This window comes from Dermacentor silvarum, chromosome 1 (genome assembly GCF_013339745.2).
Source record: "Dermacentor silvarum isolate Dsil-2018 chromosome 1, BIME_Dsil_1.4, whole genome shotgun sequence".
NCBI classification, from domain to species: domain Eukaryota; kingdom Metazoa; phylum Arthropoda; class Arachnida; order Ixodida; family Ixodidae; genus Dermacentor; species Dermacentor silvarum.
Window position 1 is genome coordinate 355908584 of NC_051154.1, and position 144179 is coordinate 356052762.

The following is a 144179-nucleotide window of genomic DNA, read 5'->3' on the forward strand; positions in this document are numbered from 1 at the left end:
CACTCAACGAGCCGCCAGTTTGCTGCTGCAGGGGCACCGGTAGGGGGTTTGATGAAGGCCGCATTGAGGGAACAGCTGCTCGAGAAAGGACTGGCCTCTGGGGCACGCCAAGATACTTTCCGAGGGCAGGATTATACACATAATCCGAGGGCGAGAAATGCAGAGAGCACACCATCGGTTTCTCTGGCTCTTTTGCCGTTTTATCATCGGCAGAGCCCTGAGCCATTGCGAACGCCGGCGAGCCGGGGCTCATCGCGCGACACCACATGAAAGGACACAATCGAGTCAACACTGCCGCTGCCCCTGAGCAAGCGCCTTGGGCCATTTATACATCTCTCAGCACTACACACACGAGGCATTTTCTGGCTGTTTCCCGCGAAGTCAACGTTTTTCAAGCCACGCAACACGCAACCAAACACCGTAGAGCGGAACAGGCGCGCGCGACGATGCATTGACCAAAAACGAAACTACGAAACTATCACGACCGGATGAATCGCCATGCCATTTTTTTTCTTATCTATTTAATTTTGTGCTAAACTTGTACTTCCTCGCTTGAAACGGTTTAAAAAGTTGGCAAATGCTGTTTATGTACGCTTAAGGTGTATTTCATTTTGCGTTTTATCAACATTGATAAATCGCTCTCGACCAATCGCGACCGGCCTGCATTTGTAATCTCCGACGTCACGAACGTGTAGTGCGGGAAATTCGAAGGGGCGTCAGCACCTATCCTTCAGTTTTTCGCTATTTTCTCGCTTATTAAACATCTGTTTGCAGTAAGAATGGTATGGCTGTGATCGTGAAAGGATAATCTACCATTTAAGCTCAACTTCCGGTTTCTCTTTAGTGTCCCTTTAAGGCCCGTTTATTGACTCTTTTCGCGGAGAGTTGGTTTTAGAGAAACGAGATGGCGCTCACGGCGGCGCGCCATTAAAGCCCCTACATATATATATATATATATATATATATATATATATATATATATATAAGAAGAAGAAAAAGAAGCGCCATTCTTAGATCTTGCCGCCACCGCACTCACCACGGCGTTTCCTCCTCGCCGCCTCCTTTCGCCCCAGCCTCCTCCGCTCCCCCATTGGCCAATCCATGTCACGTGGAAGCACGCGTTGCGCTTTTGTATATTTTTTCTTTCCAGCGCGCTCCGACCGCCATTCTCGGGCCGGTGCGACGAAAGTGCTGTACGCACAAACGGATCAAACGTGTTAAGGTGGATACACACGCGAGGGCCAAATCCCGCCTGCTCCGCGGACAAACAGTGACGTCAGCACTTGAATCCGGCGCAGCCGAGTTAGGTCGCATTCGCACAGCCGGACTGCCGTTTGCGGAATCCGCGTGCGTACTCTCGACGCCAACGTTTATTAGCAGCTGCGCGTTTGCATACTCGGCGTGCCCTATATGCCATAGTGCTATGAATCCCTATTTATTTATTTATTTATTTATTTATTTATCACAATACCCACAGCGCCCGTAGGCATTACAGCGGGGGGGGGGGGAGAGAAGGAAACAAAGAACCAATCAATAAAGCAGGCAAAACAAAACATGTACCCGGAACACTTTCATACTCGCACATACACACAAAAACACTATCTTACTTCACTGGGCGTACAGAGTTTGAAAATACATCGTTAACAAGAACCAAAAGAGTGACGGTTGCCTCGTCACTTATGCCACGTACACACTAGCGGAAAAACGCGCGCGGCACGCCGCCGGCGGCAAGACGCGCGCCGCGAAAGCAGCCGCGAAACGGGTTTTTCTTGCCGCGGCAGGGATCGCCCCTGGACCGATTTCTTGCGGTTTGCCGCGTGCCGCGAATGAAGGAGACCAATGAGAGCGGCCCGCTTCCGTGACGTGCGCGCGGGAAACTGGTACCATGCGGACCCGCCCGACCACTTGTTTCTCGTTTCGCACTATCATCTGCACGCGTGAGCTCCCGGATAGTTCGAGAAGGGGAGAGGAGTCTAGTCTGTCACGTAATTGCCGCAGCGGCGCGCCGCCGGTTGGTGTGGCCGCCCTGCCGCTGCTGCGATTTGCCGCCGGCGGTGCGCCGCGCGCGTTTTGCCGCTAGTGTGTACGTGCCATTAGCGTTTTATTGTGCACCTCACTCATGTTGAAGTCGCGCAGGCTGCGCGGTCTCAGTAAATAGAAATGCGCGCGCAACCACGACTCGCCTTTCCCGCTGCATCACAACAAAATACGCGCGGTCACTGCTGATCAACGAAATCACACGTGGCTCCAAGCCGATAACACGCCATCGTAGCCGCGCCAATGCGTCCGATGTTGACAGATTTGACGCTGACTACGCTAAATTGAGGTCAGACGACCGCCAAACGGACGGATGGAAATACCGGCGAGCATTTTCAATCCGGACCGCGAGCGGAGGAGCCCGGACTAGGCGAGGGCGGCACGTTTTTATGACGCGCGCGTCACGTGATACGCCATCCGCTGCGAAAATTCCTCCTCCGTCCGGTACGTGTGAATCCACCTTTAGAAACAACTTCGTTGTGATGGCATGCTGCCGCGCCTGCAGTTGCCGCAACCGATAAGACGAGCGCAAAAGACTTTTTTTTCTTTATCATCCGGCGACCGCAAACGCTTGCTGCACACTTGGTATTTGCGCCGTCTCGCATCGTCGCGTTGCTACTTCCAAAACGGCACCATTAAGGCCAGTTACTGACTGACAAAGCAAAATAGCGCCTCAAAAATTTCTCCGGAGGGCGCCATCGAAGTTTTCCGCGGATTTCCTCTGGTAGCGCGTTAGCTGTCGTCTGCCACAGCAGACCCGACGTAGGCGGCACCAATGTCGTTATCGCGCCTCGATCGCGCTGGCTGCTCCGAGCGCGATAGTGAAAAAGAGAAGGAGGGAAGTGATTGGCGCTACTTTTTATACTGACACGTATACATGTTTATCTTTCACCGGTGGCCGCTTTCCACCGGCTAACAAATTTTAAACGTTATCGCTCGGCGCAGGACGCGCCTGTATCGGAAGTTTCTAGAACGTTATCGATGCTTCTTTCCCGTTGCCTGTTTTCACAGACTCTTAAGTTATCTGATTGTATGACCGACGCGAACTGTCTAGAACCATAGAGAAAGGAATTCAACAAGAGGGGACACTCCCATAGGGCCCAGCGGCCGAATTGACTGCAGCGTGCCAAGCGGTCGGTGCCGATCACTTGCATCACTTCCGGTTTCGGTTTTGGGCGCGCGTATTTTGAACGCAAGCTAACATGCCGGCTGCGCCCCCCCCCCTCCCCCTTGCCTTTTTTTTTTTGCTCTTCGTGCAGAATCGGTTTATTATTTAGTAAAAATGATTGCGAACGACCTCGCAAAGTCCCATCGAATCTGTGCCACGTGCAATTTCACAAAGTAGACGCAAGACCTTTTGTGCAATGAGGAAATATTTATTTTGCTCTATATAAAAGCTCGTTCCGCGCTTTTTGTGCGTTCATCCAACCTTGTGACACCAACAGGCAAGGCAGTAGTTCCTGTATGAAGCTCCACCGGACGGTACCAGCTGAAAAAAAAGTAAATTACAAGCATGTTACATTTGCAAGCACGTAACAGCATGTTACAAGCATGAGTCATTTTTGTATTTAGACATAGGAATACTGCGAGGCGAAACGTGCGAAAGCGGTGAATGGGCGGCATTACAAACAAAATCAGTTCGCTTTTACATACATGGCGTAGAAAATACCCGACTCAACCCAAACATATATGAAAACATCTGATTTCCAAGCGTTCCCCAATTTCCAATTAGGCAGCACAAATACACGAGCGACTTCGCGTTTCCAAAACTTGGCCTCGGGCGACGCGACGGTACGCGACATACACAGAGACGGACGCAACAGGCACTCAAGACAAATGCGTGGGTGCAATGCCGTTTTTCAGTCCTTAAAGGTGGATACACACGCGAGGGCAAAATCCCGCCTGCTCCGCGGACAAACAGTGACGTCAGCACTTGAATCCGGCGCAGCCGAGTTAGGTCGCATTCGCACAGCCGGACCTCCTTTTGCGGAATCCGCGTGCTTACTCTCGACTCCAACGTTTATTAGCAGCTGCGCGTTTGCATACTCGGCGTGCCCTATATTCCATAGTGCTATGAATCCCTCAACAAGAACCAAAAGAGTGACGGTTGCCTCGTCACTTAGCGTTTTTTTTTCTTCTTTTTTTTTGTGCACCTCACTCATGTTGAAGTCACGCAGGCTGCGCGGTTTGAGTAAAAAGAAGTGCGCGCGCAACCACGACTCGCCTTTCCCGCTGCATCACAACAAAAGACACGCGGTCACTGCTGCACAACGAAATCACACGTGGCTCCAAGCCGATAACACGCCATCGTAGCCACGCCAATGCGTCCGATGTTATCAGATTTGACGCTGACAACGCTAAATTGAGGTCAGACGACCGCCAAACGGACGGATGGAAATACCGGCGAGCATTTTCAATCCGGACAGCGAGCGGAGGAGCCCGGACTAGGCGAGGGCGGCACGTTTTGATGACGTGCGCGTCACGTGATACGCCATCCGCTGCGAAAATTCCTCCTCCGTCCGGTCGTGTGAATCCACCTTTAGAAGACGTAATTTTCGAATAACAAGTTTCTGATATGTTCATCGTTCGCGCGTTCTGCCGGCGCCAGCAGCACTCCCCATGTTATCACTCTTGGCAATCGCCCATCGCGTTTTCAACAGGAGTGAGTACCGAAAGAAGGTATATGTTGTTGCGGAGCCACAAAAAACGTCACAGACTTGTCCCTCTAAAATTTATTACACGCCAAACTAACTTTATCACCACAGCTGAGCTGCTTATCGCTAACTGCGTCACAGCACGCTGTGCGGCCAGCGTGCCTCAAAAGTACCCCAGAAAGTAACGAAATTACTTTTCAGTAATGTCTGGCGTCAGAGAAAGCGGCACAAACTTCTCCTAGCAAGATGCACTAGACTACACACCACGGCTGAGTTCTCGCTAACTGCGACACGGCGCCCTGTGCGGCCAGTGTGGCTCAAAAACCGAAATAAGTTACAATAGTCGCCTAGGAAGCGTCGGAAACATGTCTCAGCACGATTCATTTACTGAGATTAACTGCGCCAGGATGGCCGAGCTGTTTTACGCTAACTGCGTCTTAAGTCTCGGTCCCGTGCCGTAAGCCTAATTGCGTCGTAGACTATGAAACAAGATTTCTCACCTTGCTGTATTCCAATAGTACAGTGGTGTCTTGTCCCAGTGCAGAAGGAACGCAAGAATACGCCGAGAGCCCAATAAACCAGGTTACATTTAAAAAAGAAAAAAAGAATGAGACAGACGGGTCGCCACGCGCGCGCAGCCATCCTCGCTGGCTTCGGGGGACTGTCTGGCGGATGACGCATGTATCTGGCGCGTCATTGACCTGTGGCTAGGTAAGGCAAGGAAAATAAGTCGCAAAGCTTAAGTTCATTTATACGCAAAACGTTTTAGTTCTCGCGGCAAAGAATTAAAAAAATGAATGAATGCCTGTTAACTTAAGTTCACTTTCTTTTTTTTTCGATGCTCGCGGCAGCTAACGTTCGGTGTCAAAAGTATAGCGTGACGTATGGTGACGTGTTTCCTGTTGCCAGTTTTTGCCGCGTGTCCCCTCTTGTTGAATTTCTTTCTCTATGCTAGAACTTTCTGGAAGACAAGCGGGCATCAGGGAATAATCTGGAACCTTCGATGACTCAGGTATAAAAGCCGACGCGTTTCGCCGCTGATCAGATTTTCGACGATCGCCGACTGTGTTCGCCGCTATCGTTGTGCTTTGAGTGTAGCTTGCTTTTGTGGGCACAGGTTCACCCAATAAACAACCAGTTTCGTCATACACAGTTTTGCGACTGTTTTACGGGGCTTTACGCACCATACCTCTCCTCAGAGACCGCGCACGAATACGAAACCACAACTGCTTCTATCTTACTTCTATGCGATCAGCTATCGGAAATGCAACTGAGTTTTCGCTAACACACTGTGCTCCAATCATGCAAGATTGAATCATGTGGATGGAAGACGTGTGCAGTAGTTGGCTAGAAAAATAGTGACTGGCAGGTTAAGGAATATAATGAATCTGTGTGGCCAAGTTCGCGGACCGCTGCTGCAACTGTCCGAACGTGTTACCGGCCCTTCGTGATGTACGGCTTTCCTCGAGTATACAGATATTTGCTCATCCGCCAGCCTTGTATCGCTAACCTTCAAAGAAAGGGCTTCATCCCCAGAAAGTCGGCAAGAGTGAGTACCACTCGTTAAACAATGACGAAGGGAGTAGCGCTGCTTCCTGTCATAGTAAGTCTCGCGCACGTTATTTTTTTTTTTTTTTGTTTACAGACACTGTCGGTCCACATCAGGACCAAGACAGGAGTGGTAACAATACATCAACATACAGCAAGCAGTCAACGGAACAATAGAATACAGCGATACGGCAATATATGCCCTATTGTTGAAAATATTCGGACACAAGTGCAGAAAACTGCTCACGAGTACCTGCGTTTACAATGTTTGCAGGGAGACAATTCCAGTCACGTGCTGTCGAAACGAAGAATGAGTATTTGTAGCAATGCTTGTGAAATCGATTTTCCTTAACGTGTCTACTATGTTTAATTCGCACTATGCGGGTCTTCGATTCATTTATGTAGCGAGAATTATCAACAAGTAGCAGCTCATTAATGATTAAATAGAAAAGGCTAAGTCGTTTCTCCTTCCTCCTATACACAGATCTATACACATCTGTCCCAAATGGCAGGAAAACTTACGCCCACTCTATCGCCGACGTATCAAGAATAAATGAATGAGCGCACACTTGAATATATGCCCACTGTATACGCACAATAAATGACGGACTACACCGATGGCGCACGAATGGTCGAAGCTGAATGTCTTGTGACGGTCCGCAAGACTAAGCGAGTTACTAGCTGTAATAGATATTTGCTACAAGGTATTACAATGTACAAAACAGCTACGTTTCAAGCCTTGGCCGCAGCAAGAACAAATCTATCGGAACTGAGCGCACCCGCGAACGATTAGGCAGAAAATAATCAGATAGTGGCCGCGCACCGAGCAACTTCACTGAGTCAGAAACCGACAAGCATGCACTCCTTCAAAATACTTACCGAATAAATAACAAAGCAAAAACACACTAATCCTGACTGAATTCATGAGCGGAATGTTTGGATAGCTTGGAATAGATATTTAGCCCCGCATTTAGAACAAGCACCATATACGCTACTTGCGCCGTTTGGACACGGCTTAATTGAAGTTTGAAGTTTGAAGTTTATTATGATTTTGACAATACAAGATTGTCATGGCGCCGGAGCAAAAGGCGAGACTATGTACGCCTGACTAGGCTCCTGGCGCCACGAGCACAGCAGATAAGAGTGCAAAAAAATGGATACAAATGTACACCTAATACAGACATATATACATACTTGTACATATACAAATGATGCAATTAAACATTCAATAGGTCAATACAGTACAATAAGTATAAATAATGCAAATGAAAAACTAGGTACAGAAAGGCCAAAGCCAAATGGAAAAAAAAGTATTGCAGCACATGACAACATATCAGTTGGAAAGCAGGAAAATCAATTTTTAAAAAAACGTGAGTCAATTGTCGAGAAAATACAGTTTCGATTTCATTCTGAATACTGAAATGGTTGAGGAATCTTGCATAATATTAAATAAAGCATGCTCATCATTAAGTAAATTAGGAATTTGCCACACTAAAAGCTGATTGCCGTAATTTGTTCTGGTATTTACCTTAATAAAGTTCCTAGCTCTTAAGGAATAATTAGTTGTGGTATTAGTGTATGTAGAAAAAAAAGTTCTCACGATTACTTATGAATTCTAAAAATGCTTTTTCGGATAATTTTTGTTTATATAGACTACTGATATTCAAAATACCGTCCTGGTGAAAGTATTCAGAGGTATGTTCGTACATCGGTAAGTTATGAATAATACGAACACGAACATACGAACATAATTGACTCCGAAAGCGCGTTTGCATGTTCTCTGAAGCTGTGATCAAAGCTTTGTGTCGTCCACCTAGTCACCGTCTACGATATCTCCGAAAACAGAGGTTTTCTAAGCCGCGCCGGCGTCATACACTTCCATTGTAAACAAGGAGGCAACGGAGGCAGTTGAGGCAAGCAATGGACGCGTCACCACGTGATCAAACATGGCAGCCCCCACGGGATCGCCGCGAAAAGGGTCAATAGTCCGACGTTTCTGGCGCGCGGGCCAGCGTCGTTTGCGGCCGGTCACGCTACGCCGGTTACGCTGCGCCAGCCGAAACGCTATCTCCTCTATACTTCGACGCGCGCGCCGTTGGCTGTTATCTTCGGAGCATGCGCAGGACGATCCCAAGCCCGCGCGCGCTTTGAACGGCTGTTTGCGACCGTCGGCGAAGCAAGGGCGAAGCGGCGTGGGCGCCTTATTTCTTCGCGCGAAATGCATTGTGGGTCGGCGCAGTCGACGCGACCAATGCGCGAATGGGTCAGGAGCCAATTTGGCCCTGGGCCCGTCGGGGCGCGCCGAAGCCGCCGGTTAAGGGCCGTTTATAGTCCGACGTAACGTGAGCGCGCGCGCGAGCGCGCGCAATCTACGTCACGTTGGCGAAAACGACCCCCTCTATAGTCGGCCGCACTGGCGCAGCCAACGTAACCAGCGGCTTCGACGCGCCCCGACGTGCCCGGCGCCGAATAGGTGACCCGTAAAAGAGCGCGGGCTTCTGGGATGCGCCGTCTGCTCGCTGTTTCCGGTTCGAGGAAGCGCAGCCGCCGCCACCGCTTCGCCGTTGAAGCCTATTGATGCAGTTGCAGTCCGGCTTTGTCACACTCGAAGATTACCCGGTTGCAGGCGCCTAGCAAGACCATGGTCGGCTGTTCAGCCGTTGGCTGCTCAAATTCAAGCGTTGACTCATGTAACTACTGCTTTGCAGCGTCCCTTGCTGAGTCAGCTGTGCACAAGCATCAGAGGCATGGCTTCCACTTCCAAAACTGAACCATCAGTGAACAAAAAGAAAATGAACGTATGTCAGTGGCACTTAATTATCAGGCGGCGATGAGCTACCTGTGTAAGGGCCGACACGGAATGATTCCCCAAGATATTTCTTTCTCTAACATTGACTCAAGCAACAATAACTATTTCAGTACTCGCATGCACATATAGAGGTATTATGAAACATGATTTTACGGCCCCAATTTAAATGGGACACAGCGAGATCGATACATACATAATACTCGTAACCAACTAACCCACCTTAGTTCCTTGAACACAGATAGAGATAATGCACAGTCGTAATATGTCGGCGATACGGCCATTTCCCCATCTTGTTGACAAAAAAACGAAAACTTCTACGTACCACTTCAAATGAACCTCGAGTTTCGACCGAGAAATGCCGTTGACAGCGCGCAGTTTTCATACATTTTCAGCACTTCATTTTCTAATTACGCTATCTGCGCCGTTACTGACGATATCAGTTGATAAATTATCGGATAAAGATAGGTTTTCCATCTGTCTGACTGACCCGCAGGCAGAGCAGTCAGTTACGGTGCGTCCAAGCAGCGGCAAATGTCGTAGAGCTAAACCTGGCAGAAACAAAAAAGGCTACCGAAACGAAAACCAGAGTTCGTTTATGAATAAAAGCGTATCCTTGCATTCCTTGGCTCGTCATTGTCGCGCCCAGAGTGAACTGAAACCTAGTAATCAGCTGCATGAATGGTATGACATTGCTAGTCGACAAAGCGGACAGAAAGCTTCGCACGAGTGACAGTTGAAACCGCGTACAAAAAGTCCGTCGCATGCCCCCGCCCGAGGGACACGTGTAAATGCAGAGCATAGTGGGTTTCCGTGGTGTTGGTGTTGTTGGTATGGTGGTGGTGGTGGTGGTCTGGGTTGAGAGAGAAGAGAGAATCGTAAGTAGGTAACGTCGATGGCCACGTATTCGGGTACCCTCCGGGGCAGCTGGAGCACGACCTCGGGGACCTCGATCGGCACGTTGACCACCTGCCCCCTGATGCCGTACTGCCCCGTTGCCCGCGTCAACCGCCGGATGCTCATGAACGGCAGTCGAGGCGAGATCAGCCGTTCTTCCACCGCGTTGAATTCCGGCAGGTGCGCAGGACGCGGAGGGTATCTGTAGCCATGCCATAGGCGACGCACATCGAAGGGACGACGCCGCGGACCAGCGAGTCCTTGCACGAGACGCACACCGCGAACGCCCGGAACCGTTCCAGCGAAGCGGCGTCCGCGTCGTCGATGTTGCTGACGACGGGGATGACGCGCGCCAACGCGACGGTGCCGTCCAGGCATCCGCCGCCGTTGTTGCTGTTGTTGTTGCCGGTGCCGTTGTCGCCGCCGCCGTTGACGACGAAGCCGCTGAAGCCGTCGTTATCGTTGACGCCGTCGCTGACGTTATCGCCGGTGTTGTCGGGCTTGTTGTTGTTGGCGGTGTCGACGACGAACGCGCTCCAAAGAACCCGCAAGGCGTTCGTGCGATGCGCCGCGTTACGCATGTTCCCGACCGTGGTTAAGTTGTTGTCGAACCACAGCCGGTCGCACACGTCGCAGCTGTGCCCGAAGCTCCGGTCCAGGAACTCGCGTTTGAAGCGCGCGTCGGCACCCCCAAAGTTCCTTGACGTTGCCCGACGGCCGCGCCAGCGTCCTCCGGGGCAACAGGCTCCGCGGCGGCTACCAGACGACGACGCTTGCTCGCCGCCGCCTCTCGTTCCCGTACGCCAGGGTCCGCGGCCCGACGCTGACGCCTGCCCGCGGCTTCTCGTGCACGCTGCTCGGGATCCGCTTGTCGACGTTGACGCCTGGCCGCGGTTTCTCGTTCACGAAGTTCGGCGTCGGCAGCACGCTTACGACGCTTGCGTTCGGCGTCGGCAGCGCGCCGCCGCGCCGCCTTGTCTTCTGCCGCCGTCGACGATGGTACGATGTCTTGAACTTGTGCTTCGGCGCTGATGTTGGATTGCGTCGAGGTACTAGTTGAAGGTCTTGCTTCCATCGCTTATCAACTGCGACCGCCGAAGAACGCAAGAGAGCGCAGGAGTTGACGAGTGGAGCCCGCGCCAACCCGCTTTATATACCTAGCGCGCGCGTTAGAGGGAGAGGGGGTGGAGAGAGGGCGCGCTATCACGCCAGCACCTGCTGTTGCTACGTAAAGAAAAGTACCGCCATCTACTCTTTCCTCCGCCGCCTCCTCTCCTAAAGCGCTTGCTTTTTTCTTAACTTTTTGCTTGCGAAAGCCAAGTCGACGGTGGCGCACCTAGAAAGTCCACGTTGAAGCTTTCAGGCCGGGCGCGCGCCGCCGCCGCTGCCGGCGACTGCGGCTGCGCAGAGGACTTTCAACATGGCATTGAGGCGGAAAAAAAGAAAATATCAAGAAGTGAAAAGCGCGCGCTATCATCGTCCAATCGGAGATACAGGAGAGAGAGAAGCGGCGTTTATCAAAGGATGGCGGTACTTTTCTTTTATAGGGATTTTACATAGAGAAAGGAATTCAACAAGAGGGGACACTCCCATAGGGCCCAGCGGCCGAATTGACTGCAGCGTGCCAAGCGGTCGGTGTCGATCACTTACATCACTTCCGGTTTCGGTTTTGGGCGCGCGTATTTTGAACGCGAGCTAACACGCCGGCTGCCACCCCCCCCCCCTCCTTTTATTTTATTTTTTTGCTTTGCGTGCAGAATCGGTTTATTATTTAGTAAAAATGGTTGCGAACGATCTCGTAAAGTCCCATCGAATCTGTGCCACGTGCAATTTCATAAAGTAGACGCAAGACCTTTTGTGCAATGAGGAAATATTTATTTTGCTCTATATAAAAGCTCGTTCCGCGCCTTTTGTGCGTTCATCCAACGTTGTGACACCAGCAGGTAAGGCAGTAGTTCCTGTACGAAGCTCCACCGGACGGCACCAGCTGAAAAAAAAGTAAATTACAAGCATGTTACATTTGCAAGCACGTAACAGCATGTTACAAGCATGAGTCATTTTGGTATTTAGATATAGGAATACTGCGTGTAGAGGCGAAACGTGCGAAAGCGGTGAATGGGCGGCATTACAAACCAAAGCAATTCGCTTTTACATACATGTCGTAGAAAATACCCGACTCATCCCAAACATATATGAAAACATCTGATTTCCAAGCGTTCCTCCCTTTCCGGGCATTATTTCCTGCACTTTGGCACCACAAATACACGGGCGACTTCGCGTTTTCAAAACTTGGCCTCAGGTTATGCGACGGTACGTGACATACACAGAGACGGTCGCAACAGGCACTCAAGACAAATGCGTGGGTGCAAAGCCTGTTTTCAGTCCTTTAGAAGACGGAATTTTCGAATTACAAGTGTGATATGTTCCTCGCCGTTATCTTTCGCGCGTTCTGCCGGTGCCAGCAGCACACTCCGATGTTATCACTCTTGGCAATCGCCCATCGCGTTTTCAACAGGCGTGAGTACCGAAAGAAGGTATATGTTGTTGCGGGGCCACAAAAAACGTCACAAACTTGACCCTCTATACAAGATTCATTACACGCCAAACTAACTTTATCACCACGGCCGAGCTGCTTATCGCTAACTGTGTCATAGCGCGCTGTGCGGCCAGCGTGCCTCAAAAGTACCCCAGAAAGTAACGAAATTACTCTTCAGTAATGTTTGGCGTCAGAGAAAGCGGCACAAACTTCTCCTAGTAAGATGCACTACACTGCGCTCTACGACCGAGTTGGTTCTCGCTAACTGCGTCACAGCACGCTGCGCGGCCAGTGTGCCTCAACAGAACCGAAATAAGTTACAATAATCCCCTAGGAAGCTTCGGAAACATGTCCCAGCACGATTGATTAACTCAAATTAACTGCGCCAGGACGGCCGAGCTGTTTTTCGATAACTGCGTCTTAAGTCTCGGTCCCGTGCCGTAAGCCTAAATGCGTCGTAGACTGTGAAACCAAATTTCTCACCTTGCCGTAATCCAATAGTGCAGTGGTGTCTTGTTCCAGTGCAAAAGGAACGTAAGCATACGCCGGGAGCCCACGAAACCAGGCTACTTTACAAAAAAAAGGGGACAGACGGGTCGCCGCGGGCGAGCGCTCAAACGCGCGCGCGGCCGCACTCGCTGGCTTCGGGGGAGTGTCTGGCGGATGACGCATGTATCTGGCGCGTCATTGACCTGTGGCTAGGTAAGGCTAGGAAAATAAGTCGCAAAGGTTAAGTTCATTTATTCGCAAAACGTTTTAGTTTTCGCGGCAAAGAATTAAAAAAAATAAATCAATGCCTGTTAACTTAAGTTCACTTTCTTTTTTTTTCGATGCTCGCGGCAGCTAACGTTCGGTGTCAAAAGTATAGCGTGACGTATGGTGACGTGTTTCCTGTTGCCAGTTTTTGCCGAGTGTCCCCTCTTGTTGAATTTCTTTCTCTATGGATTTTATTGCTACGGTGCTTGCAGCGCCGGAGCGCGACTCAACTACGACGCTTCGCGCGCTGCACATGTGCTGCAAGCGTGATGCGGGAGAGGAGGAGTGGGGGAGAGGGCGCACCTGTGCTCGAGCTGTTGCGGACGGACGGCGCACGCTACATGTGAGTTAAAGAAATGCTCTACATTTAAAACACGTGCGCCGGGCATGCCGCCGATGCCGCCGCGTCGTCCGACGAACCCGAAGCTGCTAGCAGACGGCGCGCCCCACAATTCCCTGTGATTCCTCGTTTTACGGGTCACCTATTGGCTCCTGATCCATTCGCGCGTTGGTCGCGTTGACTGCGCCGACCCACAATGCATTTCGCGCGAACAAATAAAGGCGCCCACGCCGCTTCGCCCTTGCTTCGCCGACGGTCGCAAACAGCCGTACAAAGCGCGCGCGGGCTTGGGATCGTTCTGCGCATGCTCCGAAGATAACAGCCAACAGCGCGCGCGTCGGAGTATATTGGAGATAGCGTTTTGGCTGGCGCACCGTAACCGGCGTAGCGTGACCGGCCGCAAACCACGCTGGCCCGCGCGGCGGAAACGTCGGACTACAAACGGGTCTTCACGTTGGCTGCGCCAGTGCGCCCGACTATACACTGTAAACGAAAATACCCCCGCATGGGAATTTTAACGAGGTGATGTGCCCTATATACTCCCATCCTTGAATATTTATTCCGATGTATGGGAGGAATACAACGGCATTCCCTCGTTTCACTCCGCTCACAACCTGTGGGAGGATAAGGGCGGACATGACATGATTTTATTCCGCCTTCAAAGTTTTGTTCTCCCCGGGAACTCCGCACAGGGAGTTTTAAAAAACTCCCCTGCCAGAACAGGTTGGTCACGTGGTGCTTCCCATAAGGCTGTGCGCCGCGCCAGCGACCGGCCGCGTTCGGCGGAGTCGGCGGTGCTCATGGCTGACGGTTTGTTTACATCTGTGAAGTGTCGTTCCGTGCCAGCGTTTCGCCGATTTTCTTTCCTATACTTCCTTCCAGAAAGTGTTATAGGCCTGTCTGAAGCTCACTGCATCTCATCTTCATTTGCGTTAGCTGTGATCACTCTGCTGGCAACGATGAATGCAAGAGCAACGATTTCAAGTGCGGAAACAGGCTTAGTTGTGACCACGAAGCTGCCGGTTGACTCGTGATGTCGGCTCGGGTTTCTGGCTGTGCTTCCGTGTTGCGTGACCTTGACTTGTGTTCCTCAGTGAGTTCAATACCACTTTTATGTCCTTTTGAGTATATTCTGACAACGTCCGGTGTAAAGTGCTGCGTAGCAATGGCAACAGCAGCCACGGTTCGAGCGACAACGTCCGTGATAGCCGCACATGAATGCCATATTCCGACTTCGTCACGGTGCTGTGCTGCCAGTAAGTTAGACCGTGGTGCAAGCAACTCTTTTATGAATCTGTGTACGGATATCCTCGCCCAATAAACACGGTAGGACGTAAGTACGTACTGTGAATAAAGCTTCTTAATACTGAGCGATGTGAATTGAATTGTTATCGCGCAGTTCTGTTTTGATCACGTCGTTGCTTCGGATATTGCATTAACATCAGCTCCATCCAACCAGCAGTAAAGGAGGCGTTGATCCAACATACTGATTTAGGAGCATACCTGCTGGCTCCGAGCGTGAGGATTCGTTTGCCAGATGAGCGATATGGCTCCGTTTCACAGCCGAGAGACATTGACGCGGAGCAAGTAGTGCGGTCAAAAAAATGTATGACTACGCAATTTTCGGTGTTACGTAGGCTGCTACGGGTCATGCTCACATGTAATAAATTGTTATCCAGCCACAATTCTTTCGCATGAAGCTAATTTTGTCATGAAGCACGCGCACGTACATTTTTCTTGCATACTGTAACTAACGCACTACTTTTTGGCCGCGGACGCCGGCAGTGTGTGAAGTCGCTTCAGCGCTCACGGAATGGCATTCTAATTTGAAAAATTATGCCATGAACGTTGTTTTTTCAATATTCTAAGTTAACAGTTCCGTGTGGATTTATGTTTCATGTTGTTTTCAGAGAGACCGATCTCATATGTGCGAGCCGGTGAGTCGTAACTCTGAAAACACTACAGCTGCTCGCTAGGCCGTTTCGAGGCCCACATTATCGTGGCTATATATACTGGCAGGGTTGCTTGTTGTTGTGTGTCGAGTGTGCGTTGGATGGCTTTCACAGCTCTTCGTCGGGTGTTGCTCAAATGTTTGTGTTTATGTATTGCTTGGTCTGTTTGGTCTCGTTCACTTGTTTCGCAGAATTTGGCTTATGCTTGTGCGTATATTTCGTAATTTGACCCGAAGCCTCTACATAAAAATTCTCCACGCAAATTGACGTGTCTTTTTTATACTCTCGGTGCACCTCGAAAAAACTCCGTCCAGCTCGAAGTAAAAAATAAAAATGACAGAAAAAAAAACTCCGAAGGCACCACGCAAAAATTCCGCCCGCACGGAGTAAAAATTATACTCCGATCATTCGGAGCATAATAAACTCCCAACCGGGGGGTCGCTAGAGGACAAGCATTATACTCCCACCTGAGAGTTATTTCCGTTTACAGTGTAGAGGGGGTCGTTTTCGCCAATGTGACGTAGCGTGCACGCGTTCACGTTACGTCGGACTATAAACGGCCCTTTAGAAAATATAGGGACCTTAGGACCCGTGGGCTTTCTCCACTGCGGAAGCCGCGCCAAGACGGCGGGCGTTTGCTACGAGCCTGGTATTTTGGTTGCTATTAGCCAACATCGCGATAATTTTGGATATATTAAGTATCACGTCACCGCAAGGTAATACCGCAGTGACTCACCGCACAGAGAACGCGTTTGCCGGCTCTGAATACGCGTATTCGCGTATTTCTGAATACGCGAATACGCGTAGCGTGCTTGGTCCGTGCTTACGCGGCTGTTTGAGTAACGCATTCCGCGCGCTGACTTCATTAGTTATGCGTGGAATGAGCCACGTGAACGTGCTACAAAAGAAAATAAGCTGGAGATCGCGATGATAACCAGGGGAACGTAGCAGATATGGCTAGCTCATGCTATCGCTTTTACACCCTATCGTTTCCTTTCTTTCATTTTATGAATTCTATATGTTTTACTAGGCTGCCTCTCACCCCCGCTCTGCTGTTTCTTTATTAGGACGAAATACCTAACTGGCTCTTGGGAAGCAAAAGGTGTCCGTCGGCGGTGACACGGTACCAAAGATAAATACAAACCGCGTAACTCTCGCGTCTCGTTCACTTGGTATATAGATACCAAAGCATAGCGTGGATAGGCACAAATGTGTCACTAAGATGACTGTGTGGTGATGACAATAGTAACTTGACATACTTGCATTCACGTACGATTAACGATAACAATATGACGTGTGTTGCACACTCGCAATCTTCAGCCAGAAATCCCTCTGAAAGTGTGGGTGTGACGATAAGAACGTGTTGAATGCCAACCGCGATCTCAACGTGTCGAACTTACCCATTTATCATGAAGAACTGACAGCACAGGTAAAGGATAATAACAGTGATGAGAATTTCTGGGTTTTACATCCGAAAATCACAATATGGCTATGAGAGACGCCGTAGTAGAGGGCTCTGGTAATTTAGACCACCTAGGGTTCTTTAACGTGCACCTAAATATATGTACACGGGTGCTTTTAGGGGCGAAGCACCTTAGGACCGAGCCTTGTCCCTCGTGGTCCGTAGCTCGGGTTGGCATGGAGTATGTATGTATCTGCATATATACATATATATATTGTCGCGGTACAACGCGAACAGAAGACAGGGAGACGTTCTTCAAGAACAGCACAGGACGACCTGTTCCAACAAAACAGAACAGAGAAACGTCTTCTTCCTCTAAGAATCCCACTGACCCACTAGACGGAGTCCGTTAATGCCCCCATCGTCGTTGTCGTCTGCCTAGAGCATGCGTGTCATTTGTCCCTCCCTAAAAGAGCATCGCCCCGATGCTAGACCAGAAATGTCACTTGCGGAAGTGAGGGTCCCTCGCATAGTCATTCGCTCACATGCGCCTTCATGCGCACAACGTGCACAAGTTCAGGGCGGTGCGGGCGGCGCCGCGTACAGTTGGGACTATCAGGGACGACCTCGTAGGTGACATTACTGAGTCGCCGCAATACTCGATATGGGCCGAGTATCGCCTTAACAGCTTCTCGGAGAGGCATCGTTTCCGTATGGGTGTCCAAACCCACACTAGGTCGCCGACTTCATAGGTTATGGTTCTACGGTGAGCATCATAGCGGCCTGCGTCGTAGTCTTGCTGCTGGCAGATCCGCAAGCGCGCGGAAGCTGCCGAGCCTCTTCGACGGGTTGGGTAAACACCGTCGGCGTCCGTGTCAGTGTCGTCAAATTCGTGTGGAAGCATTGCATCCAACATCGTTCGTACATCCCGGCCGTGAACAAGGCTGAACGGAGTCATGCGCGTCCTCTCTTGTTTTGCCGTGTTGTACGCAAACGTGATATAAGGGAAGATGTCATCCCAATTTTTATGTTCGACATCCACCTACATTGAAAGCATGTCTTCAAATGTTTTGTTGAGGCGCTCCGTCAACCCGTTGGTTTGTGGATGGTAGGCGGTTGACTTCCGATGAGCCGTTCCACTTAGCAGCAAGACGTGATCTAAAAGCGTAGCAGTGAATGCGGTTCCTCGGTCGGTTATTACGACGCGTGGTGCACCGTGTCGCAACACAACATTCTCGATGAAAAATCGCGCCACCTCGGCTGCTGTGCCTCTCTGGATGGCCTTTATTTCAGCGTAACGTGTCAGGTAGTCGGTTTCGACGAGAACAAAGCGATTTCCCGCAGTAGAAGTAGGAAGTGGACCCAAAATATCCATTCCGATTTGATAAAATGGTGTTCGTGGAACCTGAACAGGTTGTAGGAGGCCGGCTGGTTTCGTCGGGGGCGATTTGCGCTTCTGGCAGTCGAGACTAGTGCGAACGTGATGTTTCACGGCGGTGGTTTCACGGCGGTGGCCAGTAGTAGCTTTGCCGCACTCTGCCCAGTGTTCGTGTGTAGCCTAAGTGACCAGAAGTCACCTCGTTGTGACAGGCGTGAAGTACTTCCATACGAAGAGCTGCAGGAATGACGAGCAGATAGGGGGATCCGGTCGAAGGAAAGTTTCTTTTGTAAAGGACGTTGGCCCGTAAACAAAACGATGACAATCCTCTTGCGAAAACTCTAGGTGCTTTCGCAGATCTTCCTTCTAAGTAATTGATTAGACCAAGCAACTCAGGGTCGTCCCGTTGTTGTTGAGCGATGGCGGAGGTGTCCAGAACACAAAGATATGCTGTGTCATCTTCTTCATGTGAACAAGCCGACTCTATCGGTGATTGAGACAGGCAGTCAGCATTCGTATGTCGCTTCCACGACTTGTACATGACTGTCATGTCAAACTCCTGCAGCCTTAGGCTCCAACGCGCCAATAGTCCAGAAGGATCTTTAAGGTTCGTCAACCAACACAGTGACTGGTGGTCGCTGACAACTTGGAATGGGCGGCAATACAAATATGGGCAAATTTCATAACCGCCCATACCACAGCGAGGCATTATTTCTCAGTAGTGGAATAATTTGCCTCTGTGCGTGAGAGCGTTCTGCTTGCGTTGGCAATCACTCTTTCCGTGTCCTCCTGCCGCTGCACAAGAACAGCTCCCAAGCCAACATTGCTGGCATCAGTGTGGAGCAATGTAGGAGCGGTCTCATCAAAGTGGGCCAGCACTGGAGTTGTCTGGAGACGTTGCCGCAGGAAGTTAAATGCACTTTGCTCTTCGTCGCCCCATACAAAGGCAACGTCGTCTCTCGTGAGGCGAGTTAACGGCGACGCAATGTGAGCAAAATTTGCAATAAATCGCCGGTAATAGGCGCAAAGACCGAGGAAGCGCCTGACAGCCTTTTTATCGGATGGTACGGGAAACTGTGCGACGGCGGCAATTTTTTCAGGATCTGGGCGGACACCGGCATGGCTGACGACGTGACCAAGAAACTGTAGTTCCGCAAAGCCAAAGTGGCACTTCTCCGGCTTCAGGGTGAGGCCGGCGGATCGTATGGAGTGCAAAACCGCTTCAAGCCGTGCGAGATGTTCCTCAAACGTTGCGGAGAACACGATGACGTCGTCGAGGTACACTAACCAGTTTTTCCATTTCAGACCCGAAAGCACAGTATCCAGGAGGCGTTGGAACGTAGCAGGGGCAGAGCACAAGCCGAAAGGCAAAATTTTAAATTCGTATAGGCCATCTCCCTATTGAAAAAAATGTGAACGAGAATGTACGAGAAATAGTGTACGCGATTATTGCTCCGTAGACTGTGCGAGAAACTCGTTCAGTCTGCGAGAACTCGTTGAGTCTACGAGAACCTCGTACAGTCTACGCAGCAATCATCGCGTACATTTCTCGCACACATGTGTACGAGATCGCGTTCTTGTCACTGAACGTGATTCTCGTAGATTATGAACGAGTTCGTTTCTACGAGCTGAGTGCGTACAAGATGACGAGCTTGTACGACCTGCGAGAGTAGGCACCCTGAAAAAGATACGCACCTCATATTCATATTTAGTATAATAATGCAAATACAATTCTTGTAAATACAAGTGTTCATGCATGAACACTTGTGCTGACCTTACTGCAGTGTTGTGTCGCTGTAATGGTTTGTGCAGAAATCTACAGTAAAGAGTTACGTTGAGGTGAAAAAAAATGTCAGGTGAGGTAATGGTTTGTACTTGTTAATGAACAAGTACACGTTACACAGGTTCTTCAGCACACCTATTCAAGCTTACATTAATAGTGAAGTCCTCCGATTTTAAGCAAGAGCACGTCATACATCTCGCAAGCGTTGTTTAGTGGACCTTATAATGGTACTTCAATACACCCAGTCTGTTGACAGAAGACCACTGGAATGTGTTGCTTGAGTGAGAGCTTGCCGCGCACCTGAAAAAGTAAACAAAAGCCAACAGTTTTTTTTTCACACATGCAATAAGATAACACATAGGCAAAAGCAGTTTAGCTGACATTCACACAGGTAAGAATGCTTTAGCATTCAGAACATGCGATACTGAACAAAATTTATTAAAAATAAGTGGTTTCCTGCAATGCTTATGACTCCTAAGGAAATGTGCATTATAGTGTTGTAGAATAACCTGTTACACTAGCAGATCACTGAAACAAGTGTTATTACAGTAAAAAAGACATTATTTGAGTAATAAAAATTACTAGTACTGAAGAAACATAAGCAACATGCATAAAATCTACTTTTAGAGAGCAGCATCAACAGCTCGAGCTAATTAAACTACTTGGAAACTGCTATTCTGCCAGCAAAACTAAAAATCGTGGTGGCTTAGTGGCTTTGGCATTGCACTGCTAAGCCGAATGGTGCAGGATAAAATCCCATGCACAACGGCCACATTTTGATGGCAGCAAAGTGCAACAACACCCCCATAAGGTGCATTGGGCACATACCTCCGGTGTTCAAAGTTAATCCAGAGTTCCCCACTACAGGGTCCCCCATAACCATATTGTGCAGAAGGACTTGGTGTTAGGCAAGTTGCTGTTTGCTGAACGACATAGCGCAAAGGCACAAATACACAGAAGATACACAGACACACGTCACAGGCGCTACTAACAACTTTATTTGAAGCACAGCGAGATACAGTATATGTACTCCTCACAACACGCAGGCGCACCAGCCACTTCGGGCAGAACACAGAGGGCGATTATCAGGGCTAACACGATCATTTTGAAGATCTAAAGAAAGCAAGTGCCACATCATGAAAACAACATAGGTCAACTTTCACAAGCACTACTATTTTTCTTTTATGTAAAATGCTTCCAACAGCTCACGTGCGGTTTTATCTTTAGTTTTGCCCAGGATCTTCCCATAATGAAATCTCGCACGACAAGGACAGGCTTTACAGTGTGCTGAAAGATGCGCATTCAAGTCTTTCGTCAGTGTTGTTAGCATGCTCCATGATTCGATCATTGATGCAGCGGCCAGTTTGTCCTACATAGGACTTTCCACAAGACAGTGGGATTTCATAAACCCCTCTGGTAGCACATCGCCAGTAAGGTGTGACGTGTTGTACTTGGCAGCCTACCTTAGATCTGCCCATTATGTGGGGACACAGTTGGGCCAGCATATTGGGAAGAGAGAACACTACAAAAGCGGGCACACTGGTGAATGAGGCCAGAGCTGGTGAGCCAAGTGGCCAAAGACCGCAAGTTGTACCGTATGTGCATAAGTTGAGCCACAATTTAAACAAAGTGGCGAACAGGCATGCAGTGCCTGTATTGTTCTATGTTCCCAATAGGCTGGCCCGAACGTGTCCCCGCATAATGGGCAGATCTAAGGTAAGCTGCCAAGTACAACATGTAACACCTTACGGGCAATGTGGTCCCGGTGTGGTTTATGAAATCCCACTGCCTTGTGGAAAGTCCTATGTAGGACAAACTGGCTGCTGCATCAATGATTGAATGAGGGAGCATGCTAAAAACATGACGACAGACTTGAATGCGCATCTATCAGCAAAAAAAAAGCCTGCCCTTGTCGTGCGAGATTTTATTATGTGAAGATCCCAGGCAGAAGTAAAGATAAAATTGCATGTGAGCTACTCAAAGCGTTTTACATAAAAAAGTAGTGCTTGTGTAAGTCAGACCTCTGTTGTTTTGTATGACGCAGAACTTGCTTTAGATCTTCAAAATGATTGTGTTAGTACGGATAATCGCCCTCTGTTGTCTTCCCGAAGTGGCTAGTGCGCCTGTGCATTCGGAAGAGTATATATACAGTATCCTGTTGTGTTTCGAATTAAGTTATTAGCAGCACCTGTGACATGTTTTCGTATATCATCTGTGTATTTGTGCCTTTGCCCTACAATATGTCGTTCAGCAATCATATTGAGGTTTTGACAAATAAAACCCCAAAATTTTATTTAAAGCAAATAGTATTGCATAAGGCCAAATGCTTATATAGGATCATCTCACAGCAGCTACGTTTAACAAAATTTAATACTTTCTAAAACAAGAAACTATCAGATGGTTTGAGCAAAAATCTACTTATGCCAAAATTATTGCCATTATTTTATATGGCCCATTCTGCCTAACTTTCTATTTAACCAAAATTATATATGCAGTGCAGGTGCTCCCCACACCTAAAGAAATTGTCACCGTTCCTTAAAGTGCATGGTTTTGTTTCAAATGACAGCACAAGTATGCTTTGCGATTGTTAGCGAATGAAATGATTGTCAAACTTCTTCAAATCACGGACTCCTGGACAGGATAACTAGTCACATTGGGCACCCTTTCATCAGTTTTTGTCCACAAAATCAAGCAAGTAAAGACATTACCCTGAGTCTGCAACTGTTAATGCGTTCTGTTTGGTAATGATAATTTTATGGCCATTGACCCAAGCCAAGCCAAAAAAGCTCCCTTTCCGGAGCCGAGACAGGTTCCTGGATTACACCATGGAAGGTAAGCTCGTGGGCCCTTCTCCTGCTTCAGAAAGATATTACTGCTGGCACGTTACACGATGCAGCTTATTTTTGTCAGTGTTGGCTGAAGTGCCAGTGTTGAAGTTGTCTTTTGCGCAGAATGGCAGTTTCAGGTTTAGTTGGCTTGTAGGAAGACAAGCTCAAGATAACTTCCTGGTTTGAACAGGCTGTTTTGGTTATAATACATCAAGCTTTCTTGTGACTGCCCGCAACAGGTGGTCCGTTAGTCTCGCTGTGAAGTTGACATTCAGCTGTATGTCCCAGAAGACCCGAATAATGGTCTGCTCTAGTTCACACGCTCTTGATTTTCTGTCAGCACTCTTGAACTCTTGCTGCCAGTAATTTCTTCCCAGCTGGCCGAATTATCTCGAGGCCCCACGCTGACACTACCGATGCTTTCAAGTGTAGACTTTTCAGGATAAGGTTCTTTGCAGGAAAGGTGGCACTTACAGATTTCTATTCTGGACGCGAGTGAGACGAACCAGTAAGTCTTGGTAACAATGTTTTGTACATAAGTTCTGTAGAAGGTATTATCAAGGGTTCGACAAAAATTCATTTAGCCAGGTAACGACTATGAAGTTGTGGTGAATGACCAAGTGCTTATCATCGTGTTAGTGACGATACAATTTTTCGTAAAACGTTTAACTCCAACAGGACTACACACAAGATGTAACCAAGACTTGCCGGTTCATTTCACTCAGGTCTTCAATAGCCACCTGTAAGTGCCACCTTTTTTTAAACCACACTTGCAAAGCCAGGAGTCTTATCCTGAAAAGTCTTCAATTGAAGACATCAGTAGTGTCAGTGTGGGGCCTCAAGATAATTCAGCAAGCCGAGAAGAAATTGCCAAGAGTACAAGTAAAAGTATGCCAACAGAAAATGAAGGGCTTGGAAGCCGATGTATTCTTCGCAAAGTGTCAACTACAGGGTCATTGTTCACGAGTTCCCGGATGCGTAACTCCATGCCAACTTCATGCCGACGCTAAGGAAACACCAGGGCAGGCAGTTGCAAGAAAAGAAATTTAGTGCTCTAAGAAAAATGCGGCCACTCAAACCATGAAAGTAATGTTTAACTTGTCTTCTTACAACTACACTGAACCTAAACATGCTGTTTTGGGCAAGGGAACAAACATCAACACTGGTGCCTTGCCTGACTCTATGAGAGTCATCTGCGCCATGAATGGTGCCGTCAGTGCACTTCCTTCCGAAGATGATGCCCGCACCTGCACTGTCAGTGTGCTGTACAAATTGCAGAAGCACATCCCACAAGCTTGTCTGCCTAGCAAAGAAGCTGTGTGGGGCTCCAAAACCCATAGAACCAACGAACACAAACCTCGTCCTTTCAACTCTCGCTTTATATTGCTGTACAAGCAGTAAAATTGGATGGTGTTAGTAGTGTTCTGTCCTGTCACCTCCTTGCCTTTCCTATGAATTTTGTGCTAAATAAGGCTTTTTCTTGGTGAAAGAGTGCTAGTTTAAGTCATAAACCAGCTCCATGGCAGTTTGCAATTAAGGAATGTAAACATTTGCTGAAAAAAGGTCCACAAAGAATATTTCAAAAAGAGCACTTTAAAAAAACACACACGTGTATCTATCACCAAGGCCAACCCTTGTGTCTTCTATCTTAACATATTTCTCAAAACTCAAGCTCAAAACTGATATCCAGGTGCAAGCTCTCCATATCATATTGACACGTATACATGTTTATCTTTCACCGGTGGCCGCTTTCCACCGGCTAACAAATGTTAAACGTTATCGCTCGGCGCAGGACGCGCCTGTGTCGGAGGTTTCTAGAACGTTATCGATGCTTCTTTCCGTTGCCTGTTTTCACAGACGCTTATGTTATCTGATTGTGTGACCGATGCGAATTGTCTAGAACTTTCTGGAAGACACGCGGGCATCAGGGATTAATCTGGAACCTTCGATGACTCAGGTATAAAAGCCGACGCGTTTCGCCGCTGATCAGATTCCGACGATCGCCGACTGTGTTCGCCGCTATCGTTGTGCTTCAAGTGTAACTTGCTTTTGTGGGCACAGGTTCGCCCAATAAAGAATCAGTTTCGTCATTCCCAGTTTTACGACTGTTTGCTTCATCGTCACTACTACGTGACATCTGGTGGAGGTGCTTTTATGTCCTTGTACCGGACCCCCCCGTCCAGCCGTGAGCCAAGCCCACACCGTCTAGAAGACGTCGACGCCTACCCCGACCAGCGAGCTAGTCGCAGGCTACTGAACCTGCCACCGGAGTACGAACCCCTACCTGAGAAGACCAAGAGGACAAAAGTCATGACCTCGGCAGCAGCTACCATGACAGCCCCTGTGCCAACATCTGCGGTCGTGATGCAACAATCCAGGGAGCCGCCGACTTTCCGCGGTTCGCCATGTGAAGACGCCGAAAGCTGGCTGGAGGCATACGACCGGGTCGCTACGTTCAACAAGTGGGACTGCGACGAAAAGCTGCGCCATGTTTACTTCTCTCTTGAAGACGGCGCCAGAACCTGGTTCGAGAATAGGGAACGTTCACTAACAACCTGGGACCTCTTCCGAGCCGCCTTCCTGGACACCTTCACGAGCGTCGTCCGTAAAGAAAGAGCTGCAGCCTTGCTGGAAAACCGTGTACAGCTCCCGAATGAGAGCATCGGTATGTACACTGAAGAAATGACTCGATTGTTCCGGCACGCCGATCCAGCTATGCCCGAAGACAAGAAAGTTCGCTTGCTCATGCGGGGAGTTAAGCAGGAGCTATTCGCCGGACTGGTACGGAATCCACCAACAACAGTCCAAGACTTTCTCTCGGAAGCTACGACGATCGAGAAAGCACTGGACATGCGCAACCGGCAATACAATCGCCGTTCGACGCCACACTACGTCGAAGTCCAAGGACTTTCCGACGACCTACGAGACACCATCAGGGCGATAGTACGCGAAGAGCTGCAGAAGTTGCTACCGTCGTCGCAGCCTCAAGTTGCTTCCATCGCCGCTATCGTGCGGGAGGAAATCCAGCAATCGCTAGGACTTCCCGAATCGCCGCAACCCGAGCCGGAAGCGCTGACCTACGCCACCGTCGCCCGTCGTCAAGGCCCCCCTCCGCGCTCGCGCCAGGGCCCCGTAACGCCGCAGTTCCGACGTCCACCACCGCCGCCGCCAGCACGCCCGCCCGTCGCCCAGCGCAGCTACCAGAGGAAGACGGACATTTGGCGCGCCCCCGACCACCGCCCGCTCTGCTATCACTGCGGGGAAGCCGGCCATGTCTACCGCCGATGCCCATACCGCGAGATGGGCCTACGAGGGTTCGCCGTCAACGCGCCGCGTCCAGTGCGGGGTGAACGACCGCGCGACATTGCCGACTACCTCGCCGGAGCCCAGTGGCAACCCCGACGACCCTCACGCTCGCCGTCACCAGGCCGCTACATCTCGCCGCATCGTCATCAGTACACCGGTCCCACCCGGGGCCGATCTCCCAGCCCTTACCGGGGAAACTAAAGGCAGCAACCGATGGAGGTGCGGTTGCTGTACGACGCAATGCCGAAGATCCTCCGCCGACGACGACGACGATTCGCGAATCATTACGACGAGATATCAGCACGCCGCCTAGCAACAGCCTTGACAGCACTTCGCCGCCGCAAGAAGACCGGCCGACGCGACGTAGCAGCAGCGGAGCAAGCCGACGGAGCCGTGATCCGACGCCACGACTTAACCGTAATGCTAGACGACGGTCTACCGACTTAGACGTGCTCATCGACGGTCATAACGTCACCGCTCTCGTCGACACTGGCGCCGACTATTCCGTCTTCAGTGGCGCGTTCGCCGCCAAGTTAAAGAAGGTGAAGACGGCCTGGCAAGGATCTGATATCCGGACAGCTGGAGGCCACCTAATAACGCCGGCTGGAATCTGCACAGCCCGAGTCACGGTAAACAACCGCACTTACCCGGCGAGCTTCGTAATCCTGCAGCACTGCTCCAGGGATGTCATCCTAGGCATGGACTTTCTAAACCAATACGGTGCAGTCATCGACTTAAGATCCAGGTCGATAACGCTTTCAACGCACAACGCGCTACCACCGGATACAAGCATAAGTTACCATGCCTTGAATGTGCTTGAAGAACAAGTCACCATTCCGCCTCGCTCCAGCGTAATGATTTCCGTCGGTACCGAAGTGCCTGCAGACATGGAGGGCATCATCGAGGGCGATCATCACCTACTGCTCGACCGTGAAATTTGCGTCGCTAGAGGCATAGCTGAGCTACGTGCAGGGAAAGCAAGGGTGATGCTCACGAACTTCAGCCCTGAATACAAGCACATTAACAAAGGCACCACGGTCGCCTACATCGACGAAATAGTACAAGCCAGCAGTGCTTTCGCCTTCACGGATTCCAGTGCACCTGCAACGACGACTATAATACCTGAGCCAACTTTCGACGTCAATCAGAACCTTCCCAGGCATAAGAAAGAACAACTAAAGGCTCTGCTCCTGCAATACAAGGACTGCTTCTCGTCGTCGTCAAAAGTTCGACAAACCCCTGTCGCCAAGCACCGCATCATCACCGACGAAAATGTCCGCCCACTCCGTCAGAGCCCGTACCGAGTTTCGGCGCGCGAACGTGAAGCCATAAGGCACCAAGTCGACGAAATGCTACGCGACGACATCATCCAGCCGTCCAAGAGTCCGTGGGCGTCCCCCGTGGTGTTAGTGAAGAAGAAGGATGGAACCCTACGTTTCTGCGTCGATTATCGTCGCCTCAACAAGATCACGAAGAAGGACGTATACCCCCTCCCACGGATTGACGACGCGTTGGATCGACTCTACAACGCAAAGTATTTTTCGTCGATGGACCTCAAAACCGGCTACTGGCAAATTGAAGTCGACGAGAGGGACCGGGAGAAGACTGCCTTTATAACACCAGACGGACTGTTCCAGTTCAAGGTCATGCCGTTTGGTCTTTGCTCGGCACCTGCGACTTTCCAACGCGTCATGGATACAGTACTGGCAGGCTTGAAATGGCAGACTTGCCTTGTCTATTTGGACGACGTCGTTGTGTTTGCCTCAAGCTTCGAAGAACACCTGCGGCGCCTTGAAACAGTTCTTCAAGCAATCAAAACCTCCGGACTCACGTTAAAGCCAGAGAAGTGCCGCTTCGCATATGAGGAGCTCTTGTTTTTGGGCCACGTAATCAACAAGTCTGGAGTGCGCCCCGACCCTCAGAAAACTGCGGCCATCTCCAACTTTCCTCCGCCCGCTGACAAGAAGGCAGTGCGTAGATTTCTTGGACTGTGCGCCTATTACAGGCGCTTCGTCAAGAATTTTTCACGGATCACTGAGCCACTGACGTATCTCACGAAGGCCGACGTCGAGTTCAAGTGGGAGACGCCGCAAATCGAAGCATTTGAAGAACTGAAGCGACGCCTGCAATCGCCGCCAATACTTGCGCATTTCGACGAAAACGCCGATACTGAAGTCCACACCGACGCAAGCAGCGTAGGACTCGGCGCCGTTCTTGTGCAGAGGACTGACGGACTAGAAAGGGTTGTCAGTTACGCTAGCCGGTCGCTATCGAAGGCGGAATCAAATTATTCCACAACAGAAAAGGAGTGCCTCGCCATCATCTGGGCTACATCAAAGTTTCGCCCCTACCTCTATGGCAGGCCCTTTAAAGTCGTGAGCGACCACCACGCCTTGTGTTGGCTAGCTAACTTGAAGGATCCTTCAGGTCGCCTCGCACGATGGAGTCTGAGACTTCAAGCATTCGACATCACCGTCGTTTACAAGTCCGGGCGAAAGCACTCTGACGCCGACTGCTTGTCTCGCGCCCCCGTCGAACCGCCGCCACAGGACGACCCGGATGACGACACTTTCTTGGGACCCATCAGTGCCGACGAATTCGCCGAACAACAGCGAGCCGACCCGGAACTAAGGAGCCTTGTAGACTACCTGGAAGGCAAGACCGTCATTGTGCCGAAGGTGTTCAGGCGAGGATTGGCGTCGTTTTTCTTGCAAAACGACATTCTTCTAAAGAAGAACTTCTCGCCTCTCCGAGCCAACTACCTCCTCGTGGTACCCTCAGCATTGCGTCCAGAGGTTCTGCAAGCTCTCCATGACGACCCAACGGCTGGACACCTCGGCTTTTCCCGCACGCTCGCGAGGATACAAGAAAAATACTACTGGCCTCGCCTCTCTGCCGACGTCGCCCATTACGTAAGGACATGCCGAGACTGTCACCGACGCAAAACACCGCCGACAAGGCCAGCCGGACTTCTACAGCCGATCGAGCCACCTCGCCGACCGTTCCAGCAGATCGGGATGGACTTACTGGGGCCTTTTCCGACGTCGACGTCCGGGAATAAATGGATCGTCGTAGCTACGGACTACCTCACCCGCTACGCCGAAACAAAAGCCTTGCCGAAAGGCAGTGCCGCCGAGGTAGCCCGATTCTTCGTTGAGAATATCCTCCTGCGTCACGGTGCCCCAGAAGTCCTCATCACCGACAGAGGTACGGCATTCACGGCTGAACTAACTCAAGCCATCCTGCGATACAGCCAGACAAGCCATCGCCGCACCACCGCCTACCACCCGCAGACGAATGGCCTCACCGAGCGCCTAAATAAGACCATCGCCGACATGCTGGCAATGTACGTCGACGTCGAACACAAGACGTGGGATGCCATCCTTCCGTACGTGACCTTCGCATACAACACGGCCATGCAAGAAACGACGCACATGGCGCCGTTCAACCTGGTCTACGGAAGGAACCCGGCAACGACGCTTGACGCCATGCTACCGGACGTCACCGACGAAGAAAATCTCGACGTTGCCACCTATTTGCAGCGTGCCGAAGAAGGTCGACAGCTCGCCCGCTTGCGCATCAAGAAGCAGCAGAGGACCGACAGCCGACACTACAATCTTCGACGACGCAACGTCGAGTACCAGCCCGGCGACCGTGTTTGGGTCTGGACTCCGATACGCCGACGAGGACTTAGCGAGAAACTGTTGCGTCGCTATTTCGGACCATATAAGATAATCCGACGTATTGGCGCACTGGACTATGAGGTCGTGCCAGACGGCATTTCGCAATCACAGCGGCGCCGGGCACGACCTGAAGTCATCCATGTGGTGCGTCTTAAACCTTTCTACGCCCGCTGACGACATTAGGTACTTTGTTACTTTGTTATTGTTTTTTTGTTGTTTATAACGCATTGTTTTGTTTTCGCTTTCGTACTTGTAGCATCGGGACGATGCTTTTTAAGGGGAGGGTATTGACACGTATACATGTTTATCTTTCACCGGTGGCCGCTTTCCACCGGCTAACAAATGTTAAACGTTATCGCTCGGCGCAGGACGCGCCTGTGTCGGAGGTTTCTAGAACGTTATCGATGCTTCTTTCCGTTGCCTGTTTTCACAGACGCTTATGTTATCTGATTGTGTGACCGATGCGAATTGTCTAGAACTTTCTGGAAGACACGCGGGCATCAGGGATTAATCTGGAACCTTCGATGACTCAGGTATAAAAGCCGACGCGTTTCGCCGCTGATCAGATTCCGACGATCGCCGACTGTGTTCGCCGCTATCGTTGTGCTTCAAGTGTAACTTGCTTTTGTGGGCACAGGTTCGCCCAATAAAGAATCAGTTTCGTCATTCCCAGTTTTACGACTGTTTGCTTCATCGTCACTACTACGTGACAATATTACCTTGTCAATGATGATGCAAAGCACGCTGGTGCCTGGATGTTGTGGGACCAACTCAGGCGTGGAGATCAGCACTGCTCAGCAACACTGCACAGTCTGCTTACACTTTCTCTGCAGGCCCAGCCATACCTGCATTAATACAAGTGGGCTTAGTGTCACGTGAGTATAATATAAAAAGTGACACCATGAACAAATCAATCCTTGTTCGGTATACATATGAAAAAATGTAGATATTCTCCATATAGCAAGCTTCACTTTGAGTAACAAATCCTGCACTATAAGAAAAATATGATGCATGAGCCATCTGTGCAAGAAAATTAATTGAAGATCCCTTTTTTTGCCTCCCTCTTTCTCCTTGTGTATAGGTGGCAGTCAGGTTAACTAAAGTAGGCCAGACAGCCACATAGTGTAAGCAAAGGTGGTCACTTGGTGGGCCAATTATGATACCATAGCACGACATGCATTCTGCAGGCACTGCAATGTTAAAGCACCCATAAGCCTAGCAGCATTACCCAATAGGGCTAACCAATAAGTGTCCCCAGCAGCATAACTCAGCATGTCTACCAGGAGGCTTTCATTACACTTTGACAACTATCCTCCTACGGCTTGAGCCCAATTTCTGTCAACAGAAGACAAGCTTTAAGCATCTGCACAAGGGCACTTTAAACAGTACCATAATAGCTTCCTACCTAATCCCACCTTTAAAATGACATTGGTAAGTTCAGTACCATGTGTAGAACCAATCAAATTGTTCTGTAATCAAGTAAGCATCCCCTTTTCATACACGCAAATATCAGCAACACTACTACTGCCATATGGGCATTTTGTAGACTAAAACACCAAGCGCAAGAGCTGAAGCTTGGGCAAGTTGGTAACAGTTCATTTTGATGGTGTTCAAGGCACACACATGCCAAAAGAATAAGCGACAGGCAGACAGTGAAAAAGAACTGTCATCTTTCACACTCTGTGTCTCCCTTAGTGCCTTGGAATGTGTGAGCTGTGAATGCCACCATCTGCCTGTCCCTTATCTCCTTAGAAAGTGTGCACTGTGAATAGCATGGAAAGGAACATACGAGACCAGATAATGCTACAATAGATAAAAGAAAACATGCTCTCTGATGCTACACGTCTTTAAGCAACTTAATTTTCAACCAACATCCTAAGCCTGCCGCGCTTAAAAAACTCACTGAAGTTGCTGTGTAAGACAACAGCTTGCTTTTACAAAAAATAGAGTTAAACTTATTCTATTATTTTTGCAAACTGCTGCTTCAGTACTGTGAAAAGGTGGTATTATTGAAAACCAGCTTCATTTTTGTGTAATAAAGCCTACAGTCAGCTACAGAGATCAGGCTTGATATAAATCTGCCAGTGAACACGGTAAATCAATATTTCCATGACTGTTGAGGTAAAAAGAATCGTTGACAAATTCCCAACACACTATGCATGTTTTGGAGAAGACAGTGCTTTTCTACTGCAAGCATTTAACAGAGCCCCAGTGAATACAGTATGATATAACTTATTGCAGGACATTTCAAACAGATCCTCTTTATGGCTTCTTAGGGACTTGGGTAATGAGGAGTAAGTGCAGTGACATCTCTGAGCACCTCAAAGACAATACTGGTGATTACATGGCAACACAACTGCTGACATGCAAGATAACTTTCGGGCAGTGTTGTCTCATGCCACATCAATCAGACAAAACTTTAAAGGGACACTTAAGGGAAAAATAATTATTTGAGATGCATTATTGAATTACTCTTCCGGAAACCCAGAAAAACTGCAGTTATCCAAAAGTAGAGGCTTGATAAGCTAGAAAATACACAAGAACGATATACAGGTGGTGAAACCACAATAAAGTTCCCACACCTCCTGGCTGTCTGCTAAGGCCTAGTTAATTTGTTTTTGGCAAAAATTGACTATATTGTATTCTAAAAGAGGCAAGAACTGAACTTAGCAATTTTGGAGCAAGTGTACTGAACCGCAACAGCCAAAATATACGAAAATACTCTGGAATGCATGATGTCCTCCAACGTACGATGTTTCGCCACAAAATTTGGCAGGAAATGCCACTTTAACCTTCATTTTCTTTTTGCAATAAATAACTTCTCATCACAAAACTAACACAAAAAGAAAGAATACATGATGCGTCTAAACTGTCTCCAAACACAAAAATGTGTCCGGAGTCATTTTGTACACATTCAAACCACTTTGGCCTTGCTTAAAGTGCCTTTGTATGTCATGCAACATGAAACTGAAAAACAGGATTCACTGTAAAGGAGAAATGAATCGGGCTCGCCTAGCGTGACGTATCTGCACAGGCTTACGAGAAAAGTGACTCCATGGTCTAAATGAAAAAATAAAAATAAAATCACACTTTGGGCGGGTCTCACGTTCTAGTACTACTCAAAATCTTGACAAGTGCTTATTCAGTCTGTACTTATCCCAAAAGCTTGGTAATGACATACACCCCTTTTGCACTAATGGTGTCTGCGCCAAAGGGGCTAAGGCTAAATATTTGGTAGCCACACACATTTTAACAGTGAAATTCAAGTGCATTATGACTTTTGTCTGCCACTTTTAATAACATGTAACGGTCGATATAGCACATTATGATCTAATTATTGTAGGTCAGCATGGCCTGAGCACGGCGTGCCTAAACACTTTTGTTAGGTGAGAAAGTATTGTTTCTGGTACTCTTTCGGGAAGCAGCCTATGCCTTATTCGGAGCAAAAACCTTGTTTCCCTGAGAATGTCAGACAATCGCATATTTCAAATTGACCATTTGAAATGCACACAAAGTACAGCATGGCTTTGAGGGTCCCACTAACTATTGAAACGCACATCATCCAAGTTCAGCAGTCAACATCATAACTAAGCTTGTAGAAGTGCATACTAGCAAGTTGACAGAATAATAAGGAGAAGGTGAGAGAGATGGTCCCAATTATAAGAGAACCAATAGCAGAGTTCAAGCTCTCTTCCATGTCAAATGCGGAAGGGCAAAGCATACCCAGCTTTCGGTTACACTCTCACCTGCGACCACTGCACCAGGCTGACTGACATGCGTAACAAGCAGTTTGTGATACCACATTATCAAACCTGCAATTTATGGGACATCAGAGATCAGCTTCAAGCTTGATGCTATGCTGCTCTAGGGATGTATTATGAACTGACTACATTTAAATGTTATGCTTCATGGTTTGTTGCAAGCTTCAGGAATTTGCTTACTCATTTATAAACATACCTCATAGGCTCCAGCTGGAGTACTGCATAAGGTGGTAGGCAGAACATTGTGAGCCAAATAAAGAACATACAATAAAACAAGTAAAAAAAGAAATAAATACTCTTTCACACTGTGGTTTCTTATCTGGCAGCTAGCTTATAAAAGTGAACAGAAACGTGTTCATGCTGGTAGTGCTTTAGAAGAATAAATAATAAGAGGTTAAACAGAAAATTCAAACACTTTCAAGCCACTTTTCGTGGTTTTTTCTTTCAACGTCCCTTTAGGAATGGGAATCAATGAACAGCCCCCCCCCCCAAAAAAAAAGAAAGAGAAAAAAAGGTCTAATAGATTATTTTTGACTACTTAGAGAAATAAATCTAGGAACACAGAATCTGTGCAGGCATGTATGTAAGGAATTAAGTGCAGTAATATATGCAATAACTTGCAATGCCCTGCTTTCGTCGGGCAACTCATAACAAGACATAAAAGGATATGTGTGCCTCAAAACACAGTTCCTAAAAAAATACGTCACTATACAGTCAGTAAGTAGCATATCATGCATATCTACTCAAGCCCCCAATTATACTTGACTCAGAGGAGGCTACTTAGGTATATTGATTAAACTGAAGGTAGGCGATATTTTAAAATATACAGTTCAAGTAGTACTCGAATATTATGTCGAAACTGGAAGTTATGAATATGGCATCTAAAGCAAAAGTGTTGTACGTTATGCCAAACCTGCCAGCCTGTGAACTTTATATTTTGCAAAAATCCTAGACACAATGCTGTGTTGGAAAGTCAGCATGTATTTTCTTAAAGTTTTCTCTCAGCGCCTACATTGTTCAATAGACACACGTACATTATTAACCATTAACTTGGAACAGCAGAAACTGACAACATTGTTTTTAGACCAGTGTGCTTTTTTCAGTGCTTTTGCTGTTGCCGATTTAGCCGGCTTTACGAACTTATCTCAATAAGCTCGTCTAATACGGGTGTCATACAGTGCACTTTTCATTGCGATCAAGCCCAATCCGGATCGAATTTCTCACTTGTGATTGGCTCTTTTGTGCAAGCTGCGCGAGGAAGCCAATTGCAGTAGCTAATTTTGATCTGAATCGGGCTTGGTAGGAAGTGCCCCTCTGGTATACTCGTTAGGGATTTTGCATTGATAATAAAGCCGCACAAGTGCCATCACAATTTATTGTTTTAGATGCAATTTTGCAATCTCATACCACCCCATTTTTTAAGATTCTTACAACATATTCCCAATAGAATTTCATTCTCATAACTCAATGCAACAATAGTAAAATTGTAGAACGAGTCCAAATTCGTAAATCTCACCAAAAGATTCTGGACCGATGGCACGTACGAATTATACCAACAGAACCTAGAACTCATAAGTGGCAGTGACTGTTTTGTACACACCTTGTCAAAGCAAGCAGATCAGATTCCTTGTCGGGCTGCTCAGACTGCATTTTGCCACAGGCTCCCATGTGGTGCCGAGATGCCTCCGTCTCACGAAATCGTGACATCCCTAAACAATGAGAAATGTTCAGTTTATTGCAATCACTGCTGAAACTGCAAACTTGTGATTTAACAACACCGCGTTAAATTGTGAAAAGACCTCAGCCAGCTACATGGTTGTGCTAATATCTCATTCTGACATCACGGGCAGTTATTTAACCTGTCAAATGCACGAAGACATACAGAACACTCAACACAAGAAACACAGGTTGTCTTGACAATATATAAGCAGAAAAATTTGCATACAAGCTAAAATGTGCTCATGAGCAGGCGCGGATCCAGGGGGGATGTCCGGATGTCCTGACCCCCCCTCAAATTTCTGCATCGCCCCCTCGCTGACAGGGGGATGGCCCTGTCGCAAAAAAATATGGCCACCAGCATTCTTCAAAAGTATTTTTCGAGAGTACCAGTGGTAGCAGCCATGTAGAAGTAAAGCTAGCTCGCTCACACGCTTAGAATTGTATTACGTAAGGGTGTGGTGTCGCGAAGTTGCCGTAGTTTTTCTCATAAACACCTTGGACCTCCTGGCGCCGGCCGTGCCTTACTCGTCCCGTCGGTGGCGTCGAATGAACGAGGGGACGTCCCTTTTGCCAAGCACGCCGAGGTCCGCTCGAGCGCCTTCGCGCCTGATTAACTTAGTTTCCCCTTGGGGTGTCAACGGTTACCTCATTGGCTGTCATCGGTTCCGCGACCAACCTGCTTAATGAAAGAGATCTCTCACTGAAGTGTTCATATGTAAATAAAAACAACTAACAGCTAAACTAAAAACTGCGCATAGGCAACTGTTTTTAACTGTAGCACTCATTGTGATCACAGTTGCACGTTGACAATATCCAGTACGAGCACAGTACCGTTCGTACGCTACAAGTTTTTCATTGTGACTTCGCAGTTTTATTGTCGTACATTAAGCATAGGAGGCTCAAACCCGCCGGATCCGTTTATCTGAGTGGGCGTTCTCGCGGAGCGAGGCGAAGTCTCGAGCCGCGGCTGCGAAGTGGGGGAGCGTGACGTCAGCGACGAACGCCAGCGCGCGGGCCTAGGATGGCATCGCGTGGTTAGCGAAACGGGAGCAGATGCGCACCTTGTGTAAAGGATGACGTCGCGTGTGAAACAAAACATGAAGACGCTGGCTCGCGCTCTCGGCTACTACACCACATCGTTATTCTTGTAGGTGGCGTCGTGAGTCTTCGTACGTGGTGATTCGCATATCGTAAACAACCAGCGTAGTGGTTGCCGCGTTGGAGCGTAGCGTTACGCCCGTATTCAAGAACGTTCCTGTAGTCAACGCAACACCTCGACTCAAGAGGAAATATAGCACCGCCATCCCTCCAAAGAAGTGGTCACTGAGCATCATGATCATTCACGCGAATTCTTTAGAATTGTCGCGTCTTTATCAGTCGAGAGGAGGCGCTGTGCTCAACAAGGTGGAGTGGAGGAAGAGCTTCGAGTCGAGGGCTGTTTGAGATAGGGGAGTTAGTCCTCCAAATCAAACGAAGGTGTATCAGCCGAAAACAAAGAATCTTCTTAAGGAAATCAAGGTGTCCCAACAGAACTCCAAAGACGGACCCGTGCTTCCGCATTCATAACAAACCTGCAAAAGATCATCCCAAATTTTATTTTAAGAAACAATACAGGCTAGATATACCGGGTGTTCAAACTTAAGTTTTATGGTTTTCTTAAAATTAGACACTGGCAGGCACGTGAAGACCATCTGCGCAAATAAGTTATGTGGCCAGGGGGACACAAAGTGAGATGATAATTATCGCTGTTAGCAGGTGAATTAACTGAAATTGAATAATTAACTTTTTATTGGCTGCAGTAAGTGTGTATGTTTGTATTCAAAAGTTAAAGGCAGTCGTGTTTCTGCACAGTTTCACTTGGAAGAATTCTTCTAGCATGTCTGTGCTCCGAGATATCCAACTCCAAATTTTAATTGTCGTTCGCATGATTACGCATGCAAGAGAGTGAGGATCGGCGCAAAGCTTCTCCCTGATGTGACGCGGCTGTTGCGTGCGGCGTTTAGTCTGAGAACGGGGCGGAGGCATTGGCAAAGATAATAACTGTCCACTTTCCCCTCACGGCTGGCGAAATGAAAAAAAAAATCTAAGAACCCATAACCGCTGTCGTAACACGCGACCGCGCAGCCTGTAAAGACGGCGGCAGCTGCCATGCCGAGATAATGGCACGAGCGGAGAAGCCGGAGGGCAGTACGCGTGCGTAATGGTGACTAGACGACCGGGCATGGTCCTTGCCTGAGCTACGCAAATAAAGTGACTGCTGATTTCCAAGTATTGTAAGTTTTATTGAAATCAAGAGTAACAACGGCACCATCAACAGCAGAAACCTTTTTAGCTATGCTAACGAATATTTCACACTGCCGCTTTAAGTTTGGTGTTGTCAAGCACAAATCTCGTGACAACACTTCACCCATCAAGATGTCAATGCCCTAAAAATGTTCAAAATGTCTCCCTTCCACAGCAACGCAAAACATAAACCGCTCTCGCGTCGACTCGATTATTCTGCGCAGTACGACAATTGAAATTTGGAGTCGGATATCTCGGAGCACGGACACGCTAGAATAATTCTTCCGACTGATACTGTGTAGAAACACGACTGTCTCTAAGTTGTCAATACAAACATACCCACTTACTGCAGTCAACAAAAAATAGTTGTTCAATTTTAGGTAATTGGGCTGCTCACAGCGATAATTATCATCTCACTTTGTGCCCCTCTAGCCACATAACTTATTTGCACAGGTGGTCTTCGCGTGTGCCTAATTTTAAGAAAACCATGAAGCTTAGTGTTGAACACCCTGTATTATCAGGCACAGCCGCCAAGCACATGGCTGTATTGGGTAACGTCCTTTTCCTATAAGCTCGGAGAAACCGATACCTGGCTTGGCTACAGGTCTTCTTCCTCTTTCTGGGGTTTTACGTGCCAAAACGAGTTCTGATTATGGGGCAGTGGCGCACCGACGGGGGGGTATTCGGGGGTTGTAACCCCCCCCCCCCCTGAGGCCGAGTTAACCCCCCCTTTTGCTTAACCTTTTTCTTTCCTTGCGCCTTTGAGTACTGCAACTTAGATGTAAGACGCGCCATCGTTTGCACACTCGCAAACTTGCGCAAAAAGCGCATTTTTTGACAATTTCCCGTGAAGAAACTCAAATTAGGGCTGTTTATATGGTATTGGCAAACTAAGGCAAACTGTCAGCCCCTCCCTGGCAGAGATCCTGGGTGCGCTACTGCTATGGGGCACGCCGTAGTGGAAGGCTCCGGATTAATTTTGACCACCTGGGGTTCTTTAACCTGCACTACAACGCAAGGACACGGGCGTTTTTGCATTTCGCCTCTATCGAAATGCGGCCGCCGCGGTCGGGATTCGGATCCCGCGATCTCGTGCTCGACGCCTGAGCTGACTGAGCCACCACGGCGGGCATCAGGTGTTGCTCTAGCCGTATAAAACGCGGGTTTATCGTGAGCAAAAACGGTAAATTTCGGTAAATAAGAAAGGCTACTATCATCATCATCATCATCATTCACAGAAGCTGACCCCCCCCCCCCTCAGAAAAAACCTGGATCCGCCCCTGCTCATGAGTCAGACAGAGAAATCCGGTGCCGTCTCGCGCAGATGTTAGCTGTGAAGACAACACGTCAACGTACTTCTAGAAATATATATACCATTTCTTGCTGAGAAATTACGTACAGAAACAGTGACATTCGCGGCATCAATTTTTGCGCCCGTTCAGACTAAACGATACTCGGCGCTAGTGTATTTCATAACAGAAAGCAAAGAAACAATATATGAAGCTCTTGGCAACATCCTATACTTGTTTGACGGTAATTTTCATAAAATGTTTTGCTAAATGTGTACTACGGCATTAATAACAAACATTAGGAAATCCCTTTTATAATTTTTGTCGCTGTACTAATCATCTTGTGCTCCGCCTAACAAGGCACACTACACGAACTATAAAAATGCGCCAAGCGCCGGACTTACCTTTCGAGACATACTCGGCAAACGCTCCTTCGTGTCAGGTCCGGCGGCATCGACTGCACGAACTGTCCTTCCGGCATAAACACTGTTAAATTGCGGATGAACGTAATAGTACAATTTCCAACACATTCTTCCGTGCACTGTGAACCGCTGCGAGATCGGCGAGTACCAGAGGCTGCTAATGAGCCGGGGACAAAGAGCACGAATGGACCGAACTACGCCGCACCGCACGAAAGATACAGCTAGCTAGCAGCGTTGCACAGGCCCAGGGGCTTAGCGATCGCTGATGCGCACAAAAAAGAGCACATTTTCTCTCGGCAAAGCGTAAATATGATTAAACTACCACATCGACCGTCCGCAATGAAAATATTCATGCAGCGCTCACATACCGACAGCACAACGTTTCTAGACTGGTAACATTTTGACAGCCGAACACGGGAAAATGATGTCATTTCGTCAAGATAGAGGCACCGGAAGCTTTGCAAGAGCCGGATAAACGTCATGGCGGCCATATTGTTTACATCGTCGTCTACCGTTTTGTCGTCGCAGGCAACGTTGGTCTCTGGCTCCTCGGCACCACTGTATCGGCACGGTGCTCCATGGTAATCGTGATCGCATGGATGGTGGCGGCTGGTATTCACATGTTATGCGAGTGATGCGGCGTGTTTCAACAACGTTTCTTGCAACATCGAAGACAGCAACCTGCGGAGCAGCCGTATCAACCGGTCAGGGCCGTTAAATCGCAGCATATCGTGGTTTGGTTTGTGAATGTTTGTGAATTCAACAAGGTGTCCGTGTTTTAATGCGGCGTTATCGACGACGCATTTGGTGTCGAGTGGCGTCGTCGACGCACTTTGTTCTGGCTTGTGTGCCGTTTTGCGGATGTGTATAGTTCATGAAGAGTGCCGTCTGTGCATCGGACGCTGCTGTCACGCCGGCTCGATTTCCCAACGCGCGAGAACGTCCGCACTGTCTGTCGCGAGTGCTTTCGGACACTGCTTGTGTTGTGTGTGTGTGTGTGCGCGCGTGCGTGTGCGCGTGTGTGCGTGCGTGCGCGCGTCTGATATGCGTCGTTATTGTGTCAGCGATTTGCAAAAGTGTTTTTTAATTTGTTTCCGGCGTGCGCGAACGCCAGGATATGCTGCATGTTCGTAATTTAACGACCCTGCTTGAATGTAGGGACATTGACATTTTGGTCGTTTCGAGGTCAGCTTTTAACGAATCGCAAAGCGTTGCCTTGCTCTGAACCATCACTGCACGAACTACTTAGTTATTTCTCCGTTAATATCAAATTCAGTTTTGTGTAGTATATACACAGATAATGCTCCGTTGCCACGCTAAACTCGTATTTGCCCGCGGCAAATACGAGGTTTATTTACTACGTCAAGCTCTCTCGGCATACAGTGCACAAGTTGTGAAAGACTTAGTGCAAATAATTTTTCAAGCAGCAATTGGGAAAAATGTGCTGATCGTATGACAGCATTAGTGATTGATGGTTATGTAATTTCGGTTATTTTTTTCTGTCAAAGTGCGATAGATTTTGGCTACTATTTTGGCTATTTATTCACCAATTTATTTACACTGAGTTTGTGGTTCTTTTTATTTTTTACATGTGGGCATGCATGGCCAGTTTATGCCTGCCTGCTACAGTTTGGCATAAACAGGCACTAACAACCTCTTAAAATATGGGCAATAAAAAGTGACTAGCAGATTTGATAGTCTTGTGGCGGCTGTGACATAATTACTAACGCGAACAAGACTAACGGAAAAAAGGTGGGATAGGAGAGAGTGCTCTGTCCTGTCCCACCTTTTTTTCCGTTGTTCGCACTAGTCACAGCAACTGCATCAACACCAACTAACCCAACTTTCTTCGTGAATTACTCGTCTTGTTGGGGGGGGGGGCACACTTAGCTGTTTGGAAAATGTGCAGCTTGAAATTTCTGCATTGCTACCTCTGACTGACAGCTCTGACGCAAGCAATATGATTAGGCTGTGACAAAGCGCGTGCATCTTCTGTTACTGATCAAACTGCATGCGATAAAATCATTTGCCAACTCGTTCGTGTTGGATGTGTTTTCAATGAGCTATAATCGCATTGCCAGCTTCTTTTATTCTGCATAAAAACAAACCTATAGCATTTTTTTTTCCGAAACTGTGAAGGTACTCAACCCTATATTGCATTAAAATCTTCGGGTGATCCACTCTGAACAAGGGACGTACTCTCAGACAACAGCTTTTGGCTATATCACTGTCAGTGCGCGCTTATTGGCTGGTTGAGCAATGCGTCACACGAAGGCAACAGTATTGCCGTAAGTGATTATCCGAGAATATGTCCCCAAGTGAAAATCATTGCATCATTAGGACTGACATGAGCTTTGATGGAGATGTGTGTGTCCATTATATGGAATTGAAGAAATTCAACACTGGAGCTCTTATTCATTCTGCAGTGTATGCTGCTATATGTGGCACAATGGTTCGACGTCGTCATACAGCACATTGATTATGTCCTTGCATGGTCTACAAACGATTCATCATAAAATCTTGCTGTCATTCACGAGCTTTTGTATACACTACAACTTAGGTGCATTCACTTTGCAATTCGTAGTCATCGGCCAAGATCTCGTTGCTCATATGACTACAGTGCGTACGCATCACACGCTACCTCGCACACCTCGTCCAGAATCTCGTTAGGTTGGCGCAGCACATCGCACACATCTCGCACATGCGTACATCTCGCACATGCATTCGCGTAGCACCTCGCATAGATCTCGCACACTTCGTGAAGTCTACGCAGCTCATGCGTACAGATCTCGCACATTATCTACGATATCTCGTTGAACGTGCGTAGCACATCGCACACTTCTCGTCAAATCTATGCGATATGCATACATCTCGCACATTTCTCGCACAATTCGCGTACAAATTTTTCAATAGGGCTGGCGTCACAAAAGCAGTTTTTTTTCACGGTCCCTCGGGTCTACCTCAATTTTCCAATATCCGCTCTTTAAGCCCATGGAAGAGAAGTAACGTGCGTGTCGAAGCCTGTCGAGGGAATCGTCGATACAGGGAAGCGGGTACACGTCTTTCTTCGTCACCTGATTTCGTTTTCGGTAGTCCACACAGAAACGCAAGCTGCCGTCTTTTTTCTTGACTAGAACTGCAGGGGATGCCCAGGGACTCGTTGATGGTTGGATCACGTCGTCTTCAAGCATTTTCGTCACCTGTTGTTGTATGGCTTCACGTTCTCTGGGAGCCACACGATAAGGATTTTGGTGAATTGGTCTTGCCGTATCCTCTGTAATTATTCGGTGCTTTATTAGAGGCGTCCGACCTACTCTTGACGTCGACGCAAAGCAGCCGGTGAACTTGGTTAGTAGCGTAAGAGGCCGTTCGCGTTCGTGCTGCGGCAAAACAGTGCTGACGTCAAGTGCAGGAGCTGGGTCTTGTGTAGGTGCTTCTTCGAGTAGTGAACAGCAGCCGCGAACATCCGCAACACCGTCAAAATAAGCCACAGCCATGCCTTTTGAAGGTGCCGTCGCTCTGTGCTAAAGTTTGTTAGCAATAGATTCGTGCGCCCGTCGGTGACATTTACAATTCCTCGTGTGACAGAGATACCGTGAGTAAACAACAAAATGGTTATTTGGTCGGCAACTCCTTCGCAATGAAACGGCATGTCACACGCCACGGAAACAAGGATACATGACCGAGGTGGGATTACGACGCCGTCTTCTGTTAGACGAAAGGCATTAATTGTGTTGCGGCGATAAGTAATGGACTAAACCAGGGCTCTTATAAAACGTCACCATGCGGTCTGGGATGTTAATTACCCTCCATATTCTCTTAGAAAATCCATTCCAATAATCAAATATTTACAGCAACCGGGAAGAACAATGAAAGCGGCCACGAACGACGAATCTCCAATGTTAAGCCTAGCAGTACATCTTCCAGTAGGCATCAGCAGTTGCCCAACTGCCGTCCTTATGTGAGGTCCCGTCCATGGCGTCTGTACTTTCTTCAGCCGGAGGGCGAGTTCCTTACTCATTATAGAGAAGTCGGCACCAGTGTCGACTAACGCTGTCACCGGCTGTCCATCCACGAAAATATCAATGTCGGCGCTCACAATTTCTTCGGGGTCAGTGGTTATCGGCTTCTCGGCGTTCTGCAGCGGGTGAGTTGGGGGCTTCTTATGGTCTTGCGGCGGGCCTGCAACCTTACCCCCAGAGGTCGCCGCCTTCAGTTTCCCCGGCGGGGGCTGGGCGACCTGAGTCTTTGAACGTCAGCAAAAGTGCGTCCAGCAGGCATCAGGCGTGGAGGGGTTGGAGAGCGTGACCGACGGCCGAAATCAGTTCGATCATCGGGCGCAGATGCTTGATTCGGGTGCGCTATGGGAGGAAAAGCAGCGTCGTCGCGGCGTAGCATGGAGTCGTCATTTGCACGTCGAACATCAGACCACGGACGAAGAGGTCGAAATGATGAGTCGCGATGGCAGCAATGGCGCGAAATATGGCCGGCACCCCCGCAGTTAAAACAGAGAGGGCGGTTATCGGCGGTGCGCCACGCGTCGGATCTCCGAAATTGTGCCCGTTTCGTAGGGTCATTTTGCGGCGTGGTCCACGGCGCGGCGAATGACGGCTGCTGGTATGACTGCATCGGCATCACGGGTGCGCGCTTCAAAGCCTCCTCTTGTGGCGGCGACCAAGGAGCGGCTGTCGGAGGCTGGTGGTACGGTGGTGTGGCTGTAACGGGTGGGGCACATCGGACGGCAGCGGCGTAACTCATGGGACGCTGTTGGTCTTGAAGATCGGCAGCCGGGAACGCCTGCCTGATTTCGTCGCGTACCACTTCGGCGATTGACGCAACGGGTCTATCCACTGTCAGTGTCATAATTCTGTGAAGTTCTTCTCTGACGAGCTCTCTGATCATTTCCCACAAGGAGCTCTGATACGGTGGAGTCAATGCGGCGGCATTGATTGCGGTGCTGTTGGACAGTCGATCGTACTGCCTGCACCGTTGATGAAGAGCCCGCTCAATAGCCGCAGCCTCTTTGATAAAATCATCGACGGTGACTGGAGGATTTCGTACAAGTCCCGCGAACACTGCTCTTTTACACCTCGCATGAGGTATCGCAGCTTTCTATCCTCGGTCATGTTGGGGTCGGCTCTAGGAAAGAGACGGGCCATGTCTTCGGCAAACATTGATACCGACTCGTTGGGTTGTTGCACCCGTAGCTCCATCAACTGCTGGGCGTGGACGCGTCAGTCGGCACTTGCAAAAGTATCTGTGATTTTCTGCCGAAAGTCATTCGATGTCGTTAGGCCAGCTGCGCGGTTCTCGTACCAAGTACGGCCACTGTCGTCAAGGGCGAAATAGACGTAAGAGAGCTTCTGCTGCTCTGTCCACTGGTTAATCTGTGCGACGCGGTCAAACTTCTCAAGCCAGTCTTCAATGTATTCGAAGGCTGCACCGCGATAGCGATCGGGAACCAGCGGATGAAGAACGGTTACCTGTTGCGGGCTGGGAGACCGGCTGCTTTGGGGTGCTTGCAGTGGGCTGGTTTCGGCCATTGCCAGATGTGTGGAACTCCTGGGAGGTGGTTGAAGAGGGGAGAACTCCGGGGCAAGGCCTAGCAGTCGACTACTGAAGCGATGCATGGGTGTCGTAACTGGTGACAATGCGTCCGGGCTAGATGAACGACTCCCAGAAGGAGTCCGGGGCATCAGGCGCTGTCGATACCCAGCACTTCCACCAGTGTCGCGGTACAACGCGAACAGAAGACAGGAAGACGTTCTTCAAGAACAGCACAGGACGACCTGTTCCAACAAAACAGAACTAAGAAACGTCTTCTTCCTCTAAGAATCCCACTGACCCACTAGACGGAGTATGTTAATGCCCCCATCGTCGTTGTCGTCTGCCTAGAGCACGCGTGTCAATATCTATATGTACGCCAAGCTCCGGCTTCCGGAAGCCGGAACCGGAAGCCGACTTCCGCTTCCGTTTCCACTTCCGGTTCCGCTTCCGGTTCCACTTCCGGCGTTTTTCTCTCTCGTCCGTAGCTAGGGGCGCTGCGGTGCGCAAGGGCGTTCGTTCCCGACGCGCGCTCTCTTTCTCGTCCGTAGCTAGGGTCGCTGTGGTGCACAAGGGCGTTCGTTCCCGACGCGCGCTCTCTTTCTCATCCGTAGCTAGGGGCGCTGCATTGCACAAGGGCGTAGGCTGCCTCGATGCCAGCGCCGCCATTCAGGGTGGTGCCATCCTTTGACCGCACCCGCGCCGCCGCTTTCTCGCTGCGACGCCACCTTGAGTCACAGCGAGCGGTTGCGAGTGCTTGGTGCCGGTGCTAAGTTCGAGACACAGTGCGCGCGGATGCTTCGCTGACGCTTCTACTTGCTGGACAGTGTTCAGCCGCATGAATGACAAGCTTGTCAAGTGCATCGAGTCGACATGACGGGCTGTTGTGTTCCCAAGTGCACCGGATCGACGCGTAATGCCACGTACACACTAGCGGAAAAACGCGCGAGGCGCGCCGCCGGCGGCAAGACGCGCGCCGCGAAAGCAGCCGCGAAACGGGTTTTTGTTGCCGCGGCAGGGATCGCTCCTGGACCGATTTTTTGCGGTTTGCCGCGTGCCGCGGATGAAGGAGACCAATGAGAGCGGCCCGCTTCCGTGACGTGCGCGCGGGAAACTGGTGCCATGCGGACCCGCCCGACCGCTTGTTTCTTGTTTCGCACTATCATCTGCACGCGTCAGCTCCCGGATAGTTCGAGAAGGGGAGAGGAGTCTAGTCTGTCACGTGATTGCCGCAGCGGCGCGCCGCCGGTTGGTGTGGCCGCCCTTGCCGCTGCTGCGTTTGGCCGCCGGCGGCGCGCCGCGCGCGTTTTGCCGCTAGTGTGTATGTGCCATAAAGGGCAGGGCTCCGCTGTACCTGTACACCGACTGCTTGTCCCTCCTCGCCTCGCTCTCCGGTCTCCATGCTGCGGACGCGCGCGTGCGACACATCAAGCGTGCGCTGCATGCCTTGCACGCCGGTGGTCGCCGCGTTCTTCTGTTTCATGTCCCGGGGCACCGGGGAGTGGCGGGTAATGAGCTTGCAGACTTGGCTGCGTCGTCTGCTCGTTCGACTGGGATGGTTCGGCCTTGTGCCGCTTCCTTTCGAACTATCCGCCACCGTTTTTTCGCTATTGCCAAAAACCAGTGGCATGCCTATTGGTCTCGAGAGGGGGTCGATACGTCCCTTTATCGCTGGGTGCGTAGTGTGCACGCCGTCCCTCCTTGGTTCCCCCCGAACCGCCATCTCGCACGACTCATGACGGAACATGGCCATTTCCCTCATTATCTGCATCGGTTTAATCTGAGTTCCTCGAGTCTGTGCGTGTGTGGGGAGGAGTGTGACGGCGTGCTCCACTACTTTACTGTGTGCCCGCGCACTGCGGACATTGCCGCTCAGTTGCGGACAGAGTGCAATATCCGCGACATTATCACGCCTGACGTTTTCCCGCGGTTGCTTCATAGTAAGCGATCGCGGGCGTTACTCTTACGCCTGTCTCACACCATTACTTCCCTCGTGCCGGCTGTTCCCCGTCTGTCTGCTCTACCTGACGCTTCTTAACTTTTACTCCTCTTTTACCTGCCCTTTTTTCATCCCCTTTTCGCCTCATCTCCGCTTACATATCCCTCATGTTACTCTTGCATGCTCGGTTTCATGCCAGTTGCACAGTTTACGCCAACCATGGTGGGGTTCGCCCCGTGTCATCTGGCTTTAACTGCATGCATCATCCTCATATCGCTTGCCTTGCCCATCTCTTTCCTTGCTTTCCCATCCCCCTTCCTCTTTCCCTTTCCCAGTTTCTTGTAGCACTTAGCCTTGCGCAGGTCCCGGCTGGACTCGGTCTTCCTGCTTTCGAGTGGTGCTACCTTCCTGGTCCCACGAGTCGGCCCTGCCACCTACACCTGCCAGCTGCTCAAGCCTTTGCCGTGCTTTTCATTTTCTCTCATGCAATAAACATGCAGAATCGTTGTGGATCACTGCCGAAGACCACCCCATACTCTCCCTCTTTCCCCCCGGAGCGCATTACTGGGTTTTTCGGTTGTTCTACTGGGACTACCAGCCTTATTGTTTATCGCTGCTTCCGCTTCCGCTCGCTGCATTTGCCTCCGAAACATTTTTTTTTCTTTAAGATTGGTTTTTTCTCGGAATTTGTCTTTGGGTTGTCAGCCTTGACGACCCCTCCTTTTTTTTCCTTTCTGATTGGTTTAATGCCCGTTATACCTTTCGGTGGTGCGGGCTTTCCCCCACTTTCTTTTTGATTCTTTTTTTTTCTGCGGGGGACTAACTAAGCCATAAAGGGCTTCGTTGTTTACGCTTCCCCCGGGACCCAGAGCGAAGGAAGAGATGGGAAGCCCAAGTAAAGCAGTATCACTGGAAGGCAACGGATAGCTCCTACATTTGCGAGGTAAGTGTCAAGAAAGTTTAGACTATCGCATCGTGTTTTTCATAAATAAGAAAGTATTCTCTGATCCTCGCTCACGTACCTACGTTCGCTCACGAACTAAGCACTGCACCGATGCTGAGTAGCCTATGGTTTGCGAGCGCGCGTCGCATAGGCTTTTGCCGTTCTGATCAGCGCAGTCTATGCGAGTAGTACCCTTATTTTAAGAACTGACGAAAATGCTTCGCCGCGAAATAACCTTACATTAGCTACAAATCGTCATGTAAACAACCTATTTTACTTTTTCACGGGAAGCACACATCGTGTGGCTCTTGTTTCTTTTTTTTCCCTCAGTTTCTTTTTTCGCTACTGGTTATTTGGGACTAAAGAACGCAGTGCTTCTTCTGGGGAGAGCGGCCGTTGTGTACGTGGCAAGCGAAGCATTCTTATTTTCTCTATTCTCAGCAGATATCTTGCGGATCTCAGGTTGTTACGTTATATAGCTGATTTTTTAGACGAATATATTTGTAGCGTGGTGCTCGTAAGCCGATGGTCATTCGTGCTCATTCCCGATCGTAGTGGGTACTGTGACGGTCTTTAAATGCCTGTGCACGGTATGCCCAGGTGTAGTAGAGTTAAGGGGCATCATGGGACCAAAATGTTTCGGCGCTTTCTGGCATGGTGTCTGTTGTAGCCTGTGCATTTCTTCGAAACGTGTGAAGCGAGGTAATACAGCATTACTTCTGTGAAAATTTATTTTTAAGCATTGTAATGGGTTCTCTAGCTGTATTTACAAGGCAACTTTTCATATCAATAATCACTTTTGTTGTTTTACTTGTACTTAGAAACACTTTGAAGAGGACCAGTACGAGGGAAATCGACAGGATGGGCGCCGTCTGTTAAAGTCAACAGCCCTACATCATCATGGACTATATTTTCGAAGTGAAAAACATTGCTAATCTGTATTTGACTGTCTTAGTTTTATTTACGGTTTTTGTACGCGATATGTATGCAGTGTTGTTTATTTTTTCAATGTAGTTATCAGTGTTCTAATGGTTATTTATAAAATGTTCTGTACTCGCCATCGATATGTTTGGCTGATGCGACGTATTCGATGGTAGCTGATGTATTCTGGCTGGATATCTTGATTAATATTACCCGCGGTTGAGTTTTCTTGTTTGCATTCTTGGTTTCGATTTATATTGTGTGTAATAAGGTTCATGTACTCACTTGAACCCCCCCCCCATGTAATGAATAAATTAAAAAAAACTCTCACTATCCCGAATTGTGTGTCGAGACTACCTTGCGAATTTTTTTATCTCGTCTTTCAACATAACCTTCAGGCGCCACACAGTACATATAATTTTTCATGCACATATCTCTTTCATGATTGATTGTACTAGACATTATAAGTAAATGTATTTTGTGCATCGTTTGGTTTCTTGTGTGTACTACGCAAGATTGACACAGACAAGTTACGTTACATGTTTCTCTACAGCACTAACTAAACCTTATTTTCACATCGCAGTTATTTTTACACCAGCTTAATCCTGTCAGCACACAGTTTTGTGGGCAAAAAAAAGCAAAATTGTGCGTAGATATCGTCTAATAATTGCAACGAACGCGAAGAGCGCGCGCAACGCAAGGGAAACTAACCGCCGTGCGCGAGTGGCTGGCTACGGCAAAGGAGGCGTGACGTGTAAACCAAAATACAACAGCGAAAAAGAAAAACTTCCACACACAGGGGGTCGCAAACCTTATATACCAAGCATCGAAGCTGAAAAAAAAATAGTGCGTATTTCAAACATGCACACGGCATGTTAAGTAAATTGAATTAGGCAACTTGGGGCATGTTCCCGGCGCCATGCATTTACGTCTTGGACCTTCGACGAGTTAACGGCTATTGGTTATAAACATGTGCAGATGCGATACCGATAAAAAAATCCTCATCAAGGCAAAGCACTTGGAAGTGCGCCGCGAGTAACACTATTTATGAACCCAAGCGTAGCTGAGTCTCAGCTCGTGTGACTCAATATGGCGGCGCCAGCGGGGTTGTCTCTACCCTGGACGGCGGCGCTGGGCATCGAAGCACCCTACAAGGGCGTTCGTTCCCGACGCGCTCTCTCTTTCTCCCTCGTTCCCGACGCGCGCTCTCTTTCTCTCTCGTCCGTAGCTGTGCTTTACCCGAATGATCCCCCGGTGCTTCGCCCACTCATCATCATTCACTTCGTGGATATGCGGTGATTTTTTTAACTACGAAAGTGTTTTATGCCGGGGTCCACCAAGACTTCACTGACGTATTTCCGTCACGGAAATACGTCATAGAACATAATACAAAGAAAGAAACCAGAAGAAAAAGTTCCACAAACATGCAAAATTTGGAATCGAACCCACGACCTCTCGGTCCGCGACGATAGATCGCCGAGCGTTTAACCCATTGCGCCACAAACGCATTTGCAGAGAGCTACACAGACGCGCCTTATATATCTAACACTCCTCCGTGTACCCTGCGCTCTTGCTCGGGGCGGTGCCGCCGCCTACGAGCAGAAAAGAGAAGTACTGCATTATGACACTAACGCGCACCGACAGTGAACGCTTCGGTGGTCTCAGCACTACGACGCCTCGATGCCAGCATTCGAAGGGACGCTGGCATCAAGAAGCACTACCAACGCCACCTAGGTGGCGTTCACCGTACTCAGCACAGCGGAGCGTGGCCTCCGCAATTAGCTCTGAAAATGTTTCTGAAGTTGATCGCGGAGGCTGCAATTACGACGCGCTGTACGCGCTGATTTGACTCGGTGACGATTCAGTTACGTGCTTTGTCTTGCGCGTTGTATTAGTGTGTCAGTTACGTGCTTCGTCTTTCGCGTTGTGCTAGCGTGTGCAGCGTAGTGCAGCTTCCATATGCACGACGGTTGCTCATGGTCATCGACGTTGGTAGTCGTGATGGAGGAGACGTGCCACCAGGCGTCAGCGTGGGTGCATCAACGCCTAAGGGCGCTTTAGCCACAAAACACCAATAGACATTATATATCAATGTGCAATAAACATTACACTACTTCTGTGAAGACACGTTTCACTTTCGTGTTCTATACCGATTCCTATATAAGAGGGATCAACCACATTTTTGCATTTAGCCTCCATCGAAATGTAAGCCGCCGTCGCCGGGAATCGAACCCGCGTCTTCGAGCTTAGCAGTTCAACCTACCAAAGCCACTAAGCTATCACGGCGTGTAGATAAAGGGTACGCGAGAAATCTACGCCGTAAAAAACAAGACAAACGAAAGTAAATTAACCGCTAACAGTGCAACATTGTGTATGTACGCCTCATTTCATAATTACGAGCGAACGTCAGAAAACGAACGTGATGAATTAGGGATCTGCAACTCGTCTTTCGCCTTCTTGTGTTGCAAGAGCGCAAACAATAACGAATTTTAACATGAAAGTAACTTTAGGAATATTTATTGCGTATGCTCGCTGGATCGTACCGAGCAAATATACTTACTGATCAATATTTACGTACTTGCAGTTACGTAATAAAAGGTGCCAATAATCACGAGAGCATAAACTTTCATGTTTTACTGTTATTGAAGGTAACTATTTTAGAGATATGTTGAATAAATAGCGATATTTGTAGTGCATCAAAGACAGTAACTTTCAAGACGATTTTCCACTCAATATAATGCAAGCACAAACATCGTCCCGCACCATGAATGCTTGTTAGTCTATGTAAAAAATCACACGTTAACCAATAACTAGGATATCACGAGAAGGTGCATGTTGGTAATTTCAGGGAGGATTCACTGATTATTAAAGCTAGCGTATTGCAGCAATACATTTTACATAACAAATGAGTAAATGGCTAGGCTAGTAATACCTACCTATTCATTTCAATGTAGAAAAATATATATTTGTTCACGTATTTGTTTACCAACTTTTTATGTTTGTTTACCTATTGGAAATAAGTAAAAACGTTTGCTCAATGAAAACTTTTAAGACTATGTCACTTCATAATTAACTGACAGAATTAAATATGTAATGTTGATCAGAATTCAGGGAGATTATGAAAAACGTGTGGCTTGTACTTTATGAGCATCCGCGAATAATAAACGCCCGTTACGCAACTTGGCTTCCGTGCGTGTGGCTATCTACTTCACGGCCGCTGCCAAGATATCATTAAGCAGTTAATTACTTTTTACTTTCGTTTAACCAACTCACGTTCATAAGCCTATATGCAGGAAAGAGGATAATTGTTTAGTTTAATTGTACAAAATAATTCGTATTCGCAATTTTTCCACGATGAAAATCACTACTAGTGTTTTATAACTGATGGCACTGAACTACAGAATGATCTAGGCGGCGCCGAAGATTGCAGACCGGACCGTTATGAGTTTCGAAAAAAGTGCCACGTTAACTACGGAATATATGGCAAATAAACTGTAATATTCTCCGTATTTTAGCGCTGCCTGTGTGCACTTCTTAGTTAATCCCTCTTCTATATTATGTTCTTATTTCTAACAATCGTATTTCGCCGTTCATTGTGTTTCATCATGTAGTTACGGTACGCGGACCAATGCTATAATTAATAAGTATAATATCATTGAAGAGTGACTTAACTTTTTTTGAGCTTTTCTTGCGAACTTCGCACGTCTTTTCCGGGAGATTTCTTTCCTTTAGCGCCGGCCGATTCGAGAACAAAAAAGAACTGTGTTAGGCTTCAATTCTTTCTTTCCATAGGCTTGCAATACTTTCGGCTAAGATGGATCATTCGTAAAATGGAGCTGAAACATGACAGTGATCTCAGAGTATAGGCATGGTAAGAAGCAAATTTCTTCCATTTGAATTTGTTTTCACTCTTGGAAAAGAAGACGGCACAAGAATTCACCTTTTTATCATACATGCAACTAAAAGGAAACGCCACTTATCTATTTATATATTGGGGTTGATGCCGTCGCAAGTGTACATAAACAAAAATTTTTAAAAATGCTCCTCGTATTGAAACTTTGTAAAGATACAAGCAGCACACATTAAAAGCAAAATGGTTCCTTGGCTTCACAAGTATCAGGCGCAAGGATCACACACACACACGCACGTACATGTATGCACACGCACACACGCACAATTACAAAAAAGTTAAAGGCGTTAACTTATAAATTCTATACATTTGAAATGTAAAGCACAAAAAAGCTGGCAGATCCCATGCCCCGTGGAAATCGATGTTATGCGAAGCAGTGTGCGGCGAGCCTACCAAGTTAACGAAACAACATGAGAGCACCAAGATGTAGGCGGCTCTTTCTTGACCTACATGACACGCATGTCATGGCATTCATGTTCTGAATCCTCAGGATTCCGTTTCGCTACACCTAAGAGTCGGTAAGGTGAAAGCCTTAGCCATTCTCATGACTATGACTTGGACTACCAACTTTTAGCCTTTTCCTTCACTTAGTACCACATCCGAACCCATTTCAGTGGCTTTTAACAGTTAATCTTTTTTCGATGACTCATTGTCATTTCTGCTCAGCCATGCTCATGACTATAATTTCCACCAGCATCCTTTATTGTTTGCTTCACTTAGTACACACGTCCAAACCCATTTCAGTGGTTTCTGAGTGTTAATCTTTTTTCGCTGAGTTATTGTCATTTTTGCTCAGTCATGGTCATGACTATGACTGCTACCAGCGCTCTTTAGCGTTTCGTTTCACTTAGTACCCACCTGCGAACCCATTTCAGTGGTTTTTGAGTGTTAATGTTTTTTCGCTGAGTCATAGTCATTTTTGCTCAGCCATGGTCATGACTGTGACTTCTACCAACATCCCTTAGTGTTTACTTCCCTCAGTAGCCACGTCAGAACCCATTTCAATGGCTGTTGAGTGTTATATTCTTTTTTTGCTGAGTCATTGTCATTTTGGATGTGTCATGCTCAAGTTCTACCAGCATCCTGTAGTGCTTCCTTCACTTAGTACCCACGTCCGAACCCATTTCAGTGTTTTTTGAGTGTTAATCTTTTTCGCGGAGTCATTGTCATGACCTACATGACATGCATGTCATGACATTTATGTCATGCCCTATCACTTATGTTCGTCATACAATACTGTCATACTATGCCAATTTTGGTACCTACCAAGTTAACGAAACGACCATGAGATCACCATGACGTAGGCCGCTGTTTCATGACCTACATGATACGCATGTCATGACACGACATATTATTTACGTTCTTCATGCACTCTTGTCACAGTAGGCCAATTTTGGAACATACCAAGTTAATGAAACGACCATGAGAGCACAAAGACGTAGGCGGCTAGATAGATAGATATATCCTAGATAGATAGACAGATAGATAGATAGATAGATAGATAGATAGATAGATAGATAGATAGATAGATAGATAGATAGATAGATAGACAGATACTATCAAAGTAGCAAATGTTCGCCAAGAAATGCTTCGCATTTAAAAAAGCTTTGTCAGGGCATGAAGAGCCAACAAAAAGCCGGCAGATCCCACGCCTTGTGGGAATCGATGTTATGCGAAGCAATGTGCGGGGAGCCTCCCATGTTAGCGAAACAACCATGAGATCACCAAGACGTAGGTGGCGCTTTCATAACCTACGTGACACGCATCTCATGATATTCATGTCATGAGTCCTCAGAAGTCCCTTTAGCTATACCTAAGAGACCTTAAGGCGAAATCCTTAGTCATGCTCATGACTATGACTTCGACCATAAACCTTTAGATTTTTCATTCACTTTGTACCACATCCGAACCCATTCCATTGGTTTTCGAGTGTCTTTTTTTTTTCGTTGAGTCATTCTCATTATTCCTGAGTCATGGTCATGACTAGAGACTGGATTTTAGGCAAATGCCTTTTTTGTTCCTTGCGCTCTTATCGCCCCACTTGGATATATGAGCATGAATTGGAGGTTAAGAAGGGCTTTTAAAGTGTTTTTATAGTGCCTATAAATGCCTATTTTGGCGTTTGTGCCTAAATGAATATAAATGCCTATTTTCAATATCGGCGCCTATTGAACCCTATTTAGCCTCAAGCTTCGCTTTAGAGTGCAGTTAGAGACCGTTATTCATGTTACCGGGCAACACTGACTGTTCGGAACTCTATGATGTTCAACCTAGTCGTCTAGTTCGACGAACTCTCGGAAAACAACCTCTAGCAGAAGTGATATGGCACGCGCCGCGGTTGGCAAAAGCGAAACCGCTGAGAGCCGTCAGGGGAAAGGTGAATGAAGAGCAAAATTAATTATGGGGTTTTACGTGCCAAAACCACGATCTGATTATGAGGCACGCCGTAGTGGGGGACTCCGGAAATTTGGACTACCTGGGGTTCTTTAACGTGCACCTAAATATAAGTACACAGGTGTTTTCGCATTTCGACCCCATCGAAATGCGGCTGCCGTGGCCGGGATTCGACCCCGCGACCTCGTGCTCAGCAGCCCAACACCATAGCCACTGAGCAACCACACGGCGGGTAGTGAAGAGCAACAGAAGAAAGAAAAATTTGATCTGCACGCGGCTTTTGTTTTGTTTGTAATTTACTTTTGAAGGTGTTCACTGCCTTCGAGCGTTCCTTCTCAGCGTACAAGATCATTCTCAGTGGCAAGAGGAACAATTTTTAATCCAAAAATCTAGAGATGGTGGTAGTTTGCTATTGTTTCCACAATCTTCACAGTGATTCTTAGACTACGTTCCGCGTGCTCTCCAAACAGATTTCTTGAAACAAGTGCACTTCAAATGGGCGGAAGTTTATTTGGCAGTGTTGGAACGTTTTGCCTGTACAATTCCGATAATGTCAGTGTATATGAGAAAATTGCCAGAGTTGTACCTAACATCAAGTAAGAAACAGCGCCAGAATATGCAAAGGACCAAACGACGAGTAACTAACAGGCCTCTTGTAAGAACATGTTAATTTCTTAATAAATTATAGTCTCTCTTGCATTTATTATTTGTCTGTTTTGTTGTGTCTTAATTAAATTGCGTCAGCCAGACATAAAGCAACGTTTTTTTTTAATCAGTATTCCCAGCTTTCAAGTATTCTTTTTCATGCTTGTTTCACTTTGCGCAACGCTCAAGTACAGTGGCCATTGAACATGAATATGAGCAGTGTGCTTGTTGAATTACGCCAAATGATCGTCATTAGTCCAGCAGTTTTATGGGACAATTGCACGGCTATCTTCAACTGTTGGCGCCTTTGTGCCGCCATAAACAATAACATTTCTTGTTTTCCTGTCGTAGATACAGGTAGTGCACGTCTTCGTTGTAACTTATTTGCATTTATGTAAAAATGTATTGTGCCTATATTTACGACGTTGGAGGCCTAAAAGTTGCTTTGCCTGCCTATTTTTGGCACCTAAAACGCGCTTTTTTAATTCCTAAAGATCCGGCCTCTAGTCATGACTTTGACTTCTACCACAATCAATTAGTGTTTCCTTCACTTAGTGCCCACGTCCAAATCCATTTCAGTGGTTCTTGAGTATTAATCTTCTTTTTTTTGCTGGGTCATTGTGATTTTTGCTGCGTCATGCCCATCATTATGAGTTCAACCATCATCGTTTAGTGTTTCCTTCACTTAGTGCCCACGTCGGAACCCATTCCAGTGGTTTTTAAGTGTTAATCTTTTTTCGCTGAGTATTTGTCATTTTCCTGAGTCATGGTCTTGACTATGACTTCTACCATCATCCTTTAGTGTTTCCTCCACTTATCAGAACCTGTTTGAGTGGCTTTTGGGTGTCAATCCCTTTTCACTGAGTCATTGTCATTTTTTATGAGTCATGCTCATGACTATTACTTCTACCAGCGTCCTTTAGTGTTTCCTTCGTATAGTGCCGACGTCCGAACCCATTTCAGTGGTTTTTGGGTGTTAATGTTTTTTTTTTCGCAGAGTTGTTGTCATTTTTGCTCAGTCTTGGTGATGACTGTGACTTCTACCAACATAGGAATGTTCCCTTCAATTAGTATCCACGTCAGAACTCATTTCAGTGGCTATTGAGTGTTAATCTTTTTTTTCTGAGTCATTGTCATTTATGCTGAGTCATGCTCATGACTGACTTCTACCAGCATCTTGTAGTGCTTCCTTCACTTAGTACCCACGTCCGAACCCATTTCAGTGGTTTTTGAGTGTTTATATTTTTCGCGGAGTCATTGTCATGACCTACATGACATGCATGTCATGAAATTTATGTCATGCCTTATCACTTATGTTCGTCAGACACTCCTGTGAAACTATGCCAATTTTGGTACCTATCAAGTTAACGAAACGATCATCAGAGCACCATGACCTAGGCGGCTGTTTCATGACCTATATGACATGCATGTCATGATATTCATGTCATGACATCATTCATGTTCGTGATATGCTTTTGTCATAGTATGCCATTTTTGGTACATACCATGTTAACGAAACGACCATGAGAGCACAAAGTCGTAGGCGGCTAGATAGATAGATAGATAGATAGATAGATAGATACTGTCAAAGTAGCAAATGTTCGCCAAGAAATGCTTCGCATTTAAAAGTTCAGCGACTCATTAGATCCACAGTTATAGGTGCTCTGTGTTGAACTGAACGAAGAGTGTGGCTATGCACAGAGCCTTAAAATCTCCATGCAACTCATAGGCGGAAAGTTTTCATTTTTCCGGGGGGGGGGGGGGGTGTTGGGCCCGACCTGCTTTCAGAAACCTACCCATATGTGTTTATATATATATATATATATATATATATATTGTGTATATGTGTGTGTGTGTGTGTGTGCGTGCGTGTGTGTGACGTACCTCACAAGGACGGTGCGGTGCAATAGTGGGGAAAGAGGAAGATGAAGATTAAAGGCAGTGTTCGGGCGACCATGTTTGTTTCCGTCCGCAACCTCCTGCTCGCGTCACACAAGTCGACAGGATGAAGACGTTGCAGCCACCTCATCAGCCACACATCAACATGCAAGTCTTCCATGCCACGCTGTGAATCCCGAGCGCACAGCTCCCCCACCGACACCGACCAGCATCATGACCACATCACCGCAACCCTTGGACATACCCAAGTACACCGGATCAGTGGACGATGGGCCCGTGGAAGATTGGTTCCACCTTTTCGAGCTCCACGCAACCGCTGCATCATGGGCGAAACAAGAGATGGTCTCCAACTTCAATGACTACGTCCCCGGTGAGGCATTTCGGTTTTACCTTACGCACATCTTCGAAAACGACGAATCGTGGACGAAAATCAAAGAAGAGATGAGTAGTCGTTTTCACGTATACGCTGCAGACCCCCTCATTATCCAACAGCGGGAGAAATTGTAACTGGGTCGCCGTAGTCACCCGCAGTCTCCGCATAGCAATCATCATCAGTGCCTACCAAAGCCACGCATGACTAGATCGTCGACAAGTTTCTCATGTAGGGGTCCTCCCGAAAAGACGAAACAGAATCGCAGGCATACTATGATTTCACCACGCACAATGGACAAAGTAAAGCCTCCGTTCGCTGAGCGATATTCAAGTCGTTTTCCTTCAAGACCAAACCTTCCACCAGGTTTCAGTGCCGTGCAAGAATCGCGAATATGTGCGCCTTCGTCATGCTATCATACCCCTGCCATCGCGAATACATCAGATGCGTTAACTGCGTCTTAAACGTGCGACCCACTGCCTGGTTTCAAGTCACGCCAGTCTTCTATGACGCTTATTCCGCAGCACGTGCTTCAAAGAACTGCTTCGTTCGTGCATGGCACCTCGAATTTTCCAGAGTCAGACCTATCACTGGAAGCGCATGGTGAAGTCACGTCTACAGCGGCATCATCCAATGATCGAGCACCCAGGATTCCAAGCTGCAATAATTCAGACTACGGTACCGTTCACACCAGTCAAGTAAAGAGCGCTGCTGTTACTTCCAGCGGTGACATGAAGCAGACTGCATTCCCGCCAAGGCTACAGAAGGAAACCACCACGAACGTGTGCTTTTTTCACAAGGACAACAATTCACTTTCGGCAGCAGCGGATAAGCCACGTTCGTTAGGAGAACAAGCCACTTCGCAACACACAACGTTTCTTCCGCGCACAACACCACAACGAGCCACTGCCTCTGCAGAAGCGTCGCAGGCACCTAGCGTCGCACCCTGCCATATGACAGTAGTGCCCACTCATTATGGCGTCCCAGCAGCCTCAGAAGGTCAAATCTGATGAAAACACAACCTCAGCAACTCCCGCCGCAACATAAGAAAGTTCAACATCAACTCCATCAACGACTTCAGCGACCCCGACGACGGCTTCGACATAATCGACGACGAAGAGCATCACCGAAAACCCAGATGCAACAAGAAAGGCGTGAACGCGCAAGCCAGCTAAACCCAAGGCGAACCCAAGTAGATCGTGTCCCAAGAAACGAACATCACCAAGGACCTTCACAACATGACCAGTCAAGACTGCGCCTATTGCGGGGACAATCACGACGACACCACATGAGACGGCGAAGAGGACCATGTTCTGGCCTCAGAAACCTCGAACAACAAGCAGTCATTTCAGGAAACGCGCATCTCAAACCATCAGAACCGTGGAAATTACCGCGCCAACGGTACATCTCACGTGAGCGCACTATCCCAATAAAAAATTCGCAACGTGGATCCCTTCATAGTTACTAATTTCAAGAACAACGACCGCTCCTGCTCCTTGAATGCACTTGAACTGTACGCACTTCCATCAGGCGCTCAACGCATACTACGATCAGTGTTCACGAGCTACGACACATGCAGGCCTCGTCCGGTACGAAACGGTCAGGCTCGTCCACCAGAGCTATGCATCAAGTTACCGGATCGCTACACGTTTCTTTGAAGTTGTCAAGGGTTACAGAGCCATCTTGGACTAACGCACATACTTATTCTTTGCATTCATCCGCCCTTGCAACTACGACTCTCTCGATGTAGGGGGAAGCGTGTGACGTACCTCACAAGGACGGTGCGGTGCAATAGTGGGGAAAGAGGAAGATGTAGATTAAAGGCAGTGTTCGGGCGACCATGTTTGTTTCCGTCCACAACCTCCTGCTCGCGCCACATATATATACCCTTTGCTAACAATTTTAACTTCCTTGCTTTATGGCGAAGGAAATTATATCGACATTCCTGGCAAATTTTTGCTGTAGTCGTCGCCGTGATGTTCCGTATTAAATAACAAGCCATATAAACGAGGGACCCATACACTAGGGGGGCGGAAAAAAGCACGTAACAGTGAGTCGAAAAGGATGGCGGCTTAATAATAATAATAATGGGGTTTTACGTGCCAAAACCAGTTCTGATTATGAGGCACGCCGTAGTGAGGGACTCCGGAAATTTGGACCACCTGGGGTTCTTTAACGTGCACCTAAATCTAAGTACACGGGTGTTTTCGCATTTCGCCCCCATCGAAATGCGGCTTGATGGACATTATCTCCCCACGAGCTCAATATTCGGCTTAGTTGTACGTCACGTAATGAAACGTCGAAATGAAAGGAGAGCCCGCGTCTTCTCTTCTAGCCCTTTCGTAGCTGTGAATGACTGTGCGCGGCTGACGCTTATGCGGCACGCGTGTCATATCTAATTGTTGGTAATCATTCGTGGGTGCAATGATAAAGGGCGAGAAGGGATGGCTGCTAACTTCATGCGCGCTGTCTTCCTTGCCGGGCTATCTTTCCGCACCCCTAGAGGCTAGTGTTCCGGAGTTAAGAGACAGAGATCATTGCAGATCACTGACAGAGGCCGTCTGTAGTGGACATAAAAAGGTTGTCGCAGTTTCACCTGAAAGGTGAAGCCTCAATTGCGATAGCAAATTTGAAGAGAGCTATACGGAGTAATGATAGCAGCTTTATCAGCTGTATAAACTTGGACATGCAGCAGCACCGGCAACACGCAGAACTGTTGTCGACGCCGTCGGCGTTTTGCCCGCGTTCGCTCAAAATGCGTGCGGCGTTGGTGACTGTTGCCGGAGCCTCTGATATAAATAGGCACTTGGTGCCGCAGCTAAACGTCGTCTCCCTTCCCTCCCCTCCTTCCCTCCCCACGGCCTTCTCGCGCATCGGAAGAAGGCACGTTTGCTCTACATATATGGTGATTGTAGAGGAGGAAAGAGACGCCTACTTCTGCAGCCTTTAAGGGAGCACAGAGCAGAACGCGCGTTTGTTCTCCGCCGTGCGTTCACTCCCCGTGAAAGCACGCGTCCCTCGCACCCTTTCACTCGCACATACAGCGTTCGGCGCGCGGCGACGATTTCATCTCCATTGACGTCATACGGAACCTCACGGCGACGGCGACGGCGACGCCGACGGCAGAAATCTGCTTTTGAGTGTCCATATAATTGCTATCGCAATAAAAGTCACAGGCCTGCGCGGCACATGCAGCACAGTTACAGCGTAAGCTGGTTGAGCGGCGCAAGAGTAGCTCTAATTTCGCCACCACGCATAACAAGGTCTTCACGGCAAAGTGTCTTCGCCTCGATTTTGACGAGAACGATCTGAACTGTCCGCCCGGCTTCGGCGTCGACGGCGAGCTGCGGCTTCTAATGCTCTTTGCACAGCAGTCTGCTGAGCCCGATGATGCCTGGTTGTAGCCGCGCACGTAGCTCTACCACGGCCGCTGGATAAAAAAAGTTGTCGCAGTTTCACCTGAAAGGCGAAGCATCAATTGCGATAGCAAATTTGTAGAAAGCTATACGGAGTAATGATATTAGCTTTATCAGCTGTATAAACTTGGACATGCCGCAGCACCGGCAACACGCAGAACTATTGTCGACGCCGTCGGCGTTTTGCCCGCGTTCGCTCACAATGCGTGCGGCGTTCGTGACTGTTGCCGGAGCCTCTGATATAAATAGGCACTTGGTGCCGCAGCTAAACGTCGCCTCCCTTCCCTCCCCCTCCCCCCCTCCCCCACGGCCTCTCGCGCGTCGGAAGAAGGCGCGTTTGCTCTACATATATGGTGATTGTAAAGTAGGAAAGAGACGCTTACTTCTGCAGCCCTTAAGCGAGCACGGCGCAGAACGCGCGTTTGTTCACCGTGCGTTCACTCCCCGTGAAAGCGCGCGCCCCTCGCGCCCTTTCACTCGCACATACAGCGTTCGGCGCGCGGTGACGATTTCAACTCCATTGACGTCATACGGAACCTCACGGCGACGGCGACGGCTACGGCGACGGCGACGCCGACGGCAGAAATCTGCTTTTGAGTGTCCATATAATTGCTATCGCAATAAAAAGGTGCGGCCTGCCGCGTCGGGCGCGCTGCTATGGGAGCGAACGTGACGGCTGTAGTTGCATTGTCGGCCGCTTGGCTGTGCCGAACGGCGCTAGCTGAGGAGGATGGAACGCTTCGGCTTGCACTCGCGACGGCGTTCCAAGCGCGTTCCTGACGCATTTGATATGGAGATGCCAGACAACAGACCCCGGCGTGTGGCGCCGCGGTGGATCACACCGTTTTCGATGCACGCGGCAGGCCGCACCTTTTTTTTTATCCAGCGGCCGTGGCTCTACGATTGGCTTCTTCAGCAGCGGTTCGTACCTTGCGAGGAGACGCCATAACGTGTACCGAAGAGGTACCCAGAATACGCGGCACACATCTAACATCGGGATGGCGTTGATTTCACGCCTCGTCTGAATCGCATCTCGTCGCACGCCGCGGTTGCAGGGACGTTGACTAGATGGCGCCACCATACTGGCGGAGGCGCGAGTCGTCGGCGCGCAGGCGCAGGGCGCGTATAAATGAAATTTTTCTTTCGTAAAGTAAAGGGGTAAAGTATCCGACTCCAGCGCAGCGGGCCTGGGCTTGATCCCGGCGGAGAGCGGGTACCTTTTTCGCATTTCCGGCGATAGCGGCTACGGGGCGGCGGCGGCATCATCGCGACCAGAAATGGCTATTGGAATGAGCCCATGACAGCTTACGCTGTAAAATAGGCAGATAATGATGATGAATCTAATTTTCGGAGTTGCGGTGAATGGCACGGCTGCACGAACCGTTCGTCCCGTTGCCGGCGTTCATCATAATGCTTGCGTTGTGAAAGCGAGTGCTCGAAGTCATCCAGTGAGATATTTACAGGTTTACATGGTCCGGGCATTACACTGTGCTTGCTATTTTAATTTTAGGTGAATGTTAACTACAATTTATATGGCCACTATAACTAACGTATAAACTCGTGTAAGGGCCGTACTTTTCTGTCGCGATTCTGACGAGATTTTCATGGGACCGAGCCATTTGACCTCTGCTTTTTCACCTCTGCTGTGCTCTGCTTCCCGGCAAAACTCCGGAGGGGGCTCGAGCCCCGGCGCCCCCCTTGTAGTCGGCGCCTAAGATGCAACTTCACCAACAAATATACGGACAGCTGTAAGATTCACCTCGGAAAGACCGACGTGCTTAGAAGACGCGAAATACTTACTCCCGATGCTATGGAGCCACTGCTCCGGCGCACGACATTCCGTTCTCCCCGGGGGAAAGAAAATAATCCTGACCTGCTGCTGCATTGAAACTGCGCAACGGCACAACATTTCCACGAACAACGAAGCTCAGATTCCTACGGAAACACACGTTCGGATCGGCAGGGCGACCACCGCTTTGAAGGCGCATCGGGAGCGCGAGGAACTAAAGGCGCGCGAATGCAAGTTTCGCTAAAGTCCCTAAGTTTCGCGCCGTGTTCGTGACGTCAGAGTCCCCCGACGGCGTAGTATTGCGCGCCGCAGCCATTCAGCGTGGCGGATGCGCTGGCTCTGCGAAAGAGGGGGCGAAAAAGAGGAGGTTGACGGCTTCGGCGAGGGTGTTGCGGCGTAGATCAAAGAGCGCCGCTACTTTCCAACATCACGGGGTTTTATTGCCCACGCTATAGTAACGCCGTCCAACCAAGGCCAATTCACATAGGTCGCGAAGCTTCGGGCGAAAAGCGGTTCAGAACCTATTGCCAGCGACATCAACAAGGGGCGTTATGGGAGTTGCAATTGAAGCGCGACTAGTGGAGGAGGGAACAAACACTGATAAAAAAAACAACTTTTTGTCAAGGGCGAAGCAATTTTTTATACTGTTCAAACGACATTTATGTCCCAATCAATTCTGATTAGGCACAATGTGTAAAGAAATTATGACAGTGCTTTTTTTATACCTTTTTTTCAGCGCCCTCTGAAGAAGGGGCGCATGTCGTAATCATACCATGCAGCCCTTGTAGTGCACGGAAAGGCGCGCTCGTAAAGTTCGTCTGCTACGACACGCCTCCTCGCATGCTTTGGTGTTTCGCTCCTGCATGCGTTCTCTGAATTATTGTGGCGCGAATTTACTTTTTGCTGAGCGTGGTGTTGCGAGGTGCGTTTCATCGTGGATGAAAGTGCTGAACACTGCGTCCAACGGGCACGGCGTCCTACGGGACGATGCGACCAACAGTTCACGCCGAACGTTTTCCTCGATACCCGCGGAAACAATGTGCCGTGCAAGGATGCAACAGCAACGACCGTACGGCTGGCGTTTCACTACACCGGTTTCCTCTCTGTTCCACAAGGTGAGGCAAAACTCTATTACTATCAATGCCTTCCTGTAGGGTTGTGTGGAGGGATGCCGTGGTGCTTTGAAAAATTTGTGTGAAACTTCTGTTACTTTACAATTAGCGCTACGTTGTGGCCTTAGTTTTGGCTCGGAGCTTTTGGTGTCAACTTCCCCAGCGCTTCACCACCTATTCAAATAGCTTAAATATTGTGCTTCAGTCAATTAAAATTCGCATCGCTTTAGTTCTATATAAAAACAACGCTCCAAATCGTTATTACTGTGCTTAGATGCACAACTAGGCCGATATTTTGTAGTGATGCCTTTCATGTAATAATGCCTTTTTGCGCTTATCGCGCTTTGTCAGTGGTCGGAGCGACGGTCCGCTCGCGTTATCAACGGGATCAGCCGGAACAGACTGAGCGGTGGATGATAAGACTAGAGTAGAATAAGTAATAATGCCTCGCTACAAAATACCGGCCCTAATCTCTCACACGCAGTACTTCATGCTTTCACTTTGTGCTACAGCCACATCTTTCCTGCCATGGGTTCTTCATTTGCTGTCATCCCCCTGCTTTGCGTTGATCTAGTTTTCTCTTTTTTTTTCTTCCTTATTCACCAGGACATTGGCCTAAATAATGCTACATGCTACTTTGAATTTGCAGGCGTGAATCCTGGGTGAAATTTTGTAGGAACCCATGCCTGCTAGATAAGACGCCGGGACAACTACGGTCGAGAGTAGTGTGCTCGCTGCACTTTCATGAATCAGCATTCCTGCGGCCCGGTTTACTTCGTCACGACGCAGAGCCTACAATATCTCCTGTTATCAGTAAGCAAATCGCCAAGCCGTCTTTCGCGCGACAATAGGCATGCCTGTACTATAGTCGTTCGTAAAACAGTGCTTATCTTTAATAGAACAAGGGGAATGCATGGACAGAATTGATCTAATGCATTCCTTGGTATAAAATCAACGTATATTTTACTACACCTTTATGGCAGGCACCGGATCTGACACCCATGGCGACAGGTGTGGTGAGGTTGGTCAGAATCATCTCCAGCCTTCCAAAATTGAAGGTGACTTTCATTTTAACATTACACGTAGTTGCATATGGCATAAATAAATTGTCCACATTACGTTTGCAGAGTCCAACTTGTCAGGCCACGTGAGCTCGTTCATCTCAGATGGTGTCTCGCCAATGGGCTGCCAACCAACCACCGTGAAGAAATCACCTAGTGTAGGAGGTAATTCCTTGCCTATTTATGTTAAGGACACATATAAGGAGCGAAGACACGACTGTTCCCTTAGTACCCGAAAAAAAAAACTGCAGGGTGGAGCACAGTAAGGGACCAATGTGATCACACGTACATCTGTTCTTCACTTAGAGGCGCAGCACCTCCGCAGGAAGTCGCTGGTAACTCCTGGCGGAATGTGGTCTCTGCGCCACTCTCGTCACTTCTTTTCTCTTTTGTTATCTCTCCAGGTTGGACAAGCTAAAATGCCCCATATTTTCTCCCTCCTCCGCAGAACAAGAGGATTACATGCAGTTGGAGGGGGCTGTTCCTGCACAAGAGGCCAGTGGTGACGCGGCTCCCCAGGTTCCGTCGGTTGCACAGACTTCTCGAAAATGCTCTGTCACTGGCACAGCTGCTGAGGCTTTCCGCAAATGTAAGTATATTTACATCGTGTAAAATCATATTGGGCGCCAACGCGCCCTTTAAATTTTACAAAAGTGTAAGGTAAAAGCAAAAGTGGAAATTTTCTTACGAATGACATCACCCAGTTAGGATTACAAGACATCTGTTGTTGCGGTTGCCTGCTATCGGCTGTTTGTCTTGAGCTCCCTTAATTATTATACTGGTAAAGTATTACAAAAATGCTAAAAAAATCTATAGCGCTGCACATGAAGTCGCTAACGATATGAAAGCAAGTGAAAGTCATCCAGAAAAACAATTTTCTCGCAGATTTATCTAAGACTAAAGATGTAAAAACAGAAAAGATATTTCTGTTATGCTTTTTGTGCTCGCCACAGAGGGCGGGCATTAAAATAAGGTCATGTTTCACTGCTTTGTTAAATATTTCTCTATCTTCAAACAATAACTTTTATTTGGTCTCACTGTGCTGAGCACTGATTCATACAACATGAAGTGTGCAGCAGACATGTCTGCTTACGCGCCAAGAATGACTTGCCAAGCGGGCCCCCTGTCCTCAAATACGCAGAAACATTCGCACAAGTTCATTCAACGATGTAAAAGTCAGCCGGGGCTGCAGTAATCAGCATTCCATAGCGTTACACAAATAGCCCTCGTAAAAAGCTAAATACAATCTGGTCATGCCTCAAAGCTCAGAACTATGTAAAAATTAGCCAGTATCACATGTTCATCTTAACGGTTTCTAATATACATTGAATATCTATGAAGCAAACTTTTTGAAAAACCCACATCTTTCCACACCCACAGCGCCCTGTACCAGTGAGTCCGAGGCTCGGAGAAAAACCAAGGAGCTCAAGAAAAAACTGCGGAAGCAGCGGGATTTTAACCGGAGGCTGCAAAGAAGACTGCAGAGGAAGCGTCAAGCCTTAACAATTGAAGAAATCGTCCGGAGCGTCCGCTTACACGTGTCTCCACCTGTTGCTGCACTCCTGGAGGCTCAGCTGAGGATGAAGAATGTGAGCCGGTTCGGTCGCCGATGGTCAAGCCAGAACAAATCCTTTGCCTTAGGGCTCCACTTTCATAGTCCTAAGTGTTATAGGTATTGCAGGCGACTTCTCCTTGCAGTTATGGCTTCAGCGTGTGCCACTAAGGGTTGGGTTTTTCCCGGAAATCTTCGACCTTATAAAGAGACGAGCGGCTACCTTTTCCATGAGTGACAGAGCCTGTTGCATTGTTTTCGATGAAATGCATATTAAAAAAGAACTTTCATACAACCCCTCGCATGACAGGTTTGAAGGTCTGGAAGAGTATAACGGTTTTCAAGGCAATAACCTCTGCAACAAGGCTCTTGTCTTCATGGCAAAAGGTATCCGAACGCCATGGAAACAACCTCTTGGTTATTTTTTTGCCTATCGAGGAACAGCCGCAAGCATTTTGAAAGACCTGCTTTTGCAATGCTGCAAGTCGCTTGTGGACGCTGGCTTGCAACCAGTAGCAGTAGTCTGTGACCAGGGAAGCCAGAACGTGTCCCTTTTTGCAAGCCTAGTCACCACCGAAGAGCCGTATACAGACATAGACGGAAGGAGGCTCTTTTTTCTTTTCGATGCTCCGCACTTACTTAAATGCCTCCGAAACATGCTATTTAAGTATGATTTCAGAATAGGTGATCACCTTGTGAAGAGCAGTTACATTAGGCAGGCGTATGAAAAGGACCGCACGCATGAGATTCGTTCGATACCAAGGCTGAACGACAGACATTTTAACCTAACCTTTACATCAAAGATGTCTGTAAAATTGGCTGCACAAGTTTTCAGCAACCACTGTGCTGCTGCAATGTACACCTTGGTCACTTTTCAGCAGCTGCCCGCTGAAGCAATTCATACTGCACGATTTGTAGAAAGGATAGATCGTTTGTTTGACTGCCTGAACAGTTCACAGAGAGCGGCAAAGACACCTTATGCATCTGCGATGTGCAATGGCTCTGTCCATAGAGAGTTTCTGACGGAATGCATTGCAGTATTTGAAAACATGCGAGTAGTGGGTTGTCCGAGGCAGCCGCCTTGTATACGCGGGTTTTGTTTAACCATGCGGTCTCTTTTGGTGCTCTATGATCATCTCACAATGAATTATGGATTTTCATATGTTCTCGCCAGGCGATTAAACCAGGACGCACTTGAAAACAGCTTTTCGACGATAAGGTCCAAATCAGGTGCGAACACCAACACTACAGCTCGTCAGTTTCAGGCCGCTTTCAGGCATCTTTTGATCAATAACCTGTTCAAGTTGTCTGAAAACTCTAACTGCGCCGAGGACATGACAACAGTCTTGGCAACTCTTCCTGTCGGCATTTCGGCACTGTTTCTGGCTCTGGGTATCGGAAGCACAGTCTCGCTTAGCATGACAGATGATTCTTTCTCGGACGAACTTTCGGACATACAGCAAAATAACCTAGTTTATTTTGCCGGCTGGTTAGCGGCGAAATTTTTGCGGTCCCATTCGTGCGTCAGAACAACCCAGAAATGTAGCCTGAAGGTAGAATATGCGTCATTTAGTGAGGCCAACCAAGTGCTACTATATTTGAGCGTAAAAGGTACTGCGGAATCTGACTTTGGAAGCCTCTCAGTTCCTTCCCCTCCATTCGTGTCTTTTGTTGAAGGCTGCGAAAATGTTTTTCAGGAAGCCATCGGTAGCCTTTTCTCCATGGAGAGAGTAGGACATACGTTGTGTACGCGTCTTCATGAGAAGGTTGAAAAGACACTCACCGTATGTGAAGAGGACGTTTATAATGCCTTGTTTTGCCTCTTTGCCCGAATCAGGTTGCATTGGTTTGCACGAAAAAGAAATGTTGAATTTCAATGTGCACAAACGAAGCGTCAAGCTAAGCAACAAGTGCAAAGGCTGAACAGTTGAGATTTCTCAGGGTATATTCGAGGCGGTGAGCAAGGTGGTGAGTCTCCTCACAAAGAAGGCAAACTTATTTGAAGAAAAAAAAAGTTTGGTGCATAATTCGAAGGCGTAAAATGGGAGAACGCCATATCTGGCACTATATTATGAGCAGTAAACTGTGTACACTTTCCATGCTTTCTCTAAAAGATAAAACTTCCTTTAATGTCGACGTCCATGTCCTATGGTTTGTGGAGGCGGCCCTTCACGGTGGTGAAGTAGAGCGACACAGCTTGTTTCTTCTTTCTTATCCTGGATTATCCTTCTTAGCGCTGACCTCGTGGCCTCATGCAATTATAGCTCGCCAGGTAGCATTCTTTTGTGGCATTTGGGCGCAGTAAGGCTTGCACTGTTTCGTGCGGTACTGCTTGCAATAGCGATCTCCTCTTGTGAAAAAGAAGAAATTTTAATTAATGTGTAGCTGGAGTTCCCCAGTAGTAAAGGAGGCATACATGGCAATTCCTTCCTCTTCGTTTCTGTCCTGCCTTCCCATTTTACCATGGTCTTTATTTAGGTTACAAATTTCAACTCAGCCTCGGTTTATAGATGAGTGGCAAGGCGTGACGTGATGTTGTCATAGTGCCGTGACCGCCACTTAGCATCGGCGGACTAAGTGAGGAGTAAAACCTCCGGCTGCTACATTATGAAACAGGATTTCCAGTTCACTTGGGTCATTGTGCATTTGATGTTGTTATAACTTTTTTGCAAAGCACTTTTGGATTTTCGCTATGGAAGCCGGCGGATATCAAAACTACTACGGGAGTGAGTCTATACACCTCTCTGCAGAATATAGTCTTTTTTTTTCTGGTACACGCTCCTTATTTTAGATTCCCATTAGGACATGTTTCATTTGATGATTGATTGACTGATTGGCGACTGACTAAGTGTCGGCAATTGTGTCGCCCTCTTTTTTATAAAGGCTTATAAGTGTCAGTAATCAGACAAAAAACGGCGTAACTTGCTAATAGCAACCACTCGGCTGCTTATTTCGTCGGGACTCTTGTTCTTCCGCCTTAAATATCGGTGTGTACCAGCCTTCATGTCATTTTCCATTACAACATCCTTAGATGCAATTTAGATGCAACTGTATGCATAACAATGGATAGGCAAATATGGGCTGGCGCGTTCACGTGCTTCTTTTCCTGCGATCCTGAAACAAAGGCGGAATATTTGGTAATGCTTTTAAGGTGTTGAAAACACATCGCTTTGTTTTGAAACCCTGTAAAATTCACCATATACTAACAGAAATAATGTCCATACTGGATGTCAATTGAACTCGTTCTAACCTGTATACCTGCCGATCAAAAATTTTAAAAGGGTATATTACAAGCAGATGGACAAGCGGAAGGTCGATTTTTTATTTTTGAGACATGGACCCTGGTGTGTGTATATTTCGGTTAAGTTAATTTTCGAGGCATTTTCTCTTGTTTTAAAGCAGTTGTTATTGAGACGTTGATTGTGCATGTTGCTATGGGCAAGTCTAATTTATCAGCGCGTGATGTACGTAGTGCAGACGCACTTTTTCTACTTATTGCCACAGTCGGTGCTGACTGTACAGTGTATTAAAATTGTGTTATGAATTTCAGTGAATAAAATTGAAATGTTGTCATAATCTTGCGCATGCATACGCGTTAGTTTTGCTTCTTAGAATTCAAGCCCACAAGCCACACAAGCAATGTACAACTTAAGACACCTGCGTATCTGCGAAACATAAACTAAACAGCGCTATAAATATTAGGTACGCTGCTGAGGCTAAGGATGAAATCTCCTAGTAAAACCAAGGCGAATTAAACGGCGGTATGCCTAAACACCACTGTCGAGTCATGAGTACATATTAATTTAGTCATTAGAGATGGAAAGCTGACATTGACTTGAAGCGGACTCAAGGTGCGGACTCGCCAAGGACTTGCGCCGGTTGGCAATCGGCGCGATTCCTTGGTTGTGGCAGGCCTACGAACTGTTTTGAGGTCAATTTTCGCGCCAGTGCCAGCAGTATGACGTCACTATTGTACCGGACATTGCGTCGCATCCGCTTTATTTTTTGTTCCGCCGGAAGTGTTCCCACCACATACAGATGGCGCCAAGCCCCATGAGCTGCTGAAGAACCGTCATGTTTTGAACGTATGGGCTTCTATGGAAGCTTCGCTACCAGTTTACATATACCTTGGTCCAACAGTCTGAAGTGGGAAAGCAAGCTGTTCATGTGCTACTGGGCCGAACGTCTTTACACGAAACTCTGATTATCGTTCTAATAAAGTTTATATAGGCTGCCTCATCTTTCAACGATGCGTGAACAGCTCCCGGCGATTATTGCGTATTAAGTTCGAGGGAATGAGCTGCCCCGAAGGGCCAGCCTGATATAAAGTGCGTGATTTTCCACTGAGGCTGCTCGATGGCTCTGCTACTGCGCGGGCGCACTTGAGGCACTGGTAGTGCGCACTGCGCAGTTTATGACATTTTCATACTTCGCGGTCCTGCACTATTTGCCAGAAAAAGCAAACACGTGGCATGTACCACGCTGGAAACACCTCATTTCGGCCGGTCTTAAGATTCTCTACAACCACACACACAGTAACGGCCGCTGGCACCAGCCCCGTTCCCGTAGTCCCCTCACCATCATCATCACCACCACAACAAAAGCATGGTGGCTGCACGCAGGCGCAGGAAATTGTGGTATGTATTTACGCATGCGCCACGCGCAGAATTCGAAGCCGCGCCCGCGCTAGATGGCGCAGTCGGCCCAGAAGGAAGCGCGAGAGAGGAAGCAGGCGGCATACAGGCCTCCAACATGGCGCGTCTCTACGGTGGAAATACGGTGTGGCGCCACATTGCCTCAATGCTAATCGCATTAACGTCGACATTGTCGCGGAGAAAGTATGCCGCGGGCCCCGTTTTTATTTCTGTGACTGTTGGATCTTCCTCGATGCGGGGGATCCGGGCAGAGAGCTGTGTCCGAGACGAGGAAACACGAAAACGAGCGGCGCGGCCGACTGCAGCCTTTCCGCGGGAATGACGCAGTCGTACGTGACATTCACTTTGTGTGCGCGTCGTCCAAGGATTGTTTTGAACGAGGCCGACCTTAAGGGATCCCGAAACGAGTGGGGCGCGTGGTCGCGTGGTCGTTTCCCGCTCGGCTCTACTGTACTCGTGGTGTTTTCCTCTGCAGTCATCGCTTCTCAAATGGAGATTAGGTGTCCGTGATGTGTGACTCTCTCCACGCTCGTGCTCTGTGCCGCGAGTGTGTTTTGGTACAAGCTCTCCTCGGAGGTAATGAATGAACTGTAAAAGCCGAAGATGTCATCCATATCCTGACACTGCATTGGGGGAAGGTGACGTGATGGCCGCATACAAGCGGCCATCTACAACGCCCTGAAAATTTTCTTAATAAACTTGTTTCCTCCTCCTCTATATTTTTTGTAAATTATGTAAATATAAACGCCTGCTCTAAAGGGTCCTGAATCTCAGGCCGATGCTGATTATCCTTACTGCACCACGGTGCATTATGGTGCCACATCTACGGGCTCGCGGTCGCAGTACTGCCTAATAGAGAGTAACTGGCGCACATAAACGCCTTAAATGACAGTTTTAGGGTTTGTTATAGGTGCTTAAAACAGCCTTTTTGAGTGCCTAAGTTCCGGTCTCTCTTTATTACCTTGTAACAACGACGGTATGGCCGCATGGCGAATATAGTATGAAGATGCTGTAATGACGACGACCGTACGACGACAATGGCGACTCGACGACAGCATCATCACAACGGGATGAGGAATGTGGATTGACGGCTACGCAATGACGACGGAATGAAAATGTCGGCATGACAGTGGCGCACCGACGGGGGGGGGGGGGATTCAGGGGTTGTAACCCCCCCCCCTGAGGCCGACTTATCCCCCCCTTTAGTATAACCCCTTTTCTTTCCTTGCGCATTTGATTACTGCGACTAAGATGTAAGAGGCGCAATCGTCTGCACACTCGGAAAAAGCGAACTTTTTTACAATTTTCCGTGAAGAAATCGAAATGAGTGCTGTTTAGATGGTATTGGCAAACTGTCAACCCCCCCCCTGGCAAAGATCCTGGGTGCGCTACTGCGGCATGACGACACAGCTGTGTCGACAATGACATGACGACATTGGTATGATTACGACAGAATGACGACGACGGAGACTCCGTGACGATCGCTCAATGACTACAATGGCATAATGACGATGGATTGGCGACAGACTGATCAGGATGACGGTATGGCTACGACGGCTTTAAGATGGCGGCGTTATGACGATATGACAACGAAGTGTTGGCGACAGTTTGGAGACTGCGGGACCAGGACATGTCGACAAAGGCATGACGGCTCTAAAATAAGAATGACTGTATTACGATAGTGCAATGAAGCTGAAATGACGACAATGGCGTCACGGCAAAAGCATGACGACAACGGGATGAGGACATGTCAATAACTACGAAAGAATTACAATGATGAAACGGCCAATATGATTTCAGGGGCGTAGCCATGGATAGGGAGGAGGGTGGTGTGGCATCGGACACATAAACCGGCCCCTCTACCCCTCTCTGAAAGTTGTGTATCAGAATGTCGCCTGCCCAGGCCCCTCCCAAATCCACGCCACCGTCCCCGGTCAATTGCATGACCCCCCTCCCCCCACGCCGAAGACATTTTCTGGCTAAGCCACAGAAAATGACAACGGAGGAATGATCACGAGTAAGTGTAGTCAAGATAGGAGTGCCGTTTTATGTATCAGACATTCGGCAAGACAGCATCAGTAGCAACAGCAGCGGGGCAGTATAAAGAAGAGGCAAGGAAAGTGTGACTTTAGAAATATGTCTAAGACAACGCACAAAGGGCTTGGCCGATGTTGTTGCCCGTTTTCGTCAAATGATAGCACTTATAGGCTCCTCGCGGGACAAATTTTGTCCGTGAACTGACTGCGCCACCCAAGGAAGGAGCAAAGGCACATACTACGTCCCATCTTATGTTTATTACATCTAAATAAACAAAGTCGGGTTACTAGCATTCCTTGTTGCCTGCAAAGACGCTGTGCTAATAGCGCTACGGGGAAGAAAAAAATCGTAGTTTCGCAACTAGAGTGAAACAATCAATGCGATAGCAACGTGTTAGAATATGACACACCGCTTGAAGCTTGCAGCTGTAGTAGCAGTATGATCTGATATATATATATATATATATATTTATATGAGAAAGGAATGGCAGGGAAGTTAACCATACGCACGTCCGTTTATCTACTCTTCACTAGAAGAGGCTGTAGCCTGTATGGTTGAAAAGGGAGAGAGAGGGGAAGTAGAGCACAGTTGCACGCACATTTCAAGGTGTATCGGGAGTTTCTGTCTGTTGCCCTACAGAAACTCCCGATCTATATAATGTATATATATATATATATATATATATATATATATATAAGAAAGGAATGGCAGGGAAGTTAACCAGACGCACGTCCGTTTTTCTACTCTTCACTAGAAGAGGGTGTATGGGATGAAAAGGGAGAGAGAGGGGAAGTAGAGCACAGTTGCACGCACATTTCAAGGTTCGCACCACGTAAACACACAGTGGCCAAGACCTCTCGCCTTCAAGTATTGCAACAGCGCTTTCGTCGCTTTCTGTGCCATGGACACGTACGGCCATGCTCCAAGGATCTTCATTTTCGAAAATGGTCTACAGTCCAGCCGATTCACAGCTGTCCGGAGAGCTTGACGGTCGACGTCATACTAGACACAGAGACGAGAAGAAAGAGAACCGAGAGGCCCGTTTTTTTTAATCATATCATAAGAAGCCAACAAAAATGACACCAAGGACAACATAGGGGTAGAGACATGTACTTACTAATTGAAATAAAAAAATGATAAATAAAGGAAATGAAAATGGAAGAAAAAACAACTGGCCGCAGTTGGGGAACGATCCCACGTCTTCGCATTACGAGTGCAATGATCTTATCATTGAGCTACCGCAACGCTGTTTTCCCATCCACTTCCTGGGGCATTTCTGTTTTACAACTAAAATAACTCTGGGAGTGTTAGCCAGTGCCACCACTCAGAAATCTAGGCGGCGGATGTGGAACATCCTCTCTGCCGCGGGCGTCACGAGGCGTCCCGAGCCTTCTGTTTGAAGGTATGCCGACGTCAAGGTCGCTGCCCGCGGCAATCGCGCGCGCACCTGAAGGCAAGTAACCGCACAAGTCCAAAGACAAATGTCATCTGCGTATAGACCTTTTCACTGATTACAAACATAGGCCCTGCACGGCTTCCGGTTTTTCCCACTGACGTAGCTGCTAAATGTAACTGGCAAAGAGGCAACCATGCGTAGCATACTGATAAGGCACGTGACCGGAAGTTTCTTGGGGGCGTCACGCTCGCTGCTGTTATCACGAGTATGAAGCCGTCTATATCAAGAGGTAGATTGTTTTAGGTAAAACTTAAGCTAGTCCAATGAGTGTCACATTGAACAATGAAATAAACGTTAGCTTAGTAGAACTTGTTGTTGGGCCAGTGGTAACTCATCATAGTGAAGTAATTAGGCGCAATTTCTCACTCCTGCATTCACACACGCAGCCCCACACGCATACACCCACCACCCCCAACGCACTGTGTGTTGGGGGGTGTTCCTGAGTGTACACGTGTCTGGGGGGAAGCTTGAACGCGGGAGTCCATAAGTGAGCCTAATTACTTGACTAAAGGTAAGCTAACTAAGTAAAAACAAGCTGGGGTGGTAAGGATCCTTTGTTTGAATCCTGCCATCGGACAATTTCAATTATGGTTATTAAATAAAGACAACGTCTTTCTTAGCGACTTTTCCGTGTCAGGTATGTTTCAAACCTCTTTGCTGGATCGATTCCGGAGGTAGTGGAGAGCTGCGCCAGGCAAGTTACAATATTTTCAGGTTTGATCTAGCTCTGTCATTGTTTCGCACTTTCAATATTTAAGTCTGAGAAGATTTAAGGTGAAAGATATGCACCGTCGCTGTTTTATTTCATGACACTTGGTTGTGGGCTGCCATTCTCCGAGTTCTGAAGAATAATTTTGTCAGGAATGTAAGACCTGGTGTGTGGAATTGTAGTGATAGAATGATGTGGCAATATAAGCCGCATATATCGCATGTCATATATTACGGCATGGCATATAGCATACATGTATCTATATACATACGGAAACTCACGGCGACGGCAAACATTCGCTTGGAGTGTCCATATAATTGCTACTGCAATAAATTTGAAATGCCTCAGGTCGCCGGCGCATGCGCCATAACCAGAGAACTAAGTCTTGAGAAGATATCCACGCCGTACACGCATGTATATATGCAATGAGGGCCAGTAGACAACTCGACGAGTGATCTGCACTAAGCCTGGTGCCAACAGCCCGCCACATGGTATTTCCGTGTCATTTGATGGCGATTAGTTAACTAGAATATTCCCTACACTCAAGTAAAAACTTGCACACTCGCGAAATTTTAAACACGCGGCGTGGGGAGGCCGACCAACCGTTTCAAGCAGCCTTCGCGTATCGAGGGTGTGTGTGTGACGCAGCAGCGCAGTCACGAGGGGATAGTAAGTAGTTGTATACATGGTACGCCGATCATAAAAATTCGAAATAAAAGTTCTTTCGGCTTCCGCATGCTAGCCGTGTTCTTACTAAAATGACTTTTCTTATCTGATTTTTATGGTCGACGTCCAACTTTCAACAACTTAAGATGTTTGCTCCGACATGACGGGCTTCCATCAAACTTTTGATTTCAATCCCCAGGTGACGTCACACGCTAGAGTGTGCCACTGGAACTTCTCTTGATACGACCAGATCTCTTGCAGTCATAGGTAGCTGTACAAGGTAAATTTTGTTGGAAAAACTCTCAGCCCTTCCACTAGGGTGGAGATGGAAGACCAGCCAAGCTGTACTATGGTGGGAATTATGTATTTCCAATTATGACTATTAGGATGTGATGGTGTAATTGGTTATTTGATGTATTAAAGAATAAAAATTTATATGATCCGGTGGTTTTCATTTATTGAGTGACCACAGGGATCATGGCCCTATGGTCGCTACTGTACACCGCCATAGGGTGAACGGCAAAGGTTGGCACGTTCTTCATAAACACGTCACCAAAGCCGCGAGCGTTTGGTGCGAACGCGGGCAAAACACCGCCACCGTCGACAACAGTTGTGCGCGTTGTTTGTGTGAACGCACACAACCGCTGTCAAAACGCTGGCTACGTGACGGAACGGCTAAACGCCGTTGTCGACACTGTTACAGGAGAGGCGGGCGTAAGCCCAGAGAGAGTCGGCGGCATAGGTCGGCAGTGTGGGAGAACACTCACTCACACTCACTCACCATTATTTTTTCCAGGCCCCGCACTCACTCACTCACGTTCACACTCACCTCCACTCACATTCACAGCACTCACTCGCATTCGCACTCACTGGCGCTCACTCGCACTCGCACTCACCTCCACTCACACTCACAGGCACTCACTCGCACTCGCACTTACAGCACTCACTCGCACTCGCACTCACTTCCACTCACACTCACTGGCGCTCACTCGCACTCGCACTCACCTACACTCACACTCACAGACACTCACTCACACTCGCACTCACCTGCACTCACACCCACTGGCACTCACTCACACTCACCTGCACTCACACTCACTGTCACTCACTCGCACTCGCACTCACCTGCACTCACACTCACTGGCACTCACTCGCACTCACACTCACCTGCACTCACACTCACTGGCACTCACTCGCACTCACCTGCACTCACGATCACTGGTACTCACTCGCACTAGCACTCACCTGCACTCACACTCACTGGCACTCACTCGCACTCGCACTCACCTGCACTCACACCCACTGGCACTCACTCGCACTCGCACTCACCTGCACTCACACTCACTGGCACTCACTCGCACTCGCACTCACCTCCACTCACACTCACAGGCACTCACTCGCACTCGCACTAACCTGCACTCGCACTTACAGCACTCACTCGCACTCGCACTCACTTCCACTCACACTCACTGGCGCTCACTCGCACTCGCACTCACCTACACTCACACTCACTGCCACTCACTCGCACTCGCACTCACCTGCACTCACACTCACTGGCACTCACTCGCACTCGCACTCACCTGCACTCACACTCACTGGCACTCACTCGCACTCGCACTCACCTGCACTCACGATCACTGGTACTCACTCGCACTAGCACTCACCTGCACTCACACTCACTGGCACTCACTCGCACTCGCACTCACCTGCACTCACGATCACTGGTACTCACTCGCACTAGCACTCACCTGCACTCACACTCACTGGCACTCACTCGCACTCGCACTCACCTGCACTCCCACTCACTGGCACTCGCTCGCACTCGCACTCACACTAACCTTCACTGGCACTCACTCGCACTCACCTCCACTCACTCACAATCACTGGCACTCACTCGCACTCACCCCTTTGAAATGAGTGCGAGTGTGTCTGAGTGCACTCATGAGTCACTGTGCCGATCTATACCGCTCACAATTCGTGTATATTCATAACTAGGCTTCCAATTTAGCACCTGTTGCATCGGGAGTGCGCCAAAGCAGTGTTTTGGACCCAGGTTTATTTTTAATATACATAAAAAATTTGCCTTCCCGATTATATGGTAACATCCTTCTATTCGCTGACTATTGTATTTCGTACCGCGAAATTAATCACAGTGATAATCACCATATACAAAATTCTGCCTTTTTTTGGTGTCAGGAGTGACAGATGACTCTAAATGCCGAAAAATCTATAACGCTAACAGTAAGAAAGAAACAGATATCTGAGTTTACTTACATTATTAATGGCACACCTCTCACTTGTGCATTTCAGCGTGAATATTTAGGTGTCACTTTAACATACGCTCTCCGATGGGAAAGCCATGTTAACAAAATAACCTCAAGTGGAAATCAATGTACATGCTGAGCACTAAACCGACTCTTCTTTCTGAGAAGACACCTTCGTCTTTCGCCCCCAGATAAAATTTGCTGGCCCACAAAATGCTTGTTCGAACAGTGCTGGAGCACGCCAATATTGTTTGGTTTCCGTACACAAAATAACTCATTGCATTGTATAATTGGGTGCAGAGGAAGGCAATAAGGTTATGTTTTAATAAATACAAATTAACGGATTCATTGACTAAATTATTAAAGAGAGCTGGTTTATTAACACTGCAAAGTAGAGCAAAACTAGCATGACTAAAGTTTTCGTTTCATTTTATTCATGGTGACATAAACATTGACGTCAGCCCTAAACTCTCTCTGTTCCATCTCTCTGTCATTGACATTAGACGTGTGCATGCTTGCCGCCCATGCTCGCTAAGCTCCCCTTCGGTCGGATTGAGCCAAGAGAGCGGGAAATAGAGGGAGAGATTGACTGTCCGCATAGTCAGCCACTTAACGCCGAAACAAACACAAAAGAGAGAACAAAGCGGTATCCATCATTGCATCTTCGCTTGTTCTCCATGTATGCGAGCGTGCGTGTCTGTTACTCTGTGCTGACTTGGCTAGTCCCTCTTCCGCTCTGCCTGTTTATATAAGGAGCCTGTACGTGTACGTTTAACAGGGAAGCAGGAAGAAAATGAGGAGCCATTACACCCTCTGAAGGCGGATGACCAGCGAAGCTGTAGCAAATCACACGGTAATTAGCATCTTCACTCAGTGGAAGTCATGGCAAAATTTGCCGGTCATGATTTGGATATGTCTGCCATCAGCGCTCCAGCCCATACATATTCCCTCGTGTATTAAAGAAAATGTCGCAGTTTACCCGAAAGGCGAAGCTTCGATTGCGATAGCAAATAAGTATAGAGCTATACGAAGCAATGATAGTAGTTTAATGGGCCGTATAAACTTGTAAACATTCGCCTACTAACTAAATAGACAAGCACGGTGTGACGCGCGAACAGGTAAACTTGAACGCATCTCGCTCGATGACCGCGGAAACTCGCTGTCAGAACGCTGGAGTAAGGAGGCGCAGCTATAGCCGCGAGTGAATTGACCTTGGTGCCGCCTGTCGCTTCAAAGCGAACTAAACGTCGAAAACACCGCGCATACGAAGTTACCGGCTCTAGTTGAACATTGTTCACGTCGCAAATCGCTTTGAAGAGGAGGCGCGCGCGCGCGTGCCCTTTTTCTACGTCGCAGATCACTTTCGAGATACGACACCCACGCTGCCGCCGCCGGAGCAAGACGACCCCTCCCCCCCCCCCCCTCCCCTTCAATGCCTGACCCGCGACAGAAGCAGCGCGCTTGCGCCCCGCCCCGCCTTTTCCCTCGCGCGAGCGAGATTGAGCAGCACTCGCACACGCAGCGTGCCGCCGGCACGCTGCGACGATTTTACCGTGTTTGGACTTCATACGGAACCTCACAACGACGTCCACGACCACGGCAGAAGTTCGCTTGGAGTGTCCATATAATTGCTGTCGCAATATAATATATCCGCTCATCTCATTATACATTGTCTCACTCATGCCTGATCCTTGGATTATTACGACCTTAGTGAGTGGTTTCTATCTTGGCGTGCACAATCTGCTAGTGCGATCAGTCATCACCGCGAGCGAGCTTGTACAAACAACGTGCCTCCATTTTTCCGCAAGCAAGGTGAACCGATATCACCTCTGCTTATCGTTCAAGCACTCACCACGTTCACACTCACTTCCACTCACAACCACTCACTCATGTTCACACTCACCTGCACTCACACTCACGTTCACACTCACCTATACACACCCAGAAGCACTCACCCCGTTCACACTCACAGCACTCAGTCACGTTCACACTCAGCTCCACTCACACAGCACTCAGTCACGTTCACACTCAGCTACACTCACACTCACAGGCACTCAGTCAGGTTCAAACTCACTTCCACTCACACTCACAGGCACTCACCACGTTCACACTCACTTCCACTCACTCACACTCACTGGCACTCACTCACACTCACCTCCACTCACACTCACCGGCACTCACTCGCATTCACACTCACTGGCACTCACTTTCACTCGCACTCATTTCCACTCACACTCACTCACACTCACTCTCACTCGCACTCCCACTCACACTCACTGGCACTCACGCGCACTCGCACTCACTTCCACTCACAGTCACTGGCACTCACTCGCACTCACTGGCACTCACTCGCACTCGCACTCACCTCCACTCACACTCACTGACCCTCACTCGCACTCGCACTGACTTGCACTCACACTCACTGGCACTCACTCGCACTCGCACTCACCTCCACTCACACTCACAGGCACTCACTCGCATTCGCACTCACCTGCACTCACACTCACTGGCACTCACTCGCACTCGCACTCACCTGCACTCACACTCACTGGCACTGACTCGCACTCGCACTCACCTGCACTCACACTCACTGGAACTCACTCGCACTCGCACTCACCTGCACTCACACTCAGTGGCACTCACTCGCACTCGCACTCACGCCTTTGAAATGAGTGCGAATGAGTGTGAGTGAGTGCACTCATGAGTGAGTGCGCCGACCTCGGCGGCACAGGCGGCAGAGGCCGACAGGGCTGCGCACATGCGCCACAGTGGGCTAGACACGCATAGTCTAGGCTGCCTCGATGCCCTTCTCCACACCGCTCTCCTTCCACTGGCAAGTCGTGTTTGCTCTCCGGCGCGCGTTCGCTCGCCGTGAAAGCGCGCGTCCCTTGCCCTCGCGCACTTTCACTCGCACAAAAGTCGATTTTGCTCTCCGCCGCGCGTACGCTCCCCGTGAAAGCATGCTTACCTCACCCTCGCACGTTTTCACTCGACATACAGCATACGGCCAATGAGAGTCTTTTTTTATTGCAGGACGCTACCATCGAAGAATGAGCACTTAACAGCTTCGCTGTAAAAAAAATAAGCAGTGGCTTAGCTCGGCTATGCCAGAATATAAGTAGCGGGAGCTAAGTCGGCCACCAAGTTCAGAACCGGTAGACCTGGTGGCATGGGCGGGTAACGATACCCATTGGTTGGTAACGCTAAAGAGTGGAATCTTCTGCTTAACGAGAAAGTTCTTGCACGTTGTACAAACCCGCGCCACGGTTTCACCCCACTCAGGCGGCGCCGCTAAACTCTAACGTTTCACGCATGGCACTACTTACCGGTGTCAAGTATTTCATGTGCCACAGTCTTTCACACACGTCGCACACATATCCAAACAGATTGTTTACGAAGTCCGTCTCGAAGGTCCGAGTCGCACTGGCGCTTTCGCTAAGTTTCACCTTGTAGTCAGTCAATCGGCGAGCCTTGACGTCATCGACGGCGTGTTGTTGTTGCTGCTGCTGAGATGGTCGGGCACGTCGCTTAGCCTCCTAGCGACGCCGCTTTGCTAGACGTTGCTCCCTTTGCTCCGGTGTCTCCGAAGCACGTTTAGCCTTCTTCTGTTCGTTCTTGCGACGCCCAACCGCTAATTGCCAGCCAAGTACTTCGGGATCTGATGAGTTAAGCTTCTCCGCTCTTCTGCGCAGCTGAGCAGCATTTCCGCTCTCCTTCTCCATGGCTATACCACACTTGCAATCGAACAGCGAAATCGATTAAACGCCCAGCGCCAACGGCGGGCAAAGGCCCAGCGCGCCAGCTGTGCGCCGTGTGACGTCACTGCTCCTCGCGCATGCGCAGCACGGCTCTCCAGGAGCCACGCGAAACTGCTCAACCTCGGCCAGTGTAGCTCACGCTACAAAATAAGATGTATATACAAAAATACTAGACAAAAAACATGTACAGCATACCTCATTAAATCAAGCAGGCAGGCGGCAATCTCTCAGCGCCCCGTTGCAATGAAGATCCCAATAAATCATCATCATCAGGTGTAAAAGGGACCCCACCCGAAACAGCCACTGCCAGTAGTCCAAAGGCAGTGGCTGTTTCGGATGGGATCTAATGAAATAGTTTTGCGAATCGTATATATAGCCACCAGTTATTGGACCACCAAGGTTCCAGGCATGAAGCGACTGTTATTTACAGAATTGCTCATTGAAACCGCGAGTGGTACCTAAATATCCTCGCTGCAGCAAATATTCATCTTAGGGGGCATAAGTACTTTATTGCAGCGAAGTTGAATAGGGATAGGGTTTCATGTATTTTTCGTTTTTGTACGTCGACAATACGCGTTTGTGAGCATGAGCCGACCCTGGAGACAGTGCAATACCGGGCAGATGCGCAGCGTTAGGTGACGCATTCCTCCCTTAAAGATAATAATAATAATAATAATAATAATAATAATAATAATAATAATAATAATAATAATAATAATTTACTGATACACATCCAATAGCAATACAAAGAAACGGGCCTGTCTAAGTCCATGAGGACTTGTGTGACTAGGCCCGGCAGAGTCGGTACAGCGATGTGGTTACATATTTACATATTAACTCATTTTTTAACATCTTTCAGACAAATAGTTGGTAGTAATTACATGTTAATAGACAATTACATTGCAAAGAAAGATACAAAAGCATAAATAATGGAAATAACGAATGGGAACAATAATTCAACGTTTCGTCAATAATTTCTTTAACTATTTTTTTGAAGGTGCAGAAAATAATTCATCAGACAAATCATTATATATTTTTGGGATGTATACTATTCTTCTAGATCCTCCATACTTAGTAGCAGAATAGGGTATTCTAAAACGTTTTTTTTTTCTCGCAACAATCGAGGAGAAACGTATGCCTCTTTAAATTCATCACTCCAAATATGGCGAATAATAACCGTCTTGATAAACAAATCCTCAAAAGTGCAAAATCCGAATTGATGAAATATATTATTGGAATTTAGTACAGTACCATATGCCATATTTTTAAATATATTTTTTAGTAATTTATCAATCCCATTATTCCAGCTCTCTGAACAAAAGACGAAATAATAATAATAATAATAATAATAATAATAATAATAATAATAATAATAATAATAATAATATTTTAAATAAATAAACCAAGATGCATTGTTTCCTGCTGATGGGTATACACCGAAATCTTTAGTGAACAGCAAATTGAGCCACGAGCATGAAGCATTGCTATATATGCAGAGGACAAAATCTATGTACAATCATGCAACCTTGACTCGCAAGATGACAATGCCACCGACTGTGGGGATGTCTGTGCGGTACAAATGAAAGAATGAACTGTGATATCCACTGCGTCTATATCTCCAGGCACATCCACGTGAGATATGGAGAAGTTCATGGGCACGCACTTTTCATGGGCGATGATCACACAACCCCTGTGATGATCGTTGCAGACTTCATTGGGGACAGTTCAAGACCAGACAAGAAATGGTTCACTCAGTTTGTGCTAAAAGAGTTCGGTTTGAAGTGCCCTATACCAATCCAAGTCATTGAACTACACAACAACGGTCATGTATAGATTTAGCTTTGGCGAAGAATCTGTGTAAGGTTGTAACCGGACCAATCAGTGCACTTCAGAGTAATCACAAAGCAATAGTCACTACCATTACCAAATGATGAAAATAAATACACGTACCCTTGTATAACCCTATGTGATGTGTTACACCTTCGCTGGTCTGCGTGCACTTAAACACAGTAGAATGGCTCAATATTTAATCAAAGCTTTATTTGTATTCTTTATCGAGTTTGTTGGATCCTTTTGGTGGGATTCTCGCCGAGGGAGGTGGGCCGACCCCGGCGACAGTGTAGCAGTAGAGTGGGTCGAGCCTGCTGATAGTGCAATAAAAACTGGGTCGCTACTGAAGAGAGTGTTATCCGCGGAAGTCACGTGGTCTGTGTGGTGCGGTGCGTCTCGAACCATTGCTGCTTTGCCGGAAAGGCAGGTATTTGCTATAATGCAAAATACGAATCTACATCAGGCACAATAGTTCTGCGATGGGAAAATAAGGTGAACAATTGCTTGCGCGTGTAGGAAAATAAAATTCCGCGCCTCGTATCTACCTTTTCATAGAAATTACTCTAAACGTATGAAGATATTGTTGCGAAACATTGACTAGAACAAGTGCGTCAGGTCTGCCGTGGTTTAATTTTCTTTGATTTTTTATCGCAATTATTTCTTATGCGACGGAGTGCTTGAAGCTCGTAGTTGCCCGTCCGCCGTGGGTCGTCCCGGTATTGCAATCGCTCTCTGATAAAAGTGGCCCGTAACGAATTGGAAAAAAATATCGCGGCAGAACACGTCTAACAATAACATTGTAGCGAAGTTACGCAGCTGTTAACTTTCGGACGCATCAGCTCACCAGGGAGACGACGATGAAGGGGGAGGAGCTCCGGCAGAAGCAACTGTACAGCGGCAGGTACGACAACGACAAGAGGTATGATTCGAAAAACTAGGTTTATTAACCTGGTATTACTTTAAGTTTACACTGTACACATATAACATACAAAACGATGTCATATCGGTCGTCGGCCACCTGCCTGACTGGCCTGGTCTCCCGTGGGGAGTGCACTGTGGGCTGCGGTCTCCTTGTTCACGAAGACTCAGAGCCCTTCCTTAAATTGGTTTTCACAGCATTCAAGGGACACGCAGACCATTGTTAGACGCACTCCTCTCCACCAATCGCCTACTCAGACCAATCAGGCAAGCCGACATGATCCAATAGGGGCCAGAGTTGATTCGACCAGAAGGGTTCACAAAAGCACCACGCACACAACAAAACTAAGCGTGACTAATAAATCGATCTCCCCTAATGGACAGTACAGTCGAGCGGGAAACGACCCCACGAAATGCACACACACTCGTCCCCACCCGTTTCGGGATCCCTCAAGGTCGGCCTCATTCAGAACAGTCGTTCGACGGCGCGCACACGAAGTGAATGTCAGGTACGACTGCGTCATTCCCGCGCAAAGGCTGCAGTCGCCCGCGCCGCTAGTTTTCGTGTTTCCACGCCTCGGACACCGCTCTCTGCCCGGATCCCCCGCATCGAGGAAGACCCAACAGTCACAGAAATAAAAACGGGGCCCGCGGAATATTTTCTTCGCGACAATATCGACGTTATTGCTATTAGGATTGAGGTAATTGTGGCGACACACCGTATTGTCGCCGCAGAGACACCCCATGTTTGAGGCATGTATGCAGTCTGTCTCGTCTCTCGCGCATCTAGCGACGTGGCCGCGAATAGACCGAGCCCACTGGCCAGTTTCACGACGCCACCGCTGCCGTGGTGCATGCTGGTACTTGTAGTCATCCGGCCGCTCCAGCCGCTCCAGCCGCTCCAGCCACCCGGAGTGCATGTGTGTCCTGTTTCCGAACGATTTTTGTCAATTTTTATGGTTCGTGTAGAGCCATCGTGCGATGGGAGGATTGACCTGCTGCGTTCCTAGGTGCTACAATAACTACACTAGGGACAAAGGCTTCCGATTCTAAGTGTTTTCTAAAGAGCGAAAGCTTCGAGAGACGTGAATCCAACGGATTAATAGGTGGTACTGATAATACACAGCGCGAGAAGAAACACGGGGACGAATAGCGGCCGCATTTCGATGGGGGCAAAATGCGAAAACACCCTCAGTACTTAGATTTCCGGCATTTACAGATTATTTGTTGATTATCGATTAGCTATTGATTGGCTATCGCGAGGTATTGACCACGTAATTGGGCTAGGCTAAGAACTACCAAGTCATCCCCAGCATTTTCTGGAATTTATTGATTATTGATCAAATATCAATTAGCTATTGATTGGCTATCGCAAGGTCTATCGTATTGGCCATGTATTTGGGCTAGGCTAAGCACTACCGGGTCATGCTCAGCATTTTCCAGAATTTATTGATTATTGATCAATTATTGATTGCCTATTGATTGCCTATCGATTGGCTATTGCAAGGTATTGGCTACGTATTTGGGCTAGGCTATGCACTACCAAATCTTCCCCAGAATTTTCCGGAATTTATTGATTATTGGTCGATTAGCTATTGATTGGCTATCGATGGCTTGACGATGATTGACTATCGGCGTTTTTTATGTTAAAAACGCTGCCTAGCTTACCTAAGAACTTCTAGATATCGCTGTTACCGAAGTCTGCAAGTCGTGCGCGAAACCCATGTAGGTAAGTTTCATTAGGGCATGAAAGTTTCGACGCCGCAATTTCAAACCTGTCTCCAACAGGTATACAAATCCTATTGTGTACGTCGTTAAGCAAACATAACGTTGCAGTCACCGAGATGCACGTGTGCTAAAGTAGTAGCGCAAAACGACCGCGTACATTAGCATGTACTACATACAAAGCTCGAACAAATACGATACTCAACGCATAATCAGCGGGTAACAATCGAAATGAAAGAGCAGCAGGCACTTTTCAACATTCGCCGCGCATGATGCAATGAACAGCCGATGTATTTTCTTAACTATATCACGAATGCTTCTCGATGGTGGAGTCACAGAGTTGTCTGGGACGCTCGTGCGCAGTACTCAACGAGCCTGAACTGCGTTGGTGTGGTTGACAAGTTGACTACAACCAAGATGGTCGCAGTGCTACTTCCGGAAAACCGGCCCATGCGCAGATCGGTCGGTGGGATCGGTCTATTCTGCGTGTGGAGCATGTGTAAATACGGACCACAATTTGCAGCGCCTGTAGGCAGCCGCCATGCTTTAGTTATGATCATGATGATGGTGAGGGACTACGGGAACGGCGCTGCTCGTAGCGGCCCACACCGTGTTTACGGTTGTCAGTCAATATCAATTACGCGGTTGTAGATAATCGTAAGACTTGCCGAAATGAGGTGTTTCGAGCGAAGTATACGTAACGTGTTTCCATTTTTCGCCGCCAAAATAGATCAATACCGCGAAATATGAAAAATACCATCTAACGGCGCACCCGTGCGCACTACCAGTGACTCTAGTGCGCACGCACTCTAGCAGCGCCATCGAGCAGTCTCTGTGGCAAAGCAAGCAATTTATATCAGGCTCGCCGCTCAGCGCAGCGCATTTCGTCCGACTTGACACACAATAATCGCCAGGAGCTGTTCGCGGATCGTTGAAAGATAGGATAGGATAGATAAATTTTATTAGAAGAATACTCCAAGTTTATCCATTCTGTAACTCTAATGTTACACCGGTTATCCATCCTACCCATTACGTGGCCTGCTCATCTCCATTTTTTCTTCTTAATGTCAACTAGAATACCGGTTATCCCTGTTTGCTCTCTGGTCCAGAACGCTCTCTTCCCGTGTCCTAACGTTAGGCCTAACATTTTTCGTTCCATCGCTCTTTGTGCGGTCCTTAACTTGTTCTCGAGCTTCTTTGTTAACCTCCAAGTTTCTGCTGCATATGTTAGCACCGGTACAATGCAATGATCGTACACTTTTCTTTTCAACGACACTGGTAAGCTCCAAGTCAGGATTTGGTAGTGCCTGCCGTGAGCGCTCCAACCCAATTTTATTCTTCTGTAAATTTCTTTCTCCTGATCAGGGTCCCTTATGAGTAATTGACCTAGATAAACGTACTCCTATACAGACTCTAGAGGCTGACTGGCGATCCTGAATTCTTGTTTCCTTACCAGGCTATTGAACATTATCTTTGTCTTCTGCATATTAATCTTCAACTCCACTCTTAGAAAGTGTAAGAGTGGAGTTGAAGGTCCTAAACCATTTGTTGTAATCTATCCCCATTATTGCTGAATAGTACAATGTCATCTGCAATGCAAACCGAAGGTTACTAAGATATTCGCCGTTGATACTCAATCCTAAGCCTTAATTACCTGTCTAAGAGCTTGAATACTTCTTCTAAGCATGCAGTGAACAGAATTTGAGAGATTGTGTCTCCTTCCCTGAGCCCATTATCATTAGGTAACTTTCTACTTATCTTGTGGAGAACCAAGGTAGCTGTGGAGTCCTAGTTGATATTTGCCAAGATATTTACGTATGCCTCCTGTACTCCTGGATGCCAAGAGAAGAGAAGCGCAATCGAGGATGGCAGAAAACTAGGTGGGGTGACGAAGTTAGGAGATTTGCAGGCGCAAGGTGGAATCAGCTAAGGCAAGACAGGGGTAATTGGAGATCGCAGTGAGAGGCCTTCGTCCTGCTGTGGACATAAATGTAGGCTGATAATGATGATGAATTCAAATTTTGTGTTCACACGCTCGGCCCATACAGTAACGAATGAACAGCTTGAGCGCATACAGCCGCATATAATTTTAATATTTCGTCGGCCTTTCCAATTAAGAGGATAATAATAAATACGTGACGTGTGCCTGGCTCGAAACACTTCATTTTTACTTATTTCACGATTCAATGCAACGCCCTATTTGACATTTTGACACTTAAAGGAACCATAAAAAAGTTAGTTTATTGCTTTTATTTACTAATTGAATGGCAGTCGCTAAAGGGTTACTCTAAACAATACTTTAAACAATGTCCGCTTGGTCTTATTCGCGTAGAAGTGCCCGTGTTTCTTTTTTAGCGTGGTGCGTGACAGCTGGGAGACCCTGTACAATTGACATCGTATTTCTTTGCTTAAAGTGGCACTCTCCAATGGTAAAAAAACGGAGACACACGGCTTCTAACTTAATCGCTTTCCTATCCAGCCGTTGGCTTCGTAGAATTCCCTTCATTTAAGTTCCTTCAACACGGCGCTGGCTTATATATCAGCTGCAGAACGTGACTTTAGCCAATCACTTCTTAATTCCAGGTGCATTATTGTTTTCTTTAGTAGCTATGGCCGAAGCGCAATATTGTACGCAGTAAGTCATATGCAGTTTCGTTCTTTGTCGGTTGGATAAACATGAATCGAACAGAATGAGGTAACTTAATTCATCCAGGAGGTAGTGTTCACAGGTTTCGAGAAAGTGAAAGGTGCGACACGACTATTTATTCGCCCTCCTTGCTTTTTAGAGCGCAGGTCTTGGACGCCCATTCATGCGACGTTCCCTACCTCGTAACCGAGCGAAGGTGGAGCGCAGCGAGGGATTCAAGTCGCGAGGAGGAAAGCGGAGAGGAGAGTGCAGCGCGGAACCGTTAATCGGAAAGCGGAGGAGGGTACGGCGAAAGCGTGAAATGAAAAGCGTAGTGTGCCGACGGTTGCTACGAGGTGGCGCCTGACTAGCGCGCGTCATCTGGGCCGTTGGACTGCTGCGGCTGCTGCAAAATCGCGCCCACGCGTGATCCTCGCTCTGGCTCTCGCGATCTGCAGATTAGCGAGGCAGTGGCGCCGCACATCGCTCCGTTTGCAACGTGCCGCACAAGACGGACTGTCCCCGCCAGCCAATATAACGCGATATGAAAACACGTATACAGCCGCGCTCAAATTTCCCATTAAGAAGTATCGTTATCGTGAATCCCCTCCCCCCCCTCGTTTTTTTTACAGTGAATAATTATTTGCCTACTGCCCGGGTTTCGCGTGGCTACTGATGCTGCTCCTGGCTGTCTGCTGCTGGGTGGGTCAATATCTTAGCGGATATACTTGTACATATGTATTGTCAGCTTGCCGGGACGGTGAAGAATAGGGCATTAACAAATGCGTGATTTCAAGTTTATTTCTATTGGGTGACCTTGTGGCCCAGAAAAAACAAGCAACGCCCTGACCACAACGTTAACTTCGAGCACAGTAGTTGGTTGTCGAAATCTGATTCCAGGGTTCAAGTGCGTCGCATATTTATAAATGACTCATCGTACATTCCAGCGTAATCCCTGAGTTCGCGTACTTTCCAGAATGTATGTGCCAGTATGTACACACCTATTCGCTACGCGTACTCGATCTGATAAGACAAGATTCTTTCGCAATAACATCGACGACAACATTCGAGAAATTTCTGACAGGGCACGCCTTGCGCCGAGCGTTAATTGCAACAGTGTTTAGAAGCGGAAAAACGGTCACCGGGAAAAAGATAAATCATGATCAAGCGTCGATATATATATATATATATATATATATATATATATATAGTACGAAGTGCAATTGGATGGTGATTACATATATATATATATATATATATATATATATATATATAATCTCCATCCAATTCCACTTCGTACAGATGGTTAACCAGCGATGCTGAAACGCGCGGCACCGGTGTTAAGGACTGGATTAATCCTGATGGTTCATGAAAGTATTCCTCAATTATTGGTTAAGCCTTTGTGTTTCTTAATGAGGTTACACACGCGTTCGGCTGCGATGGAGAGAACGCCGTAATTTTCGGTATGCCAGCAGCCCGCCGTTGTCGCTTGCGATTCTTCGAAGGTAAATTGCTTCAGAAGTAAATTGGTCTGTTACATAAGACAAATGAACGGCTCATACCCCCTTAAGCAATGGCTCATACCCAGTAGTTTAAACGCGGTCTCCTCATAACTACGACCGAAGAAAAGTGAAATTCTACGCTGGAATGATGAGTGGCAACGGAAAAAGACCACGACGACGAACGCGGGAGCAGTGGCACGAGCGCGTGCCGAGCACGAGCGCAGCCCGAGGGGCGCCAACAAGCCAGCTGCGGAAGAAGGCGACGACGCTCGGGCCAATGCTGATGATGAAAGTTCTATGTACAAAGGCGATGGACAGACGCTTTTTTGTTTCGCCTAGCCATATAATGCTTCGCTTTAATATGTACGCGTCTTAATCGTTTTGCACGATGGGTGGGTGCCGTAGTGCTAACCTATACCGGATATAGTGAAAGCCGAGCTGGACCGCGGCGGCTGGGGAAGCTCGTAGGATTAGACGTGAGTGAGTGAGTAAAAATTTATTGAAAATAAATGAATAAAAGAAGGACATGCACGCTGGTTTGGGCCCCTATTCCAGGGCTCCACTGGCACGAGCGGCTCGCTGGGCTTGGTCCAGAGGAGCCAATTGGCTCTCCCGGCCCTCGTCCGCAAGCCATGTTATCCCACTGCCTATTTCTCATGTGTGGATGTTTGAGTACTACTGGGCTGTCTATGTGTGGAGGCCTTTTCGGACACTCCCATGTGATGTGTTTTAGTGTGGGTATGTCTGTGCACCACGGGCACTCGTCAATCAACCTCGTGGGGTGTATTCTGTGTAGGTGGTGCAGGTTGTGCTATGTATTCGTCTCAATACCACGCCAGTCCCTCTCCTGCTGGCTGTTTAAGTTCAAGTGAGGATGTCCAAAGCGTATTCGCTGCTGCATTTGCTGTAAAAGCATGTCACGAGAATTCGGCGGGAGGTCGTCGCTGGGGCCTGCCGTTCCTCGGACGTTTAATCCTCGAGCAATACGGTCTGTCGCAATACGGTCTCGCGTTCCCTGCCAGTCCCTCATGTGCCGGACACCATATGATAGTGTGGTGCCCTTCTAGTTGATTGCCCAAAATTTTTAGTATTCACTTGGGTGCCGTCCCATTTAGAAACAGGCGGCAAGCTGCTTGTAATTCGGATAGTATGACAGCCGAATTGGTTTTGGCGCTCGGCGTCCTGAATGGCCAAGGCGATGGCTGCAGCCTCTGCCACGCATGCCAAGGAAGTTTTGAAGGATGCCGGTGTCACGTTGTTCTGACACGTAGACTACGGTGAACGTGTCGGAGTTGGTTCGACTAGCATCCATATAATACACTCCCTGTCCCATGCCCAAAGGTTTATGAAGAGTCGTTGCTCTGCGTCGTCCGGAATGGTACTTGGGGTGTGTGTTCTTGGGAAATGGGGCCACCGAAATGTGCGATAGAACGTTACGGTCTATTTGCGCCCTTTCATCTCCTCAATACTGGGGCCTCAGTGTAAAGCCTAAATTCACCAATACTTCCCTGACCTGAGTTGAAGAAGAAAGTCGTTCTTTGTGAGCATATAACGTTTCGACTGCATACTCGTCAAAAGTATTTTGCAGGCCTAGTCCCTCGAATCTGTCTCTGCTAGCGCATTCGGGAAGACCAAGGGCAGCTTTGAAGGCTTTTCTGGTTATTCTGTTTGCATGTGTAGTGGGGATGAAGCAACGGACGCACCAGTGGGACTCTTTCTTGGCTGGAGGTGCGAGCGTAGATCGCGAGCTGCTGAAGCCGCCTGAGACTGTCTTTGTGCCCGTCGTGCAATTCTTCTGCCTGCTGTCCAACGTTAATAAACCCCCTTCCAAAGTCGTGCAGGTGCGGGGTCTGCAAACCTGGAACTCCAAGTCGAATTCCCTGAAGGATCCTTCTGGTCGCCTTGGACGTTGGGCTCTTCGCCTGCAAGAATTTGACATTCGCGTGGTGTACCGATCGGGGTGAAAGCACTCAGACGCGGATGCGCTCTCCCGATCTCCCGTGAAATCGGCTGAAGAGCCGCATTCAACTGGTGCCTTTCCCTTGGCTGCTCTGACCGCCACAGACATGCCATCTGAACATCGAAAAGACCCTTGGATCGCGTGTCTCCTTAATGTTCTTTCCGCTCCGCCAACTTCTGAACACCCACGTGCACTTCGCCGCCAAGCCACGCATTTCGCGATGCGGGACGAGCTATTACATCGTCGCAACTATCGACCGAATGGCCGTAAATGGCTTCTTGTTATTCACATGCGGTCCGGTGTGTGCGCATATTTTCATGCTGACCCCGAACATGTTCACACTGGTGCGCTGAAAACGTTTGAGCGGCTCCGCTAACGTTAGTACTGGCGTGGACTATACACTTATGTCCGAAAATACATTCGGCCTTGTCAATTGTGTCAATGATTCAATGATCAATGATTCGTCTGGACTCTTGCAGCCTTAACCGTGTCCTGCACGCCCCTTCGACCGTGTCGGAATCGATCTTCATGGCTAAATTCAGTGCTCTATTGCTGGTAACAGATGGGTCATCGTCGCAGTGGACCACCTAACGAGGTATGCGGAAACAGCCGCGCTTCTTTCGGCTGGTGTTCGTGACGTTGCGAGCTTCATCTTGCGTCATTTCGTCCTCCGCCATGGCGCACCTCGCAAGCTACTGAGCGACAGAGGGCGTGTGTTTTTATCCGATGTCCTGCAGGAGGTCCTTCGTTCATGCCATACAGTTCAAAGCACATCTATAGCCTACCACCCACAGACCAACGGACTAACAGAGTGCTTCAACCGAACGCTGGGAGACATGCTGTCCATTTACATTACTTCTGGCCACTCTAAATGGGATGTCGTTCTTCCGTTCGGCACTTACGCGTATAATACCACGAAACAGTTGACCACCGGCTTTTCCCTATTCTTTCTCTTATATGGCCGCGAACCATGCACCACACTCGACACCATTTCGCCGTATCGTCCGGACGTCTCCGAATTCAGCCCAGTTTCTGAAATGGCTCAATATGCTGAAGAGTGTCGTCAGCTGGCCCGTTCATTTACTTCGGACAACTAAGCTCTCCAGAAAGCATGTGATGACTGCAATCTGATTGAACAATATTTCGCCATCGGCTCCCTCGTATGGCTCGCATACCGTTTCATTTCCCTGGCCTGATTCCTAAGTTTTCCCCGAAGCGAAAGTATGAATTAAGCGAAGTATAAATTAAAAGCCATGCACGTCCAGGCCAACAGTGATGCCGTCAGCTTTTAGGCACAACAAAAGTAAAAAAGTAGGGGCAACGCAAAAGAATCCTCAAATTATGTGGGTAACAGAACTCCGGTAATGACACTTTGGGGGCACGAGGGGGTAGGCTACGGATCGCCGGGGGGGGGGGGGGGGCTGCCCCCCCCTCCCGGCAGAAGTCCGGAGGGGGCTCGAGCCCCGGAGCCCCCTTATAGTCTGCGCCTATGATGCAACTTCACCCACAAATGTACGGAAACCTGAAAGATTCATCTCGCTAAGAATGACGTGCTTAGAAGACGCGAAATACTTACTCCCGAAGTTATGGAGCCACTGCTCCGGCGCACGGCATTCCATTCTCCTCCGGGAGAAGAAAATAATTGTAGCCCTTTCTCTGACCTGCTGCAGCATTGAAACTGCGCAGCGGCACAACATTTCCCCGAACAACGAAGCTCAGATTCCTACGGAAACACACGTTCGGAGCGGCAGTGCGACCACCGCTTGGAAGGCGCATCGGGGGCGCGAAGAACTATATAGGCGCGCGAAAGCAAGTTTCGCGCCGTGTTCGTGACGTCAGGGTCCCCCGACGTCGTAGTATTGCGCGCCGCAGCCATTCAGCGTGGCGGATGCGCTGGCTCCGCGAAAGAGGGGGAGAAAAAAGGAGTTGACGGCCCTGGTGAGGGTGTTGCGGCGTAGATCAAAGAGCGCCGCTACTTTCCAACATCACGGGGCCTTAGTGCGCACGCAATAGTAGCGCCGTCCAACAGTCTAAGTGGGAAAGCAAGCTGTTCATGTGCTACTGGGGCCGAACGTCTTACACGAAACTCTGATTATTGTTTTAATAAAGATTATATAGGCTGCCTCATCTTTCAACGATGCGTGAACAGCTCCCGGCGATTATTGCGTATTAAGTTCGAGGGAATGAGCTGCCCCGAAGGGCCAGCCTGATATAAAGTGCGTGATTTTCCACTGAGGCTGCTCGATGGCTCTGCTACTGCGCGGGCGCACTTAGAGGCACTGGTAGTGCGCACTGCGCAGTTTATGACATTTTTCATACTTCGCGGTCCTGCACTATTTGCCAGAAAAAGCAAACACGTGACATGTACCACGCTGGAAACACCTCATTTCGGCCGGTCTTAAGATTCTCTACAACCACACACACAGTAACGGCCGCTGGCACCAGCCCCGTTCCCGTAGTCCCCTCACCATCATCATCACCACCACAACAAAAGCATGGTGGCTGCATGCAGACGCTGGAAATTGTGGTATGTATTTACGCATGCGCCAAGCGCAGAATTTCGCGGTGCGCCACTAGATGGCGAAGTCTGCCCAGAAGGAAGCGCGAGTGAGGAAGGAGGCTGCATACACGCCTCGAACATGGAGCTACGTAATGGAGCTAGAGTGTACTAGAATAAGGTCGAGTGGGACGTGCGGCTGGGGCGGCGCATGCTTTGGAGTGAGGCGCCCGACGTGGAAAAATACTGGGGCGGCGCTGCGGTCGAAGTGGATTTAAGTGGATTGGGCCGCATCAAGGTCGCGCCGTTGGAAACTGCTCGCGATCCTGCTCGGCAGGGTCATTCGTACTACTTCGCGCGCTGGTATTTGCGTTCAGACAGCTCAAATGGGGTTCATAATTGCATATGACATGTATTTATGACTTAAGAATAAATTCCTTTCTTTCTCTTCTTTATTTATTTTTTATTATTTTTTAATACCGCTCGGTGATTGCGCGTGCATTGCGGCCGCAGTGTCGGCTTTCATTCTACTATGTTTTTGTACGGTTCCCTTCGGAGAAAAAAATATCTTTCTCGTTCTTCAAGCAGCATGTATATCTCTCGTGTGTATTGTTGCGCATAGTTTTTAAGTTTTTCATCAGTAGGTCCTGCGAAACGCAGAAGGAGAAACATATGCAACCTTCCTGCTTGCCGCTTCAAACAAATAAAACATAGCTGCCCCATCGGGCGCCTTGTCATCAGATTTACGGGAACTATTGTTATAGAAAAAAAGCTGCAACGCAACATTTCATTAAAATTTCCGCCTTTCTCGCGTAACAGAATGCGGAGTAGTTGGTACGTACGGGGTCATTTATTGCAGTCGGACCTCGAGCGCCGAAAACGGTTTTAGTTAATTAAATCAAATCAAAGGGGAATTTTATTAGACAGTAATATAAAAAATGCGTGCAAAGATATTTGGTCCCATAGCCTAAAGCGGCCATTCTATATGCTAATCTTTGGCCGTAAGCCGTACGTGGAATTTTTTTTCCAGTCGATACCTCAAAAAAAGAAAAGAAAATAAAGCCTGTGCGGTAGCCTAATTAGTGGCTATATAGTATAGTGGATATGGTCTTGAGCTCGCGGGTTCAACCCAGGTCGCGGAATTCGATGGGAGCGAAATGGAAAAAAGACTCGTGTACTGATATTTAGGTGCACGTTAAAAAACCCCAGGTGCCAAAAACTATATAAACCGGGTGCCTTAATCATATCGTGGTTTTGCCACATAAAACCGAAAGATTTGCTTATATTAAAAAAGAAAAATGTAGGTGGCTGAAATAAAAGCCGAAATAAGCGTTCTTCGGCTTACTTCTGGGGGTGTCAACAACATAAATTATTCTCGAGTCTGATTTCCGAGAAAAAACATGTTACGCTTATCCTACATTTCATGCATAAATGTAATGCCGTTCCCAAATCTATGACCGCTTAACTCAGCAGCTTGTATATTATAAACGGCTGCTTTCAGTTATTCGGTGCACTATCATAACGTCCCTAATGAAACAATTAAAGGAACGGCATGTCTCACACTCGTAGAGATATGTGCAGATCTGTTGCGTTCATTGAAAAAAATAAGTTTGGCACTCAGTTTTAATGGGTTGAAAACATGGTGAGACTGTCAAAAACCTTGTCTGAATCAAGTTAGCAGATTGACAGGCTGCCCTAAACGGGGCGTTTATATTGATCGAGAGCTAGGAAGTTGTTAAGCAAGACTTATTACCACCCGTCCGTTAATTCTCTCAAGAACTGCGCCTCTGCGCAACAGCCACGACACCCCGGCAGCACAATCATTCGGAATAAAAGTCCTCACTTGCATCGGTCACTCACCTTTGAGACTTCAATGGTGCTGTTATGCGTTACATTCGAACGGAAACTACTATTCGGCGTCGTACACACTTGCTCACACACACCACAACACACACACACACACCACACCATATATATATAATATATATATATATATATATAAGATGGTTTTGCCTGCTATGAATATTATTTCGGCGAATGCGAGTTTTGTTTGCAGATTCACTAGTAAGTCTGTTTGTTACTGCAAATACGTGCGCTTATTCAGTCGGGAGTCTCACTTTTCAATTATTGCATTTAGCGCTTTGTTATTTTTTCCCTTACATAGATATTGTGAATATATATGTCTATGTACCCTTTAATTTAATTACCTAGAAACACACTGGTCATTCTTCGCGCCACGCATTAATAAACCTGGTTTATTTCACTCTAATATTGTTTTCTTCGATCATTTCCCTGATGAATATCCAGCAACAAGAAGCGCGCGTAAAATGACGCGGTATCAATAAAAATTTTCGACGTAGTGCGGAGATACCAGTTACTTTTAAAGGACAGTGGTAAAACACGCAGTTCACATGGCTAAAACTACATTTGGTACGGCCGTCAAGAGTCATGGGCACACGAAGCAACTAAAACATTAAAAAAAAATGTACTGCACAGAGGTTCTGCGAGAAAAACTGGGCGTCCCGCGCTCGCTAGCAGACGACGCGCTTGACAACGACAGCAAAATTGAAGACGTCGCGTTGTAATCTATGCCTAAAATATATATGTTTGGCAAAATGGTGTAAACATAAATTTGCAGTTGAAATAACGCACTTTTAAGAGTGTACTATGCGCAATCGGCCTCGGCGCCAGCAGCGAAAGTACGTGAATATGCCACGGAGGGCGTCTCCGCCCCAATCCAGTTCGCTCGCAGCGCCCTCGACTATTTTTCCACGCGGGCCTCAGCGGCAGAGCGCCGTTCGGCCCACTCGACGGACACTCTAATGGAGCTACGGTGGCTAGAAGGGGGAGGTGGGAGCAACACAGCCGTCGGAGAGCGCGGAGCGCGGCGCGTCTGCAGTGATTCATGATGCCGAGTGGTGGCGCGCGCGTCGACACTAAGATGCCTCCGCTGTAGTTAGGCTGCTGTCGGAGCTAGCGAGTGCGCTCGGTTGGAATGGTTCTCATCGGTATCATGATGCCGAGTGGTGGCGCGCGCGTCGACACTAAGGCCTCCGCTGTAGTTAGGCTGCTGTCGGAGCTAGCGAGTGCGCACGGTTGGCATGGTTCTCATCGGTTATTTTTGCTCCACGCTCGCGTCTGTTCGCATTCACGCTGTGGAGTTGTACCTACTTGTGCTGACAATAGTTTTACATGTTGCCCTGCCGTAAGAACAATGACAAGTCGCATGAGATGACAGACGCACCGTTTTGCGCCGGGCTGCACAACAGGCTATTTTTCAGCTAGAAAAAGAAGAAAAAAAAACACCCTTTTCTCGGTGTTGATGACGATGAGGCACTTAAAGCGTGGCAGCGGGCCGTGCCCCGTGCAGTCAAGGCCTTAGACAGGACTTCGAAGATCTGCCTGTACTTCGAACCCAGTTGAATCATATACAGGGTGTTCCAACTATCATGCAACAAGATTTAAAAAATATGCAAATGCCTTAACTGGGCAGAACCAAGGCAATGTTCTTTGACGTCGCTTCTAGATACTCAGATAATGTTTTGAATCTGCCTAATTATTCAAATTATAATTAGATGAAAAGTGTCAATGAGAAAATTGTAGAGCATATGAAAAATGGTGGTGGTGGTGGTGATGTTGAAGCAGGCAGGGTTAGCCTGGCTACATAGCCGGCAACTGTTCCGCCTGATCCTACTTCATTGTGCATGATCAAAACAACAGCAATATGAAAAACTCCCGATACAGCTTTCTGTTGCCAATATGTGTTACAGAAAAATGTTTTTCCAGCGTGAACGAAGCCCGCGAATACGCGCAAAATTGGCGCGCAACTGGCCGCTCGAGGCACTTTGCGTGTATTCACTGGCTTAATTCTTTCACCCTCGGAAAGACATTTTATGCAGCACGTATTGAGCGACAGAAAGCTGTCGGTGTTTTCAAGTTGCTCTACAATTTCTCGTTGATACTTTTATTAATTATAATATTTAAGAAGTTGAATAATAACTTAGGACTAATATGAAGTAGGCGGAATGCAAAAAATAATCTGAGTATCTACAAGCGACGGCAAACAACACTGCCTTGATTCTGTCCAGCTACGGGGCATTTGCGGTATTTTTAAATTGTTGCATGTTAGTTGGGACACCCCGTATATTGAATCCTTATTCAAGTGCTGTCTGTCGTTCTTTGAGTATTCTTCATGGTCATCACATTCTAGTTCATCGCATTGGCGACTAATTAGGGCTGTTACTTAACTCCTATATGAATGATTTCTAAAGCATCATTATTGGTATTAACCAATTGACGCGAGGAGGATGCAGTGCGTCGCAGTAATAGACATAAGGAGCTCTTCACTGCGAGCCTAGAAATCGGTTGCAGCTTTCTTTACCCACACCGCATAATATTCTTCGCATTGGCTGAAATAATTTTTGTTCACTCCCAACGATTCGGGAAAGCACGTAGAACGCGTGCGACCGAGACCTACAAAAAAGTGGTTGATCCCTCTTATATAGGAATCGGTATAGAACACGAAAGTGAAACGTGTCTTCACAGAAGTAGTGTAATGTTTATTGCACATTGATATATAATGTCTATTGGTGTTTTGGCTAAAGCGCCCTTAGGCGTTGATGCACCCACGCTGACACCTGGTGGTACGTCTCCTCCATCACGACTACCAACGTCGATGACCATGAGCAACCGTCGTGCATATGGAAGCTGCACTACGCTGCACACGCTAGCACAACGCGAAAGACGAAGCACGTAACTGACACACTAATACAACGCGCAAGACAAAGCACGTAACTGAATCGTCACCGAGTCAAATCAGCGCGTACAGCGCGTCGTAATTGCAGCCTCCGCGATCAACTTCAGAAACATTTTCAGAGCTAATTGCGGAGGCCACGCTCCGCTGTGCTGAGTACGGTGAACGCCACCTAAGTGGCGTTGGTAGTGCTTCTTGATGCCAGCGTCCCTTCGAATGCTGGCATCGAGGCGTCGTAGTGCTGAGACCACCGAAGCGTTCACTGTCGGTGCGCGTTAGTGTCATAATGCAGTACTTCTCTTTTCTGCTCGTAGGCGGCGGCACCGCCCGAGCAAGAGCGCGGGTACACGGAGGAGTGTTAGATATAAAGGCGCGTCTGTGTAGCTCTCTGCAAATGCGTTTGTGGCGCAATGGGTTAAACGCTCGGCGATCTATCGTCGCGGACCGAGAGGTCGTGGGTTCGATTTCCAAATTTTGCATGTTTGTGGAACTTTTTCTTCTGGTTTCTTTCTTGTATTGTTCTATGACGTATTCCGTGACGGAAATACGTCAGTGAAGTCTTGGTGGACCCGGCATAAAACACTTTCGTGTTAAAAATCTTTGTGCCGGCTGTGACATGCCTGAAGCGAATGCACCTTTAACATTGGACCACTCACCAGAGGATAAAAATTATGGGGTTTACGTGCCAAAGCCACGATATGATTATGAGGCACGCCGTAGTGGGGGACTCCGGAAAATTGGACAGGCTGGAGTTCTTTAATGTGCACCTAAATCTAAGTACACGGGTGTTTTGCATTTCGCCCACAGCAAAATGCGGCCGCCGTGGCCGGATTCGATCCCACGTCCCCGTGCTTAGGAGCCCCACACGATAGCCACAAAGCAACCACGGCGAGTCCACCAGAGGATATCTGCTAGTCATTTATTGTCTCCTCTATTAACAAGGTACGGTATGCATCAACTTAATGCTAGTTATGTCAAATCGAGCGCTAATTGCGAACAGGAACGCCCGTTTAGAAACCCGAGGCACCAACTGCCGTGCCTCCGCGCCCGGGGAGCGATTTTGCTGTCGACTGCAGCGCCGCCGCTGCTGTCATGATTGCTTGCAACACTCCGCCGCCGCCGTTGCTCTCGCCTCCCCTTTCTAGCCACCGTAATGGCGCTTCTCTGCGGTGTAAATACGCTGTGGCGCCACATTACCTCAATGCTAATGGCATTAACGTCGACATTGTCGCGAAGAAAGTATGCCGCGGGCCCCGTTTTGATTTCTGTGACTGCTGGATCTTCCTCCATGCGGGGGATCCGGGGCATTCCTCGAAGCGGGAATGACGAAGTCGTACTTGACATTCACTTTGTGTGCGCGCCGTCCAAGGATTGCTCTGAACGAGGCCGACCTTGAGGGATCCTGAAACGGGTGGGGACGAGTGTGTGCACGTTTCGCATGGTCGTTTCCCGCTCGGCTCTACTGTACTCGTGGTGTTTTCCTCTGCAGTCATCGCTTCTCAAATGGAGATTATATGTCCGTGATGTGTGACCACTAGCGCACCCAGGATCTCTGCCAGGGGGGGGGGGGGGGGGGGACAGTTTGCCAATACCATCTAAACAGCACTAATTTCGATTTATTCACGGGAAATTGTCAAAAAAATGCGCTTTTGCGAGTGTGCAGACGATTCCGCGTCTTACATCTTAGTTGCAGTACTCAAATGCGTAAGGAAAGAAAAGGGTTAAACAAAAGAGGGGGGGGGGGCGGGTTAAGTCGGCCTCAGGTGGGGGGGGGGTTACAACCCCGAATCGCCCCCCCCCCCGTCGGTTCGAAACTGTGTGTGACTCTCTCCACGCTCGCGCTCTGTGCCGTGAGTGTGTTTGGTGCAAGCTCTCCTCGGACGTAATGAACGAGTTGCAACGGCCGAAGATGTCATCCATCTCCTGACACTGCATTGGGGGAAGGTGACGTGACCGGGACGGCGGAAAGGATAAAGGCGAAACGGAAACTTTCTTGACGGTATCGGCAGCTTGAACTTGAAATAAACTTGTCTGAATCGTCCATTCCTATATGTTCTTTTAAATTAGTAAATATAAACGCCTGTTCTAAAGGATCCTGAATCTCAGGCCAATGCCTTTTATCCTTCAGGCACCACGGCGCATGAAGTTGCCACATCTACAGTTTCTAGGTCGCAATACTGCCTAATAGAGTAACTGGCGCCCATAATCGCCTTAAAGAACAGTTTTAGGGTTTGTTATAGGCGCTTAAAACAGCCTTTTGGAGTGCCTAAATTCCGGTCTCTATTTATTACCTTGGAACTACGACGGTATGGCCACATGGCGACAATGCAGGGGCGGATCCAGGGTCGTCAGCTTCTGTCAAAGATGATGATGATGATGATAGTAGCCTTAGTAGTAGTAGTAGTGCGCGTTAAAACCCCAGGTGGTCAAAATTAATCCGGAGCCTTGCACTACGGCATGCCTTATAATCAAAGTGGTTTTGGCACGTAAAACCCCAGAAACAGGAAGAAGACCTGTAGCGAAGCCAGGTATCGGTTTTTCGAGCTTATAGGAAATGGACGTTACCCAATACAGCCATGTGCTTGGTGGCTGTGCCTGATAATACAGGGTGTTCAAAACTAAGCTTTATGGTCTTCTTAAAATTAGGCACTGGGTGGCACGCGAAGACCACCTTTGCAAATAAGTTATGTGGCCAGGGGGGCACAAAGTGAGATGCTAATTATCGCTGTGAGCAGCCCCATTAACTAAAGTTGAACAATTATTTTGGTCGACTGCAGTGCATTTGTCGACGCCAATGCATTTCTCCGCAAAGTTCGGCAATTTATATCTCGAACTGGTGTCATCCTGAGAATTCGTTCCAAGTGGATCCGCCTTGCGAACTCCACGGCTACAATTTGTAAATTGAAATATGGCCCATCAGGTAATTAGTTACAAACTTAAGTAGTAAATGTCTGTTAATTATTCGATTATGCATTTCAATTACTTGTGCAAGTAATGTCCGCCTCTTCTTCGCGTAGACCAGCTCATGAATTAGAATTGCGCGATCTGCCACATGCAACCTTTAAGAATTTGTGAAAGTGTTTGCTGAAACACCCTGGGCATATATATATATATATATATATATTTGTGAACGAGAAGAAAGGGAACCGAGGGGCCCGATTTTTAAAATAAGCATTTCATAAGAAGCCAACAAACAATAACACCAAGGAGAACATAGGGGAAATTACTTGTACTTATTAATTGAATTAAAGAAATGATAAATTAATGAAAATGAAAATGGATGAAAAAACAACTGTCCGCAGTGGGGAACGAACCCACGTCTTCGCATACGCGTGCGATGCTCTCACCATTGAGCTACCGCGGAACCGTTTTCCCATCCACCTTCTGGGGTATTAAAGACAATAGTCTTTCTTGGGGAACTTAAACGCTGAAAATTTGGTCTGTCTGTCTGTCTCTGTCTGTCTCTGGTCTGTCTGTCTGTTTGTCTGTCTGTCACCCGATCCACCCCACCCGGCCAAAGTTGGACCACTTGCTTACCGCCCACCTACTTAAACTGGTACGGCTGTTCATACTTGTGAACGTTATCGATCACAAAATATACGCATATCTGAGGCGCAACATCACTAGGTAAGTATTAGGAGGTGTGTTCCTTTAATAGAAATACATAGATACGTAACTCTAAAGACCCTAGTTTCTTAAGCTGCGCTGAAAATGCCATGCTATGCGCGCCGACGAACGACGTTCCCCGACTGCGCGCCGACAAGCGCCCTCTGCCATGGTGGAAGGAAACCCTCTGCACAAGCTCATGTTTCCCGATGTATTGCCAGATGGCGTCCATGTCTCACGCAGCGCCTCCTCAATTTTATCAATGCCAGCCAGATGCGGCCGATTCAACATAAAGGAAGCGCTGTCTGAGGCAGGGCAAACATAAATGGCCGCTTGATGAAATAATGCGGTAAAATGAAATCTGTTCAAACAAACCTTCATGCCAGGACGGAAATGGTACGAGAACAGCATCACGGGTGGCCGGGATCAGACCAGCACTCATGTAGTACGGCCGGCAGAAGACTATCATTTTTCGACGACATTTGCAGCGAAGCACGCAGATACGCGGCAATTTTTTTTTACGTTTTACAACTAGAACTAATCCTGGGAGTGTTAGCCAGCGTCACCACTCACAAACCATAAGGCGGATGTGGAACATCCTTTCTGCCGCAGGCGTCACGAGCACGTGATCTTTTGGGTGATGGAAACTGGTCAATAAACCCAGATATGCTACCTACAGGCATCATTGTTGCCGGATTGGAGCCCTGGTTATGTATGAACGAGAAGAAAGGGAACCGAGGGGCCCGATTTTTAAAATAAGCATATTGACACGTACACATGTTTATCTTTCACTGGTGGCCGCTTTCAACATTGGCTGACAAATTTAAACGTTATCGCTCGGCGCAGGACGCCGCCTGCATTGGAAGCTTCTCGGACGTTATCGATGCTTCTATCCGTCGTCTGTGGTCACCGACGCCCATGTAATCTGATTGTATGAGCGACGCGAATTGTCTAGAACTTTCTGGAAGACACGCGGGCATCAGGATTAATCTGGAACCTTCGATGACTCAGGTATAAAAGCCGACGCGTTTTCGCAGCTGATCAGATTTTCGACGATCGCCGACTGTGTTCGCCGCTATCGTTGTGCTTTGAGTGTACCTTGCTTTGTGGCACAGGTTCGCCCAATAAACAACCAGTTTCGTCGTACACGGTTTTACGACTGTTTTCTTCAGCGTCACTACTACGTGACATCTGGTGGAGGTGCTAGTGCGTTCATGCAGCGAACGCCCCCGCAAAGCCGCGATCCAAGCCCGAAACCGGAGGACAACGCCAACGTCACCAAGGACCAGCGAGCTAGCCATAGGCAGCAAGGACTTCTGCCGGAGTACGGACTTCTTCCCGAGAAGACCACAGCGATCAAGGCCAAGTCAACGACCCCAATGGCAGCCCCAGCGTCCCCCATCCTGCTGCAACAACCTCGGGAGCCCCCGACCTTCCGTGGATCATCGGCTGAAGACCCTGAAACCTGGCTGGAGACATACGACGGATCGCGACGTTCAACAAATGGAGCGACGACGACAAGCTACGCCATGTCTATTTTTCGTTGGATGACGCTGCTCGGACCTGGTTTGAAAACAGAGAGACCACCCTGGTTACGTGGGACCTTTTTCGTGAAAACTTCCTGAGGACCTTCACGAGTGTCGTACGAAAGGAGAGGGCAGAGGTTCTCTTAGAACCAGGGTGCAATTGCCGAACGAGAACATCGCGATCTTCACGGAGGAGATGTCTCGCCTCTTCCGCCACGCCGACCCCGACATGTCTGAAGAAAAGAAAGTTCGGTTCTTGATGCGGGCAACTATTCACCGGATTGATGCGCAACCCGCCCAAGACTGTCGCCGAATTTCTTTCCGAGGCCACAACGATCGAGAAGACGCTTGAAATGCGCGCCAGGCAATACAACCGCCGTGCCCTGACCAACTACGCCGATGCTCAAGCTCTAGGCGCCGACGACCTGCGCGAGACCATCAGAGCAGTCGTTCGCGAGGAGCTGCAGAAGCTCTTACCCAGGTCGCAGCCTCAAGTGGCATCTATCGCCGCCGTCGTCAAAGAAGAAGTTCAGCGCTCACTTGGAGTTCCTGATGTGCAGCCGCAATCGCCGCAACCCCAGCCGGAAGCGCTGACTTACGCCGCCGTTGCCCGTCGTCAAGGCCCTCCTTCACGCTCGCACCAGGGCCAAGTAACGCCGCAGTTCCGCCGCCGCCGCAGCCAGCACGCCCGCCCGTCACCCAGCGCAGCTACCCGAGAAAGACGGACATTTGGCGCGCCCCCGACCACCGCCCGCTCTGCTATCACTGCGGGGAAGCTGGTCATGTCTACCGCCGATGCCCATACCGCGAGATGGGCCTACGAGGGTTCGCCGTCAACGCGCCGCGTCCACAGCTTGGCGAGCGGCCACGTGACATCGCCGACTACCTCGCCGGAGCCCAGTGGCAACCACGACGACCCTCACGCTCGCCGTCACCAGGACGTTACCTGTCGCCGCAGCGCCGACCATACACTGGCCAGCCCGGGGCCGGTCCGTGAGCCCCTATCCGGAAACTAAAGGCAGCAACCGATGGAGGTGCGGTTGCTGTACGACGCAATGCCGAAGATCCTCCGACGCCGCCGACGACGATTCGCGATTCACGACGATATCAGCACGCCGCCTAGCACAGCCTTGACAACACTTCGCCGCCGAAAGAAGACCTTCCGACGCGACGTAGCAGCAGCAGAGCAAGCCGACGCAGCCGTGATCCGACGCCACGAATTAACCGCAACGCCAGACGCCGGTCTACCGATCTAGACGTGCTCATCGATGGCCATAACGTCACCGCTCTCGTCGACACTGGAGCCGACTATTCCGTCTTCAGTGGCCCGTTCGCCGCCAAGTTGAAGAAAGTGAAAACAGCCTGGCAAGGACCCGATATCCGGACAGCGGGAGGCCACCTAATAACGCCGACTGGAATCTGCACAGCGCGAGTCACGGTAAACAACCGCACTTACCCGGCGAGCTTCGTAATCCTGCAGCACTGCTCCAGGGATGTCATCCTAGGCATGGACTTCTAAATCAACACGGTGCAGTCATCGACTTAAGGTCCAAGTCGATAACGCTTTCAACGCACAACGCGATACCACCGCATACAAGCATAAGTTACCATGCCTTGAATGTGCTTGAAGAACAAGTCACCGTTCCGCCTCGCTCCAGCGTAATGATTCCGTCGGCACCGAAGTGCCTGCAGACATGAGGGCGTCATTGAGGGCGATCATCACTTACTGCTCGACCGTGAAATTTGCGTCGCTAGAGGCATAGCTGAGCTACGTGCAGGGAAAGCAACGGTGAGCTCACGAACTTCAGCCCCGAATACAAGCACATTAACAAAGGCACCACGGTCGCCTACATCGACGAAATAGTACAAGCCAGCAGTGCTTTCGCCTTCACGGATTCCAGTGCACCCGCAACGACGACTATAATACCTGAACCAACTTTCGACGTCAATCAGAACCTTCCCAGGCAAAGACAGAACGACTAAAAGCTCTGCTCCTGCAATACAAGGATTGCTTCTCGTCGTCGTCAAAAGTTCGACAAACCCCTGTCGCCAAGCACCAAATCATAACCGACGAAAATGCCCGCCCATTGCGTTAGAGCCCGTACCGAGTTTCGGCGCGCGAACGCGAGGCCATAAGGCGAAGTCGACGAAATGCTACGCGACGACATCATCCAGCCGTCCAAGAGTCCGTGGCGTCCCCGTGGTGTTAGTGAAGAAGAAGGATGGAACCCTACGTTTCTGCGTCGATTATCGTCGCCTCACAAGGTCACGAGAAGGACGTATACCCCCTCCCACGGATTGACGACGCCTTGGATCGACTGTACAATGCAAAGTATTTTTCGTCGATGGACCTCAAAACCGGCTACTGGCAAATCGAAGTCGACGAGAGGGATCGGGAGACGGCCTTTATAACACCAGACGGACTGTTTGAGTTCAAGGTCATGCCGTTTGGTCTTTGCTCGGCACCTACGACTTTCCAACGCGTCATGGATACAGTACTGGCAGGCTTGAAGTGGCAGACTTGCCTCGTCTATTTGGACGACGTCGTTGTGTTTGCCTCAAGCTTCGGAACACCTGCGGCGCCTTGAAACAGTTCTTCAAGCAATCAAAACCTCCGGACTCACGTTAAAGCCAGAAAAGTGCCGCTTCGCGTATGAGGAGCTCTTGTTTTTGGGCCACGTCCAACAAGTCTGGAGTGCGCCCCGACCCTCAAAACTGCGGCCATCTCCAACTTTCCTCTGCCCGCTGACAAGAAGGCAGTGCGTAGATTTCTTGGACTGTGCGCCTATTACAGGCGCTTCGTCAAGGATTTTTCACGGATCGCAGAGCCACTGACGTATCTCACGAAGGCCGACGTCGAGTTCAAGTGGGAGACGCCGCAACTCGAAGCATTTGAAGAACTGAAGCGACGCCTGCAATCGCCGCCAATACTTGCGCATTTCGACGAAAACGCCGATACCGAAGTCCACCCGACGCAAGCAGCGTAGGACTCGGCGCCGTGCTTGTGCAGAGGACTGATGGACTAGAAAGGGTTGTAAGTTACGCTAGCCGGTCGCTATCGAAGGCGGAAGCAAATTATTCCACAACAGAAAAAGGATGCCTCGCCATCATCTGGGCTACATCAAAGTTTCGTCCCTACCTCTATGGCAGGCCCTTTAAAGTTGTGAGCGACCACCACGCCTTGTGTTGGCTAGCTAATTTGAAGGATCCTTCAGGTCGCCTCGCACGATGGAGTCTGAGACTTCAAGAATTCGACATCACCGTCGTTTACAAGTCCGGGCGAAAGCACTCTGACGCCGACTGCTTGTCTCGCGCCCCCGTCGAACCGCCGCCACAGGACGACCAGGATGACGACACTTTCTTGGGACCAATCAGTGCCGACGAATTCGCCGAACAACAGCGAGCCGACCCGGAACTAAGGAGCCTTGTAGACTACCTGGAAGGCAAGACCGTCATTGTGCCGAAGGTGTTCAGGCGAGGATTGGCGTCGTTTTTCTTGCAAACGACATTCTCCTAAAGAACTTCTCGCCTCTCCGAGCCAACTACCTCCTCGTGGTACCCTCAGCATTGCGTCCAGAGGTTCTGCAAGCTCTCCATGACGACCCAACGGCTGGACATCTCGGTTTTTCACGCACTCTCGCGAGGATTCAAGAAAAATACTACTGGCCCGCCTCTCTGCCGACGTCGCCCATTACGTAAGGACATGCCGAGACTGTCAGCGACGCAAAACACCGCCGACAAGGCCAGCCGGACTTCTACAGCCAATCGAGCCACCTCGCCGACCGTTCCAGCAGATCGGGATGGACTTACTGGGCCTTTTCCGACGTCGACGTCCGGAAATAAATGGATCGTCGTCGCTACGGACTACCTCACCCGCTACGCCGAAACAAAAGCCTTGCCCAAAGGCAGTGCCGCCGAGGTAGCCCGATTCTTCGTTGAGAACATCCTCCTGCGTCACGGTGCCCCAGAAGTCCTCATCACCGACAGAGGCACGGCCTTTACGGCAGAACTAACTCAAGCCATCCTGCGGTACAGCCAGACAGCCATCGCCGCACCACCGCCTACCACCCGCAGACGAATGGCCTCACCGAGCGCCTAATAAGACCATCGCCGACATGCTGGCAATGTACGTCGACGTCGAACACAAGACGTGGGATGCCATCCTTCCGTACGTGACCTTCGCATACAACACGGCCGTGCAAGAAACGCACATGGCGCCGTTCAACCTGGTCTACGGAAGGAACCCGGCAACGACGCTTGACGCCATGCTACCAGACGTCGCTGACGAAGAAAATCTCGACGTTGCCACTTATTTGCAGCGTGCCGAAGAAGGTCGACAGCTCGCCCGACTGCGCATCAAGAACCAGCAGAGACCGACAGCCGACACTACAACCTTCGACGACGCTACGTCGAGTACCAGCCCGGTGACCGTGTTTGGGTCTGGACTCCGATACGCCGACGAGGACTTAGCGAGAAGCTGTTACGTCGCTATTTCGGACCATATAAGATCACCCGACGTATTGGCGCACTGGACTATGAGGTCGTGCCAGACGGCATTTCGCAATCACAGCGGCGCCGGGCACGACCTGAAGTCATCCACGTGGTGCGTCTTAAGCCTTTCTACGCCCGCTGACAAACTTAGGTATTTTGTTATTTTGTTATTGTTTTTTTTTGTTATTTTGTTTATTACGCATGGTTTTGTTTTCGCTTTCGTGTTTGTAGTCGGGATGCTTTTTAAGGGGAGGGTATTGACACGTACACATGTTATCTTTCACTGGTGGCCGCTTTCAACATTGGCTGACAAATGTTAAACGTTATCGCTCGGCGCAGGACGCGCCTGCATTGGAAGCTTCTCGGACGTTATCGATGCTTCTATCCGTCGTCTGTGGTCACCGACGCCCATGTAATCTGATTGTATGAGCGACGCGAATTGTCTAGAACTTTCTGGAAGACACGCGGGCATCAGGATTAATCTGGAACCTTCGATGACTCAGGTATAAAAGCCGACGCGTTTCGCAGCTGATCAGATTTTCGACGATCGCCGACTGTTTCGCCGCTATCGTTGTGCTTTGAGTGTACCTTGCTTTGTGGGCACAGGTTCGCCCAATAAACAACCAGTTTCGTCGTACACGGTTTTACGACTGTTTTCTTCAGCGTCACTACTACGTGACAATATCATAAGAAGCCAACAAACAATAACACCAAGGACAACATAGGGGAAATTACTTGTACTTATTAATTGAATTAAAGAAATGATGAATTAATGAGGATGAAAAACAACTGTCCGCAGGTGGGGAACGAACCCACGTCTTCGCATTACGCGGGCGATGCTCTCACCATTGAGCTACCGCCGATCCGTTTTTCCATCCACTTTCTGGGTATTTACGTTTTACAACTAGAACTAACCCTGGGAGTGTTAGCCAGCGCGACCACTCAAAACCTAAGACGGATGTGGAACATCATTTCTGCCGCAGGCGTCACGAGCACGTGATCTTTTTGGGTGATGGCAACTTGTCAATAAACCCACATATGCTACCTACAGGCGCTGGCTAACCTCCCAGGGTCTATTCTAGTTGTAAAACGTAAATACCCCAGAAAGTGGATGGGAAAACGGTTCCGCGTAGCTCAATGGTGAGAGCATCGCACGCGTAACGCGAAGACGTGGGTTCGTTCCCCACCTGCGGACAGTTGTTTTTCATCCATTTTCATTTTCATTAATTTATCACTTCTTTAATTCAATTAATAAGTACAAGTAATTTCCCCCATGTTGTCCTTGGTGTTATTGTTTTGGCTTCTTATGATATGCTTATTTCAAAAAATTGGGCCCCTCGGTTCCCTTGCTTGTCGTTCACTACATAACGAGGGCTCGAATCCGGCAACAATGATGCCTGTAGGTAGCATATGTGGGTTTATTGACCAGTTGCCATCACCCAAAAAGATCACGTGCTCGTAACGCCTGCGGCAGAAAGGATGTTGCACATCCGCCTTATGGTTTGTGAGTGGTGGGCGCTGCCTAACACTCCCAGGGTTAGTTCTAGTTGTAAAACGTAAATACCCCAGAAAGTGGATGGGAAAACGGTTCCGGGGTAGCTCAATGGTGAGAGCATCGCACGCGTAATGCGAAGACGTGGGTTCGTTCCCCACCTGCGGACAGTTGTTTTTTTCATCCGTTTTCATTTTCATTAATTTATCATTTCTTTAATTCAATTAATAAGTACAAGTAATTTCCCCTATGTTGTCCTTGGTGTTATTGTTTTGGCCTCTTATGATATGCTATAATATATATATATATATTATATATATATATAAAGGAAAGGCATTGCAGGGCAGTTAACCAGACGCACGTCCGTTTTTCTACTCTTCACTAGAAGAGGGTGTATGGGATGAAAAGGGAGAGAGGGGAGGTAGAGCACAGTGGCACGCACATTTAAAGGTTCGCACCACGTCTACACACAGTCGTCAAGACCTCTCGCCTTCAAGTATTACAACAGCGCTTTCGTCGCTTTCTGTGCCATCGACGCGTACGGCCATGCTCGAAGGATCTTCATTTCGGAAAATGGTCTACAGTCCAGCCGGTTCACTGCTGTCCGGAGAGCTTGACGCTCGACGTCGTACTAGAGACAGAGACGAGAAGAAAAGGAACCGAGAGGCCCGACTTTTATTAATCATATCATAAGCTTACACTTAGGACTAATGTTAAGAGACAGGAAGAAAGCGGTGTGGATCAGAGAACAAACGGGGATAGCCGATATTCTAGTTCTAAGCGGTAGAAATGGAGCTGGGCAAGCCATGTAATGCGTAGGATGGATACCGGTGGACCATTAGGGTTACAGAATGGATACGAAGAGAACGGAAGCACAGTCGAGGTCTGCAGAAAACCAGATGGGATGATGAAGTTAGGAAATTTGCAGGCGCAACTTGGAATACGCTAGCGCAAGACAGGGGTAATTGGAGATCGCAGGGAGAGGCCTTCGTCCTGCAGTGGACATAAAATAGGCTGAGATGATGATGATGATGATGATGTATTTCCAATTATGACTTTTAGATGAGATGGTACATGTAATTGGTTTTTTGAACTATTAAACAATGAGAAATATATCATCCAGTGGTTTTCACGTATATAGTGACCACAGGGACGCCCTTATGGTCGCTACGGTACACCGTCATATGGTGCACGGCAAAGGTTGGCACGTTCTTCATAAACACGTCACCAACGCCGCGCGCATTCGCTGCGAACGCGGGCAAAACGCCGCCGCCGTCGACAACAGTTGTGCGCGTTATTTGTGTGACCGCAAACAACCGCTGTCAAAACGCTGGCTTCGTGACGGAATGGCTAAACGCCGTTGTCGACACTGTTAGGGGAGAGGCGGGCGAGAGCCCAGACAGAGAGAGTCGGCGACACAGGCGGCAGACGCCGGCAGGCGGCGCGCATTCGCCGCAGTGGGCTAGACACCCGCAGTCTAGGGTGCCTCCATGCCCTCCTCCCCACCGCTTCCCCTCCACTGGGAAGTCACGTTTGCTCTCCGCCGTGCGTTCGCTCCCTGTTAAAGCGTGCGTCCCTTGCCCGCGGCCTTTCACTCGCACATAAGTCGCTTTTGCTCTCCGCCGTGCGTACGCTCCCCGTGAAAGAGCGCGTACCTAACCCTCGCGTGTTTTCACTGGCGCATAAGTCGCGTTTGCTCTCCGCCGTACGCTCTCTCCCCGTGAAAGCACTCGTCCCTTGCCCTCGCGCACTTTCACTCGCACATGAGTCGCTTTTGCTCTCCGCCGTGCGTACACTCCCCGTGAAAACGCACGCCCCTCGCCCTCGCGCGATTTCACTCACACATAAGTTGCGTTTGCTCTACGCCGTGCGTACGCTCCCCGTGAAAGAGCGCCTACCTCAAGCTCGCGCGCTTTCACTCGCGCATAAGCCACGTTTGCTATCCGCCGTGCGTTCGCTCCCCATGATGGCGCGCGTCCCTCGCCCTCACGCGCTTTCACTCGCACATAAGTAGCGTGTACTCTCCGCCATGCGTTCGCTCCCCGTGAAAGCTGGTGTCCTTTGCCCTCGCACGCTTTCACTCGCGCATAAGTCGCGTTTGCTCTCTGCCGTGCGCTCGCTCCCCGTGTAAGCACGCGTCCCTCGCTCTCACGCGCTTTCATTCGCACATACAGCATACGGCCAATGAGAGTCTTTTCTATTGCCGGACGCGACCACCGAAGAGTGAGCCTTAAAAGCTTTGCTGTAAAAAAATAAGATGTATACAAAAATACTAGACAAAAACATGTACAGCATACCTCAAATAATCAAGCATAAATCAAGCAGGCTAGGCGGCAATCTCTCAAAGCCCGTTTCAAAGGAGATCCCATTATCATCATCATCAGGTGTAAAAGAGACCCCACCGAAACAGCCACTGTCAGTAGACCAAAGGCAGAGCTGTTTCGGATGGGATCTAATGTAATAGCTTTGCGAATCGTATATATAGACACCTGTTTATTGGACCACCAACGTTCCAGGCATGAGCGACTGTTATTTACAGAATTGCTCATTGAAACCGCGAGTGGTACCTAGATATCCTCACTGCAGCAAATATTGATCTTAAAGCGCATAAGTACTTTATTGCAGCGAAGCTAAATATGGATAGGGTTTCATGTATTTTTCGTTTTGTACGTCGACAATACGCGTTTGTGAGCATGAGCCGACCCTGTAGACAGTGCAATACCGGGCAGATCCGCGGCTAGGTGTAGCATTCCTCCTCTAAAGATATTAATAATAATAATAATAATAGTAATAATAATATAATAATAATAATTTCAATTTTACGGTTAAAGTATCCTGACTTCTATCAAGAAGAATTTGATTCCATGATCAAGAGCCCGGTCCTTCTACTACAACTCCAGGCTGTCCAGACGGCCCCGACCCCGGTGACGCTAGGCCGCCCCATCCCTACGTCGGAGCGGCCCGCGATCCTGTCCCTGTAATACGGGAGCGGATTCCTTCAGGACATCAATAAAGTTCTTATCTATCTATCTATGCACGTCGACAGTACAATAGGTGAGTGTGGGCCGATCCCGGAGATAGTGCAATACCAGGCCGACCCGCGGCGAAGGTGAAGCAGACGTCAAGCACTCTGCCACTAATGACAATAATATTAATAATAATGATAAAATATAATAAATCAAGATGCATTGGTTCCAGTCGATGTGTATACCGAAATCGTTTGTTTACAGCCCATGGACACATGAGCAAGGCATTGCTGTAAATACAAAGGACAAAATGTATCTACAACATGAAACCTTGACTCGCAAGATGACAATGCCACCGACTGTGGGGATGTCTGGGCAGTACAAATGAAAGAATGAACTGTGATATCCACTGGGTCTATATCTCCAGGCACATACACGTGTGATATGGAGAAGTTCAAGGACACGCACGTTGCATGGGCGGTGATCACACCACCCCTGTGATCGTTGCAGACTTCATTGTGGACATTTCAAAACTGGACAAGAAATGGTTCACTCAGTTTGTGCTAAAAGAGTTTGGTTTGAAGTGCCCTATACCACCAAGTCATTGAATGAATTCACAACAACGGTCTGTACAGATATAACTTTGGCCAAGAATCTGTCTAAGGTTGTAACCGAACCAATCAGTGTACATCAGCGTAATCACAAAGCAATAGTCACTACCATTGCCAAATGATGAAAATAAGTCACGTACCCTTGTCTAACCCTATGTGGATGTGTTACCCTTCGCTGCTCTGCATCCACTTGAACCAGTGGAATGGCTACTCAATATCTAAGCAAAGCTTTATTGTATTCTTTATCGAGTTTGTTGGATCCTTTTGGTGGGATTCTCGCCGAGGGAGGTGGGCCGACCCCGGCGACAGTGTAGCAGTAGAGTGGGTCGAGCCTTGATAGTGCAATAAAACTGGGTTGCTCCTGAAGAGTGTTATCCGCGGAAGTCACGTGGGTTGTGTGGTGCGGTGCGTCTCCAACCATTGCTGTTTTGCCGGAAATGCAGGTATTTGCTATAATGCAATATACGAATCTATAAGGCACAATAGTTCTGCGATGGGAAAATAAGGTGAACAATTGCTTGCGCGTATAGAAAAATAAAATTCCACGCATCGTGTTTACCTTTTCATAGAAATTACACTAAACGTATGAATAGTGTCGAAACGTTGACTCGAACAAGTGCGTCAGGTCTGCGATTGTTTTATGCTTAGATTTTTTTATCGCAATATTTCTTATGCGACGGAGTGCTTGAAACTCACTATTGCCCCTCCGCCGTGGCTCGTCCCGGTATTGCAATAGCTCTCTGGTAAAAGTAGCCCGTAACGAATTGGAAAAAATATTGCGGCGGAACAAGTCTCACGATAATATTGTAGCGAAATGACACATCTGTTAACTTTCGGACGCATCAGCTCACCAGGGAGACGACGATGAAGGGGACGAGCTCCAGCAAGAACACTGTATATCGGCGGGTAATGCAACGATGAGAGGTATCATTCGAAAACAAGGTTATTAACTTGGTATTACTTAGATTTACACTGTACACATATAACATACAAAACGATGTCATTCGGTCGTCGGCCACCTGCCTGACTGGCCTGGTCTCCCGTGGGGAGTGCACTGTGGGCTGCGGTCCCTTTTCACGAAAGATTCAGAGCCCTTCCTCAAATAGGTTTTAACAGCATTAAAGGGACACGCGGACCATTGTGAGACGCACGCTTCTCCAACAATCGCCTACTCTGACCAATCAGGCAAGCCGACATGATCCAATAGGGCCATAGTTGAGGCGACCAGAAGTGTTCTCAAAAGCACCACGCACACAACAAAACTAAGCGTGACTAATGAATCACTCTCCCCTGATGGACAGTACAGCCGAGCAGGAAACGACCCCGCGAAACGCACACACCCTCGTCTTCACCTGTTTCGGGATACCTAAAGGTCGGCCTCTTCAGAACAGTCTGGACGGCGCGCACACAAAGTGAATGTCAGGTACGACTGCGTCATTCCCGCGCAAATGCTGCAGTCGCCCGCCGCTAGTTTTCGTGTTTGCACGCCTCGGACACCGCTCTCTGCCCGGATCCCCCGCATCGAGGAAGACCCCACAGCCACAGAAATAAAACGGTGCCCGCGTAATACTTTCTTCGCGAGAATGTCGACGTTATTGCGATTAGGATTGGGGTAATGTGGCGACACACCGTATTGTCGCCGCAGAGACGCGCCAGGTTTGAGACGTGTATGCAGTCTGTCTCGTCTCTCGCGCATCTAGTGACGCGCCCGCGAATTCTGCGCGTGGCGCATGTGTAAATACGGACCACAAATTGCAGCGCCTAGGCAGCCGTCATACTTTGTTATGAGATGATGGTGAGGGACTACGGGAACGGCGCTGGTGGCAGCGGCCCAGACCGTGTTTACGGTTGTCAGTCAATGTCATTAGGCGGTTGTAGATAATCGTAAGACATGCCGAAATGAGGTGTTCGAGCGAGGTATACGTCAGTGTTTACATTTTTTGCCGCCAATGGAGCAATACCGCGAAATAAAACACAATGTAACGGCGCACCCGTGCGCAATACCTGTGACTCTAGTGCACACGTACACTAGCGGCGCTATCGCGCAGTCTCAGTGGCAAAGCAAGCAATTTATATCAGGCTCGTCGTTCAGCGCAGCGCATGTCGCCGAACATTACGCAATAATCGCCATCAGCTGTTCGTGCATCGTTAAAGATCGGATAGGATGGATGGATGGATGGATGGATGGATGTTACACCGGTTATCCATCCTACGCATTACGTGGCCTGCTAAGCTCCATTTTTTTTCTTCTTATTGTCAACTAGAATGCCAGTTATCCCTGTTTCTCTCTATCCACACCACTCTCTTCCGTCTCTTAACGTTAGGCCTAACATGTTTCATCCGATCGCTCCTTATGCCGTCCTTACTTGTTCTCGAGCTTTTTTGTTAACCTCTAAGTTGCCCCATATTTAGCACCGGTAGAGTGCAATAATTGTACACTTTTTTTTTCAACGACAGTGGTAAGCTCCAAGTCAAGATTTGGTAGTGCCTGCCGTGGCACTTCAACCAATTTGAAATTTTATTCTTCTGTAAATTTCTTTCTCATGATCAGGGTCCTCTCTGAGTAATTGACCTAGATAAACGCGCTCGTTTATTGACTCTAGAGGCGACTGGCGATCCTGAATTCTTGTTCCCTTGCCAGGCTACTGAACATTATCTTTGTCTGTGCATACTAATCTTCAACCCACTCTTACACTTTCTCGGTTAAGGTCCTCAACCATTTGTTGTTATCTATCCCCATTGTTGCTGAATGAGAATGTCAACTGCAATGTAAACCGAAAGTTACTGAGATATTCGCCGTTGATCCTCACTCCTAAGCCTTCCCAGTCTAAGAGCTTGAATACTTCTCTAAGCATGCAGTCAATAGCATTGGAGAGATTGTGTCTCCTTGCCTTAACTCTTTCTTATTAGGTAACTTCAACTTTTATTATGTGGAGAACCAAGGTAGCTGTGGAATCCTTTTGATATTGCCAAGATATTCACGTAGCCTACTGTGCTCCTGGATACCAAGAGAAGGGAAGCGCAGTCGAGGATGGCAAAAACAGGTGGGTGATGAAGTTAGGAAATTTGCATGCGCAAGTTGGAATCAGCTAAGGGAAGACAGGGGCAATTGGAGATCGCAGTGAGAGGCCTTCATCCTGCTGTGGACATAAATATAGGCTGATAATGATGATAAATCCAAGTTTTGTGTTCACACGCTCGGCCCATACAGTAACAGATGAACAGCTTGTGCGCATGCAGTCATGTATAATTTTGAGTATTTCGCCGGCCTTTCCATTTAAGAGGATAGTAATAAATACGTGACGTGTGCCTGGCTCGAAACACTTCATTTTTACTTCTGTCACGATTCTCTACAACGCCGTTTTTGAAATTTTGGCACTTAAGGGAACCATTAAAGAGCAAGTTGATTGCTTTTATTTACTGATTGAATATCAGTCGCTAAACCGTTACTCTAAACAACGTTCACTTGGTCTTAAAACGTAGAATAACCCGTGTTTCTTTTTTAGCTTGGTGCACGACAGCTGGGAGACCCTGTACAATCGACATTGTATTTCTTTGTTTAAAGTGGCACTCTCCATTGCTAAAAAATTGAAAAGACACGGCTTCTAGCTCCATCGCTTTCCTATCCTGCCTTTGGCTTCGTAGAATTCCTTTCATTTTAGTTCATTAAACACGGTGCTGGCTTATATATCAGCTGCAGAACGCGACTTTATCCAATCGCTTCTTAAAGGGCCCCCAAAACCACTCAGAGGTCGAAATTTAGTTGTGGTGTTGCAGTTGTGCACGGGTCTACAACGAACACGTAGCCGCGAGAATTTTTCGAAATGGTGCAGTAATAGCTGAGTTACACGCGTTTGATGATCGAAAAACGGCCCTCACTCGTTTCGCTCTTTAAAATTTAATTATGGGTTTTACGTGCCAAAACCAGTTCTGATTATGAGGCACGGCGTAGTGGGGGACTCCGGAAATTTGGACCACCTGGGGTTCTTTAACGTGCACCTAAATCTAAGTACACGGGTGTTTTCGCATTTCCCCCATTGAAATGCGGCCGCCGTGGCCGGGATTCGATCCCGCGACCTCGTGCTCAGCAGCCCAACACCATAGCCACTGAGCAACCACGGCGGGTTGGTTTCGCTCTTTCCTTCGCTACTCCTCATCGGCTGGTCTCCCCTCCTCGCTGAGTGCTTCTCGAAAGGTCACGGGACATACGTCATCGCCAACGCGCTTCTCAAAGCACTGCTTACTTCCGGTTAGGCACGTCCACGCTAGCGGCACATGTACCGACGGCGAACCGGCCGCCAATGCCGTAGGACTTCTGCCGCGCGGGAGGTTCCAAAGTAGACGGCAGTTCGGCGGCGCCCCGCCCGCTGCCCGATCAATGGGCCAATCGACGACCGCGAAGCCGCGCGTCTCCGACACCGGCAACGAAAACATCGGCTATCGCTCAGCTGCTTTGCACGGCTACCGCCGGTAGACGACGGTACAGTAACGACGGGCGACGGTAACGACGGTAACGACGGGCTCGGCTATGCTCGCATCGCCGCCGACGGTGTATTTTTCTTCTTTGTGTACAATTATTGCGAAGAGCGATAACAGCGATAAGAAAATGTTGCGGCTTGTGAGCGTCGGTATTTAATTTCGAAGCGCCCGTCCCGTTTTAGCTTTGAAGTGAACCAGAAATAGCCTAGCAACGATATCGGCGCCGTCGAGCGATCAGCGGCGGTGAGGCTGCCGCACAAATGAGTCCCGGTCTCATCCTCTCTACGTACGGCGAGGAAATCTCGCTGTTCGCGAGCAAAAACCGCTGCGAATGGCGGCCCACGATTGGCAAACGGCGTGCGACGAGTTACCGCGCCGGTAACGGGGACGTGGACTCAGCGCTTCTCGGCTACCCGCTTTTGCTGCGGTGCAAAGCCCGTGTTATGCTAGCGTGCCGCTATAGACCCTTTGTTTGCGCGCACGTCTGGAAAGGCCAACACTGTCGTACTCTCTTCGCGCAGCTAATCAGACCGCTAAGCACGACTGTGTTGGAACGCGAGCGATTTGGCACTTGCGTTGCGGGCTGTAATTACCGATTCGCAAGGGCGCACAAACGAGCAACACGACGAGAAAGAAGAAAGCGCGCGTACCTGCTAGCAGACTAACCGGAAGTCGTAGGTTCTTGTTCGACCAATGGGACATTGCTTCCGCAGTTGACATCACCACCATTCCCCCTACTGACATCGTGACGACCGCTGTTAATACCGGAAAGGCGAGGGGAGGAGGACGGCATTGTTTTCTTTTTTTTTATTTTGTGGCACTTCCGCGGCGCGTAGCGCTGCAGCCTTTGCATCGTTGATCGTGACGGCATTCTGAACTCGATGCGCGTGTTTACTTGAAATGTCAAAAATATCTGAGGTGGTTTAGGGGCCCTTTAATTCCAGGTGCATTACTGTTTTCTTTAGTAGCTATGGCCGAAGCGCAATATTGTACGCAGTAAGTCATACGCAGTTTCGTTTTGTGTCGGTTGGATAAACATGAATTGAACAGAATGAGGTAACTTAATTCGTCGAGGAGGTATAGTGTTCACAGGTTTTCAAAAGTGAAAGGTGACACACTATTTCTTCGCCCTCCTTGCTTTTTAGAGCGCAGGCCTTAGACGTCCGTTCCTTCGGCGTTCCCTACCTCCAAAAGAACTACTTCTTGGACAAGTTGGCGCAGATATTTCCTAGGTAACCTTGTCTGTGGCGCGAAATGCATTTTGTGAAAAGGGGACAGAAGAGAGGAGACAGTGAAGCGCCAAAACTACGAACTGTTTAATGACAGCATCAGATCATACAGAAAGAAAGTTAACTTCCGCGCGTGCGCAGAGAGCCAAGGTATGACATGGAACGACATGGTCGTGATAACATTTTATCAAGACAGCACATTTCTGCAGAATATAATGTGATGGATGTGTCACTAACACAATCAGACCCTTTCTTTTTAATAAAGAAAGCTTCCAACAACTCCCTCGAAGTTTTGTCGCCACTTTTGCCCAGAATCGACACTTGCTTAAAGCGTGGCTCACAGTGACAGGACTTACAGTGCGCAGGAAGATGCGCATTGTCACACTTGCCAATACTATTAGCATGCTCCCTCAGTCTGTCATTAATGCAAACGTCCCGTTTGTCCAATGTACGACCTACCGCAGTCTAGGGGTATTTCATAGACCACCCCTTCCAAACAGCTCCTGACAGGGTTGGTGTGCTGCTTCTGGCTGCCTCGCGGCCCATCGCGTGTGTACGAGGGCATAATTGAGCCAATTTGTTGGGAGCTGAAAAAAACAACGGGAATGCCATATCTGGTAGCCACCTTCTTGAGGTTATGGCTCAAACGGTGAACATATGGGACTGCCTCTGGCTTAACCCGCTCCCTTTCCTGCGAAGTGCGCCTTCACATTGGCAGTGGAGGCTTTCAACTTTTGTAGCAGGGACTCAATCACAGAATTAAGACAGACTTAGGGAAGCCAGCCCTTAACAGTATTAACAAGCTGATGCGAAACTCGCCTGCATCATATTACACATGACTTGCGCAGAGCCGATTCAGGCAAAGTAAGGCGATTCCACGCTTCACAGTCTTAGAGTGCGCTGAGTCGTACTGCAACAATTATTTTTTACCTCGAGGGGTGTAGGCACAGCAAACGTGATCACTCAGAAGTGTTAGGTTAAGGTCTAAAAACTGCAACGTACTGTCCTTCGGAAGCTCATTAGTAAATGTGAGTCCTTTTGCGTTTACTCTAAAAACTTGTATATCTGCTCAACCATTCCATCGCACGGCAAAGGGCACCTATTGTCAATAACAACTAAAAAATCATCAACGTATCTAAAAACTTTAAGAACATTGCGATGAGATGAAGTAAAACACATTATAGTGCTTGGTCAAAGTAAGATAAAAAGATGTCACATAAGATGGTGGGTGTTACACGTGAAACCAATGCAATGCCCTTTTTCTGCAAGAAAATTCCATGCTCAAAGAAACAAAGGTGCGGTGAGGTAAGCTTCCAAGAGGGAAACAAAAATGGTCACCGGGAAAAAAGATAAACCATCAACAAGTGTCGACATATATATATATATATATATATATATATATATATATAATCACCGTCCAATTGCACTTCGTAGAGATGTTAACCAGCAAAGCTGAAACGCGCGGCCCCGGTGTTTAGGACTGGATTAATCATGATGGTTCATTAAAGTATTCCTCAATTATTGGTTACGCCTTTGTGTTTCTTAATGAGGTTACACGCGGCGTTCGGCTGCGACGGAGGAGAACGACCTCACTGACTGTATGCCAGCAGTCCGCTGTTGCCGCTAGCGATTCTTCGAAAGTTAATTACTTCAGAAGCAATCAGTCTGTTACACAAGACAAATCAACGGCTCATACCCCCTTAAGCAATGGCTCATACCCAGTAGTTTTAAACGCGGCCTCCCCATAACTACGACAGAAGAGAAGTGAAATTCTGCACTGGAATGATTAGTGGCAACGGAAAAAGACGACGCGAACGCTGGGAGCAGTGGCACGAGCGCGTGCCGAGCACGATCGCAACACGAGGGGCGTCAAGGAGCCAGCTGCGGAGAAGACGACGCTCGAGCCAATGCTGACGATGAAAGTTTATATACAAAGGCGATGGACCGACGCTTTTTCGTTTCGCCCAGTCATATAAAGCTTCGCTTTAATATATACGCGTCTTAATCGTTTTGCACGATGGGTGGGTGCCGTAGCGCTAACCTGTACCGAATACAGTGAAAGCCGAGCTGGACCGTAGCAGCTGGGGAAGCTCGTAAGCGTAGACGTGAGTGAGTGAGTGAGTGAGTGAGAAAAAAATTATTGAAACCAAATAAATAAATGAAAGCATGCACGCTGGTTGGGGCCCCTATTCCAGGGATCCACGGGCACGAGTGGATCACTGGGCTTGGTCCAGAATAGCCAATTGGCTCTCCCGGCCCTCGTCCGCAAGCCACGCCTCCCACTGCTTATTCCTCATGAGTGGATGTTTCTGTATTATTGGGCTGTCTATGTGACGAGACCTTCTCGGACACTCCCATGTGATGTGTTTTAATGAGGGTATGTCTGTGCACTACCGTCACTCGGCAATGAACCTCGTGGGGTGTATTCTGTGTAGATGGTGCAGGTTGGGGTATGTATTCGTCTCAATACGACGCCAGTCCCTCTTCTGCTGGCTGTTTAAGTTCGAGTGAGGATGTCCAAAACGTCTCCGCTGTTCCTTTGCTGTAAAAGCATGTCACGAGAATTCAGTGAAAGGTCGTCGCTGGGCCCTGCCGCGTCTAGGACGTTTAAACATCCAGCAGTACGGTCTGCCCTCGCGTTCCCTGCTAGTCCCTCATGTGCAGGACACCATATGATAGCGTGGTGCCCTTCTAGTTCATCACCCAAAAATTTTATTATTGACTGGGGTGCCGTCCCATTTAGAACAGGCGGCAAGCTGCTTGGAGTCGGATAATATGACAGCCGAATGGCGTGCGCACCCGAGAAATGAGAACTCATTCGGGTGCTTGCGAAATACGCAAGAAAGAAGAACTGGGTGTTAATCACTCTGACACTCGACGGGGCGCCGATTCGAGAAGTGGAGACACCAGAATATTGGGGATGTGGATACAGCGCAGAATGATGGAACAAGAAAGACACACTCTTCAAATACTAACGGCGGTCACAGGAAACGTTGCCAGGGTGATACTGAGAGTGGCAAGAAGCTGACACGGCCCAACTGAAGGAGAGACCATCAACCTGATCCACGAATTCGTAATCAGCCGGATCACATACGCCCTTCCGTATCAGGCCTTGACGAACCATGAGATAATACAGGTGGAAGGGGGTTTAATAACGTTGGACGGCATGCGGAAGGATTGCACGGCGGGCACAAAGACAGTCTCAGCCGGCGTCAGCAGCTCGTGATTACGCTCGCACCTCCAGCCACGACAGTCCCACTGCTGCGGTCGTTGCTTCATCCTCACTACAGTACCCCGGTGGCGAAGGGAAGCCATCCTGGCGACTAAAGGCGACGTGAAAATTAGGGGGGTCATGATATGGCTTGGGGCGGCTCACGTGGACCAACTGGCGGCCAAGACAACGCTTGTCGGAGGCTGTGTTGACCGGCTCATTGACATAGGTGACGGAAGATAGGCACACGATGACGCGATAAGGGTCTTGGTAAATGGGGGGCAAACTTAAAAGTCAGGCCAGGGGAATGAAACGGTATACCAAGTTAATAAGCCCAGTTTTTCGAATGATACCTCTCATCGTTGTCGTACCTGCCGCTGTACAGTTGCTTCTGCCGGAGCTCTTCCCCCTTCATCGTCGTCTCCCTGGTGAGGTGATGCGTCCGAAAATTAACAGCTGCGTAACTTCGCTACAATGTTATCGTAAGACGTGTTCTGCCGCAATATTTTTTTTTTCAATTCGTTACGGGCCACTTTATCAGAGAGCGATTGCAATGCCGGACGACCCACGGCGGAGGGGCAACTTGCGAGTTCCAAGCACTGCGTCGCATAAGAAATAATTGCGATAAAAATCAAAGAAAAAAAAAACAACCGCAGACCTGACGCACTAGTTCGAGTCTACGTTTCGCGACACTATCTTCATACGTTTAGTGTAATTTCTATGAAAGGTAAACACGATGCGTGGAATTTATTTTTCTATACGCGCAAGCAATTGTTCACCTTATTTTCCCATCGCATAACTATTGTGCCTTATGTAGATTCGTATATTGCATTATAGCAAATACCTGCATTTCCGGCAAAACAGCAATGGTTGGAGACGCACCGCACCACACAGCCCACGTGACTTCCGCGGATATCACTGTCTTCAGGAGCGACCCAGTCTTTATTGCACCATCACCAGGCTCGGCCCACTCTATGCTACACTGTCGCCGGGGTCGGCCCACCTCCCTCGGCGAGAATCCGACCAAAAGGATCCAACAAACTTGTTAAAGAATACGTATGAAGCTTTGCTTAAATACTGAGGAGCCATTCCACAGTGTTTAAGTGAGTGACCAGCGAAGGTGTAACACATCACATAGGGTTAGACAAGGGTACGTGTATTTATTTTCATCATTTGGTAATGGTAGTGACTATTGCTTTGTGATTACTCTGAAGTACACTGATTGGTTCGGTTACAACCTTAGACAGATTATTTGCCAAAGCTAACTCTGTACATGACCGTTGTTGTGTAGTTCAATGATTTGGATTGGTATAGGGCACTACAAACCGAACTCTTTTAGCACAAACTGAGTGAACCAGTTCTTGTCTGGTTTTGAAATGTCCACAATGAAGTCTGCAACGATCATCACAGGGGTGGTGTGATCACCGCCCATGCAACGTGCGTGTCCTTGAACTTCTCCATATCACACGTGGATGTGCCTGGAGATATAGACGCAGTGGATATCACAGTTCATTCTTTCATTTGTACCGCACAGACATCCCCACAGTTGGTGGCATTGTCATCTTGCGAGTCAAAGTTTCATGAATGTAGATACATTTTGTCCTTTGTATTTACAGCAATGCCTCCTGGTCGTGGGTTTATGTGCTGTCCACAAACATTATCGGTATACCCATCAGCTGGAACCAATGCCTCTTGATTTATTTATTGAAATTATTATTATTATATTGTTACGGGGAGGCAGACACAACAGTAAAACGTATTTACAATATATTTACAAGGCGATGAAGCGCTGAAGCATATGGGCGAGAGCGCGCTAGATCCAAAAACGTCTTCTTCATCGACGCTCCTCTTTAGCAATAGTCCCGTGACAATACTATTATTATTATTATTATTATTATTATTATATTATTATTATTATTATTATTATTATTATTATTATTATTATTATTATTATTATTATTATTATTATTAATCTTTAAAGGAGGAATGCGTCACCTAACGCCGCGCATCTGCCCGGTATTGCACTGTCTCCAGGGTCGGCTCATGCTCACAAACGCGTATTGTCGACGTACAAAAACGAAAAATACATGAAACCCTATCCATATTCAGCTTCGCTGCAATAAAGTACTTATGCGCTTTAAGATGAATATTTGCTGCAGTGAGGATATTTAGGTACCACTCGCGGTTTCAATGAGCAATTCTGTAAATAACAGTCGCTTCATGCCTGGAACCTTGGTGGTCCAATAACTGGTGGCTATATATACGATTCGCAAAGCTATTTCATTAGATCCCATCCGAAACAGCCACTGCCTTTGGCCTACTGGCAGTGGCTGTTTCGGGTGGGGTCCGTTTTACACCTGATGATGATGATTTATTGGGATCTTTTTTGAAACGGGGCGGTGAGAGATTGCCGCCTAGCCTGCTTGATTTAATCAGGTATGCTGTACAGATTTTTTGTCTAGTATTTTTGTATATACATCTTATTTTGTAGCGTGAGCTACACTGGCCGAGGTTGAGCAGTTTCGCGTGGCTAGAGCCGTGCTGCGCATGCGCGAGAAGCAGTGACGTCACACGTCGCACAGCTGGCGCGCTTGGCGTTTGCCCGGCGTTGGCGCTGGGCAAACGGCCGCTGAAGCACCGTCACGGTGCTTGCTGTGGTGTGGGCGAGTGGTGGGGTTTAAGTTGGGACACGTGAACAACGTCTGTAGGGGGCGAGACGGAGGGAGAGGAAGACGCGAGAGGGCCAATCTCGTAAGTAAGATAGGTTACACGCCTTAAGACACGGTAGGGACCGGAGTACCGAGAAAGCAATTTTTCGGAGTCCAGCACTCCGAGCCGGAGTCCATAAAAGCACAAGGGCACCCGGAGTGTAGATAAAGTCGCGATGACGGGAGTCATAGCGGTGATTCTGGTGTCCTTGCGATGTAGTACGGCGATGCCGAGCTATTTGGCGTGCCTCGTCAGCTTTGGAAATGGCATCGCGGGCGTAGTCAGTAGGGAAATGGACGGCATCGGGGTTGATCGTGTCAAAAGGTAACTTGGGGGTCGCGGCCAAACAGAAGATAAAGGGTGAAAAACCAGCGGTATCATGACGGGAAGAATTGTAGGCAAACGTAACGAAGGGCAACGCAACGTCCCAGTCTTGATGGTCAGAAGAGACATACATGGAAAGCATGTCAGTTATCGTCCGGTTGAAGCGTTCGGTCAAGCCGTTGGTTTGCGGGTGGTAAGCCGTCGTAAATTTGTGTTTTGTCGCGCAGGAGCTAAGCAAGTCATCGATAACTCTGGAGAGAAAGTAGCGGCCACGGTCGGTGAGGAGTTAACAAGGGGTTCCGTGATGCAAGATGATATCATGGAGCAGGAAATCAGCGACGTCCGTAGCACAACTGGTAGGGAGGGCGCGTGTAATTGCGTATCGGGTGGCGTGGCTCGTAGCAACGGCAATCCATCTGTTTGCAGAAGTAGAGGCAGGGAAAGAACCGAGGAGGTCAAGGCCAACTCGGAAAAAAGGGTCAGACGGGACGTCAGGGGGCTGAAGGAGGTCAGCAGGAGGTATTCGTGGTTTGTTTCGGCGTTGGTACGGTTCGCAAGCAGCAACGTAGCGACGAACGGAGCGGTAAAGACCGGGCCAGAAGAAGCGACGCCGCACACGGTCGTAGGTCCGGGAAACTCCAAGGTGACCAGCTGTTGGGGCGTCATTGAGCAGCTGGTCGAGAACGCTCAAGCGCAGATGCGTAGGAATGACGAGCAACAGCTCGCGTCCCTCCGGAAGGACGTTGTAGCGATATAATGTGCCATCTTTAAGCACGAAGAGGCGAAGAAACGGATCGGGTGCTGCGGGATCCAGCTTCTGAATAAGCTCACGTAAGCTGGGATCACGCAGCTGTTCATCTCGGATGTGGTCGAAAGCGGATAGCGAGAGTATACAGGCAGGCGTGTCATCGGATGCTTCAGGGGGATCCACGGGATTGCGGGACAAACAGTCAGCGTCCCTGTGCAATCGGCCAGATTTATAATAAACAGAGTAAGTGTACTCTTGGAGCCGCAGTGCCCAGCGACCAAGACGCGCGGTGGGATCTTTAAGGGACGAAAGCCAGCAAAGTGCGTGGTGATCGGTAGTGACAGTGAAATGCCGGCCATGTAAGTAGGGGCGGAATTTGCCCACCCCCCAACCGAAATTAAGACATTCCCGTTACATGATGGAGTAGTTCTGTTCGGCTGGGGAAAGGAGGCGGCTGGCATATGCGATAACACGGGCATGCCCATTCTGATACTGGACCAAAACAGCGCCGATTCCGTGGCCGCTGGCATCGGTGCGGAGTTCTGTAGGAGCGGAGCAGTCGAAATTAGCCAGGACAGGTGGTGTAGTGAGCGACGTGATGAGGGTAGAGAAGGCGGTAGCCTGTGCAGCGCCCCAATAAAACGAGATGCCTGTCTTCAGTAAGTTTGTGAGAGGGCGTGCGATTTCCGCGAAATGCTTGACAAAACGACGGAAGTAGGAGCATAAGCCCAGAAAGCTACGAACTTCCTTTGTGCAAGTTGGAACGGGGAACTTCTGCACGGCTCGAACTTTGTCAGGGTCGGGGCGAACACCGGTGGAGTCGACAAGATGACCCAGCATGATAAGTTGCTGACGTCCGAAGTGGCACTTAGATGAATTAAGTTGCAGGCCGGCTTTGCGAAACACAGAAAGAATAGAGGAAAGTCGGTCGAGATGCGTTGCAAATGTCGGTGAAAATACAATGACGTCAAGATAACTCAGGCAAATGGACCATTTAAAACCATGTAAGAGAGTGTCCATCATGGGTTCGAAGGTGGCCGGGGCGTTGCATAAGCCGAAGGGCATGACTTTAAACTGATAAGGCCGTCCGGGGTAACAAAAGCGGTCTTCTCACGGTCCATGTCATCGACGGCTATCTGCCAGTACCCTGACCGCAGGCCGATTGAAGAAAAATACTTGGCACCATGAAGGCAATCCACGGCGTCGTCTATGCGTGGGAGCGGGTACACGTCTTTTTTGGTGATCTTGTTAAGATGCCGGTAGTCCACGCAAAACCTCCAACTGTTGTCTTTCTTTTTAACCAGAACAACAGGAGAAGCCCAAGGGCTACAGGAAGGCTCGATTATATCTTTGGCGAGCATCTTGTCGACCTCCTTTTGAATGATGTGGCGCTCAGCTGAAGAACCCGATATGGTCGTCGGTGGATGGGATGGGCATCGCCAGTGTTCATTCGGTGCTTGACAGCGCAGGTTTGACCCAGAAGACGGTCACAAAGGTCAAAGACGTCGGGATAAGAGGAGAGGAGGCGAAGGAGATCGTCAGCTTGGTGGGGCAAAAGGTCTGGAGCGATCATTTTGTTCAGGTTGGTAGGAGACATCTCGTGAAGCAGATGGGATATCGGCGGTGCACGAGTGAGCAACATCAGGTGGAGACAAGGCCGAGATAACGTACTCGTAGGAGGGCGTCAGCCTAGCGAGGGAATGCCCTGTGGGAGCACTTGTGAACGCAGTCTGAAATTCACCACAGGAAGACAAGTAAGATTGTCCCGTAGAGTTATAACAGTGTGAGGAATGCCAACACTGTGCGTCAACAGAATGGCAGTGATGGGAGCGAGCACATAGTCACCGTCAGGTACTGGTGGGGAGGGCGTCACAGCAACACAAGTCACGACTTGCGGCGGCAAACGGACGTGCTCAGCAGAACAGAGGCGGCTTGTGATCGGTCCGGGTTGATCAATTACACTTGGTAGGTCAAGTTGTACCGTACCAGCGGAACAGTCGATGAGGGCGGAGTGGGCGGATAAAAACTCAAGATCGAGGATGACATCATTGGAACAGCCGGCGGGGACGGTGAACAAAACAGAAGTTTGACGGCGGGCAACACTGACACGTGCGGTACAGAGGCCAGCTACAGGAGACGTACCACCGTCGGCCACACGTACAACAGGTAATGAGGCAGGGGTCATAACTTTCTTGAACTGCTGACGGAGGTGAGAGCTCATAACAGAAATATGGGCGCCGGTGTCAATCAAAGCTTTAACAGGTAGGCCATCCACTTCAACGTCGATCAGGTTCTGATTGGTAGGGAGCGTCAACAGAGGAATTTGAGGGCAGGTCGTTACAGCAGCGTCACCTCCAGGAGCTACAGCCGTCAGTTTTCCGAAGGAAAACGCCGGGCGTAGGACGGGGACGAGGAACGGCGTGGTGGAGGTGAACGAGAAGGCCGGCGTCGTGGTGAGGGCGAGCGGCTGTACTGGGCGGCGTTCCTAGTGTTCTCAGCAAATGTTTCTGGTTCAGTTTGGGATGGTACCTGAGGTTGAGTTCGGGGTGGATAGCGGAAGCTGGAAAAGCTTGGTCGAGTAGGCGAGGGCCAAGGACTTCGGCAGTACCTTGAAATGGGTCCAACACGTCCACATCGGAAGCAAATTGGCTTATCGTCTGGTGTCCTCCACGCATTCGGATCACGATAATTCGGAGTAGGACAGTGGCGTTGGATAGGGTTGAAGCCGGCTGAAGGGTAAAGGTCAGGACGGTTGACACAGCAGATGTTTTGAAGGCCGACGTTTGCCAGTTCTTGAGGAACAACGGATTGTATCAGTGACATGGTCGGTTGGGTATCACTGGGCTCCCCTCGCATGAAATGTGCAGGCGATGCGGCTTCGATTTCGCATCGAACGATTCGGGGGATAGTCTCCGAAGTGGAAGGCTAAGTCGTCAGACGAATGTCCTCACAGGTTGATATCACTGCCGCGTTCGGAAGGTGGGCGAAGTGGTGGGCAATACGTCGGCTTTTAGCTTCTTCGAAGCGTCGGCATTCAGTGAGAATCTCGGTGACTGCAGAAGCGTTTTTAAACACGAGCAGCTGAAACGCATCGTCCGCGATCCCTCTCAATACATGCGCGACCTTATGCGCTTCTGTCATGTTGGCGTCAAATTTCCGGCAAAGGGCCAGTACATCCTGAATGTACACTCGGCCACAAAATATTGCGGGGGGCGCGAGCGCGTGGCGAAGCGGATCTCCTGTCCTTCTAGCGGCGCACCCCTGGTGTCGAGACCGACGCTTGCGCGCATGCGCTTCCTTCCATGACTGCAAGCGTGCATGTTTCCGCGCTTGTTCCTTGCGCGCCGACGATATCCCAGTGTCGCCGCGAGGTGCCCCTCTTGCGATTTAAAGCCCCTATATTTATAAAAGTAGCGCCATTCTTAGATCTTGCCGCCACCGCGCTCACCCCGGCGCTTCCTCCTCGCCCTCTCTTAGCCGCTTCCTGTCGCCCCAGCCTCCTCCGCTCCCCCATTGGCCAATCCGTGTCACGTGGAAGTTCGCGTCACGCTTATGTATATTTTTTTCTTTCCAGCGCGCTCCGACTGCCATTCTCGGGCCTGTGCGACGAAAGTGCTGTACGCACAAACGGATCAAACGTGTTAGGGACAAGAACTTCGTTGTGATGGCATGCTGCTGCGCCTTAAGTTGCCGCAACCGACAAGGCGAGGGCAAAAGGATTTTTTTGTTTACCATCCGGCGTGCGCAAACGCTTGCTGCATACTTGATATTTGCGCCGTCTCGCATCGTCGCGTTGCTACTTCCAAAACGGCATTATTAAGACCAGTTACTGACGAAGCAAAATCGCGCCTCGAAAACGTTTCCGCAGGGCGCGATCGAAGTTTTCCTCGGATTTCCTCTGGTAGCGCATTAGCTGTCGTCTGCCATGGCAGGCCCGACGCAGGCGGCGCCACTGTCGATATTGCGCCTCGATCGCGCTGGTCGCGCCGAGCGCGATAGTGGAACGGAGGAGGAGGGAAGTGGATGGCGCTACTTTTTATATCATCATCATCATCATCATCAGCCTATATTTATGTCCACTGCAGGACGAAGGACTTTTTATATATAGGACTTCCCATAAGGACTGCAGGACTTTTTATATATAGGGGCTTTATTGCGATTGGCACTGTAGCGGCTTCGACGGGCAAAACCAGCTTAGCTGATATAACGGAAATAAGTTTATTTTCATCTTGCCTATCATTCTATAGAGCGCCTTTTCTGCCACGCTCTTCTGCGGGAGAACGCCCCGTTCATAAAAAGAAAAAGAACGAAGATTGGCCACGAAAAGGCGCAGCGCAGAAACGAGAACTGCGTTGTTGCGTTCGAGACCGGCAGATATGCATCCGCGCTCATGACGCCGCAAAAAGCGGCCGCGGCTACGCACGCCAGCTCACTGTTCACATAGTTATGCTAAAGTCCCTATATAAGAAAAGTACCGCCATCGACTCTTTCCTCCGCCGCCTCCTCTCCTAAAGCACTTGCTTTTTTTCTTTACTTTTTGCTTGCGAAAGCCAAGTCGACGGTGGCGCACCTAGAAAGTCCACGTTGAAGCTTTCAGGCCGGGCGCGCGCCGCCGCCGCCGCCGGCGACTGCGGCTGCGCAGAGGACTTTCAACATGGCTCTGAGGCGGAAAAAAAGAAAATATAAAGAAGTGAAAAGCGCGCGCTATCATCGTCCAATCGGAGATACAGGAGAGAGAGAAGCGGCGTTTATCAAAGGATGGCGGTACTTTTCTTATATAGGGACTTTAAGTTATGCCCGTCGAAGCCGCCACCTCGCGACTGCACTCGGATATCGCCGGCGCGCAAAGAGCGAGCGCGGGAACATGCACGCTTGCAGTCACGAAGGGACGCGCATGCGCACAAGCGTCGGTCACGACACCAGGGGTGCGCCGCTAGAAGGAGAGGAGGACCGCTTTGCCACGCGCTCGCACCCCCCGCAATATTTTTTGGCCGAGTGTACGTCAGGTACGACTCGGTAGACGTCTGCGCACGCAAGGCAAGTTCTAATAATAATAATAATAATAATAATTATTATTATTATTATTATTATTGTTATTATTATTATTATTATTATTATTATTATTATTATTTTTTATTATTATTATTATTATTATTATTATTATTATTATTATTATTATTATTATTATTATCTTTAGAGGAGGAATGCGTCACCTAACGCCGCGCATCTGCCCGGTATTGCACTGTCTCCAGGGTCGGCTCATGCTCACAAACGCGTATTGTCGACGTACAAAAACAAAAAATACATGAAACCTTACCCATATTCAGCTTCGCTGCAATAAAGTACTTATGCGCTTTAAGATGAACATTTGCTGCAGTGAGGATATTTAGGTACCACTCTCGGTTTCAATGAGCAATTCTGTAAATAACAGTCGCTTCATGCCTGGAACCTTGGTGGACCAATAACTGGTGGCTATATATACGATTCGCAAAACAATTTCATTAGATCCCATCCGAAACAGCCACTGCCTTTATTCTACTGGCAGTGGCTGTTTCGGGTGGGGTCCCTTTTACACCTGATGATGATGATTTATTGGGATCTTCTTTGAAACGGGGCGGTGAGAGATTGCCGCCTAGCCTGCTTGATTTAATCAGGTATGCTGTACATGTTTTTTTGTCTAGTATTTTTCTATATACATCTTATTTTGTAGCGTGAGCTACGCTGGCTGAGGTTGAGCAGTTTCGCGTGGCTAGAGCCGTGCTGCGCATGCGCGAGAAGCAGTGACGTCACACGGCGAACAGCTGGCGCGCTGGGCGTTTGCGCTGGGCATTTGATCGTTTGCGCTGGGCGATTGTCAGTGTGGTATAGAGGAGAAAACGATCGCCTGAAGGCGCTGCTGCGCCTCCTGACAGAGCTCCAATGTGGAAATTTCAAGCAGCGCGGTCGCTCCGTGGTGCGGTCTCCGCTTTGTTTACATTGGTTCGCCTGGTTTCGCCCGCGCTTTCCTTCGCTGCTCGTGCTCACAGCGCTCCGTTTTCGACGGCGGCAGATCGCCTGCTTGCTGAACAGCGATGCAGAGACTGCAGTGCAATTTCAAGACGGTTGCCGACGCCAACCGTTTTTTTTTTCGTTGCGGCAACCTCAAGAAAGGGGAGCGTCTGCTTCCACACATGTATGGTGCTGAAAAATTGTGGGCGGTGATGTGACAGTGAAAGCCAAGTGCGTGTCGGAGGTGTCCAACAAGATTGTATACGACATCGAGTGAGAGGTACACACCGAGTTCAGTCATTTAGTCACTTTTATTTTTCTATGGTGCAGTCACAAAGCGGTCATGCATGCTTGCAGAGATGTGCAGAGACGGTGACGATTGCGGTTGGTTTCGTTAGTCGCTGGGCGCGCACACACGGCTGCTCTCAATTTGGCTCCCAGGAAGTGGAATCAGCACTGTCGGAACAGAAAGAACACATGCATTTGGCACCAATAAGCCAAAAAAATTAACGATGTAAGTACTACATATGTGCATAATGCCTTATATCATGCTGCATAAATATTTAATGTATATCATGCCCTATTCAATGCTAGAGTCATGGCAACTCATTGAATTATTGAGAAAGGTATCTTTTCACTGATCATGAGAAATCACTCGTACAAACTGCTCCGCGAAATGAACCCAGGTCACGGTAACCAGCGATTACCTCGGGACCAGCAGCACGAGCGCAAGAATTAGCGATACATGCCTCACCAAAGCAAATCTTGTTTCTCGTCGGGTGAATGATCATCGCAGCAAAAGTAAGGTCACACCGATGGCCGGCGACTACACGAAACGAAGATTCTTGGCGGGAAGAGTGAAGCAGGAAGAATGTGCAAGGTGGCAATTACGTTAAAACATGCTTGGATATTGTGAACCCAGAAAGCATGACCAAGCAAGAAACATAACGCGCGCGTCTCGGGTAGCTGCTTTGCGATCTGCCGCTTACCGACGCATGCGATGACCGCAGCTTGCATTAAACACGGATTGCCACCACACAAAAGACAAGTAACGTGCGGCCCTATTTGTTACCTGTACAACTAGGAATTTAAGTTGCAGCGTTTGAAAAAAGGATACAATTACCTGAGCCAGTCTTTGCCCATCGCGAGTGAACGAACAGTACAATCAATTAAATTCGTAGGTTTTACGTGCCAAAAGCACAATATCATTATGAGGCACGCTGTAATGGAGGGTCTCAGGAATAAATTGGACCACCGGGGGTTCCTTAACGTGCACAAAAATCAAAGTACATGACAAGAACTGTATTCTTGCATTTCGCCCCCATCGAAATGCGGCCGCCGTGGCCGGGAATCGAGCTCGCGTCGTTGAGCTTAGCGCGCTACACGTATGCATTTACCGCTAAGCTAACACGGCGGATTTCACTGTACGATTCAGCTATACGCGACACGTCTGAACAAAGGGCCATGCGCTAAATACAGGCACATTACTATTGCGTTCTTATCGAGCGGCCGTGATATTGCACGCGAATGCCAAAGTACGTAGCTTACTTGACTCGGCGCACTGCAGTTTCCACGCTTGTCATCTGTCCTCCTCGTACCACCTCCCCGGAATTCTGTAGAACTTCACGGGCGGCTTTCGACTTTTCGAGGCTGTTATGGCAATCAACAACACAGCAGTATTGCGTGCCACCTTTCCTGCTTGATGAGGTCGCACTCGCCGTCACGAAAACAACGCACGCGATCGCTCGCGCCGTAGAGAACACAGGTGCGCGCTGGCCCGGCGGCGACATTTCGACACTTCCATCTTGCCGCCAGGCGAGCGGGCGCCGCTGGTGGCGCGCAGGCAAACTTTAGGTTGCCTCGTCTATAGCCATGAAGAAGGAGAGCGAAAATGCTGCTCAGCTGCGCAGAAGAGCAGAGAAGCTTAACTCATCAGATCCCGAAGTTGTTGCTAGGCAATTAGCGGTTCAGCGTAGGAATAACGAACAGAAGAAGGCTAAACGTGCTTCGGAGACACCGGAGCAAAGGGAACAACGTTTAGCAAAGCGGTGCCGCTAGGAGGCTGAGCGACGTGCCCGACCATCTCAGCAGCAGGAACAAGACGCCGTTGATGACGTCAAGGCGCGCCGATTGACTGACTATACGGTGAAACTTAGCGAAAGCGCCAGTGCGACTCGGACCTTCGAGACGGACTTCGTAAACAATCTGTTTGGATATGTGTGCGACGTGTGCACATGACTGTGGCACATGAAAGACTTGACACCGGTAAGTAGTGCCATGCGTGAAACGTTGAGTTTAGCGGCGCCGCCTGAGGGCGGGGGGGGGGGGGGGGGGGGGGGGGGGGACCGTGGCGCGGGTTTGTACAACGTGCAAGAACTTTCTCGTTAAGCAGAAGATTCCACTCTTTAGCGTTACCAATGGGCATCGTTACACACCCATGCCACCAACTCTACCGGTTCTGAACGATGTGGCCGACTTAGCTTCCGCTACGTATATTCTGGCATAGCCGAGCCACTGATAATTATTTTTTACAGCGAAGCTGCTAAGTGCTCACTCTTCGGTGGTTGCGTCCGGGAATAGAAAAAGACTCATCATTGGCCGTATGCTGTATGTGCGAGTGAAAGGGCGCGAGGGTGACGTACGCGCGCTTTCACGGGGAGCGAACGCATGGCGGAGAGCAAACACAACTTCCCAGTGGAAGGAGAGCGGTGGGGAGGAGGGCATCGAGGCACCCTAGACTGTGCGTGTCTTGCCCATTGTAGCGCATGCGCACAGCTCTGCCGGCCTCTGCCGCCTGTTTTGCCGACTTTCTCTGGGCGCTCGCTCGCCTCTCCCCTAACAGTGTCGACAACGGCGTTTAGCCGTTCCGTCACGTAGCCAGCGTTTTGACAGCGGTTGTTCGCGGTCACACAAACAACGCGCACAACTGTTGTCGACGGCGGCGGCGTTTTGCTCGCGTTCGCACCAAATGCTCGCGGCTTTGGTGACGTGTTTATGAAGAATGTGCCAATCTTTGCCGTTCACCCTATGGCGGTGTACCGTAGCGACCATGGGGCCTTGATCCCTGTGGTCACTAAATAAATGCAAACCGCCGGATGATACATATATATATATATATATATATATCATTCTTTATTAGTTCAAATAACCAATTACACCATCACATCCTAATAGTCATAATTGGAAATACCTAATTCCCACCATAGTACAGCTTGGCTGGTCTTCCATCTCCACCCCAGTGGAAGGGCTGACAGTTTTTCCTACAAAATTTACCTTGTACAGCTACCTATGACTGCAAGAGGTCTGGTCGTATCAAGAGAAGTTCCAGTGGTGCCCTCTAGCGTGTGACGTTCAAAAGTTTGATGGAAACCCGTCATGTCGGAGCCAACATCTTAAGTAGTTGAAAGTTGGACGCCGACCATAAAAATCAAATAAGAAAAGTCGTTTAGTAAGAACACGGCTAGCATGCGGAAGCCGAAAGAACTTTTATTTCGAATTTTTATGATCGGCGTACCATGTATACAACTACTTACTATCACCTCGTGACTGCGCTGCTGCGTCACACACACACCCTCGATACGCGAAGGCTGCTTGAAACGGTTGGTCGGCCTCCCCACGCCGCGTGTTTAAAATTTCGCGAGTGTGCAAGTTTTTACTTGAGTGTAGGGAATATTCTAGTTAACTAATCGCCATCAAATGACACGGAAATACCATGTGGCGGGCTGTTGGCACCAGGCTTAGTGCAGATCACTCGTCGAGTTGTCTACTGGCCCTCATTGCATATATACATGCGTGTACGGCGTGGATATCTTCTCAAGACTTAGTTCTGTGGTTATGGCGCACGCGCCGGCGACCTGAGGCATTTCAAATTTATTGCAGTAGCAAATATATGGACACTCCAAGCGAATGTTTGCCGTCGCCGTGAGTTTCCGTATGTATATAGATACATGTATGCTATATGCCATGCCGTAATATATGACATGCGGTATATGCGGCTTATATTGCCACATCATTCTATCACTACAATTCCACACACCAGGTCTTACATTCCTGACAAAATTATTCTTCAGAATTCGGAGAATGACAGCCCACAACCAAGTGTCATGAAATAAAACAGCGACGGTGCATATCTTTCACCTTAAATCTTCTCAGACTTAAATATTGAAAGTGCGAAACAATGACAGAGCTAGATCAAACCTGAAAATATTGTAACTTGCCTGGCGCAGCTCTCCACTACCTCCGGGATCGATCCAGCAAAGAGGTTTGAAACATACCTGACACGGAAAAGTCGCTAAGAAAGATGTTGTCTTTATTTAATAACCATAATTGAAATTGTCCGATGGCAGGATTCAAACAAAGGATCCCTACCACCCCAGCTTGTTTTTACTTAGTTAGCTTACCTTTAGTCAAGTAATTAGGCTCACTTATGGACTCCCGCGTTCAAGCTCCCCCCCCAGACATGCGTACACTCAGGAACACCCCCCAACACACAGTGCGTTGGGGGGTGGTGGGTGTATGCGTGTGGGGGTGCGTGTGTGAATGCAGGAGTGAGAAATTGCGCCTAATTCACTATGATGAGTTACCACTGGCCCAACAACAAGTCCTACTAAGCTAACGTTTATTTCATTGTTCAATGTGACACTCATTGGACTAGCTGAAGTTTTACCTAAAACAATCTACCTCTCGATATACGCAGATGACATTTGCCTTTGGACTTGTGCGGTTACTTGTCTTCAGGTGAGCGCGCGATTGCCGCGGGCATACCTTGACGTCGTGATACCTTCAAACAGAAGGCTCGGGACGCCTCGTGACGCCCGCGGCAGAGAGGATGTTCCACATCCGCCGCCTAGATTTCTGACTAGTGGCGCTGGCTAACACTCCCAGAGTTAGTTCTAGTTGTAAAACATAAATACCCGAGAAAGTGGATGGGAAAACGGCGCCGCGGTAGCTCAATGATAAGAGCATCGCACGCGTATAAGAAGACGTGGGTGCGTACCCCAACTGCGGCCAGTTGTTTTTTCATCGATTTTCATTTCCTTTATTTATCATTTCTTTATTGCAGTTAGTAAGTACATGGTAAGTAAGTATTGCAGTTAGTTAGTTAGTAACCCCTATGTTATCCTTGGTGTCATGGTTTATTGGCTTCTTATGATATGATTAATAAAAATCGGGCCACTCGGTTCCCTTTCTTCTCGTCTCTGTATCTAGTACGACGTCGACCGTCAAGCTCTCCGGACAGCAGTGAACCGACTGGACTGTAGACCATTTTCCGAAATGAAGATCCTTCGAGCATGGCCGTACGCATCGATGGCACAGAAAGCGGGGAAAGCGCTGTTGCAATACTTGAAGGCAAGAGGTCTTGCCGACTGTGTGTATACGTGGTGCGAACCTTGAAATGTGCGTGCAACTGTGCTCTACCTCCCCTCTCTCTCCCTTTTCATCCCATACACCCTCTTCTAGTGAAGAGTAGAAAAACGGACGTGCGTCTGGTTAACTTCCCTGCAATGCCTCTCTTCTATATATATATATATATATATATATATATATATATATATATATATAGGGTGTCCTAGCTATCACGCAGAACAATTTAAAAAAGAGGAACGGCGTTACGCGAAGCAAACCTACTGCATATTGTTTCCAGTACAGTGTAGTAGCCGCCAGTAATTTTTTTGTTACTGAGAACTCATTAGTTAGTTGTAATTAATTATCTACCTCGAGAAGTACTGTCCTAATTATCAAAGTGTCAATGAGAAAATTGTAGAGCAACATGATAAACTCCCGATAGAGCTTTCTGTTGCTTAATACGTGCTACATTAAAGTGTCTTTCCGATGTGAAAGAAGCCCGCGAATACACGCAAAATGCCTCGAGCGGCCAGTCGTGCGGCAATTCTGCGTGTATTCGCGGCCATTTCATCATTGTAATTCATTCGTAGTTACTCGAATGTACGCATCCTGTTGTCGTCATGCTTTTGTCGTGACGCCATTGCCGTCATTTCAGCTTCATTGCAATATATTGTATATTGCAATTTACTATATTTGTATATTGCAATATATTGCAATATACTCTATGACGATATATGGTCATACAGTCGTTCTTATTCTCGATCCGTCATGCCTTTGTCGCCATGTCGTGGTCCCGCAGTATCCGCACTGTCACCAACACTTCGTTGTCATATCGTTATAACGCCGCCATGTTAAAGCCATCGTATCTATACCGTCATGGTGATCAGTCTGTCGTCAATCTATCGTCATTATGCCATTGTAGTCATTGAGCCATCGTCACGGAGTCTGCGTCGTCGTCATTCTGTCGTAATCAAACCAGTGTCGTCATGTCATTGTCGACGTACCTGTATCGTCATGCCGTCATTTTCATTCCGTCGTCGTCATTGCGTAGCAGTCAATCCACATTCCTCATCCCATTGTCATGATGCTGTCGTTGAGTCGCCATTGTCGTCCTACGGTCGTCGTCATTACAGCATCTTCATACCATTGTCGCCATGCGGCCATACCGTCGTTGTTCTAAGGTAATAAATAGAGACCGAAATTTAAGCACTCAAAAAGGCTGTTTTAAGCACCTATAACAAACCCTAAAACTGTCATTTAAGGCGTTTATGGGCGCCAGTTACTCTCTATTAGGCAGTATTGCGGCCTAGAGACCGTAGATGTGGCAACTTAATGCGCCGTGGTGCAGTAAGGATAAAAGGCGTTGGCCTGATATTCAGGATCTTTTAGAACAGGCGTTTATATTTACATAATTTAAAAGAACATATAGGAATGGACGATTCAGATAAGTTTATTTCAAGTTCAAGCTGCCGATACCGTCAAAAAAAAGTTTGCGTCTCGCCTTTATCCTTTCCGTCGTCCCGGTCACGTCACCTCCCCCAATGCAGTGTCAGGAGATGGATGACATCTTCGGCTGTTGCAGCTCATTCATTACCTCCGAGGAGAGCTTGCACCAAAACACACTCACGGCACAGAGCACGAGCATGGAGAGAGTCACACATCACGGACACCAAATTTCCATTTGAGAAGCGATGACTGCAGAGGAAAACACCACGAGTACAGCAGAGCCGAGCGGGAAACGACCACTCGAAACGTGCACACACTCGTCCCCACCCGTTTCGGGATCCCTCAAGGTCGGCCTCGTTCAGAGCAATCCTTGGACGGCGCGCACACAAAGTTAATGTCAAGTACGACTGCGTCATTCCCGCTTCGAGGAATGCCCCGGATCTCCCGCATCGAGGAAGATCCAGCAGTCACAGAAATCAAAACGGGGCCCGCGGCATACTTTATTCGCGACAACGTCGACGTTAATGCCATTAGCATTGAGGCAATGTGGCGCCAGAGCGTATTTACACCGCAGAGACGCGCCATGTTGGAGGCCTGTATGCCGCCTGCTTCCTCTCTCGCGCTTCCTTCTGGGCAGACTTCGCCATCTAGTGGCGCACCGCGAAATTCTGCGCTTGGCGCATGCGTAAATACATACCACAATTTCCAGCGTCTGCATGCAGCCACCATGCTTTTGTTGTGGTGGTGATGATGATGGTGAGGGGACTACGGGAACCGGGCTGGTGCCAGCGGCCGATACCGTGTGTGTGGTTGTAGAGAATCTTAAGACCGGCCGAAATGAGGTGTTTCCAGCGTGGTATATGTCACGTGTTTGCTTTTTCTGGCAAATAGTGCATGACCGCGAAATACGAAAAATGTCATAAACTGCGCAGTGAGCACTACCAGTTCCTCTAGCGCGCCCGCGGAATAGCAGCGCCATCGAGCAGTCTCAGTGGAAAATCAAGCACTTTATATCAGGCTGGCCGTTCAGCGCAGCACATTTCCTCGAACTTAATACGTAATAATTGCTGGGAGCTGTTCACGCAGCGTTGAAAGGTGAGACAGCCAATATAAACTTTATTAGAACGATAATCAGAGTTTCGTGTTACGACGTTCGCCCCAGTAGCACATGAACAGCTTGCTTTCCCACTTAGACTGTTGGACGGCGCTACTATTGCGTGGGCAATAAAACCCCGTGATGTAGGAAAGTAGCGGCGCTCTTTGATCTACGCCGCAACACCCTTGCCGAAGCCGTCAACCTCCTCTTTTTCTCCCCGTCTTTCGCGGATCCAGCGCATCCGCCACGCTGAATGGCTGCGGCGCGCAATACTACGCCGTCGGGGAACTCTGACGTCACGAACACGGCGCAAAACTTGCTTTGGCACCGTGCATTCCTTTGCGCGCGATCTATGCGCCACTACAAGTGAAGCTTTGGGACGGCCAGTGTCAAAACCAGCAAAACTGGAGAGACGCTGTATACATTCGCCGTGATACTTTAGATCGCTTATCACGAAAGAAGACTGCTCGAGTGTTGAAAATCTCAAAGTGCGCATGCTCTGCATATGATAGCACGCGTTCGCAATCGATATGAGCAGCGGGAACAATTGTGAGTTTGATATCGTCAAAGCGCAGGGCATACCTCTCAAACGAGCGACGATAAGGAAGCCGTTGTCGTTCGAAATGGCGTATCATTTTCATAGCCTCTCTAGCGGCCGGCGTCGGCAATATTGGGGCGAAACATGAAATGTCGTAGCGCCATCTGAACAGTGAACGGTGCCCATAGTAACTCGCGCCCCCGATGCGCCTTCCAAGCGGTAGTCGCCCTGCCGCTCCGAACGTGGGTTTCCTAGGGTTTTCCGTCTTTCCGTAGCAATCTGAGCTTCGTTGTTCATGGAATTGCCTTGCTGCTGCGCGTTTCAAAGCAGCAGCAGGTCAGAGAAATGGCTAGCATTATTTTCTTTTCCCCGATGAGAACGGAATGTCGTGCGCCGGAGCACTGGCTCCATAACATCGGGAGTAAGTATTTCGCGTCTTCTAAGCACCCCATTCTTAGCGAGATGAATCTTGCAGGTTTCCGTACATTTGTTGGTGAAGTTGCATCATCAGTTGCATCAGTTGCATCAGTTGCAACATTTGTTGGTGAAGTTGCCCCCTCCGGACTTTTCCCGGGGGGAGAGCCCCCCGGCGATCCGTAGCCTACCCCCCTCCCTTCCCGCCCCAAAACTGTCATAACCGTTGTTCTGTTACCCACACAATTTGAGGATTCTATTGCGTTGCCCCTACTTTTTTCTTTTGTTGTGACTAAAAGCTGACGGCAACACTGTTGGCGTGGACGTGCATGGCTTTTAATTTATACTTCGCTTAATTCATACTTTCGCTTGGGGGCCAACTTAGGAATCAGGCCAGGGAAATGAAACGGTATGCGGAGGCATACGAGGGAGCCGATGGCGAAAGCTTGTTCAATCAGATTGCAGTCATGACGATCTTTCTGGAGGGCTTGGTTGGCCGAAGTAAATGAACGGGCAAGCTGACGACACTCTTCAGCATACTGAGCCATTTCAGAAACTGGGCTGAATTCGGAGACGTCCGGACGATACGGCGATATGGTGTCGAGTGTGGTGCATGGTTCGCGGCCATAAAAAAGAAAGAATGGGGGAAATCCGGTGGTCGACTGTTTCATGGTATTATACGCGTAAGTGCCGAACGGAAGGACGACATTCCATTTAGAGTGGTCAGAAGCAATGTGCATGGACAGCATGCCTCCCAGCGTTCGGTTGAAGCGCTCTGTTAGTCCGTTGGACAGTGGGTGGTAGGCTATAGATGTGCGGTGAACTGTATGGCATGAACGAAGGAACTTCTGAAGGACATCGAATAAAAACACACGCTCTCTGTCGCTGAGTAGCTCGCGAGGTGCGCCATGGCGGAGGACGAAATGACACCCGCCGGGGTGGCTCAGTCAGCTAAGGCGTTGCGCTGCTGAGCCCGAGGTCGCGGGATCGAATCCCGGCCCCGGCGGCCGCATTTCGATGGAGGCGAAATGCAAAAACGCCCGTGTGCTTGCGTTGTAGTGCACGTTAAAGAACCCCAGGTGGTCGAAATTGTTCCGGAGCCCTCCACTACGGCGTGCCTCATAATCAGAACTGGTTTTGGCACGTAAAACCCCAGAAAGAAGAAGAAGAAGGAGGACGAAATGACGCAAGATGAAGCTCGCAACGTCACGAACACCAGCCGAAAGAAGCGCGGCTGTTTCCGCGCACATCGTTAAGTGGTCCACTGCAACGATGACCCATCTGTTACCAGCAATAGAGCACTGCATTTAGCCATAAAGATCGATTCCGACACGGTCGAAGGGGCATGCAGGACACGGTTAAGGCTGCAAGAGTCCGGGCGAATGGGGAAATGATTTCCATCGTTGACACAATTGGCAAGACCGAATGTATTTTCGGACATAGGTGTATAGTGCACGTCAGGAATAACGTTGGCGGAGCCGCTCAAACGTTTCCAGCGCACCAGCGTGAACATGTTGGGGGTCAGCATGAAAATATGCGCAGATATCGGACCGCATGTGACTAGGGATGACAAGCAGCCATTTACGGCCATTCGGTCGATAGTTGCGACGATGTAATAGCTCGTCCCGCATCGCAAAACGCGTGGCTTGGCGGCGAAGTGCACGTGGGTGTGCAGAAATTGGCGGAGGGGAAAGAACATTGAGGAGACAGGCGATCCAGGGGTTTTTT